The 144,179-nt window shown below is 42.3% G+C and overlaps 1 protein-coding gene across 1 annotated transcript; it reads left to right on the top strand.

Moving 5' to 3' along the window:
• The first annotated feature begins 25,796 nt into the window (after positions 1 to 25,796).
• FREM3 (FRAS1 related extracellular matrix 3) lies at positions 25,797 to 131,345 on the top strand. Its single transcript, XM_073642298.1, has 24 exons — positions 25,797 to 31,002; positions 31,802 to 31,891; positions 71,922 to 72,068; positions 85,477 to 85,707; positions 87,631 to 87,756; positions 92,284 to 92,535; positions 104,699 to 104,848; positions 107,163 to 107,372; positions 108,057 to 108,254; positions 109,345 to 109,509; positions 112,284 to 112,466; positions 113,374 to 113,504; positions 113,697 to 113,855; positions 115,335 to 115,638; positions 118,305 to 118,436; positions 118,580 to 118,911; positions 119,781 to 119,973; positions 120,601 to 120,705; positions 120,838 to 120,965; positions 123,558 to 123,692; positions 123,798 to 123,924; positions 127,529 to 127,716; positions 128,594 to 128,740; positions 129,259 to 131,345. The coding sequence occupies exons 1-24, from the start codon at positions 25,977 to 25,979 to the stop codon at positions 129,775 to 129,777; spliced, it is 9,378 nt and encodes a 3,125-aa protein (XP_073498399.1). The 5' UTR covers positions 25,797 to 25,976; the 3' UTR covers positions 129,778 to 131,345.
• The last annotated feature ends 12,834 nt before the right edge of the window (positions 131,346 to 144,179 follow it).

The following is a 144,179-nucleotide window of genomic DNA, read 5'->3' as shown; positions in this document are numbered from 1 at the left end:
ACAGGGGTATTGCACCTCAACCCAGAGGTGTGATATTCCACTCCCGGGTAAGGATGGAGTGTGGAACTGAGCTCGGTAGGCTGCATGCACTACACACATCCCATTTCCGAGGAGCAGACCGACGGTACTCCCACTTAGAAATGTGCAGGTACGACCGAGTCTGTTCCTGGCTGGAGTGGGAGGGGGGTGGTACATCCCAAGTAGTGTAGGGGCAGATAGGGGGAGCAGCCTGGGTAAAGTTAGGAGCTCATTGGGTGCTGGTCACCTGAGCTCACACATAGAGGGTGTATATAAGGTGGGCACCAACTAAGAACAGGGTCAGATGCAGAGAACAAGTCAGGAGCAGAGGAGAAGGAAAGACCCAGAGTGAGAGAGGAGAGAGAGAGACCCAGAGGCACAGAAGAACAGGACTCTAAGATCCCAAATTAAAACCCCGGGTGAAGAGTCGGCATCAGGGTACCGGAACCCAAGCTGGTGGGGGTAAAAACATTCCCCAGCCAGAGACCGGAGACCGTGGGCAGCGTTTGCCACGGTCACCCACCACATCCACCCCGAAGGCACACCACATGAAGGGTCAGGGAACCCAAGGCCAAGGGTGTCCCAACAGAAGGCCCGAGGGAGCTGGACCTAGGTGGATCACTGGTGGGGACGGCCAGAGAACGGGACAGAAGGAGAGCTCAGGGCCACGCTCCGGACTTGTTTGGGGGTTGGCTGGATCCAGGACCTGGTGGACGCAGCACGGCTCGGGTGGTCACTCGGAGCTGGAGTGACCAGTACAACATCTGCAGTAAGTAAACACCCTTAACTGCACAACCCGACTCTGTCTTCACTGCCGTCTGCACTGCACCACCACAACCCCCATCCTCTGCACCTGTCCCCCCTGAGGCTATACCCCACCCGTTGGGGGTTATACCATCTCAAGCTGCACCTGCACCATCAGCCTCAGCGGACCCTGCTGCAGCGGCGGCCACAGTGACCGCATCACAACGGGTGGCGTAGTCGACACAAAAGAACTCTTAATAACATCTGTAGGACTGCCACATAACACTGAGTTTGACGCCCTGGGCACGGGGCCGGGTCACAGCCGCTCGGAGACTACAACCCCCCATCTGATCCGGTGCCGGGTATTCCCCTCAAAAAGGAATATGTCCCAGGGGGCGCGTCACCACCACCGTACCGTTCTGCTCTCCTCCTGAGACCTCAACCCCCGGATGAACTGTTCTGTCAGCATTTTGTCCTCATCTTGTATGCTGGCTGGACTAACCTGTTTCAGAGCCCGCAGGGCTTCCTGTAAGCACCAGGCATAGTCCCGGATACTGTCCTCAGGTTTCGGGGTACAGTGATAGAACCTCATCCGAACATATGTCTCAGTGCGGTTTTCAAACACAGTTTGCAGTCTCTTAAATATAATGGATACTGATTCCTGGTCTGCGGCTGGCCAGGTCTCAACTTCCCGCTCGGCGGCACCATTCAATTGTCCCAGCACAACAGCGGCTCTCTGCTTACCAGTCATTGAATACATGTCCAATACACCGCATATCTTTCTCTTGAATCCAGACAGGGTGTTTGGTTTGCCATCATACTGGGGAAGGCATTTTGCTCCAGGGATATACGGCAGGGCCATGGGCATGACTGGAATCACGACCCCTGCTGGTGGGGCGGCTGCCCCAGCCTGAGCAGCGCCGGGCGCAAGTTGAGCATCAGGAGCGTTAACCGGTGCTCCGGCATTTTGCTGGTCGTCGGCCATGGTTGCGCCCCCTTAGTAAACCGTAGCCTACCTTCTCTTTCTTTTTCGGGTAGGCCTCAGCTCCGCAGACAACAGTCTCCTTCCAGGACCTGACGCTTCCTGGTTCGGTGTCGGGCGCGAGGCGGGGCTTGAGCTTCACGCGCTACCAACGGTCACGCCTCTCTGGTTCCCGCGGTTACGCCCCTCTTCTTCCCGCGCGGTGACGCGGTAATGGTGGCGATGTTCACCACAGTTAAAACACAATTCAAATATGGCACACAGTACCCAGTGGCAATGGGCACAAAATCCTGTTCGTGACGCCAGGAAGAGAGATGTGTCACCCAGGGGGATATAAGGGGCTTGGTACCCGGGCCTTTTACCTTGTTTAGGATGTCACGGCAGTCGGCTCCAGGGCCCGTACTATGGGGTCTCTCTTGAAAAAGGGGTTTTAGTGTACAGTTTGTCTCGTGACGCCACCTGTGATTCCCGGTAACGGTTACCGGCGCTGCTGCAGTCCTCCGGGGGTGATGGGGTGGCAGCTGGGATGTTTCTGCTCCCCACAGGTGGAGCGGGCCCCCGGGGCAGTGTAGGTGCAGATGGTGATGCTGGGGCTTGTGGTGCAGGAGAGATGGCGCAGCGGCAATAACTGACGGAAGCAGTGGAGTGCAGTCATCTGAGTTTACTCACAGTTCCGTTCAAGGTCATCAGGTACACTGTACAGGTGTCAGCCTCCCACATCGCACTGCGTCTACCAGATAAGGGGTCCAGCACTTTCTCAAGTATATCAGGAGCGCTTGACAGAACCCCGCTTTCCTTATGTTCCTTACTAGACCGACTTCCCGCGCTGGGTCTTCTCCCTCCTGCCCTGCGCATCCCCACACACAGTCCCGATCGGGTGCACTTAAGTCCCTCTGGGCAACCTGGAGTTCCCGGACCTACTTGATGCCCTTCACGGTGACTAGGGTGAGACTGTGGCAACTGCACCATGGAAGTGCAGAAGCCTCTGGCTTTCCAGCCGAGACCTGGAGTAACATGGCTGGTCCAGGGACCGGTTCCCTTCTTGCAGCCTGATCCCTCTGACACTTGGCAGACTCGGGCTTACGGGTGCCATCCTGCACTCGCGGTACCCCCTGGGATCCCTTATGTTACCGGAGCCTTTCTCCTCTGCTCCCCACCTGGGCCTCTATCACTAGGCCCCTTATGGAGCAGAGCTTCTAAAGAGACTCTGCTCCCCTCCTTTCTCTCACTGAATCCACTCTGACTAACCACCTCCTCTAAGATGGCTTTCCTTTATATACCTATAAAAGTGCTCCCCTAAACTACATCCTTCACCCCCACCCACTACTGGTTCCCCCTCTCCTTGGTTCCCCCCACTCCAGCCATGGACAGGGCTCAGCAGAAACACAGTGCATCTTGCCCTTCCAGCCGGCCTGGAGTAGTGTAGTGTTGAATGCGGGTGTTGGGGTTCCGGGCAGCACTCCCTCCTCACCTGAGAGAAGGAGACACCACACCTCTGGTTGAGGTGCAGTACCTCTGTGGCAACTGGATCCTCAGGGGCGCCACAATATCATCGCACCAAGTCACTTGAAAAGACAATACACAAAAGAACAGACAAATATTTTTATAAACAATATTATAGAATATGTTCCGATCAAACAAAATGGCACCTTTAAGTGTTTACAAAAAAAATGCCAGTGTTGTCAATCCATTACACATGGGCATCAATCTATAAAATCAAATAGTACAGGTGAGATCTTTCCTATTCAAAGCCATCTTACATGTACCAGCAGCTATGTTATTTATGTGATCACGTGTGAATGTGGGCTTCAATATGTCGGTCGGACAACACAAATGGTCAGATCACGCTTGAACGCACACAGACATAATACCAAATTCGGACTCCTAACCCACAGTCTATCAAGACATTTCTTAACAACTCATGATAAGAAATTTGTAGTGGAAATAATGCCAGTGGAGGAGATTCCTTCAGATAAACCTGATAGAATCCATCAATTGAATAGGAAAGAGGCCTGCTGGATGTATAGGCTATGCTGTCTATATCCAGACGGCCTCAATGATAAAATCGAAAACGTGTAAAAAAATTTTTTTTAATATATATATATTTTTAGATCATTTTTTATATATATATATATTTATTTATATATTTATATATATTATATATATATATATAGATATTTATTTATATATATATATATATATATATATATATATATATATATATATTTAGAATTGTTATTATTTTTTTCTATTTTTTTATTTATTTATTTATTTTGATCATACTATGCATTCGATGGCGATTCTAATGCTACATACTGAGAACCAATTGGACATTTAAATATTAGAGATACCTATATAAGCTTCCTAAAGAAAAGAAAGGAAAGGTAGGGAGGGGGAATAATGGAATAATAAAAAGAAAATAAATTTTATAGATAATGTATGATAACTTGAAAATAAAAATTTTTTTGAACCTGCACATATATATGTATCGAAAAACAGCTCACATGATTAAACTGAAACAATGCTTGGTATCTATATGGTTAATCTAATCCAATTAACATAACCAGGTGCAATTGTGAAGACTATATAACTCTCATATACTATAAGATATGTTCATACCTGAAGAAGGCTATGTTTTATATTATAGCAGAAACGCGTTGTTTTATTGTTTTAATATATACTATATCGAGAAAACAGAGTGAAATAAATCTTTTGAAGATAAAGAGTTAATTTTCCAGTCCTTGCAAGTTTGGGAGCGCTTGTCCTATCGGGTATTTCATTCCGGAAACTTGTCCAAGGCAACATTAAAATACTATGAAATTGAATGAAGGCACAGGAGAGACAGATCGACCATTTATTACCTGGGGATCTAGGACCTCAGACAATAAGTGGTCAAAGGATACATTTTTTAATATGTTTACATTTATTTACACTTAAAAATCATCTTCCATTATTTTATATGTCTGTGCCCCATCTTCTGCTCTTTAAAGCTTTATTTCTATAGAATTGCAATCTATAAAACAAAGGCAATTTTCTACTTGTCACCCTAAGGGCTCCTTCAGACGAGCGTATAACTGGTCCATATGCTCTCCATACGTGCCACAGGCCACAAATGGAGAGCAGATAGACCAATTATAGCCAGTGTGCCAGAGTACATGGACGATTTTCCATGTGGACCGATGATCTGCATCAGGAGCGGACACTGATAGAAGAGGCCCCCATGTAAGAACAATATAGGGGTCATTACAGGCTAATAACTCATCATGTCACTATTCCTTATTATATATTTGTATACTGTACATTATGTCTGTCAGGGTTAGGTGATTTGTATACATACTCACTTTATGTGTCATGTATTGTCCATCTACACGTTGCATTAATCTGCTGTAAGTACTTGCTTTTGACTAATCTTTATTGTTAGTTCTATATTATCATTGAACACGGTTTGCCTTTATTGCTATTGGTAGGTATATACAGCACCAAGCACTTTATTTAAAGCAAACCTGTCACCAGATGGGACCACCACCTTTCAGCCCTCATATACAGCATTCTATAATGCTGTGTATAAGCCCCCGATCCGACCTGCAAAAGAAAAAAAGAGCTTTTATTATACTCATCTGCGGAGCGGTCAGGTCCGATAGACGTCGCTAGTCTTGATCCGGCTCCTCCCTTCTTGCGATGCCATCCTCCTTCTTGCTTTGTGTGGATGACGCGTCTCGTACATCATTCACACAGTGTTCCCCGGCATCGCACTGCTGCGCAGGCATACTTCTCTGCCCTGACATACGTTCATCCCAGGATGCCGAGAAGCTTGTGCAATGGACATTGTTGTGTACCTCATTGGTAACACATAGTGCAGTGGTTACCACACCGATTTTCTAGTGCTCCCAGATAGAGGCTGGATATTTTGTAAGGGTCCCTCTGGATCCACCGTTTGTCAAAGCTCTACACTTCCACACAGCTGTTGATAAGTCATATGTGTACATTAGTGTTGTGCTCACAGCAGCCTCCAGGTGAGCAGGATTTATTGTGGGTTCTTGTGCCCATCATCCTCAAGGTAGTACTTCAAGAAGCCCTTTTTTTGCTTGTATCTTTCAGTAGGATTATGTTCATTGATGACAAAATGATATCTATCAAGAAAAGTGCCACCTGATGGAAGATTTATTATTTTGTGTGACTAATTTGCTGCCTCTGAGATTGAAGGCCTTGAATATGTTACAGAAACACTGAACTCAGATGCTTATCAGAGCATTTTAGAGCCAAAAGTACTCCCAAGTGAAAGAAAACTAGTCAAACAAAATGGGCTCTACATCAGGAAAATTACCCAAAGCACTAACCCTAACGTAGGAAGGTAAAAATGGATTGCTTTAAACTGTCCAGCATTGAGTCTTTGTTAGGGCTCACTTGGTGAGGTGGATCTACTAAGCCCCAGAACGGAGTGTACACATGGCCCAAGGGCAATAGCACAGCAGCAAGGACCAGAACAACTGTCTATACTGGACAGCAAGCAAGTGGAACAGAACACAGCAGAAGCCAGAGAGCCAGGAGTGTAGACAAACAGTGGGAAGCAGGTGAAGAGTTAAATGGCAGGTCTGAACCAGGATGTTGATAAAGTTATAGAAACCACAGGAGTACTGCAAATATGATTACAGGGTAATGTGAACGGTCTCTAGATTCCAGTTTATAATGCAGAGAAAAGATTATGTGTTAAATAGCACCACAAACCTCAGTCCAAAATTGGAGTAAAATTTTATCGCGAGGTGCACATGGAGGCGCAGTCTACTTCACACCTCGCCTGATTCATTAGATGTGCGGTGTGTCTTAATGAATTAGAAGCCTTGCATTCCACCACTTCCCCTCATAAAAATCGGCATTAAAATCATTCGTCTTGATTAATTGGGGGTATGTTTTCTCTTTATTTTTTTATTTTTTTCTTAAATGACAGGTCATTTTTTTTTGTAGATTTATTTGGACATGCTATAAGTATATGGGTTACTTGATGACTTTCCTTGATTGCTTGATGACCTGGCCTATTGGGATTTTATGGATTTTTCTGTAGCCCATTTCAGTTGGTACATTTTTGGAGAATATAAAGATTGCTTGATCTGAGTTAATTAAATGCATCACGAATACATTTTTTTCATATGCCCATATAAATGTACTGGTATGGTTATCTCCATTGCCATTCCCAGCAATGTGTAATTGTGTGGATAGCATACCTTTCATTGCCTTGTGATTGTTACCATTGACACCCATTGATCATAAACACATAACAGCTTCTGTCCTCACATTTACTGTGGCATGGACTTCAAATCTAAATGGTCAGTTACCATGACTGAAATATGTGTACAATTGACAGATTGATGTTCGGTAGTTATATCTGTACATCAGTAGTTTTCTTACTTTGATTTCCAGAGTCCTTGACCCATGTACCTGCATGTGGGCATGCCTATACCTCATGTATAACAGCAGACCTGTCACTATTATAGATGTGTGTATACTTGTGTCAAGCCACTGAGCACGTCAGTTTGCTAAGCTATCACTGCAAATATCAAACTGCTCCATAACCTGTCATAAAATACCGAGAACAGATCAAGAGCTTGTTTTGTCATGTACAACTACAACAGGCCTGTGCTACCTACTACTCTTCTGAACTTACTGGTCATCATCACATATAATGATTCTTTATCAAGTATACAGTACGCCAGATATTTATACGTAGCTCATAAAATTCAGAGGAAAGCAAGAGGAGCGGTACTCACCACTGGCAATTTCAGTAAAATGCAGTTTATTTGGGTCAGAGTTGCAGAGACATCGGTGAAATGAACAACAGCTGTTTCGCTTGAGTCCATGCTTCTTCCGGCTCACACATCATCACTAGTACTTCTCCGTCTTTTATTCAGGATATCCCACCCACATTAATTAAATGTATTGCTGCAATTGCTATTCACAAAAGGAAAAGAAATACATACAAAACATAAACACCAAATATTGATTTGATTTAGATTTCTCTTTTGTTCATTAATTTAGAATTTTGTTAATTGATAAAAACAAACTATTAATACTTCTATTTTTTAATGTATTCTTACTTTGCAGCATTCTTTCCACACCTGCCTAAAACTTTTGCACAGTACTGCATGTGCAGGACCAAACATCATCATATCAAAATATATATCTTTTACTAATGTACAATTTTGGTATACAATGTATATTTGGTTCTGCACGTTATATTATAAATCAGTAAAGACAAGCGGATCGCTTCGCGCAACCCCGGTCTACATTCAGGGTCAGTGCTCTCTGGTCATGTCCAAGGGCTGAGCAAATTTTCTTACCCTTTAGAATCCCAGGTTTGGCTTGTGATTAGCCAGGCTGGCAAGATGTCACCTGTGCATCGCACATCGCATACAGTACAGACCAAAAGTTTGGACACACCTTCTCATTTAAAGATTTTTCTGTAGTCTTATGACTATGAAAATTGTACATTCACACTGAAGGCATCAAAACTATGAATTAACACATGTGGAATTATATACTTAACAAAAAAGTGCGAAACAACTGAAAATATGTCTTATAGTCTAGGTTCTTCAAAGTAGCCACCTTTTGCTTTGATGACTGCTTTGCACACTCTTGGCATTCTCTTGATGAGCTTCAAGAGGTAGTCACCGGAAATGGTCTTCCAACAATCTTGAAGTAGTTCCCAGAGATGCTTAGCACTTGTTGGCCCTTTTGCCTTCACTCTGCGGTCCAGCTCACCCCAAACCATCTCGATTGGGTTCAGGTCTGGTGACTGTGGAGGCCAGGTCATCTGGCATAGCACCCCATCACTCACCCTCTTGGTCAAATAGCCCTTACACGGCCTGGAGATGTGTTTGGGGTCATTGTCCTGTTGAAAAATAAATGATGGTCCAACTAAACGCTAACCGAATGGAATAGCATGCCGCTGCAAGATGCTGTGGTAGCCATGCTGGTTCAGTATGCCTTCAATTTTGAATAAATCCCCAACAGTGTCACCAGCCAAGCACCCCCACACCATCACACCTCCTCCTCCATGCTTCATGGTGGGAACCAGGCATGTAGAGTCCATCCGTTCACCTTTTCTGCGGCGCACAAAGACATGGTGGTTGGAACCAAAGATCTCATATTTGGACTCATCAGACCAAAGCACAGATTTCCACTGGTCTAATGTCCATTCCTTGTGTTCTTTAGCCCAAACAAGTCTCTTCTGCTTGTTGCCTGTCCTTAGCAGTGGTTTCCTAGCAGCTATTTTACCATGAAGGCCTGCTGCACAAAGTCTCCTCTTAAGAGTTGTTGAAGAGATGTGTCTGCTGCTAGATCTCTGTGTGGCATTGACCTGGTCTCTAATCTGAGCTGCTGTTAACCTGCGATTTCTGAGGCTGGTGACTCGGATAAACTTATCCTCAGAAGCAGAGGTGACTCTTGGTCTTCCTTTCCTGGGGCAGACCTCATGTTAGCCAGTTTCTTTGTAGCGCTTGATGGTTTTTGCAACTGCACTTGGGGACACTTTCAAAGTTTTCCCAATTTTTCAGATTGACTGACTTTCATTTCTTAAAGTAATGATGGCCACTCGTTTTTCTTTACTTAGCTGCTTTTTTCTTGCCATAATACAAATTCTAACAGTCTATTCAGTAGGACTATCAGCTGTGTATCCACCAGATTTCTGCACAACACAACTGATGGTCCCAACCCCATTTATAAGGAAAGAAATCCCACTTATCAAACCTGACAGGACACACCTGTGAAGTGAAAACCATTTCCGGTGACTACCTCTTGAAGCTCATCAAGAGAATGCCAAGAGTGTGCAAAGCAGTCATCAAAGCAAAAGGTGGCTACTTTGAAGAACCTAGAATATAAGACATATTTTCAGTTGTTTCACACTTTTTTGTTAAGTATATAATTCCACATGTGTTAATTCATAGTTTTGATGCCTTCAGTGTGAATGTACAATTTTCATAGTCATGAAAATACAGAAAAATCTTTAAATGTGAAGGTGTGTCCAAACTTTTGGTCTGTACTGTAGATAACAACACACCAGGCCAGGGAATTAAAAGCCACGTCAGGGAACCCAGAATCTCAGGAAATTCACATAGCTCCTGTACACGGACAGAGAGCACTGACCTGGATCGTGCACCAGGGTTGCACAAAGCGATCCATTCATCTCTACAAATAAGGTATGGTGCGTTATCTGTTTTCATTTGCATGCTGTATTACTAATTAGATTTGGCGGGATTCTAGTGTGCTGACGGGATGTTCACTTCTCATGTAAATATCTGCGGTACACTAGTTTTCTGGGGTTAAAATGTTGAAGCTTTTCTGTATAGATGGAAGACTAATTGAAGAAACGCTTTTTTTTTTGCATCTTTTGTTGGACTGCTGTCACTTTTCTTCACATATGGATTTTTGGCTTGTAGATCCCTCACCTATCAGACTTTGCAGTTCTTTTAATTTCTATTTCAGCAAGTATTGGCCAGTTTTTGCATTACTACGTCGTATTTTTCTTTTTTCCTTACAGTTCATTACAAATTTATGCTTATTGTTTAATGGGATATTTTTACATTTATGTATATATACCAACCACCATAGACTAGTAAATCAATAATATGTATCTCTGTCAAGGCAGGCTATATATTAAAATAGGAGGCAGCATAATGTTATATACTAGAGAAAGATGGTAAGAAAAATGAAGTACATTTGGCATTCAGATGTGTATAAAATGGTAGTAACTTTATTCTTCGTAGCGGTAGTAACTTTATTCTTCGTAATAAAACCCATTACAACAAGAACATACAATTCCTCTGACGAGTTTCAAGCACTATAAGTGTTCTTAGTAGGCTATGCCGGATGTAATTCCTTTTTCTTGCCGTATACGATGCTGCTGTTTGGCCCATGCACCTGATTTCCAGGCGAGCTGGCATTAACACTCTCTCTTCAGAGCGAGATGGTAACTCACATTTTAAATTATGATCTAATGTTACTATGGAAAGATGTATAGAAGGTGTCACGGGTTTACCGCGACAGAGAGGAGCCAGAAGACCTCAGCGTCTGATTCCTCCCACTCCTGCACTCATTAGAAGCCTTTTGCCTTCATATTAAATGGTGCAGGTTTCTTTCATCAGTGCAGGGGTTAAACTGCTCAGTGGTGAGCTCCTGGAAGCTTACTTTCATTTAGCCTCTCAGCTGTCCAGTGTTAGCCACTCCTCGCTACTATATATACTGGGCTCTGGCTTGGAGTCTTTGTCAGAGCTAGCATTTGCTGCATGGCTAACGGAGGGAGAGGACTACTTATGAGAAGGAGAGTTGGAGGAATTATTTGTGATAGTTGTTTGGTTTGTATGCATAGAAATTCCTTATTCCTTCTCCACTTTGGTTTATCCCCCTACCTTCACACCCCATTGCTTTCCTCTGTTATATGTGAGTGAATATTTAGTGTGCCTGGAGTTTTCTGTTAACCCCTGTCTGTGTGGCCTTGTTTGTCGAGTTGGTGTACTACGGTGCACAGTAGCGCCCCTCTTCTTCAGGTAGGGGAAGTGAACAGACAGAGGGCTTACTCAGGAGATAGGGCGAGGGCAGAGGCCCTGGCATTCTCACCTTCAGAGATACCTTCAGGGAATAGGTAGAGCTAGGGCGCCCCCTAGTGTTAGGGACAGAGTAGGAGCCCCTGATCCCTGGTCACCCGACAGCTGTGTCGTGACAGAAAGTCTATTACTGTATGGTCAATACATAATTGTTGCATGGACTGGAAGTACAGTGTCCACTGATTTCTAATAATAATTTTAAACTTGATATGCACCAATACATGCGGAAGTCCCTGTGGATCCCTAATACACACCCTTAGGGCAGGGGTGGACAATGACAGCTGAGTCTACTAATTCTGCCAATATATGCTTTCGAGGCGACTTGCACACTTGCCACTCAATTTCTAGATACATGTGCCACTGAGATGCTAACCTCACAGTGGACATGTGCCACCCACTCACTGAGCCAGTGAAAAAATGCACCACCATCGTGCTAGACCAATGACACAAACTTATTGTCGCATAAAGTGCCCTCAACAAGTCTGCCCCCCTAATGGACTCCATGTCCCGCTGTGCATGATCCTTGCACATTGCGTCACCGTATGCATGAATCCTTATTCTTTCAACACATTAAATCTGAAATGAAGCACCTGACCCTCTGTGTACCTTTGACAGAAAGAATAAAGCTGTAAGTCCATCTTTTAAGTAGAATTATGCATTGAGAGCTTATGTATGAATTTGACATTCTGAGTCTGACTGTCATCTCATTCATCCTTTCATCCCTTTTTCTAGTAATTGCTCTATATTTCATCACTTCCCCACTTCCTGGTAATTTCTTTCTTTTTCCCACTGTCTCTGCTATTTTTCAGAAGTTCGCCTCTCATTTTTCTTTCACCAAACACATCAAATTTGTTAATATGAGCCTCACATGCGCGGAGACATCTAGGAAAAATCTAAAGAAGAAACTGATGAGTTTCAATGACAGCTATATGCTAAAAGTTTTTAGTGTCTAAAAGTGATAACAAACCTACATTTTTACTAATAAAAAGATTGTGGTTACATTATGAAAGGGCTTTGTATAGTTATCTAAAGGTTTGCACTTTTTGTACCTCGCTTGATGTGGAATTTGGATTACGTAAAAGGTTCTTATAAGGGGGGGAACAAAAGGAAAGGAAGAGGGAAAGAATGTGAACTCATATAAAAACTAACTTTGTCTAATTCTGAAAAAAAATGTATAACTGTGGTAAAATTTTAAATTGGCAATCAATTTGAGGTCTATAATTCTTAGACCGATATAGGGGAAATGACTGTCACGGGTTTACAGAGAGGAGCCAGAAGACTGCAGAGTCTGATTCCTCCCACACCTGCACGCACTAAAAGTCTTTCACCTTCATATTAAATGGTGCAGGTTTCTTTCAGCAGTGCAGGGGTTAATCTGTTCACTTGTGAGCTCCTGGAAGCTTACCTGCATTAAGGCTCTCAGCTGTCCAGTGTTAGCCACTCCCCACTCCTATATATTCTGGGCTTTGGCTTGGAGTCCTTGCCAGAGCTAGCTTATGCTGCATGGTGCTAGGAGTGTGGTGGAGAGTTTTTCTTTGAGAAGGCATTTGAATGATTTAAGCCGAGACTATTGTGTGGTTTAGGTTGTTTGTAATCCTCTTCTTCTCCTATTTTGTTTTTTTCCCATCCTCAGCTCCCCGATGTTAACCTCTACTGTTTGTGTGCATATATTTGTATGATTGTCCCTGCTTGTATTACCTTGTTAGTCTGGTTGGTGTATTGCTATACACTACTAGTCCCCTCTTCCCTGGGTGGGGGATGGGAACAGACTGAGGGCGGATTGAGGAGCTCAGACAAGGTATTTGGCCTTCACCTTCAGAAGTAATCAGGGGAACAGTGCCAACTAGGGAGCCCCTAGCATTAGGGACAGGGAAGGAGCCTCTGGCCCCGGGATACCCGACAACAGAGTCGTGACAGTGACTGTAGCCCACACAACATAATAGCACAGTGAATTTTTTTTTCGAGAACTACAAACTAGTATAGTAGTGCCAAATAGGGGCAATATTTTAAGTGTGGCATTTTCCCTACAAAACTCTATAATCCTTGAAAATTGGTACAGAGTTCCTGAAAATATTTTTGGCTGTAATAATTAAAGAAAGTTTTTATATGTGTTCACTTACTTTCTCTCTTCCTTTTCCTGGCATTTTAAGAATTGATCATTAGCGGTGAACACTTGAGGTGAACTCTGGATATTTACACTGACCATTTCTGGGAGATATAATGTGTTGATATATTTATTGTCATGATGCAAAAGGAGCATGGTCAGAAAAGCAACTTGTGCACTGAAATTGCAACAAAATTTTAGAGCAAATTTCTGGAGAAACTAAGCCAATAATAGGTGGTGTCATGTTAGACAAAAGAGTATAAAGTTGCACTAAATTTATCAAACCGCATGAACCACTGTACTAAATTTGGCATATTTTAAGTTGTCTAGTCTAAGTTTAGACTGTCTACAAAGGTTTAGTAAACCCGTACTAGTGTTTAAGCCATTTTTCATCTATGATGCGTGATGACGTTAAAGAGATTTTTAGTGTTTTTTGCCTTAGGGTAACATTTATGACTGTCTGGTACAACCTTACTGGGGTTGGAAAACAATTTCAGGAGAATTCTTTATTTTCTAAACCAAAATTTGCTTTATTTCTACAGTGGAAGCGCTCTTGGAGAAGACCAGCAAAATTGCACTGTAAAATAGTTTTATACAGGGAATGACTCTCAAAGAAGTTGCCATTATTTGAGAAGATCTGTTGTAAGAAGTAATGCAACATCTGTTATGAAAAAATGAATGATGCAGGAAGAGTCTTCCAAAAAAGAACCCCCCCTGATATCCACAGGATGTATCGTATAGTCATCGCATCGTATATTGCAGTTAAAAAAATGCCATATTTGATTATATTGTCCCCTATTACCTACTATATAGCGGTATATAGTATAAAATAATATAAATTAACAAAATTTGTAACCCTAGTAAATGAATAATGTGTCCCCAAAAGGCACTCAATATGAAACAACCAAAGAAAAAAGTATGACAGGACAGAAATAATCAAATCAATATAAAAAAATATCAAAAGTTTATTAAATATACAATTAAGAACAATGGGTACAGACAATACCATAAATACAGACAAAAATTAAAATTGATGGGTGAGCTGACGTGGGAAACCCCTACAAAAGTTATATATATACAGTACTTATAGACAAGTCAATCAGTGCATAATGAATCATATAGACAAATAAGAAAAACACATATATAGGTTATTATTCCACAATATACAGGAAATTGTATATGTACACCTAATGGTCAATTTTCATAGTGGATGTTCAGGAAGATATGCTATTGCTGACCCATAGTTAATGATATTTAAATTAAATTAAAGACATAAATGCAGAGACAAAGCCTAGCAAATACAAGTAAGTACTTCCCACAAATACTCAAAAAAATAAGGGTTAAATACTATCATGAATAATGAGCTCACCCACCAAACACCAGTTAGAACTGTTAATGATTTTGTTAATAAGGGTCAGGAGTTGTAGGAAAAATCAAATAACCTCAATAAGCTTTTATGGTGTCATCAGAAAGTGGATTAGACCATCAAAAATTACATCTTTTTCCAATTACAGAACACAAATACCTTCTTCTGTTAACATAGTCAGAAAGCATCAGGTATTCAAGGGATTGTCTAGGATTAAGAAATTGATGATCATGCTTGAATAGGTAATTAATATCAGATTGTTGGCGTCTAGGTTGTCAGATACACTGATATCCATACAGACTAAGAGACTTTAAAAATGTTAATTACTGTTGTGGATTCCGTAACGAAAAGCTGTTTCATTAAAGGGGTATTCCCATCTTCAAGATCCTATCCCAATATGTAGTAGGTGTAATATTAATAATATTACCAAATACCTCCAATTAGAAATGTAGTATAGTTCTTCTGATAAGCTATGTCACTTACCCATGTTCAGTACATTGCTATAGCTTAGGTATCCATGGTTATGAACACTCATATAGTGACAGTTACCGTATTTTTCGGACTATAAGACGCGTCAGACCATAAGACGCACCTAGGTTTTAGAGGAGGAAAATAGAAAAAAAAATGTAAGCAACAAATGTGGTCATGATGCCCTGTTAAGGGGGAGAGGGTCTGCTGCTGACACTGTTATAGGAGTAATGTCCCCCAATTCTGTCAATATCCCCCATCGTGGTATATATGGCCCCCTCCTTCCTGTTATACGTGGCCCTCATCCCCATCCTGATATGCATGGCACCCCAAACCACCATCCTGGTATGCATGGCACCCCAATCCCCCATCCTGGGGATGCATGGCCTCCTCATCCCTCTTCCTGGTATGTATGGCACCCTTCATCCTGTTATGTATGACCCCCCTCACACCCATCCTGGTATGTATTCCACCTTCATCCCTCTTCCTGGTATGTATGGTACCTTCATTCCTCTTCCTGGTATGTATGGCACTCTTCATCCCTGTATGTATGGCCCCCCTCCTCCTGGTATGTATGGCCCCCTTCATCCCTGTATGTATAGCCCCCCTCATCCTTCATCCCTGTATGTATGGCCCCCCTCAGGCCTCATCCCTGTATGCATGGCCCCCCTCATCCTTGTATGTATGGCCCACCTCATCCCAGTATGTATGGCCCCCCTCATCCTTCTATGCATGGCCCCCTTCATCCCTGTATGTATGGCCCCCTCATCCTGGTATGCTTGGCACCACCTGATCCCCATCACGCTGCACAGAAAAATAATAAACAATCATACTCACCTTCTCTCTCCTTCAGCGCTGTGTCCCGTTCTGTGCCGGAATAGTCACTGCTCGCCACGCCGGGACTGCGTGCGTGGGGAGCAGTGATCATTTATTGTCCCTAATAGGGCTCACACTTTAGCTGTAGCGTGGCTCCTGCTGCACTCGGCGATCAGCGTGCCATCTATTAAAGGCCATGAATATTCACCACACCCAGGGGAGTGGTGAATATTCATGGCCTTTAATAGCGGGCACACTGACAGTCGAGCGCAGCAGGAGCCACGCTGCGGCTACAATGTGCACGCTATTAGGGAGAATGAGTAGTCACTGCTCCCCATGCACACAGTCCCGGCGTGGGGAGCAGTGACTATTCCGGCACAGAGTGGGACACAGCGCTGGAGGAGAGAGGAGGTAAGTATGAAAGTTTTTTTTTTTTCTATGCAGCGTGACAGGGATCAGGGGGTGCCAAGCATACCCTGCTATACATACAGGGATGAAGGGTGTCATACATACCAGGATCTGCGCTGCGGTCACAGTGTGCTGGTTATTAAGGAAAATTAATATTCACTGCTCCCCACTCCCATGGGCGTGGGGAGCAGTGAATATTCATTTTCTTTAGTAGCCGGCACAGTGTAGGCTGCAGCAGGCGGCTGCTGCCTCCTGTGCACCGCTACTCCGCCACTGTCGCTTCCCCCACATCCCCCACCACCCACAGCCACAGTATTTTTCTATATCGGACTATAAGACGCACCCCACACTTTCTCCAAAATTTTGGAGGAAAAAAGTGCGTCTTATAGTCCGAAAAATACGGTAGTTGTTCGTTTTCATAATCATGGCTACCTAAGCTACTGCAATGCCCTGCACATTGGTTAAGCGACATAGCGAATGAAAAGAACTATCACATTTCGAATTTGAGGTATTGGCTAATATTATTATTATGACATCTACTACATATTGGGACAGGATCTTGGAGATGGGAATACCCCTCTAAGTTACCTGATATTGATGATCAGTTTCAGACAGAAATCCAAGGTTCACTTTCAAATTTTCAGCTGAAGATTATAAAAATAGAACAGAACAGACTCAAAATGGCCATACAGTATGTGTTAGATTAATATCAGCCAAACTCACCAACCATCTAATATATATTGAGATACCCTAACTTGAATGATAATCATAGAAAGATAAGACTATTGGATTTCAACATGCCCATTTCTACTGCTCTTAAAAACTACACTTTACACAAAATGTTTTTATTGTTCATTTGCTTACTAAATGCATAAATATTTTCTAAATATTCGCTATTAAAAGGCTATCCTTCCTTCCCCCTTAAAAAAAAAAACAGATAAGTTATCTCCAATCAATAGGATAAATGACCACCGAGACTCACAGCAATCCTAAGAATGGGGCTTTGCAGCACCATCTTTAATGGAGTGGAGTTGTGCAAGCTCGGCTCCCGCTCCATTCATTCTCAGAATTCGGCTATTTCTTGTAGTTCCAAAGACACATGCACACCTAAACTTCATTCAAGATGAGAATGAAGAGCCCCATTTTCTGGGTTCCAGAGCCTCTAAAATGAGGATCGTTGACTGTCCCAGCTATCAGTTTCACAGCCCTCAGACAGTTATCCCCATCGAATGAAAAGTGGAACATTTATTGTTTATTTTTTTTTCTAAAATTCCCTTTAAAAATTTATATTTTGCTACTGCAAAAAGTATTTTAGTGTTTTATCTAACTGAATGATCTGCAAAAATGCTAGTACAGCATCAGAGCTTCTGATTCAGACAGCTCTCTGTTCCTCACCCTTCTTCTAATGTTAGGGTTAGCAGCAGGGAGGGAGTTGCACACAGATCTGGACAATGTGAACAGGGGATAAACAAGTTCAGTCTCAGAATGGCAAAGAATGCAAGCTATAGAAATGGAGGCAACATTATGATGAGGAAATACGTTCAGTATAGAAGCGTGGTGATACAAGAACATATGAAGACAGCACCCTGGATACACACAGACCTCACATCCAGCCTATATTTCTGGGAAGGGCACTCTCACAACAGGAAAATATGAAATTATGATTAGGCAGCAAACTGTATAACAGAAGAAAGAATGAAGATGGAAGTCAGAAACTTAGTGTAAATTTTTAATTAAAAGGTAACCACGAACATATGTAAATATATTTTTCATGTCAAGGATGTCCATAGCCATTAAGGGAGATAACCCACTGCCAGAGGCAACTAGCAGCAGGAGCTTACTCCCCTCTCCCTACTAATAGTATATTTATACTAAGTCTGGCCAATCACCTATGTGTAGGGGTGGTCGAGAGGGATAGTTGATGGCCAAACAAATGTACAGTCAACAGCTTCATGGCCATACAGTCAACAGTCCTTGTATAAAGCATTATTAGCTTTGTAGAAGCTTTTCAAATAAATATCAATGAGAACAGCTTCTGAAGTTGGTGATATTTTCTTCAAAAACATGGCTAAGGCTATGTTCACATGTTGCGTTTTTGCTGTTTTTTTTCTGGCAGGTAAAACCTGCTCTCTTGGCAGTAAAGAAGCTGCTAACAAAAAGCAGGTTTTGCTGTGTTTATTGCTTCATTTTTCAGGATCCCAAAGTTCAGCTTTGCTTCCCCCACAGAAGCATGAACACAGGTCACCAATGCAAGACATATGTGAAACCATAAAACCATTTTGGAAAAAAAGGCAATTTGATCAAATTATTTAGTGGAAAAAGATTTTTATGTCTGAAAAACTAGTGACTATTCTGAGCGAAAAGGTTCATATGAGTTCATGAAAAAATACACAATTACAAATGTAACAGCAGACGGAGTTGAATCGGTTGGGAACAGTTTACCTAAGACATTGGCAGTGCATTGAGTTTGTAGGACACTGCTTACTTTCACGCTTTGGTAAGCCCTTGAGTCAATCAGGTATTGTTCAATTTCACATCTTGGTCAGCCAATATTTACTTTAGCACATCACTAATTTAATTAAATTGTACTAATCCTAACTTCCATCTCAGGTGAGAACACCAAGACATTATGGTTTAAATTTGGGAAAATCACAAAAATAAATGGGTTTCACATACTGCTGTACCAGCTTTTTTCACTAAAAACGCAGCAAAAGTTTTTGCACTTACTCATTGCTTTCTATGGATGAAAAAATGCTGCATAAACGCTGCAAAAATTCTGAAAGAAGTGACATGCTGTAGTTTTCAAAAACGCACCAGTCTTCCAATTCAGTCAGTAAAAACAACCAATGTGTGTAAATGAGATTTCTGAAATTTCATAGCTTTTGCTGGTACTGTAAAACGCAACTTAAAATTAGCATAAAAAACAGCAAAAATGCAACGTGTGAACATAGCCTAAGTCTACAAACAATAGTATAAATGAACAAATGCCAAATATTGAGTGAACTAAAGATTTACCTAAACACCATCAATCTAAGACATAAAGATTTATTCCCCAAGTCTAACAACTGTTACCAGGGTAATAACAGTTCCTTAACTTTCATGTACATCAAAGTACCCGCAGTGGGTCCCAGTACCTAAACCTCTTGTTAAATGGTAATTAGTAAGTTGTAACCTTTTGACATCTATCTTCTGTTTATTGTGTATAGTGCCCCAGCCTCGCTAGACTGGAAGATATAAATGCTATTCAAAATCTAAGGAGGACAAAGAAAGTAATAAAGTTACACAAATCAAAGCTCAAAAACAAAAGATGAGAAAGGGACATACGTTATACAGAGGAAAGTGACTATGAAAGCAAAATAAGCAATAACTTGGAATGACAAGTAAAGGACAATTATATTAGTGCCAATGGTGGGCAAAGCAAACGATGACGGGTGTAATTACCGTCATGAAATGTATGACATTGTTTCAATAATTTCCTTGTCCCTTTTATTAATTAATATCTTAATGTATAAAAAAGAAATTGTAAAATACGAAACTTAATGGCTATGCAGTCCATCATATGCCTTATTCCAGGCATTGTGGATGCCATATTAGAGAAGTATTCTCCCTTTAGAACATACATGTCAAACTCTGGCCCGTGGATTATATTTGGCCTGCGACACCAGAACCACCACCACTATGTGAGACCCATTATTCTGTATGGAGGACTATGTGGCGCCATTATTCTGTATGGAGGACTATGTGGGGCCATTATTCTGTATGGAGGACTATGTGGTGCCCATAATGCTGTATGGAGGACTATGTGGGGCCATTATACTGTATACTGGTTGGCCCACTACTTTGTCCAAGTTTTTCATTTTGGCCCTCTGTGTGTTTGAGTTTGACATTTCTGCTTTGGAAGAATTCATTCACAATAAATAACCATTTGCTAGCTAACAAGTGTGCCTAATATCACAGCGGGTATTTTTTGGGCTATATTTCCCCTTTGTGCACAAACTGCTCTGCTCTATGTGCGACACCCTAGGGTAAAAGGCATAATGGTTGTACCAAGATATTATCACCTATCCACAGTGTATGGGACCCCTATCAGTCATGAACTCATGCGTACCCCACTGCTTCATTCATTGTCTATGGGACTGAAGGACATAGACGTGCGCTGTTCTTGGCTATCTTTGTCAGTTGAATTAACATTGATTGAATTGGAAGCGTGCATGTGTGACCGTTGCTCCATCCAAATAAAGATGAGGGTCTCAGAATTCACTTACCATTGTGGAACAACCCTTTTAAGGTTCAAACAGATTGTGAACTTCAACTATTTAGGTGTTTTTATTAGAGAAATAATGCACAGCATACTGTAAATCATCATTAGATGTGACTGAGGAGTTCTGAGACCACATACAATACGTTTTCTACTGTTTGTGGCAAACCAATGTGACTTTGCAGGTATGTACATTATACCCTGTAATGCACCTCTGTTGCTGCAGAGCCTCTTTTTGAAGAGGAAGTGTAAGCTTCATGTTAATCGCTGATTGACAGCTAAGGTATGTCAGCCAGACCCATATATAAAGGCAACTACAGTGTACACCTCCATGAACATTGCACCCTGTCCACAGTGTCCATTCTAGAAAGTAGTTCATTGGCAGCCATAGTGTACCCCAAATGCCAAATGTACCCCATTGCCAAATGGAAGACACTTCACTACAATGTGAGACAGGCAAAGCCACAATGCCCACCCCTCCATTGCCATTCACTGCCTCCCCAGCAGCATTATATATTGCGATATTTTTAATTATTATTTATTCTCATCTGATAATTCATAGAAGTTAAATAAAAAGTAATATGTAGCAATGTCTAAATCTCTTATGTATATATTTTCTGAACCTAATCATTTCCTGATCAATCGCAGGCAAAATAAAGCAAAATAATATCAATAATAAAAAGCAAAACTGTAATACCTTATTGTGTCAATACTGTTACTTAAAGCTCTTTTATGATACAGCTCCATGACATTTCTGGCAATACGTACTAATCTATAAAGTAATATTAATCAATTGTAATCATTTAACAACTGCCAAGACTGGAAAGGAGCTCAACAGGGACCTCTAGGGTTCAAAATTATAACTGCAGGTGAAGCATTTATGACAATTTGGTGTTTGCTTGTCGTTATTGCGATTTTAAGACAAATAATAATAATTTATTATTACTAATGAAAATTTAAAATAAATCCCATCAACTCAAATAATATTAGTTATTACATACTCCATTTAAATTAGTATATTCCCAAATATAGTTTACTTAATTATGAAATTTTAAGAAGTAAGTTATTGCCTCCTTGTGTTATATTAAAACTTCTGTAGATTTGAGCAAGACTGGGTACAATTTATTGCATGTTGGGTGTAATTTTTCATTAAATATATTGGTGTAATATGAATAATAATAATAATAATAATATTCCAAACTATGGCTTCATCTGCTTGTTTATTATAGTTTTTCAAATATGAGGTCAAAAGGAGAAAGTAAAGGAAAAAGGAAAAATATCACTCTATTTCCCCCCTTCGAGGTGCAAGCTCATCATGACAGCCGAGAGCCTAATAAAGGCCCGCGGCGTCGCCATATTTGTACATCTATTAAGCCTTGACATAGGCAGTACTTGGATTGAGAATGCCATGCAAATACACTGTTATACATAAGTATTGCGATGTATTATACAAGAAAATGAATAATCGCATGTTAAAGTCTAGAAAGAAAAATAAAACAAAGTTTAGCAAACATATAAAAAAAAACATTAAATATTTACAGTAAAAGAAAATATTTTCTCACTTGTTAAGTAAAAACATCACAAACAATCCAAACTATGAAAATATCACCCCCTCCCCTTGTAAAAAGGAATAAAAAAAAACAATCAAAAAGTTGTATGTGTCCTAAAATGGTAGAAAAATAAACTATTGCTAGTCCCACTAAAATAAAAATTGTGGCTCCCCGGAACCCTAAACCTACAAAACAAAAAAAAGTTTAGCACTGCCTTAATCTTAATGACCCACAAAATTAAGCTAACATGTCCTTTTGTAGCTCACAATACTTTCAATAAAAACGTGAGTCAAAAAAATCAGTCTCCAAAATAGTGTAAAGTTTTGTACATTAAACAGTGCAGTTAACAATAGAACTTATAGGGCAAAAACAAGCTTTTAAGTAATGGAATGAAGGCGGGAATAAAAAAACAAAAAATGTCACTGCCAAAAAAAAGTGCTGCAGCCCAATTGGGGGTAAGGAAGCACAACAAAAGTGACAACAGGAAAGAAGGGGGCAATTGCTGCCCACCCTAGGGGCCATCAATCAGTTTGGCATTCAGTGCTTTAGGAAAGCTGGGTGACAAACTTTACACAGAATGTAATGGCATTGAGAGAATAAGATGTAAGAACAGCGAAACAGAAGAGGACGTCTCAGTGACTTATATTGACAAGTATTATTGGGGGGGTGAAATGTACAATTCATAGAAGGGAAATGGTTTAAAAAAGTGCAGTTTCTCCTACACCAGCGGCACTTCAGCAGCACATCCTCTTCTGGCTGCTCTGAGCACACACAGCCCAGACTGAATACAATAAAAGCTTTCAGCAAAAAGCTTTAAAAGTCCAAAGTATATATAATGGCTATGTAGCTGTGTGAAGATGCTGTTTGATCTGGAGAGCTATTATGCTTTCATAAGCAGGCTCCTGTCCTAATCTATCAGACAATCAAAGGAGCTTTTTCATATGTCGGCTTCTTCGGACATTAAGGTAGTTATTTCTTATTAATTAAATGTATATCATTTGCTGTGCCTGCTACTTGTAATAATGTCCAGCAGAACAGTTTATGTCTGATCATTCTTATTATAGTCAGAGACGCAAAACAATATTATTGTTTCACCTGATGGAATTCACTTATTCAAGCTTATGCACATTCAGCAATGATTTTCAGTTTGTCATACAGTGTAAAGATGAGTATAGATAATAATGAGCTTGACTTATAGGGAAACTATTTATATGTGAATGTAGCTCATTCAAGGACAAGTCCAGCAATACCTTTATATGGCCAATCTGTTCCACAATTACTGAGAAATCAGCGTTCTAATAGATATACAAATGATGTCGTAGATCTGAAGTCTCTGTCACTCCAGCTCTATTCCTCAACTAGCGCTGCCTCCATCTGCTTGACAGTTCCTTTACCTGAAGTCACACTGCATAGATGCTGTCAGACAAGCAGTAGGGGGCGATGCTGGGCAGAGAATAGAGCTGGAGTGACAGAGGCTTCAGATCTACAAATAGCTCTTCAGCCTTATTTGTATATACATTCAAATGCTGATTTCTCAGTAACAGAGGAATGGATTGTCCATGTAAAGGTATTGCTGGACTTGTCTTTGAAACAGCTACATACACAAATAAATAGTTTGGGGTGTGAAATCCTGCTGACAAATTCCTTTTAAAGAATATGTCCACCACTGAAATCAACTTTGTTTAAAAATAAAAAAAGCAACTTTGCAAATATTCTTCCCTATAAATATCCTTCCATTGATATTTCCAGTTCCTATGCAGATCGGTGTCTTCTTGGTATCAGACTAGAAACAACCCCTGTGTAATCTGATCCTGCACTTATTGTCTCTTCCATGTGTCTCCTTGCTAATCAAATGTATGTTAATAAGAAATAGGGGGCAGACATAAAGTTGTATAAGGAGCAGACTATTCAGGGATTGCCTGAAGTTTGTAATCATGGAGATACATGCATATGTATGGGAGCTGAAAACCCAAAATGCTGGGACATTTTTAATCAAGACTGTTTGCATAGTTGTTTCATTTATATCTAATGTTTACGGTTCTGTTCATGTCCATATTCCATTTTAAGAACAGACAAACAGGATAAGTGATTTGTTGCATTAGTTATGAAAACAGGACAGAAGTGCCTCATTGATTATTGGATCCGTTTGATGTTCGTTTTTTAGAGCACAAAGAAAGTACTACATGCAAAACTTTTTATTTAGTTCCAAATAACAGAGCCTAGATGAACCCTATAAAAATCAATGGGCTCCTCTGCGTCCATCTGCTTAACTTATGCAACACATCCCTTATCCAGTTTCTCTGTTCCTACAATGGAGCAGACAAGGAATGTCCGCACAGACATGTGAACGCTGCCTACATTATACTCAGATGTGCCTAAAATACATCTCAAACAATTATGTCTATATAAATACATTTATGTATGATACATATGATGGATATATTTATGGGTCACAGATATTAGTTCTATTTCTTTGTAAGGGCTCATTCAGACGTCAGTGATTTTTCATCAGTGCTTTTATGCCAAAACCAGGAGTGTAAAATACAGAGAAAAACTAATTGAAAGATTGACACCTGTTCTGTGTTTTGGAGAAACTATTGGTTTTGGCATACAAATACTGATGTGTGAATGAACCCTTATATAGATATTTTGAAAAACGTATATATGACAACATCATATACCTGTGGGATATATACATTTGACAGGTTTATCTGATACAGATATTAGTTACTTTTAGATGCCATAAAGATTTTAGATATTTCTGGGTAATGCAGGTATTAGATATATTTGCACTTAATTCACATATTTAAATCCTTTGTGACACACATATATATATATATATATATATATATATATATATATATATATACATACATACAGTATTAGATGGATCTGTATATTGTATCATGCAACTGTTAGGCAAATTTGAGTGTGGATTCTGATATTTGCTTCTTGTGTGATACTTATGTTAGCCACTTCCATGTAAATATATATATATATATATATATATATATATATATATATATATATATATATAATGATCATGTTAGATATATTTCAGTATCTCTTTAGTTGAGCAGCTGTAGGACATTGTGTTAGAGGTATTGCTGGTGTTCCTGTGCCCAGCTGTATATAGACACTACACACAGCTGTATATAGACACATGGCTATGGCTCTCACATTACAGCAGTCCCGGGAGCAGCATTACTTAGCCTGAACCAGAGGAGAAGGTCGCAGAGAAAGGGTTGCACCATGCACATTGTCTGTGGGCGAGAAGTGAGGAGGGGGCAGGGGGATCCATGTACATGGCAGCCAGCCCCTCCCTGCAGAACACTACCTGCACATCACTGTCCCACCTCGCACTTCTCCCCATCTCCCAGCAGAGCAGGGTGCCCTGAACTCACCTGCAGCTCCTCCACTCCTCTGCACTCACCTGCAGCTCCTCCACTCCTCTGCACTCACCTGCAGCTCCTCCACTCCTCTGCACTCACCTGCAGCTCCTCCACTCCTCTGCACTCACCTGCAGCTCCTCCACTCCTCTGCACTCACCTGCAGCTCCTCCACTCCTCTGCACTCACCTGCAGCTCCTCCACTCCTCTGCACTCCTGCCTGCCCGGGCATTTCGTGTTCTTCACAGTGAGATCTCATAGCCCTGCACAGGGCAGGAACATGGCTGGGTGGCTGCAGACCCATGCCCCTCAGAGAAGACCCCCACATCTCATCTACCTCTTCATGGTGATTTTCCTTTCCTGTGGACGAGCTCAGGCGGATTCCCGAGCACTGCATCCAGAACACATCGTTGGAAGCGGCAGAGGAGTCCGGGTCCCTTTCGGCAGATCAGCATTTGTGAATCCAGTAGAAGATCTGGTCCTACAAGTGCAGCCTGGAGACAAGTGTGTGGTGAACGTGCTGGACAACGACCCCTTGTCTCAAAGACCGGGATCACTGACCCCTAAGAAGTTCCCTTGTGACTTTGGCCAAGGAGAAGTGTGTTATACTCACCTGGGCTCCCGCAGTCCTCTGAGGGACAGGGTAAGGCTGCAGCTTAGATACGATTCCCCTACAGAGACCCTGATTGTGCCACTTGTCCTGGAGGTGGAGGTGATATTCCAGCAACTCCAAATCGTTACCCGGAATTTACCCCTGGTGGTGGAGAAGATACATGGACTCAGTGTTCCTATTGATAAGAAAGTTCTGGGTTTCACCTATGACCCTGCTAAGGAGTCTTGCAGAATCACTCCACTCTTTGGCACAGGTGGGCTACCAAGGTATGGTCACTTAGTCAACATAAGCACTAGCCACCAGAAGGGCATTGACTGTCATACTTTTACTAGTTCTGGGTACCATTACCTTCACACAGCCCCTCATAACTCCCCAAACAGAGACTACGTGCCTATGCGAGTGGATCTGACCAGTGCAAATGGGGCAACGAGGCAAGTGCACTTCCATTTGACTGTCAGAATTAAGGAAGGTGCTGAGAACACCCCTCCTCGTCCTAGCTTTGTATCCATGCTCATGATGGAAGTCAGCCAGTTTGTGTTGACTGCACTGACTTCGGAGATGCTGGCAGCAGAGGATTTAGAGTCTGATCCTGGGGATCTCATCTTTAACTTGACAAGCCACCTAGATGCAGAAACATCTGGCTACCTGGTAAGCACTGATGACCAGAACTTACCCATAACTTCCTTTTATCAAAGGGACTTAACTGAGCTTAGGATAGCTTACCAGCCCCCATCCAGTGAGTCCTGGCTGGAGAGGATCCTGCAGCTGGAGATGCAGGTGATAGACACAGAGGGAGCCTCCTCTGAAACTTTTGCCTTCATGATTGTAGTGAAACCTATGAACACATTGGCACCCCTTGCTACTCGCAATGCTGGACTTTGGCTTTTAGAGGGACAGTCAAGACCTCTGTCTGGTCCAGGGTCTGGAATGAACAATCTGGTGCTCAGTGATGAGGATAATCTAGAGGAGGTGAAAGTGAGTGTTGTAGGTGGACTCAAACATGGACATCTAGTCTTGGCACATGGGACCAGTTCAGCTAACAATGGTGGGAATGGCTTTAACTTTTCGCCAGCAGAGTTACATTCTGGACTGGTCATTTACCAGCATGATGGTAGTGATACTTACAGTGATAATTTAATTCTTAGGCTGGATGATGGAAAACACCAGGTGGAGCTACTTTACCCCATCACAGTGTCTCCTACAGATGATGAACCCCCAGTTCTCAATGCCAACACTGGACTTAGCCTGGCAGAGAGAAGTCTAGCTCTTATCTCACCCTTTATTCTCAGTGCTACTGATATTGATTCAGAAGACTCCACTATTCTCTTTGTATTGCAAGAACCCCTTAGTCATTTGGGAGAATTAGTGCTCAGACAAAGTGAACCCCCTGCTGAAGGTGAAGAATGGAAACACCTTCTTGAGGAAGAACTGTATGAAAAGGTGATAAGTGAATGGCACCAAAGAGACATTGTAGATGGAAAACTGTACTATAGGCATGTGGGGCCACATAATGCTGAGGCTGTGTTAGATCGAGTGCTGTTCATGGTGCTGGATGATAATGATCCACCTAACCAGTCTGGACTCCAGGCTTTCACTGTACGTATCGAACCTGTAGATGACATTCCTCCTGAATTATTTCAAGGGACAACTTTACATATGACTGTTAAGGAATATGAGGTGACCTCTTTCAAAAGAAAACTCCTTTGTTATACAGACATGGACACGGATGATAAAAACCTTAAGTATACCATACATAGCCATCCAAGGGACACTGACCCCAACCACCCTGTTCTGACTGGGCATATAGTATTTACAGACCTACCAGATGCTCAGGTGACTTCTTTTACTCAAGCCCAGATTAACCATCACAAGATTTCTTACAGGCCTCCAGATAAAGAACTGGGAATTGTTGCAAAAGTATTGCAATTTAACTTCACTGTAGAAGATGCTTCAGGTAACTCTATACAAGGCACATTTACTATATTTTTGCAACCTGTCGACAACAAACCACCTGAAATTATCAATACAGGTTTTTCTGCCCAGGAAAGGGGTTCTTTCAGGTTTACAAAAACTGAACTTGATGCAACAGATCAGGATACTGACACAAAGAACATAAAATTCAGCCTCTCTCAAGCCCCCATACATGGTCAGTTGCAATATCAAGGTGAGCCAATGTCACTGGGAGATTCATTCGGACTCCTAAACATAGAACTGGGTCATGTGTCTTATGTCCATAATGGGGATGAATCTAACAGTGATTCTGTTTCTTTGGTAGTTAGTGATGGTATTCATGAAGTCCCTGTTACAGTTAGGGTACTTGTTAAGCCAGTCGATGATGAGGCCCCAACGTTAATGCTCCCTGGTGGCCTTTTAGGATCTTCCTTAGAAGTTCTGGAAAGGGGGGAAACTGAGATCACTACCAATGTTATCCAAGGCACTGATCCTGACACTGATGACCTAATGCTTACTTTTATTGTGGAGGACCCTCCTAGTAGAGGGGAGATCTTGGTAAATGGTGTCCCTGCAGAAAGATTCACTCAGCAAGATCTTCTTAATGGAGATGTCATGTACGCACATACTTTTGAAGAGATAGGGCTTCAAATGCAGCAGGATTTTTTTAACTTAACAATATCAGATCTTTCTGATGAATGGGTGATTGGTGGAAACAAAGTGCAGGGTGTGAAAGTACATGTCACTATCCTGCCTGTGGATAGTGAGACCCCTATAGTGAAGCTGGGAGATCAATTCTCTGTATTGGAAGGTGGTAAACATGTGGTAATGCCTGAAAATCTTAATGCAGAAGATGTTGATACACCAAAAGATGAAATACTGTGCACAATTATTGTACAGCCTAACTCTGGATATCTAGAAAATATTTCCCCTGCCCCAGGCTCTGAACGGTCCAGATCTGGGATTCCCATTAGTGCATTCACTATAAGAGATATTCGTCTTGGTCATATATATTATGTTCAAAGTATTCATCAGGAAGTGGAGCCTATAGAAGATAGATTCACTTTCCGATGCTCAGATGGTATAAGTTCTTCACAGACCCTTTTTTTTCCTATTGTCATAATCCCAACCAACGATGAGAAACCAGAAATTTTCACACGGGAGTTCATTGTTATGGAGGGAATGAGTCTTGTGATTGACACTCCAATCCTCAATGCTGCAGATGCAGATCAACCTGCAGATGAGCTGCTCTTCATTATTACCATCCCCCCACAACATGGTAGAGTAATTCTGCAGCAAAGCACCTCTCTAGTCTCAAACTTTACTTTGGAAGACATAAAAGAGAGCTCTAACATTATTTATGAGCATGATGACTCAGAAACAAAGGAGGACAGTTTTACTATTCTTCTAACTGATGGAGAACACAGTGTAGAGAAAAAAATACTTGTGATGGTTATTCCTGTAGATGATGAGACCCCAAGAATGATAATCAATGATGGACTAGAAATCGAAATAGGAGAAACAATGCTCATTACAAACAAGGTGCTTAAAGCCACAGATCTAGATTCAGATGATAAGTCTCTAACGTATGTAGTTCAATTTGGCCCAAACCAAGGTCTGCTGCAGCAGCTTGACCTTGATGGAACACTCCTGGGGAACATCACAGTAGGAATGAACTTTACACAGGATGAAATCGACAAACAACTTATTCAGTACACTCACATAGGCCAAGAAGGTATACGTGACCTTATAAAATTTGATATCACTGACGGAATTAACCCATTCATTGACAGGTACTTTTACATTAGCATTGGTAGCATTGATATAGCTTTCCCAGATGTAATTAACAAAGGAGTCACGCTCAAAGAGGGGGGAAAAGTAACGCTTACTACAGACCTTCTAAGCACAAGTGACATCAACAGTCCAGATGAGAATTTAAGGTTTAGCATCACTAGAGCACCAAGTCGTGGACATTTAGAGAGTACAGATCAACCTGGGATTCCGATCACAACCTTCACACAACTTCAACTGGCAGGGAACAAAGTCTATTATATTCATACCTCCGAAGATGAGATGAAGATGGACAGTTTTGAGTTTGAAGTTACAGATGGCTACAATCCTGTGTTTCGTACATTCAGGATATCAATAACTGATGTGGACAATAAGAAACCAGTTCTTTTAATCCATGACCTGGTGGCAAATGAAGGAGAAAACAAACTGATTACTCCCTTTGAACTAACTGCAGATGACATGGACACACCTGACCACTTGTTGCGATTTACAATCACTCAGGTACCAGTGCATGGCATCATTCTGTTTAATAACAGCCGTCCAGTCGCTTCCTTCACCAAGCAAGATCTGAATGAAAATCTGATCAGTTATAGGCATGATGGGAGTGAATCTATGGAAGACAGTTTCTCTTTCACCGTAACTGACGGAACACACACTGAATTTTATATATTCCCTGATACTAGTTTTGAGACACGAAAACCTCAGATGTTAAAAGTTAGAATAAATTCACTGGATAATGGAATTCCTCAAATTATCGTCAATAAAGGAGCTGCTACATTAAAGATCCTTCCTTCTGGACATCTTGGATTTCTTATCACTAGTAAATCACTGAGAGCAGAAGACAGAGACAGTCCTAATAAGCTGCTGAAATACAGAATCACTGATGGTCCAAAGCATGGAGTTATTATTAACATGGCGCATGGCAATGGCACAGCAAGAACATTTACCCAGGGTGAGTACTAAAAATTATTGTTACAAACAAAATTAAGGACCTCATTCATCAAAGCTTTCGCGCCAGAATTCTGGTATAAAAGCTCAGAAAAGTCATAAAATTGAATTCGGGAGATGGGGCGGGTTGGGGGCGCGGAGGGAGGTGGGATACACAGCTAATTCATGACAACCAGTGGCGTTCTCTACACCAGAAATCTCACTTCAGTAGATGGATCAGGAGCGTCTGATACCAGCACACCCCCTCATCACGACTGGTGTGAGCAACACCGATCTTGATGAATCTGGCTCTATGTATTAACATTATTTGCTTTAATTAATTGTTCTAATGGAATCTTACAAATAGCCAAATTATTGGTACACTGCATCACTGTGTAAATTCGCCCTGATTCATCAAGGCTGGCATTTTGCATGCCACTCTTGATGAGCAGTGTGCTAAGATGTAAGATGTGCTAAATTCACTAAGTCAGATTGGAGTAGATTTCTGTTGTAATTAATGACGCTTTTATGGCGTAAGTTATCAGGAGTTTGTCGGCCGTGCTTGGCCACGCCTCCTCTGGTGAGGCTCCACCCACGTTTCAAAAAGTGGGACTGTTTTAAAATGCCAAAAAGTCACTAAAATTTCAAACAGTTTTACACCATCATTCTGGAAAAACTGATGGATCAGGGCCATTATGCATTGTCAGATCACATTGACTACTAATTTTAGAATATGGATAAGTTCAAGTCAGCGCAATGTAATTTAAATGCTACCATGTTTGTTTTGCATTTTTCATATATTCGTCCCTTTCGGATTTTATCAGCTGACATTGATGATGTAAAAGTCTGCTATGTCTTGAAGAATGGTGAGAATGCTACAAGTGACATCTTTCGTTTCTCAGTAGAAGATAATGGTAAGTTTTGGGATTGTTTTTTGCATACACTTGTGATTCTAGAAATTCATGAACTAGAGGTTTCCACCTAATTGGGGGTTCTCAGCTGTTTCAAAAATACAACTCCCAGCGTATTAATATTTTATTGCTGGGAGTTATTGTTCTACAACAGTTGGAGAGCCAATCAGGGTTTATAAAGCTAGGTATCATGTTTTTGTCTCCCTTTTCATTAGATTACACTATTTGTAAGAGGGAATACACAATTTGGCATTATGAACTTTATAAAACCAATAATAGCGTGAGTCGTTAAGCTAATTTAAACCTATTTTGAGACAAAACTAGACCATGATAACATACTACTATTGGGAAAGCACTGCAGACATACATCTGCATACAGGTGCCAACATCTTTTTAGGACATGATGGGATGGTCTAACCTTGCTCTTTAGAGGGGTCAGATTACCCATCGGCTCCCTCTGGGAGCACAGAGTTGAACTACTCATCATAATAAATAACATACACATAGAAGCTGTTTTTCTACTCTATGATCCTAAAGAAATAAATAAAATTGGACTAGACTTTGCAACATCATTATTGCAAAACAGTAAAACGGTGCATAAATATTAGGTGAAAAGCTGATTAAATTTAAAGGGATGGTCCGGCACCTAAAATGTATTTTCTAACTATCTATTTTTACTTCCTAACCACTTTTAATTTGCTTTACTACATAATACACAACACTTTTCCCTATCTAGCTAATCCCTAAATAGATTTTTTCCACTGCACTTCCTGTGACATTCCATTTGAGAGGAGTCTCAAATGTGTCATCAAAGGAGGCTGGGGCTGCACTTATTCCCCACTGCTTCCATCGCCCCTCCTGGAACTGCACATCACAGGGGGCAGCACTGCAGTTACTCACTACTTTCTTACATCGCCATCCCTTCTGAACACTTCTTGGATTCTAGGTGATGGACGCTGTGAGAGATGTGAGTGCAGCGCCAACACTCTGCTTCTATTTCTGTAGCTTCTAACTGTGAAAGTCATCAGCAAGGGGTGGAGATACAAGCAGTGAGAGATGTCAGCACTGCCACACAGCTTCTAGCACCGCCCTCTAATGAATCGTCAGCAGGGGGTGGTGATAGAAGCAGTGAGTGATACCACCTGATTACAGTTTGTTTGAAGGCACTGCTGGTGTCACTCACTGCTTCTATCTTTGCCTTCTGATTAGATTAGTTAGAAGCTACAGCGGCAGTAGAGATAGAAACAGAATGCTGGCACTGCACTCACATCTCCCACAGCGTCCACCACCCAGGATGCAGGACCTCTTCAGAGGGGATGGAGATGCAAGAAATTAGTGAGTAACTGCACCACTGCCCTCAGTGACATCCTGTTTCAGGAGGCACGATGGAGGCTGCGGGGGTGACTGCAATAAAGTAAATACAGTAAAAAGAAAAAACACATTTAGAGATTAGATAGATAGGGAAACGTGTAGGGCATTGAGTCATGAAGCAAATTGCAATAGTGTTTAGGGTGTAAGGATAGATACGATAATACATTTTAGGTGCTGGACCACCCTTGGACCACTCTCTTGACAGTCGAAGAATATTCAATGGCGAATGTGCTAAGCTTCCTCAGGAACAATGCCAAAGGCTGGTGCCTGGCCTTGCATCTCGTCTGCAGCAGGTTATAACAGCCGCATGTGCTCTACTAAGTATTAAAGACACTTGTCTTTAAGGGGTTGAAAAATTTCGAGGCTGCAGTAGTCAATAGAAGTGACATTTTCTGTTGAATTTGGAGACCCCACTGATATTAGTTGTGTTGACCTATGTAAATTATTCTTGTCTCATTGATTTATTGCAAACAAAAGTTGTACATTTTCCTAAAAAACCTAAGTTGCAATGAGGGTTGAATAATTTTGACTGCAACTGTATATATTTAAAGGGGGTGCCTAAGGAAGTTTTGTTCGAAAATCAGAAGTATGTGAAAAGAATCGTATTTGCAAAATCAATCAATTAAAAATAGTATATGGTTTTGTATGTACATTACATGTCATATGTACTAGTGTCTCATGCTGTTTGTCCTGTAGGTGGAGTGTAGGGTCACCTTCACTGGTGGACGCACATGCTCAGTAGCTTCCCTGATCTGTCCCTGCTCATGCTGTCTGATCTGAGTGTGAAGAGGCCGACACTATATGGCAATGAGGGGAGAACTGCAGTATGTGCAGTAACAAGAGGAGATAACAAAGATATATAGACTTATCTAGACATATAGACAAATATTAAGTAGATGGTAGACAGGACAGTAACTGTTTATTACTAGGGGAGTTAGACAGTCAGGAGTTATCAATTAGCCAACTGCACTGCACTTTTGGGAAATTCTGCTGCTTCCTTATCACATAGGACAACCTGCTGCCCTAACTTAGAAAGATAACAGACCAAAATCACAAAGGAGTGAATGAAGATACAGAAAGGGGTGAAAATTACACTGGAGAGTAGTGTTTTTTTGCAGTGATATATTTCAATTAATGAGGTTCATTCCTCCATAGATGTATTTTTTTCCATTTCTTGAATAACCCCTTTAAATCCTGACAAACACCTTTAAACATAAAATCTGAATATATGTAATCTATTTCTCCCATTCTAAAGTCAAATGGAAGTAACTCAGTACCTGTGATCTGCTAAATGTTCTCCTCATCCAACACTTAATTGGAGTAAGAATTTTCAGAAGAAAGCACCTCAACATGCCCTGAGGTGCTCCGTCCTGGAGACAGGTCTGCACAAGTGTGAGGTCACAGATTCACAGCACTCTCCACTGATTTCTGTGCGGAGATGTCAAGTTACCGGTGACAGATACTGTTGAAAGTTTAGAAAACTTTAACTATTCATGTGATTGTAGCTGTTAGGCATTTAATTCTCTTGTGAATACTGTAATCTTTAGTATTAGCTATTGTAGTCTCAGATAATAAACTAGTGGGACAAATAATCTGCAAGGATCTGGAAAAAGTGTGCGGAGACTTCACTCCCACAACCGTCTCTCTAAACTATAGGCCTGATTTAGCTGTAAAGTAGGGCTAATTCTAAGTCCTCATTCAGTGATTTTTCACGTGTGCATAAAATGGCACAATTTTCATCAATGCTGGGTCCGTGTGTCAGTTTTTACCATCAGTGATTCATCAGTAAATAAATAAATGACAAAGCTTCTCGTATACATTATAATGTACATGGACATGACACGGATTACACACTGATGTCATCTGTCTAGGATTTTCACAGACCAATAGACTTAAATGGGTAATTTTGATCCTTGACTCCGATCAAAAAGGACAAGTCCCTGCGACCGTTCAAGAGAAACAAAGAAATTCCAGCTCCCATACTAAATAATCCAGGGACGACAGGACAGACATCAGTACAAAAAATGCAACGCTTTTCAGATCATTAATGATCCTTCTTCATAGAAATGAGCATAGTGTTGCTATGAAAAAGGATCATAGGTGATTCAAAATTTTTGCATTTTTTATACTGGTGTCTTTCCTGTTGTCCAACTTTCACTGCATTGGATCGTGGGAGATGGAATTTCTTCATTTCTCTTGATTACCACACACAGACTGTGTGATCCATGCACCAGAGGGGTGAGTTAGTATGGATTTTCACTATACCCTGTGACCATTCAGTCCACAATAAACAAGGACATGTGAACAGCACCATAGACTAAAATAGGAATGTGAAAAATAGACTTCTAGGCAGGGATTTAGGCGCAATTCTTGTTATATTGGGATAGGATCTTGGAGATGGGAATACCCCTTTAACTACTTCTGACCCTGCTGTCTGCTGCTGGGCAGAACTTCCGTACACTGCACACTATGCACTACATTACTTATCTTACACTATACATTCCCTATAACACTGCTACACACTATGCATATTATACTAACAATATTCATCACACTATATACATTACACAGGCAAACACCACTATGCAATACAATTTACATGACACTATATATATTAAGATGCATGACATAATACACATGAAGCGACTGGTGCTATCAGAGGTAGGAATGTGACAGTTCAGTCCACCAATCTTACATATGTATTATTCAAGAATTCTGCGGAGTTTCAGAGAGAACAGACATTAAAAAGCTTGGCAGGGACTATGAATGATGACTAGTAAGAGGCAGGTCCCTGGGGTTCTCCTCACCCCTCTATCCATGACTGACAGGTCAGATGTATTAAGGGAGAGATTAGTCAGTCAATCGGAGTAGGATGGGGAGAAGCCTATTGGAACTGCAGCGGACTAGGCATCTGAGACTTTTATAGTAAAACTATCAGAGTTATAAGGTTCTTGCAAAGAGGTAACAACACATATAGACTGGAGTAAGGTGTATACTGGAGTCTGGATTTTCCATAGTTTATTATACAGTTCTGTAAACTACACATATCCAATCAGCAAAAAGTGAGAAAATCATTGGCTCCAATATATTCTTGTATTTAGGCAACGTGTGTATTGTCCATATGGGTGGGGAAAAAATGAAGAAATAAATTACAAAGCTTCTCTTATTTATTGTAATGTTAAAGGGAACTATTAACAAGGTTTTCTCTTTCTTTAACAGCGGTCCAGCAAAATGTTCATAAGTGCCCAGCTCCCCCGCATATATCTAAGAAAATACCTTTTATAATCCATATACAATGCCATATACAAATTGCATGGTCCGGTCCGATGAGGTCACCTCCTCTGTTACCGCTATCGCTGTCTCTCTTGCCTTGATTTATGTGGCAGACGTCTCCTGCGTCATCCACAGTCTGTTCAACTGTCACCCCTGCACAGTAGAGAACAGAAGCTGCACAGGTCCAACAGACTCTATGGATGACTAGATTACTTAGCGTCATCGCCAAAAGAGTTAATGAAACATACTCGCTCAACACTGCTAAGGTATCATATTAATCAGTGCAGCAGACACAACCTGACACTGCCTGTAGTTTACTTAGCAAAATTATGCTGACAAGTTCGCTTTAAATCTACCCAAATGATCTCACTTGTATCTATAACCAACATTGGTTTTTAAACCCCATCATTCAGAATATTCGACCATTGCTTTGAAAGTTCCTAAAATTGCTTCAGTGAAAAACTACATTGTGATACTTTAGGTAAAAGTTGTAACTTTGATTTTTCAGTGCAGATTTGTATGTTGGAGTTTTTTTCCCCTTGATGGATAAAATAACTATATAAAAATAAAAGATAACTACTAGGTCTGCTGATCTAGACAAGTGTTATAAGAATGTCATAATTTCTCCCAGCTTTCCGATGACACTGTTGGTTCATACATAGGTTTACGTTGTTCTGTGATAACCTATGTATGAAAATAATGCTAATTGGAAATTCTTCTATTACTACTCATAATTTCACATAATTCTTAATGGTCATATAATAATAAACAAGAGATAAAAAATACACGCATTTCAGAATATTTTATAGCTCCTTTATGATCCGCAAATTGACAATAATTGTCTGAGCTTAAAAAAATGTTTGCCCCTACAGGCGATTATCTTCATTTCCTAAGCAGCAAAGAATTTCATTCATCAGAGAGAAGGTAGAAGGGAGGGGGATCTGATGTGACATGTGAGCGGAGGAATGTACTACACATACCTGGATGAGGGCATGGGCGACCCAGGTTATAGGACAGCTAGGAAAAGATTGCTTTATAGAAGACACTCATCAATCTCTGGCTGTGCCAGGATGTTAGAAAGCTTTGTAGGGAGATTTAATGGTTACAGTTGGGAAAGTAGAGAACGGAAATAACCTAGGGGGGCTGGTACAGACATATGGAAAACTTTACTGATTACAGTAAAGCTAATTATGCTTAATAATTACATAACATGCCCTAATAATTTTATATTGAATGTTGCATTAGTCGGGTTTTTATACTATCTATGTTATCTGTGTATATGTTAAAGAAAACCTATCAAGAAAATGTGCAAGGCTCAATATATAAGGAAAATATATTTATTAAATCTTTAATAGATAGTAGTTAAAATAGTTAAAAATAATTGAATATACAAAGTCAAGAAATTAAAAATACTAAAGATCAGTGAGTGCTCAATCCCTTAATACAGGTACATGACAAATCAAACGAAAAATATTAAAGTATACAGTCTCAGCATTTAAAACGGATACTGACATGAAAGTAGGAGCCCAAAATTGTAAATGCTAAACATAATAAAAATATTCCAAAGAAACACAATAAATAAAAATGAAATAATGATGTCACTTACAGTACAGACCCAAAGTTTGGACACACCTTCTCATTAAAAGATTTTTCTGTATTTTCATGACATTGAAAATTGTACATTCACACTGAAGGCATCAAAACTATGAATTAACACATGTGGAATTATATAGTTAACAAAAAAGTGTGAAACAACTGAAAATATGTCTTATATTCTAGGTTCTTCAAAGTAGCCACCTATTGCTTTGATGACTGCTTTGCACACTCTTGGCATTCTCTTGATGAGCTTCAAGAGGTAGTCACCGGAAATGGTTTTCACTTCACAGGTGTGCCCTGTCAGGTTTAATAAGTGGGATTTCTTGCCTTATAAATGGGGTTGGGACCATCAGTTGTGTTGTGCAGAAGTCTGGTGGATACACAGCTGATAGTCCTACTGAATGGACTGTTAGAATTTGTATTATGGCAAGAAAAAAGCAGCTAAGTAAAGAAAAATGAGTGGCCATCATTACTTTAAGAAATGAAGGTCAGTCAGTCTGAAAAATTGGGCAAACTTTGAATGTGTCCCCAAGTGCAGTTGCAAAAACCATCAAGCGCTACAAAGAAACTGGCTCACATGAGGACCGCCCCAGGAAAGGAAGACCAAGAGTCACCTCTGCTTCTGAGGATAAGTTTATCCGAGTCACCAGCCTCAGAAATCGCAGGTTAACAGCAGCTCAGATTAGAGACCAGGTCAATGCCACACAGAGTTCTAGCAGCAGACACATCTCTTCAACAACTGTTAAGAGGAGACTTTGTGCAGCAGGCCTTCATGGTAAAATATATGCTAGGAAACCATTGCTAAGGACAGGCAACAAGCAGAAGAGACTTGTTTGGGCTAAAGAACACAAGGAATGGACATTAGACCATTGGAAATCTGTGCTTTGGTCTGATGAGTCCAAATTTGAGATCTTTAGTTCCAACCACCGTGTCTTTGTGCAACGCAGAAAAGGTGAACGGATGAACTCTACATGCCTGGCTCCCACCGTGAAGCATGGAGGAGGAGGTGTGATGGTGTGGGGGTGCTTTACTGGTGACACTGTTAGGGATTTATTCAAAATTGAAGGCATACTGAAGCAGCATGGCTACCACAGCATCTATTCCATCCGGTTTGCGTTTAGTTGGACCATCATTTATTTTTCAACAGGACAATGACCCCAAACACACCTCCAGGCTGTGTAAGGGCTATTTGACCAAGAAAGAGAGTGATGATGTGCTACGCCAGATGACCTGGCCTCCACAGTCACCAGACCTGAACCCAATCGAGATGGTTTGGGGTGAGCAGGACCGCAGAGTGAAGGCAAAAGGGCCAACAAGTGCTAAGCATCTCTGGGAACTCCTTCAAGATTGTTGGAAGACCATTTCCGGTGACTACCTCTTGAAGCTCATCAAGAGAATGCCAAGAGTGTGCAAAGCAGTCATCAAAGCAAGAGGTGCCTACTTTGAAGAATCTAGAATATAAGACATATTTTCAGTTGTTTCACACTTTTTTGTTAAGTATATAATTCCACATGTGTTAATTCATAGTTTTGATGCCTTCAGTGTGAATGTACAATTTTCATAGTCATGAAAATACAGAAAAATCTTTAAATGAGAAGGTGCGTCGAAACTTTTGGTCTGTACTGTATATATACTAGCTATTGAGCCCGTTCTACACCCAGGTGGCGAGTTTTTTTGTTGGCATATGGTCTCCCATGCTGGTATGTGGTGCCCCCATTCTGGTATTTGTGCTGCTCCCATCCTGGTATTTGTGCTCCCTAATCCTGTTCCCCCATCCTGTTATGTGCTGCCCTCATCCCTATCCTGGTATGCATGGCATGCCTAATCCCTACCCTGGTATGCATGGCACCCCTTCACCCCCAATCCTGGTACGCATGGCACCCCTCACCCTCAATCCTGGTATGCATGGCACCCCTCACCCTCAATCCTGGTACGCATGGCACCCCTCACCCTCAATCCTGGTACGAATGGCACACCTCACCCCCAATCCTGGTATGCATGCCACCTCTCACCGCTAATCCTGATATGCATGGCACCCCTCATCCCTATCCTGGTATGCATGGCACCCCTCACTCCCAATCCTGTATGCATGGCACCCCTCACCCACAATCCTGGTATGCATGGCACCCCTCATCCCCAAACCTGGTATGCGTGGCATCCCTCATCCCCAATCCTGGCATGCATGGCGCCCCTGATCCTGGTATGCATGGTACCCCTCATCCCTATCCTGGTATACATGGTACCCCTCATCCGAATCCTGGTATGCATGGCCCCCCCAGATCCCTATTCTGGTATGCATGGTACCCTTCATCCCCCAATCCTGGTATGCATGGTACCCCTCACCCCTCAATCCTGGTATGCATGACACCCCTCTACCTTCAATCCTGGTATGCATGGCACCCCTCTTCCCCCAATCCTGGTATGCATGGCACCCTTCATCCCCAATCCTCGTATGCATGGCACCCCCATCCCCTATCCTGGTATGCATGGCACTCCTCATCCCCCAATCCTGGTATGCATGGTACCCCTCATCCCCCAATCCTGGTATGCATGGTACCACTCATACCCCAATCCTGGTATGCATGGTACCCCTCACCCCCCAATCCTGGTATGTATGGTACCCCTCATCCCCCAATCCTGGTATGTGTGGCCTCCTCATCACCCAATCCTGGTTTGCATGGCCCCCTCATCCCCTCAATCCTGATGTGTGGCCCCCTCATCCCTCAATCCTGGTATGTATGGTACCCCTCATCCCCCAATCCTGGTATGTGTGGCCCCCTCATCCCCCAATCCTGGTATGTGTGGCACCCTCATCCCCCAATTCTGGTATGCATGGTACCCCTCATCCCCCAATCCTGGTATGTGTGGCCCCCTCACCCCACAATCCTGGTATGCATGGTACTCCTCTGCAAACATACAAAAAAAAATAAACACTTATACTCACCTTTCTTCCCTGTGCTCCAGTGCTGCTGTGTCCTGTTCTGCCGCAGGCCGGGGGAGCAGTGTGGCGCTAGAGCACCACCCTGTCCGGCGCCCTTTTACTGAAGACACACTGCAAATGTGTCTTCAGTAAAATGGCGCCGGATAGCGCTATGCGCATGTGCCGATTCCGATGCCTTCACTCCGCCCCGGGTCTCCAGCCAGAAGAGAGGCGCCACGGTAATGCTCCTCCCGGTCAGGTAAGTAAATCAAACTTCTGTGAAATCAAATTGTCCACTTAGGAAGCAACACTGATTGACAATCAACTTCACATGCTGTTGTGCAAATGGAATAGACAATAGACGGAAATTATTGCCAATTATCAAGACACACTCAATAAAGGAGTGGTTCTGCAGTTGGGGACCACAGACCACATCTCAGTACCAATGCTTTCTGGCTGATGTTTTGGTCACTTTTGAATGTTGGTTGTGCTTTCACACTCGTGGTAACATGAGACGGACTCTACAATGCACAGAAGTTGCTCAGGTAGTGCAGCTCATTCAGGATGGCACATCAATGCGAGCTGTGGCAAGAAGGTTTGCTGTGTCTGTCAGCGTAGTGTCCAGAGGCTGGAGGCGCTACCAGGAGACAGGCCAGTACACCAGGAGCAACCCAGCAGCAGGACCGCTACCTCCGCCTTTGACAATGCCAGACCTCATGTGGCTGGAGTGTGTCAGCAGTTCCTGCAAGATGAAGGCATTGAAGCTATGAACTGGCCCGCCCGTTCCTCAGACCTGAATCCGATTGAGCACATCTGGGACATCATGTCTCGCTCCATCTGTAGCACCCTGAGGATTCGGCTGCTACAGGGGTATTGCACCTCAACCCAGAGGTGTGATATTCCACTCCCGGGTAAGGATGGAGTGTGGGACTGAGCCCAGAAAGCTGCATGCACTACACACATCCCATTTCCGAGGAACAGACCAACGGTACTCCCACTTAGAAATGTGCAGGTACGACCGAGTCTGTTCCTGGCTGGAGTGGGAGGGGGGTGGTACATCCCAAGTAGTGTAGGGGCAGATAGGGGGAGCAGCCTGGGTAAAGATAGGAGCTCATTGGGTGCTGGTCACCTGAGCTCACACATAGAGGGAGTATTTAAGGTGGGCACCATCTAAGATCAGGGTCAGTCTTTGCAGAGGAGTCAGTTTGCCACAGTCGGTCAGTCTGTGAGGAGTCAGTCAGCCTTTTGCAGAGAAGCCAGAGGAAGAGGAGCAGAGCAGCCCCAGGCCCAGAGAGAGTGAGAGAGGAGAGTCAGAAGGACCCAGAGAAAACAAGCAGGAACTCTGAGAACCCATATACAAACCTAGGGTGAAGAGTTGGCAAAAGGGTACCGGATCCCAAACTGGTGGGGGCTCAAGCACACCTCAGCCAGAGACCGGAGGCCGTGGGCAGGATCTGCCACGGCCACCCACCACATCCACCCTGAAGGCAAACCACGTGTAGGGTCAGGGAACCCAAGGCCAAGGGTTTCCCAACAGAAGGCCCGAGGGAGCTGGACCTAGGTGGATCCCTGGTGGGGACGGCCAGAAGACAGGACAGGAAAGAGGGCTCAGGGTCACGCTCCGGACTTGCTTGGGGGTTGGCTGAATCCAGGACCTGGTGGACGCAGCACGGCTCGGGTGGTCACATGAAGCTGGAGTGACCGGAACATCAGCAGTAAGTAAATACCCTAAACTGCACAACCCGACTCTGTCTTTAATTACCATCTATGCTGCACCACCACAACCCCCATCCTCTGCACCTGACCCCCTGAGGCTATACCCCACCCGTTGGGGGTTATACTATCAAAAGCTGCACCAACACCATCAGCCTCAGCGGACCCTGCTGCAGCGGCGGCCGTAGTGACCGCAATACAACGGGTGGCGTAGTCGACATAAAGAACTTTATAACATCTGTAGGACTGCCACATACTCTGAGCTTGACACCCTGGGCACGGACCGGGTCACAGCCACTCGGAGACTACAACCCCCATCTGATCCGGCTCCGGGTATTCCCCTAAAGAATATGGCCCAGGGGGTGCGTCAACTTTGGCGTAGTCGGCAGGATACCGTGCCCGCAACATCCGGGTACTGCGTGCCTGAAGAAAAGAACAAGTTTACCTCAAAAAGAAGTCTCCCGCCGGTTCCGGAGGGTCCCCGCCATCGGACTCCATCACAGATCGATTCCTGCCGGTTGTCCGCCATTAACAGCTTTTTCCCGCCATCTGCAGAGTTTCCCGCCACTGGGAGACGATTCCCGCCATTTCCAAAGGTTTCCCGCCTTGGAAGAGCGGACGCCATTATGGGCGTGCCAGAGGGTGGTGAGAGGCCGCCTCCCATCGTGGGCCAGGACCGAAAATGGCGCCAAAAGTGGAAACCGCCCCCACCAACAGAGACTGTGATGCTAGAGGTGTCTGTCAGCGTGAAAGAACTGCCCCTGGAGCTGACAATCACCAAGTGGCCCCGGGACCGCCCTCGAAGTGGGAGGACTGAGAAGAAGAGAGCAAAGATGGGTGTCGCCTGGAGCAGTCTGGAGAGAGCGCACCCGGAGACAAGAAGCCTAGAGCTGAGTCCAGAAGAAGCTTACCCGGAGATGGGAGAAGAGCAGAGCAGCACCGGCCCGCTGGCCAGGAGCCTGCTGGAGACAACAGAAGGAGAGCAGAGCAGCACCGACCCGTTGGTCAGGAGCCTGCTAGAAGCGACGACCCCACTAGGCTTAGTGGAGGTCCTGGCACAGCTCCCCCGAGATCGGGAGTGTGCACAGACCGCGCTGGAGGGCCTCGCACGGAGGATGGCCGGGTGCAACGAGAGACGTTGGCGGAGTGGAGCCGAGAGATGGCCCAGCGGACCGAGACTCGTCAGCGGAGCACGCCACCCGAGACGAGGAGACAGACCGCCTCTGAGGATGGCGCAGGAGGACTGAAGGCCGGAGACGGCGCCGAGAAGGGAGCCGAACGAAAGGAGGCAGGTAAAGGGGACGTCTCTACCCCAAACCGGGAAACCGCGCACCTGCCCCAGCTCCCCGTCGCAGAGCCCGAAGTACCCCCTGCCGTGCCCGTAACCGCAACGTCACCGCCACAGACTAGGCCTCAACCGGAAGCCGCAGCCGCGACCCCTGTGACGTCACACGCCTCGACCCCGAGCGTGACCAAGCAGGAAGTACCACCAGCCTGGTCGCAAAGCCTAGTACCCCCGGGCGCCGCAATACCAACAGCGCTCCCTACCTCCGCGGAGCCACCGGCCTGGTCGCAGGGCCAAGTAGCCCAGGGCGCCGCCGTCCTTACGGTGCCCTTCACTTTCCAGGTGCCCCAGGCCTGGCCGCAAGGCCTGGGCAACCCGGGCGCCACCACCACCGCGCCCATAAAACCAAAAGTGCCGCATCTGGGAGAAGATTTGTTCGCCCAACATACGTGCCCAGATGGGCAGCCCTTCGTATGGCCCCAGGAATACATCCAGCTGGAGCTGCAAAAAGCAAGGGCCATGTGTGAACCCCTGATCCCGGCTCCAAAGCCCGTAAAGAGGATCTCGCCCCCGCTAGCAGAAGCGCAGTTTGAGTGGGACCCCACCGGAGAAGACCTCATGGGGTTCACTCAGGAGACTCGGGCAGCCGCAGCGGAGCGTGCAGAGTGCTGCTGCCAGCAGCTCGAGGTCTTTGAGAGGGAGCGGAGAGAGAGGCGGGTCCGGGAACAACAAGCCCAGATAAGGAGCGCGGAGCAGAAGAGCCGGGCCAGGAGGAGTCCCCGTGCAGCTCATGGTCCCCCTTCCACCGGGACTGTGATCAAGTTCAATATGCAGCACGGGTGGGGCTTCATCCGAGATCACCGCACCCCAGGCGACGTCTTCGTGACTAGGAGAGACGTTGAGTCCCACCTACCGGAGGGACACAGAGGTCGTGACCTGTATATAGGGGACGAGGTCACCTTCACCCGGCACAAGTGTGCCAAAGGACCCTACGCCCTCCATGTGCATCGCCTGACGGAGGAAGAGCTGCGGTGTGAGGAGGAAGAACAAGAGGACCCGGACGGGTCTGAAGCTAAAGGTAACCACAAAGAAAGAGCAGGAGGACGTCGTCGTTGAGTACGGCAGAGTAGAAGCTGTATATAGTTACCCGTAGGGGTACCAAAGAAACTGTTGCTGATAATATAGTCCCCGTTGGGACCAGCAAGTGTGAACTGTTTACCCGTTTATCCCTTAAATCCCACTGACCGAGGACTGAGAGCGGTCATTCCTCCCTAATACCTGGCCGAGGACTGAGAGCGGCCATATCCCTTGTAAATAGTTGCGCGTCCTAAAGCGCCCCTACTGGTTTAATAGGAAAGCCACGAGTTCTAAAGACTGTCGCACTTTACCCGGTCACACGTTGCACAGTGACCGGAGGAGGAGCCAGAGGCGACGAGAATGTTATTAATATGAAAAGTTTTATGATGATGCTGATATATATATGATATTTTATATGTTTTTATTATGTTGTTTATATGAAAAAAAAATGTATGTTTGTGGATGTTTTATATCTTACAGCCCGAGGACGTGCTGTGATTTACCAGGGGGGAATGTAGCACCCTGAGGATTCGGCTGCTACAGGGGTATTGCACCTCAACCCAGAGGTGTGATATTCCACTCCCGGGTAAGGATGGAGTGTGGGACTGAGCCCAGAAAGCTGCATGCACTACACACATCCCATTTCCGAGGAACAGACCAACGGTACTCCCACTTAGAAATGTGCAGGTACGACCGAGTCTGTTCCTGGCTGGAGTGGGAGGGGGGTGGTACATCCCAAGTAGTGTAGGGGCAGATAGGGGGAGCAGCCTGGGTAAAGATAGGAGCTCATTGGGTGCTGGTCACCTGAGCTCACACATAGAGGGAGTATTTAAGGTGGGCACCATCTAAGATCAGGGTCAGTCTTTGCAGAGGAGTCAGTTTGCCACAGTCGGTCAGTCTGTGAGGAGTCAGTCAGCCTTTTGCAGAGAAGCCAGAGGAAGAGGAGCAGAGCAGCCCCAGGCCCAGAGAGAGTGAGAGAGGAGAGTCAGAAGGACCCAGAGAAAACAAGCAGGAACTCTGAGAACCCATATACAAACCTAGGGTGAAGAGTTGGCAAAAGGGTACCGGATCCCAAACTGGTGGGGGCTCAAGCACACCTCAGCCAGAGACCGGAGGCCGTGGGCAGGATCTGCCACGGCCACCCACCACATCCACCCTGAAGGCAAACCACGTGTAGGGTCAGGGAACCCAAGGCCAAGGGTTTCCCAACAGAAGGCCCGAGGGAGCTGGACCTAGGTGGATCCCTGGTGGGGACGGCCAGAAGACAGGACAGGAAAGAGGGCTCAGGGTCACGCTCCGGACTTGCTTGGGGGTTGGCTGAATCCAGGACCTGGTGGACGCAGCACGGCTCGGGTGGTCACTTGAAGCTGGAGTGACCGGAACATCAGCAGTAAGTAAATACCCTAAACTGCACAACCCGACTCTGTCTTTAATTACCATCTATGCTGCACCACCACAACCCCCATCCTCTGCACCTGACCCCCTGAGGCTATACCCCACCCGTTGGGGGTTATACTATCAAAAGCTGCACCAACACCATCAGCCTCAGCGGACCCTGCTGCAGCGGCGGCCGTAGTGACCGCAATACAACGGGTGGCGTAGTCGACATAAAGAACTTTATAACATCTGTAGGACTGCCACATACTCTGAGCTTGACACCCTGGGCACGGACCGGGTCACAGCCACTCGGAGACTACAACCCCCATCTGATCCGGCTCCGGGTATTCCCCTAAAGAATATGGCCCAGGGGGTGCGTCACATCCACCAACGTCACATTGCACCACAGACTGTCCAGTCTGTCTAGTTGGTGGATGCTTTAGTCCAGGTCTGGGAGGAGTTCCCACAGGAGACCATCTGCAATCTCATCAGGAGCATGCCCAGGCGTTGTAGGGAGGTCATACAGTCACGTGGAGGCCACACACAATACTGAGCCTCATTTTGAGTTGTTTTAAGGACTTTACATCAAAGTTGTATCAGCTTGTAGTGTGTTTTTCCACTTTAATTTTGGGGGTGACTCCAAATCCAGGCCTCCATTGGTTAATAAATGTGATTTCCATTGATGATTTTCCTGTGATTTCGTTGTCAGCACAGAACAAAGTATTCAATGAGAATATTTAATTCATTCAGATCTAGGATGTGTTATTTGAGTGTTCCCTTTATTTTTTGAGCAGTGTATATATATATATATATATATATATATATATATATATATATATATATATATATTGTGACTGAGACATTTAGCTTAAGGAAGATAAAATTATTGATTGTGAATTTTTGATTCAGATGAACCAAGTGTTGACTTCATAACTGGCATATTACAATATTACTAAAGTTTATGAATGGCCAAGATGTGCGAATAATGTAGCCACGCACATATTAATCACATAGTGTCGCCGTAAGATAATGTTTGCCAGATCTATATGCCTTGGTATGGTATTATAAGTAATTCTCAGAATAACTTTGTTAGTCTGGTGAAACATATCTCTTAAATATAAAATGAATCATGTAATATAATACTTATAGGACTGTCCATGGAGCTCGTTAGTTCCCGTAACCAGACATCTCGGCATTCCAAACGCTTTCCTTTCCTCACGGATATGATATCGGTAAACAATCTCTAAACGCCTGGAGGCCTTACTTATTATGTGGAGTTTAGAGAACCTTTGCCCCTTGACATTTGCAGGAGCCCTGCCCTGGAGAGCTCTTCTCTCTTCATTTAAAATACTTACAAGGGAGATCTATTAATCTTTTAGGAAATGCGTTAGGTATCAAAATACTAACATTATTCTTACTATCCACAGCTATGGAATCAGTGCATGGATCAATCTTGAACTGAGTTGCTAGAAATGATATCTAAGACCCATCTTCCAGTTTTATAGAAATTGTACAGTGTTAGGCTGTGTGCCCACAATGCGCTTTTTAAGCGTTTCCGCAGCGGCAAAAAGCGCTGCAGAAACGCTTAAAAAACGCTTGGTAGAAGGCCTGCCATGTTCCCCAATGATAATCCGCATGTGCTGTGCACATGCTGCGGAAATTTCCGCTGCGGATTATCATTGCTGAAAAAAACGCAGCACTACCAATTATTTTGCGGAAGCGCTGCGTTTTCGCCGCCATTAACTTTCATTGAAACGCATGGATTACGCATCACTGTAACTGTACATGCGGAATCCATGCGTTTCAATGTGCGGATGGTACCCGGGTGTGGAGGACAGGAGACTCTCCTCTGGACCCGGGTACCATAGAACCTGTAAAAAAAAGAATAAAATAAAAAATAAATATTATATTTACCTTCTGACGGCCCCCGCTCTCCTTGTCTTCACTTGCCGGCACATCGCGGTGGACTGAAGGACCTGCACTGACGTCATTTAGTCATGTGACAGCAGGTCCTTCAGGGTAGTGTACCGCGAGCTGCCGGCAAGCCAGGACGGAGCGAATAAAGACTGCGGGGGCCATCGGAAGGTAAGTATAGATTTATTTTTTAACATTCTTTAAGGTGACACTATATAAATCCATGCCGTTTTCATGGATCTATATAGTGTGACCAAGTTGACAAGCACTTTCCTAGTGATGCTAAAATCGATTTTAGCCTTCAGTGTGAATGTACAATTTTCAAAGTCATGAAAATACAGAAAAATCTTTAAATGAGAAGGTGTGTCCAAACTTTCGGTCTGTACTGTATATACCCCGGTATGGTCATTGCCAACTCCACAATAACAAAAAGAACTACTAGCTGCCATCACCAATCATATAAACAGGCCAGTTGAACTATCGTTACAAGTAGCGCATGGCTTCAGGGGTGCGTTTTACAGAGCAAGAGGAACAGTGCTATTAAATTTTATGTATTTAATTCAGAAAGGTGGACAGTGTTTATAAAAAAAATATACAAAGATGATACAAAATGGGAACAAAACAATATGGCATATACGATTACATAGAATAAAAGGGAATAACAAAAGAAAATTACTAAACCTAAAGTTGCAGGTATGGCTCTTATCTTTATGAAGGGAAGCACTCAGATTGGGAAAATGGAACACCCTCACAGGGAAATATGTCTTCCAGAATGAACAAAGACAGACACCTAAATTCTGCTTTTTATTAGATCAAGGTTACACCCTCATACCTTTCTCTCTCTTACTTCACCAGTTATAATTAGTTTCTCTCTTCCCTAGCTATAATTAATCCCATATGTTCAATGTGAGGATGATATGTCCCCTCTCCGGAGATGTCTTATGGATTTTAAACTCTATGACAGATGGTGGGTAGATAGATAGATAGATATTAGATGGATAAATAGATATGCGCAAAAAAAAAACAGAACAATTTTTATTAGTGTGCTGATTTCATTTTTCAGCCATATGTTCCATATGTTTTTATCGTTTATGTGTCATTATTTTTTTTTAGCATGAAAATAAAATGGAGGCTTTCTAAGCTTCTTACAGCAATTAGTTAGTGAAAAGCGGATAGCACACGGATGCAACACGGATGATATCCATGTACTATCCTTTATTGCTTGTGTGGACCAAAAAAAATGTTGCGTCAATGAGTTATCACGTCTCTTATGTGAAAATACGGTTGTGGGGGGGGGGGGGCCTAGCTGTCTCTAACACAACATGGTTAAAAATTTCTCAATTACAAATGTAAAAAATTGGGGAAATGCAAAGGTAAAAAATGTTGTAGTGGTCAATTTTATCTAAATAATTGTTTTTTGGGAAACATTTTCTAATTATGAGTTCATTTTTATTTGTGTGATCAAGCTCAATGAAGTCATCTTCAGGTTATGGCCAAATCTGTATATACGGTTAGCTTTGAACCAAGCTTAAAGAAGTTGTCCACTACTTGGCAACTCCTCATTCTCCACGCTTGGCCCTGATAAAATAAAAAAGCTTATACTCATCTCACGTGCCGGCGTCGTTCCAGTGGTGTCGGCACTCGTGGTACCGGGACAACCATGCGGTGGTGTGACACGTTAGCCAGGCACCCAATCTGTGCCAGCATCACTGTCCCCGCCTTCGGACAAATTGAATATGAAGAGGAAGTCAGATCAGCTGGAGCCCGGACTTCCTCTTCATGTTCAAATCGACAGAAGGCAGGGACAGTGACGCCAGCGCTAATTGGGCGCCGGGCTCACGTGTCACAACAACATGGGGGCCCCGAGATCGCGAGTGCCAACACCGCTGGAACGGCACCAGCATGGGAAGAGGGTGTAGGCTTTTTTATTTTATCAGGGGCAAACATTTAGGCTATGTGCCCACGATGCAGAAATGCTGCATATTTTTTCCGCTTCTCCCTGGCAGGAAAAACGCATGCGGATTGTACATGCGTCTTTCCCGCCAGGTAGAAGTGTTTGTCAAGCGTTTTTGCATGCATTTCTGCATGCGGGTTATCAAGCACTTTTCCAAGTGACATCGGAAGGTAAGTATAATCTTTATTTTTTATTTAAAATTTTTTTTTTACAGTTTCTATGGTACCCAGGTCTGGATAAGAGTCTCCTCTTCTCCAGACCTGGGTACCATCCGCACCTTGAACCGTGTGATAGCCGCTTGTGCACATGTAGTGATGCGGATGTCACGCGGTCCAATGCAAGTCAATGGCGGCGATTACACTGCGTGTCCGCAAAATTAATGAACATGCTGCGGATTTTTTGAGCGCAGCATAAATGCTGCGAAAAAATCGCCAGCATGGGCATTGACATTGCGGCTTGTCATTGGGGACCATGGGGGACGGATTACCAAGCGTTTCCCAAGCGTTTACGCTGCGTAAATTCCGCAGCATAAACGCTTGGAAAATGCTTTGTGGGCACGCAGCCTTAGATCAAGAAGGGGTTGTACTAGCAGTGGGCAACCCCTTTAAAGTACTTTTTTTGCTGTAGAGACACGTATTACCTTTTAGAAGATTTCCCCAAAAAAACGTATAACCACTTCTAGGCCCTTAGGGAGGGTTCACACAGAGTGGTTTTGACACTTTTTTTCTGTGGTTTCATTGCAGTTTGGATTGAGCTGTAATACGGCCATACACTGTACATGAAGACACAACCACTGAATCCATGTGTGAGGTGATTAGCTATATAAAGGCATGAGAATAGGTAACTTTTCTCGTTTACTCTTTGCTTTTGTATCAGCAAGACTTAGCCTGTGGAGGAAAAAAAAAGAAAGGGCTAATCGGTGCTGTGTGTGTACTCCTGTGTACTCCTGTGTAATCTCATTGTCAATCAGGATTTGTTATCCTGTCGAGAGCAACAAAAAATGTGATTTTAGAACTGTCTGTGCCCATAATCTGCAAGGACGAAATGACAGGTAAATTGTAATGGGGGCGAGTAACTATATATGCTTTATTATGTTAGCAAGAAAATATATCTTGTTTGTAAGAATTCAGTAATTCATTATTAATGCATATGAATCGGTTGATATGAATTATTTAGTATGATCTGAAGTACAGTGATGCAGACAATAATGTTATTATTGGCCAAATGTGTGAAGAAAGAGAGACCTTTTCCAATATGTTTTGCTGATAAGTGTTTGAATAACTTGTATTGAAAAGCGGGATTGACTGCTGCACAGTTTATTTCCAATGTGACTGAAATAAGATGACGCGCCCCCTGGGCTAGTGTTGTTTGGGGGGGATTACCCGGAGCCGGATCAGATGGGGGGTTGTAGTCTCCGAGTGGCGGTGACACGGTCCGTGCCCAGGGTGTCAAGCTCAGTGTGTGGCAGTCCTACAGATGTTACTGGAAGTTCTTTATGTCGACTACGCCACCCGTTGATTTGCGGTCAATACGGCCGCCGCTGCAGCAGGGTCCGCTGAGGCTGGTGATGTGTGTGCAGCTCAGGTAGTATAACCCCCAACGGGAGGGGTATAGCCTCAGGGGGTCAGTTGCAGAGGATGGTGGCTGTGGAGGTGCAGTGAGGATGGTAATGAGACTCAGAGTCGGGCTGTGCAGTTCAGGGTTTTTACTTACTGCTGTTGTGCTGGTCACTCCGGCCTTGAGTGACCGCCCGAGCCGTGCTGCGTCCACCAGGTCCTGGACTCGGCCAACTCCCAGGTGATTCTGGAGCGTAGTCCTGAGCTCCCTTTCTGACTTGTCCTTTTCTCTGGCCTTCCCCACCAGGGATCCACCTATGTCCGGCTCCCTCGGGCCTCTTGTTGGTAAAACCCTTGTCTCTGGGTTCCCTGACCCTATGCACGGTTTGCCTTCCGGGTGGATTTAGTGGGTGGTCGTGGCAGATCCTGCCCACGACCTCCGGTCTCTGGCTAAGGATTAGTGCCCTCCACCAGCTTGGGATCCGGTACCCTTGTGCCAACCCTTCACCCTTCTGGTTGTATTTGGGCTCTTGGGGTTCCCTCTTCTCCCCCTCTGGGTCCTTCTTTCTCCTCTCTCTCTCTTGGCCTTGGAGCTGCTCTTCTCCTCTGCTCTCTTCCTCTGACTCTGCAAAAGACTGACTGACTGACCCTGATCTTAGATGGTTCCCACCTTATATACTCCCTCTATGTGTGAGCTCAGGTGACCAGCACCCAATGAGCTCCTAGCATTACCCAGACTGCTCCCCCTATCTGCTCCTACACTACTGGGATGTTCCACCCCCCTCCCACTCCAGCCAGGGACAGACACTGTCATACCTGCACGTTTCTCTAGTGGGAGTACCATCGATCTGTCCCCCGGAAATGGGATGTATGTAGTGCATGCAGCTATCTGAGCTCAGTCCCACACTCCATCCTTACCCGGGAGTGGAATACCACACCTCTGGGTTGAGGTGCAATACCCCTGTAGCAGCCGAATCCTCAGGGTGCTACATTCCCCCCTGGTAAATCACAGCACGTCCTCGGGCTGTAAAAGATAAAAACATCCAAAACATACAATTTTTTCATAAACATAAACATATAAAACAACATATATATTATCAGCAATAAAACTTTTTCATATTAAACTTTTCATAAATAACATTCTTGTTCCTCCGGCCACGGTGCAACTTGTGACCGGGTAAAGTGCGACAGTCTCTTGTAGAAAAACACAGCTTTCCCTATAAAACCAGTAGAGGGCGCCTTAGAAAGCGCAACTATATACAGGGAGAATATGGCCGCTCTCAGTCCTCGGCCAGGTATAAGGAAGGAATGACCGCTCTCAGTCCTCGGTCAGTGGGGTTAAGGGACACACGGGTTAACAGTTCACTCTTGTCCCAACGGGGACATATCTAAAACAGCACCAGTTCTGGTACCCCTACGGGCAACTATGTACAGTCTCTCTCTACCGTACTTCAACGACGGCGTCCTCCTGCTCCTTCTTGTTGGTTGGTTTCAGACCCGTCCGGGTCCTCTTGCTCCTCCTCACACCGCAGCTCCTCCTCCGTCAGGCGATGTACATGGAGGGCGTAGGGTCCTTTGGCACACTTGTGCCGGGTGAAGGTGACCTCGTCCCCTACATAAAGGTCACGACCTCTGTGTCCCTCCGGCAGATGGCTTTCTACGTCTCTGCGGGTTACAAAGACGTCGCCGGGGGTATGATGGTCTCTTATGAAGCCCCACCCATGCTGCAGGTTGAACTTAATCACAGTCCCGGTGGTACGGGGACCATGCGCTGCACGGGGATCTCTCCTGGTCCGGCTCTTCTGCTCCGCGCTCCTTATCTGCGCTTGCTGTTCCCGGACCCGCCTCTCTCTCCGCTCCCTCTCGAAGACCTCGAGCTGCTGCCGACAGCACTCTGCACGCTCCGCTGCAGCCGCCCGAGTCTCCTGGGTGAACCCCATGAGGTCTTCTCCGGTGGGGTCCCACTCGAACTGGGTCTCTTCCAGTGGGGGCGGGGTCCTCTTTACGGGCTTCGGAACCGGAATCAGGGGCTCGCGCATGGGCCTTGCTCTCTGGAGTTCCAGCTGAATATACTCCTGGGGCCATACAAAGGGCTGCCCATCCGGGCACGTATGTTGGGCGAACAGGTCTTCACCCAGATGCGGCACTCTAGATGTTATGGGCGCAGTGGTGGTAGCGGCGCCCGGGTTGACCAGGCCTTGCGACCAGGCCTGGGGCATCCTAAAGGCAAAGGGCACCGTAAGTACGGCGGCGCCCTGGGTTACTCGGCCCTGCGACCAGGCCGGGGGCTCCGCGGAGGTAGGGGGCGCTGTTGGTATTGCGGCGCCCGGGTTTACTAGGCCCTGCGACCAGGCCGATGGTGTTTCCTGCTTGGCCGCGCTCGAGGTCGAGGCGTGTGACGTCACAGGGGTCGCGGCTTCTGTTTGAGGCCTAGTCTGCGGCGGTGACGATGCAGCGACGGGCACGGCAGGGGGAACTTCGGGCTCTGCGACGGGGAGCTGGGGCAGGCACGCGGTTTCCCGGCTCGGGGTAGAGACGTCCCCTTTACCTGCCTCCGTCCGTTCAGCTCCCTTCTCGGCGCCGTCTCCGGCCTTGAGTCCTCCTGCACCATCCTCAGAGGCGGTCTGTCTCCTCGTCTCGGGTGGCGTGCTCCGCTGATGGGTTTCGGTCTGCTGGGCCATCTCTCGGCTCCACTCCGCCAACGTCTCTCGCTGCACCCGGGCCATCCTCCGTGCGAGGCCCTCCAGCGCGGTCTGTGCACACTCCCGGTCTCGGGGGAGCTGTGCCAGGACCTCCACTAGGCCTAGTGGGCTTGTTGCTTGCAGCAGGCTCCTGACCACTGGGTCGGTGCTGCCTGTCTCTCCTTCCATCTCCGGGTAGGCTTTCTCTGGACTCCTCTCCAGACTTCTTGTCTCCGGGTGCGCTCTCTCCAGACTGCTCCAGGCGGCACCCATCTTTGCTCTTTTGTTCTGTCTCCGCCCACATTGAGGGTGGTCCCGGGGCAACTTGGTGATTGTCAGTTCCAGGGGCAGTTCTCTCACGCTGATGGACACTTCCAGCATCACAGTCTCTGTTGGTGGGCGCGGTTTCCGCTTTTGGCGCCATTCTTCGACCTGGCCCACGATGGGAGGTGGCCTCTTGCCACCCTCTGGCACGCCCATAATGGCGTCCGCTCTTCCAAGACGGGAAATCTTTGGAAATGGCGGGAATCGTCTCCCAGTGGCGGGAAACTCCATGGATGGCGGGAAAAAGCTGCAAATGGCGGGCAACCGGCGGGAAACGACTTGTGATGGGGCCCGATGGCGGGGACCCTCCGGAACCGGCGGGAGACTTCTTTTTGAGGTAACGGTGTACTTTTCTTCAGGCACGCAGTACCCGGTTGTTGCGGGCACGTTATCCTGCCGACTACGCCAAAGTTGACGCGCCCCCTGGGCTAGTGTTGTTTGGGGGGGATTACCCGGAGCCGGATCAGATGGGGGGTTGTAGTCTCCGAGTGGCGGTGACCCGGTCCGTGCCCAGGGTGTCAAGCTCAGTGTGTGGCAGTCCTACAGATGTTACTGGAAGTTCTTTATGTCGACTACGCCACCCGTTGATTTGCGGTCAATACGGCCGCCGCTGCAGCAGGGTCCGCTGAGGCTGGTGATGTGTGTGCAGCTCAGGTAGTATAACCCCCAACGGGAGGGGTATAGCCTCAGGGGGTCAGTTGCAGAGGATGGTGGTTGTGGAGGTGCAGTGAGGATGGTAATGAGACTCAGAGTCGGGCTGTGCAGTTCAGGGTTTTTACTTACTGCTGTTGTGCTGGTCACTCCGGCCTTGAGTGACCGCCCGAGCCGTGCTGCGTCCACCAGGTCCTGGACTCGGCCAACTCCCAGGTGATTCTGGAGCGTAGTCCTGAGCTCCCTTTCTGACTTGTCCTTTTCTCTGGCCTTCCCCACCAGGGATCCACCTATGTCCGGCTCCCTCGGGCCTCTTGTTGGTAAAACCCTTGTCTCTGGGTTCCCTGACCCTATGCACGGTTTGCCTTCCGGGTGGATTTAGTGGGTGGTCGTGGCAGATCCTGCCCACGACCTCCGGTCTCTGGCTAAGGATTAGTGCCCTCCACCAGCTTGGGATCCGGTACCCTTGTGCCAACCCTTCACCCTTCTGGTTGTATTTGGGCTCTTGGGGTTCCCTCTTCTCCCCCTCTGGGTCCTTCTTTCTCCTCTCTCTCTCTTGGCCTTGGAGCTGCTCTTCTCCTCTGCTCTCTTCCTCTGACTCTGCAAAAGACTGACTGACTGACCCTGATCTTAGATGGTTCCCACCTTATATACTCCCTCTATGTGTGAGCTCAGGTGACCAGCACCCAATGAGCTCCTAGCATTACCCAGACTGCTCCCCCTATCTGCTCCTACACTACTGGGATGTTCCACCCCCCTCCCACTCCAGCCAGGGACAGACACTGTCGTACCTGCACGTTTCTCTAGTGGGAGTACCATCGATCTGTCCCCCGGAAATGGGATGTATGTAGTGCATGCAGCTATCTGAGCTCAGTCCCACACTCCATCCTTACCCGGGAGTGGAATACCACACCTCTGGGTTGAGGTGCAATACCCCTGTAGCAGCCGAATCCTCAGGGTGCTACAAAGAACCTACAATGGCATACATCTCCTCCCCCTCCCTACATAAGGACTTCTGCACAGAGTACAGGGCATGCGAAAAACAACCTCTCCCAAACAAGTCAGTGAACATCTCTAATCTATTGTTATCTATAGTTTATGTCACTGCTACAGAGCATCTCAGAGTGCTGTTAAAGGGACTCTGTTACTACAGAATAACTGTGCAAATCAAATACAGGTGCTTGGTGCATCATGGCAGGGGCAATCATTTATATACACCTTCCCACCCGCTTGTGTTCCCTTTATCTCCACACTTCTCTGCCTCTATCAAGCCAGAGCTGTCAATTAAAGAAGATGGGGGTGGAGACAGAGGAAACACAAGCAGGTGGGAAGGTGTAGTTAAATGTTTGGCCCCGCCATAATGTGCTGAGCACCTGTACTTGGCTTAAAAAGTCACTCTGTGCTGACGAGTCCCTTTAAAGCAGTGGTTCTCAACTCCAGTCCTCAAGACCCACCAACAGATCATGTTTTCAGGATTTCCTTAGTATTGCACAGGTGATATAATTCCATCACCTGTGCAATACTATGGAGATCCTGAAAACATGATCTGTTGATGGGTCCTGAGGGCTGGAGTTGAGAACCACTGCTTTAAAGGAAATCTGTCAGCAGTTTTTTGCTAGCTCATCTGAGAGCAGCATGATGTAGACAAAGAGAAGCTTAATCCAACTATGTATCACTTAGATTACTGCGTGCAGCCGTTGTCACACAATCAGAGTTTTTAGGTTTAGTAATGAAGCAGAGCTGAGAAAGCTAACCCCGCCCACACCAGGCTCTGTATATAGAATGTCCATAGACAGTGAGCTGCTTATCACAGGAGGGGGCATGTCAGACCAGGACTCACAGCTAGTCACAACAATGATAAGCTACTGGTGCTAAAGCAAACAAAACCACAGCTTGATAAGTGAGGCATTGCTGAAATCTGTGTTTTAACCCCTACCTCATGCTGTCTTCAGATTGCATAGCAAAAACCTGCTGACAGATTCCCTTTAACAGCTGCTCAGGTAAAATAGTCACCCTTACAGTTTTGAAATTAAAAAATTAATTTATAAAAATATTTTGTATTAAGAACTTGTATAAGTGAATACCTCCCTTTAAATAATCAATTCACTCAAAATCAATCCGATGTATTAGGACAACTGCAGGACTTGAGGGTCATGACACAGATTCAATGGAAAAAAAAAATCCATGTGTCATGTGGCTCCCTTTGGCCCGTACACTAAGAATAACTACTGCAGCTCTCAGAATAACAGACACCATGGTAGTTTTCACTTTACTTACTTTTTCAATAGAGACGCTTCACTGTAACGCTGGACAAAACATTTAATGGCGCTGATTTTTGATGATTTAAAGGGGTTTTATATTTTTAGGAAAGTGGACTCCAAATGCTCTAAAATACCTTAAATAACAGAGCAGGTACTCACCCTTCCCAGGTCTAACAGTGATTCCCCACTACTGTCTGAGTCTAGGCAGCTCATGCCATCTACTTCGGTACAGTCGCCGAACTCAGTGATGGCTTACAGCGGTGATGTGTGCTGTCGAAGTGACGTCACTACTGCAGCCAAATCTCCGAGACATGTGGGGAGAAAGTGGTGGGATCCAGGGAGGGTGAATATCTGCTCTGTTTTTTAGTATAGATATTTTAGAGAATTTGGGGTTCACTTTCCTGAAAGTGGGAAAACCCCCTCCAATGGTTTGTTTCTCTTCCTTTTTGCCCAAATCTTCCGATCGTCTAGAATAATACATGGATGCTGAATGAATGTTAGAAAGATAGCCTTTCCCCTTACAGCTCACAATGTAGCATAAAAGAAATCCTATTATTTCTGGGGCTTTTACATATAGTATATGATATTTGTATACACTGTCAATGGTTAAAGGGGTTCTCCCACAAACAAAAATTCATTTTAAGCAATGGCTGTGTCTGACTGTGTACAGAGCATGGTCTGATCATACCACAGCTCCTGGGCAGGGGTTGACGTAAAAGAGCATACAGACATTACAGCACGGGATTGCAGCTGATTCTTTTTTTGAAGTAAAACATTGTTTAAAAACAGGCAGGAAAATGTTTTACCTCCCAAAAAGAATCATCTGTGATCCCCTGCTGTAATGTCTGTATACTCTTTTTCTTCCTCCCTTGCCCAGGAGCTGTGGTATCATCAGACCATGTTCCTGCACGATCAGACACAGCCATTACACAGGAGAACATTTATGAGATTACCTCAGCACAGGAACATTTTATTTAAACACATCCAATTGTGGAAATTATTATTATTATAAGATCTATTGATTAAAATCAACTTTTGTTTGTGGGAAAACTCCTTTAACTAGAACCACAAATAGCGGTAATAAAAAAAACATCCAGCATGGTTTTCTTGATTGTGTTAAACCGACCTGCAGCGCTTGAAAACTTGAGACTTAAGGAACTTTTGTTTTCTGTGGGTTTGATGACATTCCTATATGCGAGATCCAGAGATCACGGCTTTGTGTCAGCAGGCAGACTGGCTGTCTGGGGGTAAATATTTCTTGGTTTTACATTTTTGTGATCATCACTTTTCTTTTGAAAATAAATCCTCTGTTAGGATGTCTAAATCTCTTCAATGTAACACCCAGAGTAAATCAGTCAGTGAATATATCAGATATCAAAAACCTAAGAGTAGCAATGGTTGACATTTTTTAATAATGAATGACATTTTAATGAGGCATTGCACTTGAAATATTCAGTGTTATATTGAACAAGAAAATACTTCAATAGCTAAAATAATTTAACAAGAATGGCAATATTGAGAAGAATGTCAAATATTCTAACCACACCATTTCTTATCATAGAAAATGTTTGCATGTATTTCATCTTACTTAAATTCAGGAGTGAATCGAAGAGTAAAAACAAACTCTTTTTTGGTTAAAATAATCATTTACCAAAGCTTTATTGTATGAACATCATTATAGGCTATTTTGTTCTGCACGGTGTCCACAATTATTACGCAATATGTATTTTTTATGATTCATTTTATTATTGAACAACTCCAGTGCTATCAGTCAATCCAAAAGGTTAAGAAACCTGAAACCTGAATATATAAGAAAGTAAAAGTGAGGTTTTGTCTTTCTTAGGAAACTATCTATGTGTGCATAGTTATTGGGCAACTATTAGTGTACAGAATTATCATGCAGCTAAATGAAAAATGTACATTTCCCATCTCAGTTGTTTAAAGTAAAGTGAGAATAGTAACCAAACAACTCAAAATCGACAAAAATACATTTCTGATATTTAAAAGAAATATATCAGTGACCAAAATAGCCTCTCTTCTTTTCACTAAGAGTGATAAGCCTTCCATCCATGGAGTCTGCCACTTTCCTAATTTGTTGTCAATCAACTTTTTGGGAAGCACCAACTACAGCTTCCCAAACACTGTTCAGAGAGGTATACTGTCTTCCTTCACTGTAAATCTCATATTTAAGAAAAGCCTACAAGTTCTCAATACGGTTTAGGTCAGGTGAGGAAGGGGCGATGTCCTTATTCTTTTATCTTTAAGGCCAGTACTAGCGAGCCAAGCAGTGGAGACTTCTAGGCATGTGGTGGACCATTGTCCTGCATAAAAATCATGGTTTTCTTGAAAGATGCAGCCTTTTTCCTGTACCACTGCTTGAAGGAAGTGTCTACTAAAAAGTTTAATAATACCAGCCCATAGCAGTACACCACCTCCACCTTGCTGACGTCTGCGGGGAAGTGGAGGTCTGTGCCCTTTACTGATATGACCAAAGGCCCATCCAACTGGTTTGTTGATAGTCACTCTCATCTCATGTCAATAAAACTTTTGAAAAATCTCGTCAGATATGTCTTGACGGTTTAACTTCTGTGTCTTGTTCAGTGGTGGTCGGGTTTCAGTCTCCCTTACATTGGCCATGTCTCTAAGCACTGAAAACGTTGTACTTCTTGGTACTTCAGGGAGGTTGCATTTCTGGAATATGACAGCACTGGAGGATAATGGCTTCATGGCAGTTTCACGTTTGATTATTCTCAAATCTTTGGCCGTTAATGTGTGTCTATTTTTCTCAACACATTTTTTGCGACCCTGTTGACTATTTGCAACAAAACTTTTGATGGTTCTGTTATCATGCCCCAATATCTTAGCAATTTCAAGAGTGTTGCATCCCTCTGTAAGACTTTTAATAACTTTTGAATTTTCAGAGTTGATAAATCTTTTTTTGGTCCTTTTTGTTTGCGGTAAATAATCAGCCTAATAATTCTGTACACCTTGATAAAGGGTATTGATATCATTAGGCCGCATCCTCCCTCATTACACAAATACACATCACCTTATCTGTTTCATCCAATAAGCTTTCAAGGTTATTCAGCTTGGAATAGGAAATCTGTATATGGGCTCGCTCACACTAGCGTATAAATATTGGTCCCATTCTCAGCCAGGAAAGTGGGACGAATTTTTTCTTACTTGTCATCCATGTGCAATCCGTTTTTGTACCCAGTAGCTATTAATCTTTTACCAGACCATTTACAGTTTCCTATGTTACAGAATTGTATTGTATCCATAAAAATCGGATGCCATACTGATGGTCCGTATGGCATGCAATTTTTTTCTCTGTGATTTTTTTCTCATGCCGAATACAGCTGAGAAAAAATACGCAGATCTGCAAGGCCTCACTGAATAACATTGGTCCGAGTGCAATCCAATTTTATTCTTTTATTGCACTCGTCCGATTTATATGCTAATGTGAGCGAACCCTAAAAATGAGGATTGGTCAAAATACTCACTTGCCTAATTATTCTCAAGTGGGGTACCACAGGGCTCCGTCCTGGGACCTGTATTGTTCAACATCTTTATCAATGATTTAGATGAAGGAATTGAGGGTAAACTGATTAAATTTGCTGATGACACAAATCTAGGAGGGATAGCTAATACTAGAGAAGAGAGAGAGAGGATTCAAAAAGACCTAAATAAACTGGAGCAGTGGGCAGCAACCAACAGAATGGTTTTTAACAGGGAAAAATGCAAAGTACTACATCTGGGCAATAAAAATGAAAAAAGCATATACAGAATGGGAGGAATAGAGCTAAGCAACAGTACATGTGAAAAAGACTTAGGTATACTAATAGATCATAGACTGAACATGAGTCAACAGTGTGATGCAGCAGCAAAAAAGGCAAATACAATTCTGGGATGTATTAACAGAAGCATACAGTCTAGATCACGTGAAGTCATTATCGGTCTTTACTCCTCTTTGGTCAGACCTCATCTGGAATACTGTGTACAGTTTTGGGCACCACATTTTGAAAAAGACATAGACAAACTGGAGCAAGTTCAGAGAAGAGTGACCAGAATGGTGACTGGTCTGCAAACCATGTCCTATGAGGAACGGTTGCAGGATTTGGGAATGTTTAGCTTGCAAAAAAGAAGACTGAGAGGAGACTTAATAGCTGTCTACAAATATGTCAAGGGCTGTCACATTGTAGAAGGATCATCTTTATTCTCATTTGCACAAGGAAAGTCTAGAAGCAATGGGATGAAACTAAATGGGAGGAGACACAGATTAGATATTAGAAAAAACTTTTTGACAGTTAGGGTGATTAATGAGTGGAACAGGCTGCCACGAGAGGTGGTGAGTTCCCCTTCAATGGACGTCTTCAAACAGAGGCTGGACAGACATCTGTCTGAGATGGTTTAGTGAATCCTGCTTTGAGCAGGGGGTTGGACCAGATGACCCAGGAGGTCCCTTCCAACTCTACCATTCTATGATTCTATGATTCTGCACACAATGTACAGAAGTAACAATAGAGCTTAAGGTGAAAAGCAAAATTTATACTTTTTCAGTTGCAAAAAAGTCAAAACAAAACTAATAAAACTCCAAATATATGCAATTAGAATGTATTTTCTAAGTAAGTGAACACACATGATGTTAACTACAAATCCTATACTCAATCAATTACTTCTTTCTTTCAGAACATGTCAGCATTTCTTGGGTCAAAATGACTAAATATGAATCTTTATGTTGTTAACTTTTTATTTATAGAGTGTACAACTTAATCAATTGAAGCATTCTGTAAATAATATTTTAGCTCTTCAATTATATATCAGCATAATTACATCACTGCTCAATCACGTCATACTATTTTGATAACACATCATATCATTACATAATCATGGTATTAAACTAATATGGTGCAATAGCTTTTTATTTGAGATGTTAAAACAAAGTATATAACTGTCATGGCAGTAACTTGCTCGCCTGCCCAGCTCCCCTCTACTCACCATGCAGTTTCACTAATCTGCCTCAGGCAGTACTGCTGCATCTGCTGGTTGCGTTCATTTAGCCTTAGGGGGGCAGTAATTTAACCTTGCTGGGTCTTGCATAGATTAGGTTCCCCAGCCTATCCCGTGGAAGCAGGGCCTTTATTAGGCAGCTCCCCTTTCCATTCCCCACCCGAACGTTGGTTCCTACCCTGTTAGTCCACATTTATGTGTGTATTTGTATTCTGCTACCTATTACTGCTAAATTACAGCTAGTTTTCCCGTCCTGCATGATCTCTCCATTCCTGACCTTAGCTATGCTTACTGACCCTGTGCTGCCTGCCCCAACTTCGGACCATCTGACCACATCTTGTCTTTGCCATCCTGTACAGCCTACCCATGCCTGTGACACTCTGGTCAGCTGCTACAGACCTGGGGACTGCCCTGGAGTGGTACCTGGTGACTACCTGTGGCCAAGCCTAACCTCACCACCAGAGGCTCTAGCGAAAACCAGGTAGTCGCTAAGTCATTCCCCACCAGGGTAAGCCTGACCTGTGGCGCAGTGGGTCCACACCCAACAGCGTTACAATAACATCACAGTAATCTCATAAAATAGTATGTGAATAGCTCAAGAGACATTATACAATGATGCCGTAACACAAACATATTATTACACTTAGATTATCACAGAATCATATTATATTGTCATTACACAGTCACATAATCACAGTCACATTAATTTGCTAGCGCACAACCATATTACTGCACAAATATGTCATGAATTAATTATGCCGTCACACAATCATGTCATTCTTCACTTACATTGTTACAGAATCACATTAACGCCGTTTGATCACTCAATCATGTCATGTCATCACACAATTGCTCCATCATGTAATCATGACATCACTCAGTGATGACATCATACAATCAATCACACCATCATGTAATCCTATTAAAATTGTTTCCAAAACCCCGCAAAGGCTCTGTTCACATGTACAGTTGTCATCTGTTTGTAGTGATTCCAGTAATACAAAATACTGGATTCCTTACAAAGAAAAACAGAAATGGATGCAGACTTTTGTTTCCGTTTTGCACCAGTTTTTGCTCCATTTGTTAAAGATCTGTTTTTACTAGCTGTATCTTTGAACACCTCTCGTGTTCTGGGCATGTGCAGTGCTAAAAGAACAGATCGGTTAGGGGATAACATAACAGTTGACCATTGGTTATGATCCATTTCTCATAAGACTCCAATGCTAAAAAACAGATCCAGTTGCAATCCAATTTTTTAACTAGACAAAAACGTGCAGACTACGTTTTATGATCCAGCTAAAAACAGTTGTAGTTGGATTGCAGTCAAACAGAAGACATTTTAGGTCATTTCTGTCCCCACTCAAATGAATGGATCTTGTACGAAATCATTATATTTCCTTTTTGGTCATCATAAAATGGATCCAAAAATGAAAAAACAATTAACATGTAAACAAAGGATAAGAGCATTCTGATTTAGCATAGGGGTCGTCCCTTGCTCAGGACTTCCAAGTATTTAGCTTGAGTGGAAAGCATCCATATATGAATGGCTAAGTGACATAAATAAGCATCATGCAATGCATTAAGGAGTATTCTCATCGTAATATTTCACATTTATAGCATGTTAACATGACTCTCATTGACTTTTATAGGAGTCCTGGGGATATGCCCTAAATAATCTGCTTTAGTCAGAAATCCTACAAAAGAGAACAGAGTGATCTGCGCGTGTGCAGCCACCACTCCATTGACCATAGATGGAACACCTCTATTCTCAAGATTGGTGTATGTCACATCCATCAGACATAGATGGAATATCCTATTAATATGCCAAAAATGTTTGAGATTCAAATACCCCTTTACTTGGCCAAATGGTCGCGTTGCAGGATTTTTGATCATGTGCTGCCAAGATTTCTACAACTGATTGTTGAGGGTACGAATAGCAGAGCACCCTATGCACAACTTTTTCAGGACACCCTTCTACCAAAAATAATTTATTGAAAGAGGACAACCTTGTAATGGAATAAGTAGATTAAACTGTACTACAACTATACTGAGAATAGAGAATTTTTGATTTTGAATGAATAGTAAGAGCTGTAGGTTAAGAGACAAATCTCTGATCATACTATTAGATCATTAGGTTGGTAATCAGAGTATTCCTATATACTCAGGGGCGGATAAACCATTGGTGCAATCTATGCAGTCCCACAGGGGCCCAAGAGGTAAGGGGGCCCGCTACCACCTCAAAACCAGCAAAAAGCTTAATTCCCGCTGTATAACTCACCATTGTTGCTTTTAATTTACATAGAAAATGTCACATATCAGACTAGTTATTTTGAAAAGGAATTACGTTCCCATCAATCCAGTTAATCCATTACACTTGGCTGCAAACTCATTAGTGTTTCAGACACCCCCCCCCCCCCCACACCCATCAAACCGAGGTAAAGTTTAAGGAGATTATTTCACTTCTGGCCACCCAGCTAAATCTCCACAGCCATAATTAGGCATGCATACAATTATTGGGAGTCTGGTGTTTCAAGGTGAAGTTATAAGCTTCTGCCAGCCATTGTGAAAAATAAAGAAAATTATAATTCCCATGTGAATTCTCCAACAGTTTTTCTCACAGTTTCTTTCATACGGTAGTACAATGATGGTGTCATGCCAGTGGTAGCCATTGATGCCCTACTACAGCTTCATTGCATAAGCAGTTTTGCCATTCAGGATTTTAGGACTGGCAGCCATAATAGATGTCTAGCAGCTTGCGCAAAGAAAAATATATTATCTCTGACTGATAATTGATTTATTTTATGTATTCATGTACCACCATTTTCTGAAATAATGCACAGAAATTGTCGTCACTCACATCCGTCCCAGTCCCCATTGGAGCTTACAATCAAAATTCCAAATTAACCTAAAAATATGTTTTTTGTCTATGGAAGGAAACCGGAGCAGAGTTGCTAACTTGATTTTTTTTTTCCTGGACAACTTATCTAAAAACCGCAGACAGACATTTTTTATGGTTACATGGAAAATCCATAATAAATCATTAAGATCTTAAATCATATATGTCTGCAGCCCATTATTACTGATATAAACACCGTAGTAGCTTCACCTGTGACCTGTAAAAAAGGTATACAGTAATTACAATCATAATATTCAAACTTCTCCAGGTTCAAAAAAATAAGGCATACATACATTTTTTTCTTACTTTTACAGACCGGAGATTGTGGTGGGGGGGGAGTGCTCTATATTTATTTCTGGGCACTTGGCAACCCTGAACTATAGTATCGATGCAAATTCAATGCATATGTTTCCCTTGGGTGGACCCAACACTGGAGGGCAGCAGTGCTAAACAACGATGTACAATGCTGCCGAGAGGAAATATATACAGTGGGTACGGAAAGTATTCAGACCCCTTTCAATTTTTCACTCTTTGTTTCACTGCAGCCATTTGGTAAATTCTAAAAAGTTCATTTTTTTTCTCATTAAAGTACACTCTGTACCCCATCTTGACTGAAAAAGAACAGAAATGTAGAAATTTTTGCAAATTTATTAAAAAAGAAAAACTGAAATATCACATGGTCATAAGTATTCAGACCCTTTGCTCAGTATTGAGTAGAAACACCCTTTTGAGCTAGCACAGCCATGAATCTTCTTGGGAATGATGCAACAAGTTTTTCATACCTGGATTTGGGGATCCTCTGCCATTCTTCCTTGCAGATCCTCTCCAGTTCCGTCAGGTTGGATGGTGAACGTTGGTGGACAGCCATTTTCAGGTCTCTCCAGAGATGCTCAATTGGGTTTAGGTCAGGGCTCTGGTTTGGCCAGTCAAGAATGGTCACAGAGTTCTGAAGCCACGCCTTTGTTATTTTAGCTGTGTGCTTAGGGTCATTGTCTCGTTGGAAGGTGAACCTTCGGCCAAGTCTGAGGTCCAGAGCTCTCTGAAAGATGTTTTCATCCAGGATATCTATGTACTTGGCCGCATTCATGTTTCCTTCAATTGCAACCAGCCCTGTCCCTGCAGCTGAAAAACACCCCCATAGCATGATGCTGCCACCACCATGTTTCACTGTTGAGATTATATTGGGCAAGTGATGAGCAATGCCAGGTTTTCTCCACACATACCGCTTAGAATTATCACCAAAAAATTCTATCTTCGTCTCATCAGACCAGAGAATCTTATTTCTCATAGTCTGGGAGTCCTTCATATGTTTTTGAGCAAACTCTATGCAGGCTTTCATATGTCTTGCACTGAAGCTTCCGTCGGGCCACTCTGCCATAAAAGCCCGACTGGTCGAGGGCTGCAGTGATAGTTGACTTTGTGGAAGCTTCTCCCATCTCCCTACTGCATCTCTGGAGCTCAGCCACAGTGATCTTGGGGTTCTTCTTTACCTCTCTCACCAAGGCTCTTATCCCACGATTGCTCAGTTTGGCTGGATGACCAGGTCTAGGAAGACTTCTGGTGGTCCCAAACTTCTTCCATTTAAGGATTATGGAGGCCACTGTGCTCTTAGGAACCTTGAGTACTGCAGAAATTCTTTTGTAACCGTGGCCAGATCTGTGCCTTGCCACAATTCTGTCTCTGAGCTCCTTGGGCAGTTCCTTTGAGCTCATGATTCTCATTTGGTCTGACATGCACTGTGAGCTGTGAGGTCTTATATAGACAGGTGTGTGCCTTTCCAAATCAAGTCCTATCAGTTTAATTAAACACAGCTGGACTCCAATGAAGGAGTAGAACCATCTCAAGGAGGATCACAAGGAAATGGACAGCATGTGACTTAAATACGAGTGTCTGAGCAAAGGCTCTGAATACTTATGACCATGTGATATTTCAGTTTTTCTTTTTTAATAAATTTGCAAAAATTTCTACAGTTCTGTTTTTTTCAGTCAAAATGGGGCGCAGAGTGTACATTAATGAGAAAAAAATGAACTTTTTAGAATTTACAAAATGGCTATAATGAAACAAAGAGTGAAAAATTTAAAGGGATCTGAATAGTTTCCATACCCACTGTATGTATTGTAGGCTTTCTGCTGGGCAGGTACTGGATACAGTGTATGTGTCCCCGAGGTGCCTAGCCTCGGTGATGTGAAATCCAGAGAGAAGGCTCCAGCACAATGGGAGCTGAGAGGGTTGTTAATGGACTCAGAATTTTAGGTCTGGGTTTTAGGAGCGACTGGTAGAGCTGGGTGGCACTCGTCATTTCCATCTTCCAATGCAATCCAGGAAGTGCAGCTGGGATAAAAGGGCAGCTGAGATGCTCCACAAGTATCTGGGAGTAGAGGTGGAAACATCTCTGGGATTTGGATCTGTGTGTGCAAGGTGGAAAGACCTATTGTGTGCTCCTCAGACTCTACTAGAGTCTGAGTTTCTGACTTTAACCTTGAGCGGCTGAACACCTCTGCATTTCATATTGCTGTATGGACTCTTTGTTTTCGTTTACTTTCACCTTTATGCCGGAGAAAGCCAGTTTGCTTCATTTTTCCTGGAAGTTTGACGAACTGCAATAAAACTTCCTGTTTTCCCACAAAAGTGACTTTGTACCTGTGTTAACGCTACCAGCTGCCAGAAAGTGAGTGAATCCCTGCAGGATATATACACAATATATGTATTTTTTTTACCAATAACTCAATAGAGGGTAACTCGTTGACTAGTTTTTTATTTTTTTTTCAGTATTATTATTATTTATTATTATAGCGCCATTTATTCCATGGCGCTTTACTTGTGAAAAAGGGGGTATACATAGCAATAACATTTACAATAATCTTGAACAAAATGAGTCAGTGACTGGTACAGGAGGAGAGGACCCTGCCCACGAGGGCTCACACTCTATAAGGGATGGGTGAGGATACAGTAGGTGAGGGTACAGCTGGTTGTGCAGCGGTGTGGTGGAGTGAGGGTTACTGCAGGTTGTAGGCTTGTCAGAAGAGGTAGGTCTTCAGGTTCCTTTTGAAGGTTTCCACAGTAGGCAAGAGTCTGATATGTTGGGGTAGAGAGTTCCAGAGTAGGGGGGGATGCATAGGAGAAATCTTGTATGCAATTGTGGGAAGAGGAGATAAGAGGGGAGTAGAGCAGGAGATCTTGTGAGGATCGAAGGTTGCGTGTAGGTATGTATATGGTGACACATCTTAAAGTGGTTGTTAAAATAATCATGTTTTTATACAGGTAGAATTATTGATTCAGGCATCGGTCAACTGTGTGTTCATCAGTGGAACAAGTTATCAGTGATCAGTGAGGGTTCCTATAATCTCCCGTCCTTTATATACTCTTTACACTGCTCTGAAATTAAATGGAGACGTTTACACAACTGAAAATCCCTGGTCATTGGGTTGAGTTGGGTTACAAAAGATGACACTAATATGACCACTTTACCCATACATTATTGCTTCCATGGTTTTACCCCTTTGCCAAAAGTAACTGCACATTCAGCATATAAAAATTCCAACCTAGTTCTGTCTGTATTCACAAAGTGAAGTGTAACATTTAACCCCATGCATAGTGTCAGGTATCCAAAGTGCAATTTGATGACTCTTTAACTTTGGTTACAAGGTTACAATGGCACCAGCATATAAGAGAAACATATTTTGTTTAAATATTTAATATTTCATTAATGTGTGCAGGTTTGTACATTGTGTTTGTTGGAAATAACAGCTGTAGTAGAATCATACATATGTTGCAACACTGATACAGCCTCCTTACATTGTCCTCTATAACTTCATGGCAATTAGACTTTACTGATCAAGGTAGAATGGCAGATTGATACCCCTTTGGCATCAAGCACCACAGGCAGATACCTTGCCAGTCCCTCCCTCAGCTATGCCCCTGTGGTAGGCATAGCACCATTTTAGTTCCAGTTTCCAAAAATATATGTATCTATTTTGCTTGAATCGTACAATGGTAATTTCTGTTTTATAGGTTATGTATAGCTACTACTACTTAGCTGCTACAAAAAAGACAAAAACACTCTACTCATATATACCCGGTGAATCTAATATGACATCATTTGTTAAAAATGTATATACAAATGGAAATATAAGACATAAATTACCAAAGTATTAGAAGTCTCACATTGTAGTTAAAAAAGCACTCCCATCAAAGTTTTTATTTTCTTAATATATTTAAATCTTCATATTTCTGTATATAGCACTGTGTGCTTACAATTGCACATTTTGCCTTTCTACCCAGTAAATTTCTTTGTTTTCCATTAGGTCTATGACATCACGTGATTAAAAACTGACTAGCTGAATCCTTCTAAGCTCTATGTAAAAACAGGAGGTCAATTTTCCCTGCATGAGTCATGAGTCACTGCAAAAGTCTCTGGCAAGGGGGAGAAGGGAGCAGCTGGGTGAGGAGTTGAAGAGCTGATTGATTTTTAAAGGGAAAAGAGACTTCCTGTTCCTATGTAGAGCAGAGAAAAGAGAAGAATTAGCTGGGTAGAAAGGCAAAATGAGCAATTGTAAGTACACAGTGCTGTACAATATGATGACTGCAATATATTAAGAGGATAAAAACTTTGATGGGAGGAGTGCTTCTTAAAAGGTGACCTGTCATGTGATTTATGCTCCATAAATCTCAGGCAGCATGAATCAGACACCCACAAAGTAGAAAAATCCAGCTCAACGAATTGTGATTACTTTATTCACATAAAGTGCTCAAAGAGGACATACAAAGTCAGCAGTGTGAGTTATATGACACACAGCATCGATGAGCTGGAATTTTCTACTTCGTGGTTTTTCCTACACCTTGACGTGGCATCTCCAAGCTCCGAACACCCCCAGGATGCCATCCACAGTGAGCTGGAGTTTATTTCTAGCATGAATCTGAGCCTTGTTGCACTATTGCAACCAGGTAAATCTCTCTCTGAAACACCAGAGCGGTTAAAAAATATATACTTTACAGTTTCGGCCAGGGACCATCGCCAGAGAAAGACTTGTCCAACTCTGTCCTTTGCTGGTTTCTCCCAGAACACCTCCAAGTGATTGACAGATCTCTCCCATAGTGAAAAGCCAGTCGCAGGCGACGGCGGACTAGTCTCTTCTCTGGCTATGGTTTCTGGACAGAGCTCCGGCGTTCCGGAGAAAACTATAAACGGCTGCAATATTGCAGCAATGCTCTGATTCATGCTGCCTGTGGTTTGGGTCGCATGAATCGTATGACAGATTCCATTTAATACCTATGACCTGTGTTACCCTACTTATCTGTCATCTTAAAGGGTTCCCTATTTTTATTACCATATAACGTCATTTTACAGATTTTTTTTTACTCACCTTGCATCCGAGAGATCACGTGTATTTAATCACTCATAAAGACCATTCAGCACCTCTAGTAACTGTAACATCTCGGTGGAGTATCCCTCATTAATCTTGTGTTGTATACCTGTCAACTACCCTAAGACATCCTCCAAACTAGCAAGACCATGCTTGCTGATTGTTTTATCTAGCATTGTGCTGAAATCTGGTATAACCACAAGAAGTGAAAAGCACATCGGGCTGTGACACGGCCTCTAATACTAAGAACACTTCCAAAGATCCTGTTTTCAGTGTCATTAATACAATATAATGCATCACTCAAGAGGTAAGCCATCATCAGTCAGCTCTCATGGGTGGCCTTTAGTGATGTAATGTGGAGGCATAATATAGACTCAGGGAGAGTGATGCAAGGAAAGAAGTCTTCTTTATGGTTTGGATGATTTATAAATAGTTCTCCCTTATTCAAGAAGGAATCCCAAATATGTATGTTGGCACTAGTAATATATGGTATATATTCGTAACTAACATTTTTCAGCTGGTAAACATTTCTGCATAGGATTACTTGGCACCAGGCCACTTTTACTTACAGGGGTTGTCCCATAAAACCTTGTACGTCAGACACCTCATGAAACTCAAGAAAGAGCTTGTTTAATTGTCAAAGTAGGTGTTTTTTAATTTACTCTCTGCTGAAATATTTGGGATTTATGCATCAAATGCAGAACTAGAACCTCACAAACATAGGATTTGTGAAATGAATACATACATTTAATATTTTTGTTGATGTTCTATTCACCATCACTTTCTTTTGTTATATTTCTTCACATTTTAGGTGGCAATAAGCTAAGTAGTCAGCCTTTCCGTCTTAACTGGGCCTGGATTTCACTGGAGAGAAATCAATATACTATAGATGAAGATGCCAAGTTCTTAGAAGTGACCCTAAGGCGTAGAGGATATCTTGGAGAAACTTCATTTGTCAGTAAGTATCTACATGAATTTGACTTTCTACATTTTTTTTACATATTTTAAATTTAAGTAGTTTTCTATTTTGGATCATTTTTCCTATTGGGTCTAAATATTGGGGATTTAGTATACTTTTGACTTAATAGGTTAGAGCTATATATAAAGTTTTTTGTAAGTAAAACATATTATAAAATGAGCATTTGAGCTATCAAACCCTCTGTTTGCTGTCAGGAAAGTGAAGTATTGGTGCTTAGTCCTGGTGCCTTACATGATATTTTGCATCCAGTATTGTACTAAATTGCCTTCTGGAAGTTATGGAAGAACTGATCCCATTGTTTTCAAAACCTGTCCAATACCCACCTGTCCAGTGCATCAGTTGTCAATAACTGATATCCTGGAGTGGTTCAGTTTGTCCTGGGGATTATGATATTTGATGCTACATTTTTTTAATTTTTGGATGTGTACATGTAGCCTTAGATATAAAAAAAAGAACTTTGGTACTCCAGTTATGATGCAAAGTGATTTTATTACAGAAAATGAACCCCTTATTGGCAAAACCAAAAATGTACATCAAGGTTTCGAACATTTTTTCGTCCTTTTCAAGATATTTTCTAAATAAATAAAACCGAAACAATATGTCAGAGATTGACAAGAAATAGAAAATATATTGTAATATGCCAGGGACACAGTGAAAATGTGGAATATAAAACAGTAATAATGAAAATGGCAATGGCAATCCTGTGTATACAGACATAAAGGAGGAATGGTAACAAAGCAGTGTTACCAGTAAGTAATATAAAAGGATGATAACAGGAGAAACTAAAGAAAATGTTCAGGACTTACTGAGTATGAGGTTTTAATTCAAAGTATTCTGTGAGCTATGGGTGCTGGATTGATCGGCTAAGCAAAAGAAAAAGAATTAACATATAAACGTGAGCCCTAGAGCCGGCTGTAATATGCATTGTGTATTACCAATCATCTTAGGATCTGTCTTAATTGGAAACATACCTGCTGGTTGAGAGGTGCCTTCCAGGTAGGTGTGACGGTGAACCGTGCCGTGTGGCTGTTAATAGGACATGTCCCTCTCATACTTCCAAAATGAAACTTTTACAAGCCTTTTTAGAACTTGTAAAGAGCAAGTAAAGTGTTCTATAATCTCCAGTGTCAAACCCCTAGTCCTTTACCTTTAATTCTTTTAGACAATACTCAGTAACTCAATACTGCTGGAAATGTGCTACACCTTTTATAAGATATTCTTATAATCATTCTAATGAGTGAAGGCATAGTTGTGGTTGTGGGATGAGACATATACCTAACACAAGTTTATTTCAGGAGACAGTTTATATATATATCCCTATATTATTTTCTACAATATGTTGGTACTTTTAATCTAACAACATTCTCACATTAGCAAAAACCCTACAAATATGCTGTGCCATTTGAACAATAGGGTATATCACAAATTAACCAGATATATAGGTTCAGAGCCGGAATTGGCATTCATACTGCCCTAGGCACTTTAAGTGGGCACATTCCTATTGGTAAGTCAGACTAAAAATGTCCATATTCTTTAGATAGTAGTTAAAGCTTCCATATACATTAGACTAACAATTGCACATCTGTATAAAGCCAGATGTCAATCGAAGTCCTGGCGTCGGCTTACAGCTCCTGCTTACAGTATAATGAGTGGTGCTGTGAACAGTGACTTTATTCACTCCCAGCAACGCACCTATGACTGAAAGTCAACGGTTCCTCAGGGAAAATAAGTTCATTTTCTCTCAGTACCACACATTCAGTGAGGTAGCTGGGCAACATTTGAATGCTATTTACCTGCAGATTAACCCTATCTCAGCAAGTAAATAGTGTTTTCCAATGGGACAGGTTCCCTTTATGGGTTACTACATCTACATCACTTGAATGCCATGACCACCATCAGTACATGAATACATCACAAGAACCACCATCAATATAGGAACACAGTACCAGAGCCACCATCAGTACATGAATACAACACTAGAACTAGCATCAGTACATGAATACAGCACCAGAACCAACATCAGTACATGAGTACATCACCAGAACCACCATCAATACAGGAACAAAGTACTAGAACCACCATCAGTATTTGAGTAGAGCATCAGAACCACTATCAGTACATGAATAGAGCATGAGAACCACCATAATTGCATGAATATGACACCGGAATTGTCATCAGTATATGAATACAGCACCAAGCTTAGTACATTGATAATTTGCAGTGTCATGTCAGCTTCAGTTATATATATTTATATTGCATAAACCTGCAACTCCCAGTATGACCTTAACAATTGTCAGCAAAGTGGTTCAGTAGTTAGCAATTAATGGCGATATATAAGTGAGTAAAGTAGATAAATAAACAATAGTAAGTAGATAATGGACGTTGTACTTAACAGCTATCATCATACAGGAACTACAGTACAGATTACACACAGGCAGACAGTACATCTAAAGAGCAACTAAACTTTTAAGAGATATTTTATATGCTAATGCCCTTTAATTTTGAGCAGATCAATGAGTCTGTATCCTGTGACCCCCTATAGATTGCTCAAAAGACCTCTTAGAAGTGTGCTGCTTATGAGATAGGCGCCTATGACTTTCTATTGCATCTGCACTCTGCTGTGTGTGTGCTCACTTGTCTCAAAAGCTTCGCCTTCACACTTGTAAGAGGTCTTTTGAGGGATTGGTCTGGTTCTCAGGATATTGTCCTTTATTGTGTCTGCTCAGAATTAAAGTACCTAAAACTTTTAGAAAAAAACTCCTAAAAGTCCAGTACCGCTTTAAGGTGCATTTACACTGGCAAATACCCGATTATTGGCCTGTCTAAATAGGCACCAGCTTTGCTGTTTGATCCGGCATAGGGCATAGGGCACTGGCGCCGCCCCCTTACCATGGAATCACAGGCACCGGACCTCCGATTCCAAGTGGCAAATACAGATCTGTTCGGGTTCACATCGTGTTTCCCTCCATGTTGCAGACTTTTTTTTGTTCTTGCAAGATTATTGTCTTAAATCAAGCTGGCTTCAATGTTCTTCAAAGTGGCATTTTCCTGCAATGCTGACATTTTTCATAACTCAGTAAATGTATTCACATTTGCATTTAGAGATTCCAATTGGCCGTTTTTAGAAACAGATTTAATGTCCAAAATGGATCTGTATTTTTTAGGCTTTAGAAAGGCCAATTATGGCTGAAACGTTTCCTGTTACAGATTTCAAACACGCACCGCAGGTCAGTTTACACTGTGTAAAAAAAAAGCACAGAGGGCATGAGATTTCTTTAAATCCCATGCACTTTGCTGGAACTGTATAAGCCATGTGTACAATGTACTATGTACAATGTACACGTTAAGTACGGTATTTGGTGAGTTTAACATCAGTATTTGTAAGCCAAAACAAGGAGTGGAACAATCAGAGGGAAAGTATAATAGAAACACGTCACCATTTCTGTATTTATCATCCACTACTGGTTTTGGCTTACAAATACTAAACGTGTGTGTGCACGTGGCCTAAGACTCTTTGTTTGCTGAGCAACGAAAATATACGGCATCAGAAACCCATCGTGGGAACATAACCTAAAGGGGTTTTCCACTTTCACATCCTTTTTCTTGCATTGGTAAGCAGAGGTTTCAAATAACAAAATGAGCTGGTACTCACCTTCCCCCTGATCCAGCACCACCTCTCTGCAATTACTCTTGTGATTGCTTAAAAGTTGCAGTAGAGACATCACAACTCCAAAGTGTTCATCACCACTACATCCAATCACTGAGCTCAGAGACACTTCCATCTGTATCTACTGAGCTGCTGAGATCAGTCATTTGTGGCAGTGGTGATGACTCAGGGCCGGCGTCAGCACCCGGCGCACCCGGGCAAATGCCGGGGCCCTGAGCAGACAGAGGGGCCCACTAGCGGTCGCGCACCCCGCCGGGCTATGGGCGGAGGAGAGCGGTGTCAGCGCCCGCCCTTCTCTCCCGCTTGCTCAGGGCCCCGGCAGGCGGATACTTACCTCTCCCCGTGCCTCCGCAGATCAGCTGTCTTCCTGCTCTGCGCTCCCTGTGACGCCTTTACACCGCGCCCTCCCCTGAGCCGTCACAGGGAGCGCTGAGCGGGAAGACACCGACAACGCTGGAGTTCGGACCCGAGCAGCGGGCAGCAGGCAGCAGGTGAGGAGAAGGGAGGTGAGTATTTGATTTTTTTTTTTTAATGTATGGAGGCATGGGGCAGTATAAAGAGAAGGGGGCACATCCTGCATGGGGCATTATAAAGAGGAGGGGGGGGTGACAGCCTGCATGGGGCATTATAAAGAGAGGGGGGGACATCCTGCATGGGGCATTATAAAGAGGCGGGGTGACAGCATGCATGGGGCATTATAAGGTGGGGAACATCCTGCATGGGGCATTATAAAGAGGGGGGGGACATCCTGCATGGGGCATTATAAAGAGGAGGGGTGACAGCCTGCATGGGGCATTATAAGGTGGGGAACAGCCTGCATGGGGCATTATAAAGAGGAGGGGGGGACATCCTGCATGGGGCATTATAAAGAGGAGGGGTGACAGCATGCATGGGGCATTATAAAGAGGAGGGGTGACAGCCTGCATGGGGCATTATAAGGTGGGGAACATCCTGCATGGGGCATTATAAAGAGGGGGGGGTGACAGCCTGCATGGGGCATTATAAAGAGGAGGGGTGACAGCCTGCATGGGGCATTATAAGGTGGGGAACAGCCTGCATGGGGCATTATAAAGGGGGGGCAGCCTGTATGGGGCATTATGTGGGGGTAACAGCCTGCATGGAGCATTAAAAGAGGGGGGGCCTGTATGGGGGGTAACAGCCTGCATGGAGCATTATATGGGGGCCAGTATCCTGTATGGAGCGTTATAAGGGGGCCAGTATTCCGTATGGGGCCTTATATAGGGGCCAGTCTTCTGTGTGGAGCGATTCACCGGTTTCTGAGCTATTGTGGAATTTACAATAGATATCACTCATGTAATGTAAGAAGTGAAATCTTTGCATTGTACTATATATATATATATATATATATATATATTTCTCCACTGTATCTCTGCATCATGAATCGTGGTATGTGTTAAAGGGGCCCACTGAGACTCTTTCGCCTGGGGCCCAGAAAAACCTGGAGCCGGCCCTGGGTGATGTGCTCTGTAGTTGTAACATTGCAACTGCAACTGCAACTGCAACATCACAGGTGTGGTGGTTGAGAGCTGGCACTTGAACAGTTAAAGTTGAGTATGTTAGGCATTGGTCTGGTGCTGGATTTGAAACGGGTCCAGGACCTTCTGTGGTCTCCCATTTTGGTCCAGCCAGGGCTGATGCTGCTCAGCATCATCATCAGCCCCAACGCCTAGCTGGTCCGCAAGGACAGTTTACCTCCCAGGTAGTTGTGCCTAACAATGTTAAGCCTGGGTTGCAGAGAGAGACAGTGCTTGCGAAGTCTAAGTCCAGAGTTTGCCGTACTGAGCATGTCAGTGACCTGGCGGATCATGATTGGTGGTTTTGCACCCACCTGACCCAGTGACCTGGCACCACCTGATTGGTCCACGGGTAACGTCACCAATGGCGCGTCGGTGGGCAGGGCTTAGTCTTTAAAAGGCCCGCCCACAAACATGGCGACGCGCTCAGATCATTTGAGCTGGTTGTTTGTGGTGTGCACGCTTAAACTCTTGGGCTCCTCTGAGAGCCATAGCTTTATGCAGGCAGGTAGCTTGAGCCATATAGAGCGGGTCTGCTCAGTCCGGTAGCACGCCGGCTGAGTGCACGAATACCCGGCGGGTATCACACCCACATACTAGCGCCGTCTCCTATAGCGTAGCACCTGTACCGAAGACAGGGCTACTGCTTCTTCTCCGGTCACACGTCTCCCTGCGGTTCTTGGAGATTGTGTGAACCGCTTTAGCGCCATTCCCCATAGCGTAGCACCTGTATCAAAGACAGGGCTACTGCTTCTCCAACGGTCGCACATCTCCCTGCGGTTCTTGGAGATTGTACGAACTGTCTTACCCTTCCGTGTGCATTAACACGAAGGGCTAAGATAGTTGATAGGTGCGTCGCCGGTCGCTCTTCCTCCGTGCAGTTAGCGGAGATAGAGCGTATCGCCTTACCCGGCCCGTTGTGCTGTTAACACGGACGGGTTATCAGTTTAGTTGTCGCTTTCCTTTCCACCTGGAAAGTGTTCGGTAGCAGTCCATTAGGCTGCTGTCACGGGTGTGTTGCCACGAAGATCGTCACGAGTACACAGCCTGACTTCTCGCAGCTGACTTGTTGGTGCTTTGTGTTTTTTCGGCAGTGAAGGAGTTAATTCTCTCTCTCTCTGGGCTAGCTGAGGTCCAGCCTCGCCCAGCTGCAATCAATGCTTCTTTAGTGAGACTCCTTCATATTCCTGCAGGTCTGTTTGGGAGGTGTCGGTGAAAGCTTTTCATTCAGACTTACAGAGCGGATCGTGGTGTTTGGAGTTGCTGAGATAAGTGTATTTGGAAGTGTTTTTTCCCTTTCCTCGCTTTATCATTTATCTCCTTTCCCGTTGGTGTTCCCTCTGTTGTAGTTGTGTAGAAGTTGTATGCAAGGTGGTTTTGGTTTTTCCCTTGTACTGTCTCGTTCGTCTAAATACTGTGTGTGGGCATATTATTTCTGGTTCCCAATTGTTGTGATCGGGGTCCTTCTCAGGACTAGATTACTGAGGTGCAGGGATCCTCAGGAGGTAGGGGTTACGCTGGCGGCCTGGACCTCTGTACCTTTAACAGTACCTCCAGGTTGAGGGATTAGTCAGGGCCCCAGCTTAGGGTCAGCTTAGGCCCCCTACCTCCAGTATTCTGTGACAGTGACATTTTCACCGACCAACTTAGTTTTTCTCCAGCTACCATGGATCCAGTAGCCGGTCTAGCTCGGCAGTTGCAGAGTTTGTCCATGGGGCTGGCGGACGTTAGGTCCAAGGTTTTGCATCCTCTGGAGCAAGCCGGACCAGAACCTAAAGTAGCTCTCCCTGACAGGTTCACTGGGGGGCGGGACAAGTTTTTTGTTTTCCGGGAGGCATGCAAATTGTACTTTCGGCTGCGGCCTCGGTTATCGGGCAGCGAAGAACAAAGGGTGGGAATTGTCATCTCGCTCCTACAAGGGGACCCACAATCTTGGGCGTTCTCTCTTCCCCCAAGCTCCCCGGTTCTCCAGTCAGTGGATAGGTTTTTTGCTGCTCTGGGACTCGTATATGATGACCCAGATCGGATCTCCCTTGCTGAGTCTAAGTTACGTAGGATTCAGCAGGGAGATCGTCCGGCGGAGGAATTCTGTTCGGAGTTCCGTAGGTGGGCCACGGACACCCAGTGGAATGACCCGGCTCTTAGGAGCCAGTTTTGTCATGGTTTATCCGACAAATTACAGGATGTGTTGGCACAGTATGACTCTCCCGCGTCACTGGAAGCCGCTATGGCCCTTGCCATTCGCGTTGACAGACGGCTTCGGGAGAGGTGCGGGATAACTCTACCCCCTGTAATGTCTCCACCTCCTTCAAGGTCCCCTCATATGGTGGTTCCCCTGGTCAGTCCGGAGGAGCCTATGCAATTAGGAGGGACATCATTTCGGGGAAGGGGACCGGTGGAGCGCCATAAGACAGGAAGGTGTTTCCTCTGCGGGAAAAAGGGACATTTTATTGGGGGGTGTCCATCCCGTCCCTTGCAGAGTAAAGAGTCGTCGAAAAAACTGTTGATCCCAGGTTGTGTGGTGGACGGCAATCTGGGAGTAGGTATTTCGTCCCTAGGTTCGTCTCAGTTTCTCGTACCGGCGGAGGTGGTGGTGGGTGCGAGAACTGAGAGGATATCTGTTCTTCTGGATAGTGGGGCCGGGGCTAATCTGGTTGATGCTCGGTTTGCCCGGGTTCAAGGTATGCGATTGAGTGAGTTGGCTAAACCCATCCCCATATTCTCGATCGATGCCAGGCCTCTCGGTCAGGGAAGTTTTTTGCAAGCTGTGCATGGCGTAAAACTTCAAGTGGGGGCAATACATAAAGAACTGTTGTCTTGCTACGTGTTGGAGGGTCTTCCCACTCCTATAGTGTTGGGCCTTCCTTGGTTAGCTAAGCATAACCCGGTTATTAATTGGCAAACCAGAGAGATAAGCCAATGGAGTAAATTCTGTAATAAAAACTGCATGAACACGGTCATCGGTGCGGTTACTCCTTGGGTCTTACCTCCATTTCTGGCGGACTTTGAGGATGTATTCTCGGAGAATGGGTGTCAGGAACTACCTCCTCATCGCGAGTATGACTGTTCTGTAAAACTGCTCCCTGAGGCCAAGTTACCTAAAGCTAGGTTGTATAACCTTTCTGGTCCTGAGAGGCAGGCCATGAAGGATTATATTTCTGAAAGTCTGGCTAAGGGGCATATTAGACCTTCATCTTCACCGGTGGCCGCGGGGTTCTTCTTTGTTAAGAAGAAAGATGGAGGCCTACGCCCTTGCCTGGATTTCCGTGAACTTAATCGGATTACGGTCCGAGATCCGTATCCGCTCCCACTTATTCCCGATCTCTTTAATCAGATCGTGGGCGCCAAATGGTTCTCTAAGTTGGATCTCAGGGGGGCGTACAATCTGATTAGGATGAAGGAGGGGGATGAGTGGAAGACGGCTTTTAACACTCCGGAGGGGCATTATGAGAACCTTGTCATGCCATTCGGTCTGACTAATGCCCCGGCGGTGTTTCAACACTTTGTTAATGATATTTTTCGCCACCTGGTGGGACAGTTTGTTGTCATATATCTGGAGTCCGCTAAACGTCTGAATCCCAGACAAGCTAGGTGGTCATTGTTTTTTACCAGGTTTAATTTCGTCGTTACATATCGTCCTGGGTCTAAAAATGTAAAGGCGGATGCCTTATCTCGTAGTTTCCCTGGGGCCGGGAATACGGACGACCCGATTCCTATTCTTCAGGAGGGGGTGGTGGTTTCGGCAGTATGCTCTGAGCTGGAGGAGGAGATATTGGAGGCTCAGGGGGACGCCCCTGTTGGACCTCCGGGGAGACTGTTCGTTCCAGATCAGTTGCGACAAAAGGTGATCGAGGCACACCATAACTCAGTTTTTGCAGGACACCCGGGGAGTAAAGCAACTGTGGATCTCCTCTCGCGTCGGTTTTGGTGGCCTAACTTACATAAAGAGGTGGTAACTTTTGTCGCGTCCTGTGGGGTTTGTGCGCGCTCTAAGACCTCACATACCCGTCCGTCTGGGGCCCTTTTACCTTTGAAGATCCCGGAGCGTCCTTGGACTCATCTGTCTATGGACTTTATTACGGACCTCCCTCCGTCTTCGGGTAAAACGGTCATACTCGTTGTAGTGGACAGGTTCAGCAAGATGGCACATTTTATCGCTCTTCCGGCTCTCCCTAATGCTAAAACTCTTGCGCAGGTGTTCATTGGGGAGATTGTGAGGCTTCACGGGGTACCCTCCGAGGTGGTGTCTGATCGGGGGTCTCAGTTTGTGTCCAAGTTCTGGAAGGCGTTTTGTGCACGGCGGGGGATGCATTTGTCATTCTCGTCGGCTTTTCATCCTCAGACCAATGGTCAGACGGAACGTATGAACCAGAGCTTGGAGACATATCTTCGGTGTTTTGTGTCAGAGAACCAGGAGGACTGGGCTTCTTTCCTACCTCTGGCAGAGTTTGCTCTCAATAATAGGCGGAGCGAGTCCACTGGTAAGTCCCCGTTTTTTGGGGCATATGGTTTTCACCCCCAGTTTTGTACTTTCAGTAGGGGGGGCTCTTCGGGGGTTCCGGAGGAGGAACGATTTTCCTCATCTCTCGCTTCAGTATGGAGAGGGGTGCTGAAGAATCTGAATACTATGGGGAACCGATACAAACGTATGGCTGATAGGAGGAGAGTGTCTGGTCCGGACCTAAGTGTGAACGATCAGGTATGGTTGTCTACCAGGAATATTAAACTTAAGGTTCCCTCCTGGAAACTGGGTCCCAGGTTCATCGGGCCGTACAGAATCAGTTCTATTATTAATCCGGTGGCATTCCGTCTTGACCTCCCCCCTACGTTTAAAATTCACAACGTGTTTCACAGATCATTGCTTAAGAGGTATGTGGCGCCGGTGGTACCGTCACTTTTACCTCCCCCTCCTGTGGTTGTCAATGGTAACTTGGAGTTCCAGGTATCGAGGGTCATTGATTCACGCTTTAATCGCCGGTCCCTTCAGTACTTGGTTCATTGGAAGGGGTATGGTCCTGAGGAGAGGATGTGGGTTCCTGCGTCGGATATTAACGCAGACCGATTAGTTCGGGCCTTCCACACGACTCACCCGAATAAACCTGGCCCTGAGGGTCCGGAGGCCCCTCGTAGAAGGGGGGGTACTGTCACGGGTGTGTTGCCACGAAGATCGTCACGAGTACACAGCCTGACTTCTCGCAGCTGACTTGTTGGTGCTTTGTGTTTTTTCGGCAGTGAAGGAGTTAATTCTCTCTCTCTCTGGGCTAGCTGAGGTCCAGCCTCGCCCAGCTGCAATCAATGCTTCTTTAGTGAGACTCCTTCATATTCCTGCAGGTCTGTTTGGGAGGTGTCGGTGAAAGCTTTTCATTCAGACTTACAGAGCGGATCGTGGTGTTTGGAGTTGCTGAGATAAGTGTATTTGGAAGTGTTTTTTCCCTTTCCTCGCTTTATCATTTATCTCCTTTCCCGTTGGTGTTCCCTCTGTTGTAGTTGTGTAGAAGTTGTATGCAAGGTGGTTTTGGTTTTTCCCTTGTACTGTCTCGTTCGTCTAAATACTGTGTGTGGGCATATTATTTCTGGTTCCCAATTGTTGTGATCGGGGTCCTTCTCAGGACTAGATTACTGAGGTGCAGGGATCCTCAGGAGGTAGGGGTTACGCTGGCGGCCTGGACCTCTGTACCTTTAACAGTACCTCCAGGTTGAGGGATTAGTCAGGGCCCCAGCTTAGGGTCAGCTTAGGCCCCCTACCTCCAGTATTCTGTGACAGTGACAGCTGCATTGCGGACCCCGGGGTCGGTTGCGTTCCATTAAAATAAAGTTGCCCGCAACCGCCCTCCTAACAGAGTACCAGCACAGTTTGTATTTTTTACCTCTGCTAGCTTATGCAAGAAAAATTGTTAAAACTGAAAAACCACTTAAAAAGCTCTTTTTAATACAGTCAAGGATAAGTATACTGATGGTCTCGGATATCACATGTTGGGTGGTTGGGTTATGGTGTATGGCACAGTTGGCTTAGAATGCTCCATATATGGTAGGTGCCAGCTGTGTTATACAGGAGATGCCCCACCAGTTTTACTTCTAAGGGTGTGTGCTTCACTGCATCTTTTTCCACTGTTTAAAAATGTCTGTATTTCAAGCAGAAGATGCTCACACAGGGGTGTATCGACCGTGGTCGCAGAGGTCACGACTGGGCCCATGCGGATGGGGGGCCCTTGCATGTGACGACAGCGCAAACTTCAACTGTATGTGCATTCTTGGATGCACATTCAGCTGAAGTGTACTGGGGCACAGAGACCCATTGGGTCAGTGCACAACAATACTCGCCAATCAGAGGCCAGCAGCTGACATCGGCGTGCATATGACAGCTGCAGAAGAAGATGCTGGGCAGCGGGGGAGCAGATGGGAGGTGAGCATAATTGTTTATTTTTTTCTATGTAACAGAATAGAAGTGAATACACATCCATCATAAAAAAATATATTTTATTAAGTAACATATATTAAAAACAAATAATTCAAAACTCAAAAAAGGTGCTGAAAATTGAGGAACACGGGATATGATACTGTATAATGTAAATAATAACATCAGTTTATAGTATTACAATACCAGGGCAATTCTTATAATTCTAAGAGTTTTTTGGATCTTGCAGCTAAAACAATGGTAATATATATGGGAGACAAGCATCTATAGTGTTGCAGTATGAGGACAGTGCATCTAGTCATGCTAACCTATAAATTCTGCAGTCAAACCTCAATTTGTGTTAGTTAAGATCTAATATTTACCTGCCACTGGATGTCAGATTGTAGTGATGGGGTGAAATAGCACCATGTCTCTCTGCCCCAACACGCTTTACACCCAGCTTCACCCCCTCTATCACGCCTACGGGATCCTGACAATCTATATGTCTGCTCATGAGTCTGATTCCATACGCACTGAAAATAAGTCAAAAGTAGTCCGCAGACTCCACCAGAGGGTAGCCATTGCATCTGCCAGTGCCTAGACCCCCCTAGAAGATCTTCCGGTCTTCCAGTTGACCAGTTTGATACTGCTTTGGACTATGTTTAACCTTCTCTCTCGTGGTGCCCTTTTTTTTTAACTGGACATAAATAGGATTGCATGCTTATTAATCCTGTACTTTTGTGATTCAGACATAAGACCTGGACAGAGTCATTAAGGCCACGTTCACACGTTCAGTATTTGGTGAGTTTTTTACCTCAGTATTTGCAAGCCAACACCAGGAGTGGGTAAAAAATAATAAATATAGAAGTGGTGACATGTTTCTATTATACTTTTCCTCTGATTGTTCCACTCTTGGTTTTGGCTTACAAATACTGAGGTAAAAAGTCACCAAATACTAAACGTGCTCATGTGGCCTAACAGGGAGAGAAACACAATATGGACCTGGCCTGAAGAAGCACTTCCTCCCCAGTAATCGGTTGTCAGTTGTTTTCTTAAGGTAACTGATGGAATATCACTAGGATACTAGTGATAGATAGTGAACTGTGGCTAACTATCTACGAGGACCTTCACCTATCCTTAGAATAAAGGGGTTACAGCACTAGTAAGCTTTCTCAGTTTCTCCTTGTTTCACTTTAATGGGGCTGTAAGGAAAATCCCTACACAATGGTGGCCAAGAATGTCATTATGTAGGATCCTTAGACCTTTTTGTTCTTTTGATTGGTTTTAAATACAAGATATCAGGTACTCCCTGATCACAATGTTCTGGAATGTCCTAGAGGTATACCATAACTTTTGATGTGACTAGCCCTTGATATAATAAAATATTATAAAATGATATAATAATGTATGTATTAGTACTACATACAGTCCTGTTGAGTTTGGTCGAGTGCGTCAGTGCATGATGTAACTAAAGAGGATGCACCACTAGAGTGAAGTGAAAAATTACAGAAAAATCAATGAAGCTTTTTACACTAAAACCAGCGAACATGATCTTCAGCTCTATAGAATTTTCAATGCATTTGTAACAATGGCCCACAGAGGTATTCCCACTGTTAAGATGTCAGGATAATGACCCAATCCTAACTTATTATGATAGCAACAGCTTGTTTGAATCCCCCTTTAAGCTTGTTTTACATGCCTAAAAAACTTTTGGTCAGGCCACACAGAAGGGTCTGCTTGTTTCTTTGATGGACATCTCTTAAACCCTTGTGTTTTTTTGGCCTCATTAAGGTATTAGTACAAAGGATGGAGGAGCAATTGCAGACAAAGACTTTAAAGGAAAAACACAGAAGCAAGTCCAGTTCAATCCAGGTCAAACAACAGCGACATGGAAAGTCAAGATAATAGCTGATGACGAATATGAAGAATCAGAGAATTTCCACATAATACTGTCTGAACCTGTCATGGCTGCACTAGAATTCCCCAATGAGGCGACTGTTGAGATTGTGGATCCTGGTGATGGTATGTTTATCAGTAATAAATATGAAAATCTAAAACTCATTCATTGGCACTAGACTTGAGAATACGGAAAGAAGAACTGAACTTTCAGGTGATTTTCAGAGTAGGCTGGAGTGTGTGTGCATCAAGGACAATACTATTTCTGGCCATTATCTTACTTGTGCTCCGCTTTTTTTTTTTTTTTTTTAAGCAGTTTTTACATTTGTGTTGGAAGCCTCAGCATTTTCCCTTTGTGTGCTTTGCCTTTTTCTCCCTGCAGACAGATTGTAGATAGATTTAAATAGTAATCGTTGTTTCAATTTTTTTTCCATAAATCAATAGTACTCATGAAAATAAGAAAATGTATAACATATATTGAGAAGTCTGCTTCGTTCTCCTCCTGGACTGATCATTTAAGATCAAAATTCTCAATTCATGGGTAAAATCTGTCTTCAGTGAATACAAATTTTCCCATTACTGATATAGGAGGTAACAGTTGGTGCTTATAAAGTTCTATTGAGACCTGTAACTATTGTTTTGGAGAACTTTCAGCAGAATGTCTGTGTCTTCCTCTTGTTCCTCCTCCTTATCCCCTCTCCATAGAATTTTAAAAGCACAAACTGTCATCTCCCATCTCCTAAATATGAATATCTGTCTTTACTGAATACAGATTTTACTCATGAATTGAGAGTGAAGGATCAATCCAGGAGGAGACATATAAGATACATGACAAACATTCTTATTTTCATGTGTACTATTCTATTCACTTATGAAATAAAAATTAAAATAACTGTTATACTTCAAGAAGTTTTTGAGAGTGAATGAAGAGTGTTAGAGACAAAAAATGACTGATAAATTGAAAAAAAAGCATATTTCTCTGAGAAGGCATTCATCATATTGTTAGAAGGTTGACAGGAACACTGATTATTAAATAGTATTTAAAGGGGTTTTCCCACCAACAAAAGTTTATTTTAAAATAAAAACATACCACATGGGCAGGGGAGGAAGAAGAGGAATGAACTTTTGTTCATGGGAAAATCCCTTTAAGTAAGATCATCAGCCTAATATCATAATTTTAAGCCTGTGCTATTAGGAATTAATTATTGAAGAAACTCCCATTAGATACTAATAACAAGGAAAAATAGAGTGCAGACTTCTTGTATTGAATAAATATTTTACACTTTAATGATTAACAAAAATTCATACATGATAACATTATTACAAAAAAGATACAACAGAGGTAGATATAGAGAGAATAAAAAGGTCACCCGAGGAACAACAAGGTAAGTATGGAGTTTTAATGGTACTATTGCACAGCCCCAGATATGGAATATTTCCAACCTAGGAATATATATAGAGGGAGCCACTAAGAAAATTAACTGCTAGTTAAAGCACTATACAGAATTGATCTAAACAGTACATAAGAAAAAATACTAATGTGTTGTGCAGAGAATCTCAGTATAGACCACTCCTATAGAACAATAGTGGCAAAATAGCATAATAACCAGAAGGTGCATAGTAGTCATCACTTACCCATGAGTATAAGTGCAAGTGCGGACAACCCCGACGCGCGTTTCGCGTTAGCTTTTTCTGAAAGGGGTATATCAAACATTTTTATTTTCATGTGTACAATTCTATTCACTTATGAAATAAAAATTAAAACAACTGTTATTCTTTAGGTAGTTTTTGAGAGTGAATGAAGAGTGTTAAAGACAAAAAATTACTGATAAATTGAAAAAGAAGCACATTTCTCTGAGAAGGCATGCATCATATTGTAAAGGTTCTTATCTTCACTTGTACTACTGACTTATGAAAAAGAATGTGTAGTTACCATATAAATTCATAAAGTGACCTTGTAGTCTCAGCACTATACTAGTCTAAGTACTAGACTATTAGAAGTTATGCATAATAGATACTGTATATTAAGTGTTCCCTGCTTCTCCCTAGAATCTATGGTATACATTACAAAGTCAGAGTATAAAATTGAAGAAGACATTGGGGAACTACTAATTCCCATTAGACGGTCGGGGGATATCAGTCAAGAACTTATGGTAGTCTGTTCAACAAACCAAGGTAAGTTAATTAAGAATTCTGAATATTAGAACGTTACATATATTCACTGTAGAAGGAAATCTGAAATTTGTGTAATCTTTGCCAATTAGCTTAAATATAAAAATAAGTGATCTCTACAGTAAGACAGTGGCTCAGTGGTAATTGCAGCGCTGGGGTCCTGGGTTCAAATCCCACCAAGGACAAATCTGCAAGGATCTTGTATGTTCTCCCCATGTTTGCATGGGTTTCCTCCCACACTAGAAAGTCATACTGATAGGGAATTTAGATTGTGATCCCCAATGGAAACCATGAGGATAACGTTTATAAAACACTGTGGAATATGATTGCACTACATAAGTAAGCATCTGTGTATGCTATATAAACATATATACTGTGAATACCAGTAGTAGTCAGTTTAGTTTATCTGTTTTCAGAAATCTAGAGTACTCAGCTGGTAATTGAAGCTTTGCCTAAACTATGAGGCATATTTCAATATTTGCAAGGGATTCATGTTTAGGTTGGTCCCATCCCCCTTCCCATTGAGTGGCTTGAACATGGACTTTAATTCCTCTTTAAATGCACTCCAGTTTAAGTAATCAAGGCTTGTAACATAGTAACATAGTTTTTAAGGTTGAAGGAAGACTAAGTCCATCTAGTTCAACCCATAGCCTAACATGTTGATCCAGAGGAAGGCAAAAAAAAAACATGTGGCAAACACTAAGCTCCACATTGGGGAAAAAAATTCCTTCCCAACTCCATACAACAATCAGACTAGTTCCCTGGATCAACGCCCTATCAAGGAATCTAGTATATATAACCTGCAATATTATACTTTTCAAGAAAGGCATCCAGGCCCTTCTTAAATTTTAATAGTGAATCACTCATTACAACATCATACGGCAGAGAGTTCCATAGTCTCACTGCTCTTACAGTAAAGAATCCGCGTCTGTGATTATGATTAAACCTTCTTTCCTCCCCTCATATATTTGAACATGGTAATAAGATCACCCCTAAGCCTTCGTTTTTCCACAGTAAATAACCCCAAGTGTAATAACCTGTCTTGGTATTGCAGACCCCCCAGTCCTCTAATAACCTTGGTCGCTCTTCTCTGCACCCGCTCTAGTTCAGCTATGTCTTTCTTATACACCGGAGACCAGAACTGTACACAGTATTCTAAGTGTGGTCGCACTAGTGACTTGTATAGAGGTAAAATTATGTTCTCCTCATGAGCATCTATGCCTCTTTTAATGCATCCCATTATTTTATTTACCTTTGCAGCAGCTGCCTGACACTGGACACCAAACGTGAGCTTGTCATTCACCAATACACCCAGGTCTTTTTCAGTGACAGTTTTGCCCAGTGTTTTACAATTAAGCATATAATTATACATTTTATTTCCTCTGCCCAAGTGCATTACCTTACATTTATCCCCATTAAAGCTCATTTGCCATTTATCAGCCCAAGCTTCTAGTTTACATAGATCCTCCTGTAATATAAAATTGTCCTCCTCTGTATTGATTACCCTGCAGAGTTTAGTGTCATCTGCAAATATTGAAATACTACTCTGTATGCCCCCTACAAGGTCATTAATAAATATGTTAAAAAGAGGCGGGCCCAATACTGACCCCTGTGGTACCCCACTGTTAACTGAAACCAAGTTTGAGTGTGTTCCATTAATAACCACCCTTTGTTTCCTATCACTGAGCCAGTTCTTAACCCACTTACATATATTTTCCCCTATCCCCATTGTTCTCATTTTATGTATCAACCTTTTGTGTGGAACCGTATCAAAAGCTTTTGAAAAGTCCATATACACAACATCCACTGCATTTCCTTGGTCCAGTCCAGAACTTGCCTCCTCATAAAAACTGATCAGATTAGTTTGACAGGAACAGTCCCTCGTAAACCCATGTTGATATTGGGTCATGAGGTTATTCTTCTTCAGATACTCTAGTATAATATCTCTTAGGAAACCCTCCAGGATTTTACCCACAGTAGAGGTTAAGCTTACTGGCCTATAATTTCCAAGTTCAGTTTTTGTCCCCTTTTTGAATATTGGCACCACATTTGCTATACGCCAGTCCTGTGGTACAGACTCTGTTATTATGGAATCTTTAAAGATTAAAAATAATGGTCTATCTATGACGTTACTTAATTCCTGCAGTACTCGCTGGTGTATCCCATCCAGGCCCGGGGATTTGTCAACTTTAGTGATTTTTAGACGCCACCATACTTCCTGCTGGGTTAAGCAAGTGACATTTCATGGAGAATTTTTGTCATCACTAATCATGTTTTCTGTCATGCGATTTTCTTGTGTAAATAAATACTGTTGAAAAAAAATCATTTAGCATATTGGCTTTTTCCTCATCCTCATCCACCGTTTCACCCAGACTATTTTTAAGGGGGCCAACACTATCATTTTTTAGTTTTTTACTATTTATGTAGTTAAAGAATATTTTGGGATTATTTTTACTTTCTCTGGCAATGAGTTTCTCTGTCTCAACCTTTGCTGCCTTGATTTGGCTTTTACAGAATTTATTTAATTTTCTGTATTTATTTAATGCCTCATCACTACCTACTTGCTTTAGTTCGCTAAATGCTTTATTTTTGTCACTTATTGCGCCCCTTACAGCTCTATTTAGCCATAGTGGTTTCCTCCTATTTCTAGCATGTTTATTCCCATAGGGTATATATTGTGCACAGGTCCCATTCAGGATGCTAATAAATGTCTCCCATTTGCTTTGTGTAGCTTTATGTCTCAGGATATCGTCCCAGTTTATTGCACTAAGATCATCTCTCAACCGTTGGAAATTTGCCTTCCTGAAGTTTAGTGTCCTTGTAACCCCTCTACTACACATCTTATTAAAGGATACATGAAAACGTATTATTTTGTGATCACTATTACCCAAGTGACCCCCTACTCGTATATTTGATATGCGGTCTGGCCTGTTGGTTAATATTAAGTCTAGCAGTGCCCCCTTTCTTGTTGGATCCTGAACCAGTTGTGAAAGGTAATTGTCTCTCATAGTTGTCAAAAATCTATTGCCTTTGCTTGAACTACAGGTTTCTGTTCCGCAATGTATTTCAGGGTAGTTGAAGTCCCCCATAATAATGACTTCTCCTTGAGTCGCTGCTTCATCTATTTGCTTTATAAGGATATTCTCCACTGCTTCCATTATTTTTGGAGACTTATAACAAACCCCTATCAGTAATTTATTATTTTTTCCCCCTCCCCTTATCTCCACCCACAGGGACTCTACATTTTCATTAGATTCACATATATTCTCACGCAAGATGGGTTTTAAGGACGATTTTACATATAAACAAACACCCCCCTCGCTTGTTTGTACGGTCATTTCTGAACAGACTATACCCCTGTAAATTAACTGCCCAGTCATGGCTCTCGTCCAGCCATGTCTCAGATATCCCCACCAAGTCATAATTATTTTCCAACAAAATTAATTCTAATTCCTACATTTTGTTGGTGAGGCTTCTGGCATTAGTGTACATGCATTTTATGTATCTCTCTGTATCTCTCTGTACCTCTATTCCTTCTTACTATATTGACTGTTCTAACCCCACCCCCAATTTCTTTATTTGTGCCCAGGTCACTATCTGCACTATCTTCCCCACATATAAAATGAATACCCTCCCCCCAATCCCTAGTTTAAACACTCCTCCAACCTTCTAGCCATTTTCTGCCCCAGCACAGCTGCACCCTCCCCATTGAGGTGCAGCCAGTCCCTAGCGTAGAATCTGTAGCCAACTGAGAAGTCAGCCCAGTTCTCCAGGAACCCAAACCCCTCCTTCCTACACCAGTTCCTGAGCCACTTATTTATCTTCCTAATCTCCCGTTGCCTCTCTGGCATGATACGTGGTACAGGTAGTATTTCAGAGAATAATACCTTGGAGTTCCTTTAAGCTTGCAGCCTAATTTCCTGAAATCATCTTTAAGGACCTTCCACCTACCTCTAACTTTGTCATTTGTGCCAATGTGCATCATGATCGCTGGGTCCTCACCAGCCCTCGCAGTAATCTGTCAACCTGATCAGCGATGTACCGGACTCGAGCACCAGGTAGGCAGCACACTGTTCGACGATCCCTGTCTTTGTGACAGATTGCTCTATCTGTTCCCCTAATAATTGAGTCCCCCACTACCAGCCCCTGCCTGGCCTGGCCTGCTCTCCTATTTCCCCCCTTACTGGAGCTGACACTCCTCCGGCTTTCAGAGAACATGCCTTGCTGCAGCAGTGCTACCCCTGTACCGACACCCCCCTCATCTGCCAACTTTGCAAATTTATTGGGGTGTGCCAGATCAGAACTAGCCTCCCTGGCACTCTTCCCTCTACCCCCTCTTCTAATGTCACCCAGCTAGCGGCCTCACTGTCCTGCAGCTCCCTACTACCACCTTCCTTTCAAACAATGATTATGATGAAGGCAGGGTGAAAAAGTAAAAGCCCCTCCTGTTCCTATGTAACCTTTTAGGTATAAACTGTAATTTTGGATTTTCAGAAGATGCTAAACTACTCCCCTTTTTAATTCCTATAGGCACAGCTACAGGAACTGTCCCATCTTCAGTTTTGTCTTATTCTGATTACATTACTCGTCCAGATGACCACACCAGCATTATTCGGTTTGACAAAGATGAAAACGAGAAAAACTGTCGCATCATCATCATAGATGACTCTCTGTATGAAGAAGACGAGCTCTTCAATGTCACTCTTAGCATGCCAATGGGTGGACGAGTGGGGAATGAATTCTCTCGTGCTAAAGTGGTTATCCTGGCAGATGCAGATGATGGTAAGAGAAAACTGTATGCCTGATATAAAACGAATATAAAATATAGAATAATCTACACTTCAAAAGAAAAATAAAAGTTGTGCAATAGTATACAATGGGATGTCTGCACTGTTGGATCCTGATATTTGTCACTGCAGTTTAAAAAAAATGCATCTGGATATTGTTTTTTTACATGCAAGAGAGACGTAGTAGACTGCACTTTTCTAGGTGTATACAGTTTTTTCACATTAATAATGAATGGTTAAAGGATCCAACTTTACATTGCACACATTATTCTCTTTTAGTAGTATATGTTTTTTGCAATATACATTTAAAAATCCCAGTGTGTTGGCAAGCTAGCCTTATATACACATTAGAGGAAATAGTAGGGTGGTAACACAACCAATGTGGCAGGGGTTCAGGACATATGTTACTGAATTACTACATCCGGAATAGCAGTTTAATTTAGCACAATATTTCCCACTGTATAAATATTGTGCTGAGTTATTTTCCTTGTCTGTTACATCTGTCCATGCATTTCAATTATATGTTCTCATCACAATTGATGATTTATTTACCAAGAAAGGTTACATCTTAGTTTTATCCTAGGTAAGAATTTCCTCCATTCAGTAAATATTTACATATAGGTAAGTGACTTTACCCAATTCTCCTTAAAGGGAATCTGTCACTAGGCTTTTGCTACTATATCTGAGAATAGCATGATGTAGGCAAAGAGACCCTGATTCCAGTGATGTATTACTTACTGGGCTTCTTGCTGCAGTTTTTATACAATCACTGTTTTATCTTTTACAGCTCTAGCAGTTCCTTGAATGCTGAGCTCTGTATAACCCCGCCCACACCACTGATTGGCAGCTTTCTGTGTACACTGTGCATAGGCAGAAAGTTGCCAATGGAGTGGGTTATGCAGAGCTCATGAATATGGAGAACTACATGGCAGCAAGTTTATTAGTCCTCTAGTGAAAATCTCCTGGTGATAACACAGGAATTTTATCAAATCTGTACCAAGCAGCCCAGTAAGTGACACATCTCTGGAATCAGAGTTTCTATCTCTGCATTGTGCTGCTCTCAGATTAGGTGGCCAAAACCTGGTGACAGATTCCCTTTAAGTATAAACAATTTTCTGTATCCTTGTTGACGATGATAACGAAAATAAATAGAAGTAAATTAGTAATAGTAAGGGCTCATGCAGGCGTTGGTGGATCTTGGTCCAAGCACGAACTACAATACACAGAATGTCCATGGGTCTCATGACCTGAACTCGACAGCAGCATAAATGCCTTTGAGGCTGTTGAGTTCGGGTCAGGAGACCCGCGGACATACCGTGCATTGCGTTTCATACTCGGAGCAAGATCCCTGGACGTCTGCATAAGCCCTAACAATGATGCTGAGGGTACTCAATTTAATAAAAACTTTTTTCCATTGACCTTTCCATGTAACTACAGCAATACATTACTTAAAATGTCGAATGTGTATTATCTTTACATAAAATAGTATAACTCACATTGCTTTACATAAAATAGTATAACTCACATACAGTGTATATCTCGGCTTCTGGATCATTAAACTGTTTTCTGCAAAAGAAAACCATGTGCTCTACAGCAGACAACCCGCATAGTGTTTTTGTAAAGTTATGTTAAATTGTTTGTCATGCTGAAACAAAAAATAATTTAATTGCATGTTACCCCTCTGTGAGCGGGACAAGCCTTCAAAACAACAATACTATTCAGTGTACAGTACGATACCTGCAGGGGCATGCCAGTAATGGAGTGGTTGGGAAATGCCAATCCTTCTGCTTCCACCCAAGACCAAAAGTTGTCCTGTTGCACTGTCAATATGATGGGATGAGCAGCAACCTGTACCAGTTAAATCCCCCAAATTTTAGTTTTCCCTTTTTTGAAGGTATGTCCATGGATGTCAAACACCTATCTATATTTCAGTGCTTCACACTAACGGAACGGGAATAGCCAATGAAATCTATGTGTTGCTTGTTTTAGCTTAAAATAGGGTACGTCCTCCTATAAATGTTTGTTTGCTTTCTAATTTCTCGTTTTGAGGATTGTTTTTTCAATTCTCAATAAAGTTACGTTCTCTAATTTCATTTCGATTCAACCTCAATTTAAACATGATTTCAAGTGGATTAGGTCAAAGTAAAATAAAATCCCCCAAATCCCACCCATATTGCATTTTAGTTCATATAGATGCCATGGGTGAATAGTTCTTTTCAAACTGCCAATTACATGGTAAAGGAAGCAGACTAGTGCCATTGTTCACCTATTTTACATTTTGGCTATCTAGCACCTAGTCTTTTTCGTATCCTTTAAGACAGCTCAAGAAGCACCTGGGCACGGGAACATGATCTCATGAATTTCCTGCTCATGCTGTATCCTACGCACACAATCTATGTACAAAGACTTGAAGGGTAGGGGAAAAAAGAAAAGGTTTACTTCCCTTGTAGACACACAACAAAGGTAAGCTTTCTTAGGCTGCTTTCAGGGGCTCCTTTGAGGATTAGTGTAAATGGCTCTTTTTCAGAAACAACAAGGTAAAATGAGAACATGGGTAGATGGCTGATATCACTGAGGCAGACGGATTAATAGGTGGAAGAGGGGTATCAGCCTAAGGACCATATAAATAGTATTGGGAACCATAGTACGTGTTTAACAAAAAAAAACATCAAGAATGACTGATATAGCATCTATGCATACCAGATAAGAAACATCTATCAAAATTAGATAAAAACCAATAAGATTCCAGCTCTCATTTTTCAATTGTCCCATTGAGAAAAAAAGGCAGCAATATCATTGACTAACTATTGTTCTTTTTTAACACAAGCTTTCATAAATATTGCCCAATTTGAACAAAAAATGTTACAGGTAAGGTATATCAGTGCCAAATAGCTCTAGTTTTTAAGGGAGTATTCCAAAAATTGAAGCATACCATTTAGGGAAGAGCGAACTTGCTCGTCACTGCTTGGTACTCGTCCAAGCATCACAGTGCTCGACAAGCTCAGTGCTCAGCGATTATTTCCAGGTTGCTCGGGCGGGAACTCAGTTCCCCGTTCTACATGTTTGGCGCTCTTTAGAGAGCCAATGAACATGCAGGGATTGCTTGCCACGCACGGTAATACCGTAGCCATGTTGGTTGTGGGCATTACAGTGATTGGCTGGCCACACAGCGTCATCAGGTCTATATCAGACCTGGCGCCGCTATGCTCGTCACAGTGCACCCCGGAATCAGGCAGAGTAGGGAGTGTTGCTGCTGAGTCAGGGAGAGATTTGCTTGTTTAGAGTTAGTATAGGTATTCCACAACATATATCTATATATGCATCAGAACTAACAGTCCTTCTGAGGACTAATCCAGGTGTATATTTTCAGTGGTGAAGGTGATAGCAGGAGTTAGGCAGGCAGGCAGGCAGTGTATGTGGCAGACTGCAGTGCATATAGTGCAAGAGGGTCCATAGCACGTTCCTGCTGCTGCTGTTCTTACAGATATTTGTAGACATAGCCCCGGGTATCAGGGGCCAGGGCAATTTTTTTTTTATCTTAATCCTGGTTATTTGCTTAAAAAGCAGTCCAGAGTACACAATTTTTCTGCTCCATTAGCTTGTTAGCACTGCAGAATGCAGCCAGATCTGTTCCATATTTCAGCGATAAAAATCCAGAAATTTGAACATAACCTGGAAAATATTGGCCTCCTTTTCCGTTCTCTTGCAATGTGTCGGTCAAGCTATTCACACTAGGTCTCTGTGTAGAATAATATTAGTAAATTACAGGCCTGCTATTTAAAACCGTGGTTCTCTGTCAGACATATCACATATAGCAGTGTTCCAAAATCAGCCATTTCTGCCTTCCATTTCGTTGTGGTGTGTCGGTCAAGCTATTCACATTAGGTCTCTGTGTAGAATAATATTAGTAAATTACAGGCCTGCTTGTGGTTCTCTGTCAGACGTATCACATATAACTGCGTTCCAAAATCAGCCATTTCTAGTGATTGTGGAAAATATTGTCCTCCATATAAAATGGGCAAGGTGCATGGTAAAGGACGGGGAAGTGGACGTGATGGTGATGGTGCATGCAGAGGCCGAGGCCATGGGCAAGCTGAAATTGTGGCACAACAAACACCCACATCTTGTCGCCCGACCTTCCTGTTCCAATTGCTAGGGGACCACAGCACACCACTATTGAACCCAGAGCAATGTCAAAAGGTTGTAGGTTGGATAGCAGATAATGCTTCCAGTCACTTTGCCACCACCAGTACCACCCTGTCTTCCACATGGTCAAGTCTCAGTAGCCGTGAGTCTGGACCACATATTCCTCACCCTGATCCTCCTTCTTCCCACCATGCCGAGTGCCTGGAGACAACTGATCCCACACTTGGACACTCAGAAGAGCTGTTGATTTTTCCATTTGTAGATTCGGGCCTCTCGCCCGGCCAGCTTCAAGCAAGTCAAGAGGAGAACGCGAGCAGCGATGCCCAAATATTTGAGCAGCCACGGACACATGAAGTCAACGGTGGGAAAGTGCAATTACTGTCGCAAGAGGTGGATGATGATGATGAGACACAGTTGCCAGAAAGTCAGGAGGAGGACCAGGGATCAGAAGTGGAAGACGAGGTGGTGGATGATATAGTAACTGACTCAACCTGGCAGGGTGACATGCAGAGTGAGGACAGCAGCACACAGGGGGAGGGAGGTGTAGCACCACAACAAGCAGGAAGAAGCAGTGTGGTGGCCACAAAGACAAGGTGGGAAAGCATTCCCCGTAACACCAACACAACGGAAGTTGCCAGTACCACTGTTAGGTCTTCCCGAGTCTGGTTGTTTTTTAACGACTCTGCAGATAACCCCAAAAAGGCCATTTGCACCACCTGCCAGGCCAGCATCAGCAGGGGTAACAAAACTAGCAACCTGACCACCACCAGCATGATCAGGCACATGGCAGAAAAGCACACTACTAAGTAGGCTGAACCCCAGGGTCCAGAAACAGTATCTGTGGGTGACACCACTGATTCTTCCACTGTTGTGCGTGCATGCCAATCCCCTGTCTGTGGCACATGCAAAGATGCCTCCCACTCTGCCCACTCTCAACTAGTACCATCAACAAGCACATCCACTTTCTTGTCCCAGAGCTGTATTCAGTTGTCCCTACCCCAGTCCTTGGAACGCAAGCGCAAATACGCAGCCAATGCCCCACAGACCCAGTCGGACCTTGGGATGGAACACGTCCTCCTGACGCCGAGGATTGCGAGCCCTAGGTCAATCAGGGTTGCCCCCACATTCTACAGCTCCTGCACCTCCTCCTCTTCAGCCTCCATCTTCAAAATTAGCACATCAGTCAGAAGCTGGAAGCACTGCAGCACTGCCTCAGCCAAGCGGCAACAGGCTGTGCTGAAGCTAATATGCTTAGGTGACAAACTGCACACAAATTAAGAGTTGTAGACAGCTCTGAAAGAGCAGGCAGATCTGTGGCTGACACTGCTGAACCTAAAGCCATGAATGGTTGTGTGTGGCAAGGGCCGGAACCTGGTGGCAGCTCTGAAGCGTGGTGAGCTCACACACATACCATGCCTGGCCCATGTGCTTAACCTTGTGGTTCAGCGGTTTCTCCAAACCTACCCAGATCTGTTGCATCCGCTTGTCAAAGTACACCGCGTGTGTGCCCATTTTAGAAAGTCAGCTACAGCTTCCCTCGCCCTTGCCGTGCTTCAGCAGCGTTTGCAGCTTCCATCTCACCAACTGGTGTGCCATGTCCCCATGCATTGGAACTCTACATTGCAGATGTTGGGAAGTATTTGTGAGCAGAAGAGGCCAGTTGTTGACTACCAGCATCAACAAGGCCATCTGTATTCAGTTCAGACTCCACACATAAGACCTCAGGAGTGGACATGGATGTCAGACATCTGTACCATACTCCAAAACTTTGAGGAGTCCACCAAGATGGTGAGCGGCGATGATGCCATAATTAGCATCACCATCCCGCTTCTCTGTCTTCTGAAACGCTCTCTGCTCACAATTATAGAGGATGCTTTGCAGGCGGAGCAAGGAACCATACAGGGAGATTCCACACAGCCCAGCCTCATCTCATCCCAACGTGGATTGGGTGACAATGAGGAAGAGGTGAAGGAGGAAGAACAGGAGTTAGTTTCCTGCGCTATAGACAGTACTACCTGCACAGCTGTCATACCGTCTGTTCAGCATGGATGGCCTGAGGACAGGGAGGAAGAGGATGAGGAGGAGAGCATGGTCAGTCATCCTCTTGGTGAGGACATGGAAGTCTTGCCTCTTTGCAGTCTGGCACACATGGCTGAGTTTATGTTACGCTGCCTTTCCCGTGACCCTCGCATTGTCCAAATTTTGGGTGACAGTCATTACTGGTTGGTGACACTTCAAAACCCACGCTACAAGGAGAACTTTCTGTCTCTTATTCCCTTGCCGGACAGGCCTAATAAAATGGGGCAGTACCATTTGCCCTTGTTGCGGAATTATTAAAAAAATTCCCATCTGAAAACGCTGGCGGGAGAGGTCACAGTTCATTGGACAACCAAGGAGTATAAGTGAGAGAGACGCAAATGCAATCCAGCAGAGGCAGAGGAACACTGTCAAAATTCTGGGACAGTTTTCTCAGACCCTCCCATCGTTCAGGCCCTGAGGCGCGGGGTACTCTCACAAGGAGGGAAAAGTTTTGGAAAACGCTGAGGGAGTACCTTGCCGACCATACCAACCTCCTCCGTGATTCCTCTGTGCCTTATAATTATTGGGTATCCAAGCTGGACACATAGCATTAACTGGCTCTCTTCGCCTTGGAGGTCCTGGCTTGCTGTGCCACTAGCGTTTTGTCAGAGCGGGTTTTTAGTGCTGCTGGTGGAATTATAACCGATAGGCGCATCCGCCTGTCAACTGAAAATGCTGACAGGCTGACTCTTAAAAAAATGAACAAGGGTTGGATTGGGCCAGACATCTCAACACCACCGAATGATAGCAGCGTAGCATAAACTCAAATACAGTGTCTTTTTTTGGGAGGTCTAACTCTATTCGCATGCACCTCTGTCTTCACACCCAGACATGGGTATAAGCTTCCTGATTTTATCTATTTGCTCTTGTCCTCCTCCTTCTCCTCATCCTCATCCTCCACCACCATATCACCACAATATCTACTATATCACCATATCTTTGTCTCTTGCAAGGGGCATTGAACTTCCTCCAAATTTTTGGCAGCCATTGCATTCACTGCATAGGTAAACAGTATGGGAGACCTACTTCCTAAAAATGGGAACATTGTTTTCAGGAGGCCCTCCGACCTCTATGTCTCTTGCAAGGGACATTGGCGTTCCTCCAAATTTTTGGCAGCTATTGCATTCACTATAAAGACAAACAGTATGGGAGACCCACTCCTTTCAAATTGGAACATGTTGTTACAGTGGCCCAGCTCTATGTGTCTTTAAATTGGTATTGGGGTTTTTCCCAAATTTTGGCAGCCCTTGCAGTCACTACATAGGCATTACCACTATAGGAGACCCACTCCTTTATAATGGGAATAGCAAAGCATAGCCAACTGCTGGCCCTTTAAGACTAGTAAGGGCTGCCTGATGGCCCTATAAAAATAGTGCTTGTGACACCAGATGGCCAGATAAAATAGTAAAATGTTAAAATGACATTTCCTGGTGAATGCATTTTTCACCATTGAAAGCAATGCAAAAGCGATACCTGTGAACATAGCCCAAGATGTGGAGGAGCATTTTTGTTTTTGGTTATTTATTTTGGCTTATATACAAGTCATTGTATTGTCCTGAAAAGGATGCTCCTTAGCATTTTTCCCAGGAAAATTCATTTTGGTTTAGTTTTTGTATGTTTTATTGTGAGTCCGTAAAAGTGGTGTAATACCTCTGACAACGTTGTTGACAGCAGTGACCTAGGAGTCAGAAATGCTTCCAGGGGTCTTCCTCATGCTGTTCCCATGTCATTTGAGCACTGTTCCCATCAATTTGGGCAATTTTTAGGCCCTCGGCAGACCGCCAGTGGGGTCGCTGGAAAAATGCTCCAGTTTCCCATAGACTTACATCGGGCTCGTTACTCGGACCGAGCACTCGAGCATTTCAATTTGCTCGACCCGAGCAACGACTACCCGAGCATTTTAGTGCTTGCTCATCAGTAATACCATTAAGCCCTAGTTGTAAAATATTATTTTCCTTTCACTTAAAGGAGTTCTCCTGGAATATAAAAAATAATAACTAAAGCAAATATCAACATACATAAATTCCTAAATAATTTCAATTCGCAAATCACAGTCATTTGGTCTAGGGAGGTAATCAGTCTAGTATTAAAATGGCCACTGCATTGTTACACTGACAGGAACCCGTCCTAGAACGTTAGCAGGACAGGAGACTGTGCCCCGTCTTAATATTCTAGGACAGGTGTCTGTCAGTATGACAATACGGCGTCCATTATAACTTACCTCTCTTGATAAAACGTATGTGATTTGCTGATTAACAATATTTAGGAATTTATTCATAATGAAATTTACTTTAGTTATTTAATTTTGTCTATTGCCAGAGAAATCATTTAAAAATAAAAAAGTATTTGCATCCATTTTCCATCTTCTTCACCATGGCCAGCATGTAAAAAGAACTTGATAAAACCATAAAGGTCCATCTATGAGGATAAAACCATAAGGACACCGCAATCCTTGGACTGGCTGTCGGCTCTCCTGACCTGAGCGTGACAGTATGTATTTCTATGCAGCTGTCACGCTCAGGTAAGGAGAGCTGACAGCCAGTCCGAGGATTGCGATGTGATCCTCACGTGAGCTGTACAGCTGTCTGACTGCGCCCTAAATGTCCATATCTGAGAATAAAACCATAAAGGTCCATCTCTGAGAATAAGGTCTATCTCTGAAGATAGTGAAATATGTCAGCCCTCGTAGGTAGTAACTTAAGAAGCATCAGCCTAATTATTTGTACAAACTAAACCTTGTACCGTGGAGTAAAATCCTCTTATCCTATGAAGGTATTTAGATAAGTACAAGATATAGTGCTCAGAGAAAGACCAGCACTAAGTGAGCATTAAGCTATTAGTTTTGTGTGTTGGCAGCATGAATGAAGGGGGAAAAAAGGTAGAATTCAATTTCCTTTCCTCTTTGCATGAGCTGATTGAATAGTTTAGCTATTCGATTGGAGAGTGCTGAAACATTTGACTGACCATCGTAGTCTATCCTATAGACAAAAATAGAGCAGTGGTTGCAGATTGGCACTACTACCCTATGCACACAGAGGATTTTAGGAACCCTGTTCTAGAGATCAGAACCGATGCCAGTGATCAGACCCTCATTGATCATACCTGTTGTTTCTGAGACAACCAATTTAATATTCACATCTTACTTTAAAAGGGAACTGTACTTTTAATAAACTTTGCAAAAAGCAATAGTACTTGCAAATATAAGTAACTTTATAATATTTATTATCAGAGAAATCTGCTTCTTTCTCCACATATGAGCCACTTCTTCACCTCTCCCTGCCTCCTTAATTTGTCATCCACTCTGAAACAAGAGCTCAACTCTGTCTTGCTCAAGACAAAATTGTTTGCCAATGCAATGAAGTATCATGTTACATAGCCTATAATACTCTATGGAGTATGAGGGAGAGTAGTGAGGAGCAGAGTAGAAAAACAGGCAGAGGGAGACACAGAAAGATTGTGCTGAGCTGTCTAACAAGTCCTTTACCTCACCCCAGAGCTTGATTCCACCATACTGATGCATTTCTCTGTGGGATAACTAAGGCATAAAGAGTAGGAATCCTTCTCTGTGTGCTGTGCTGTGTATGGGAGACATCATAACAGCTAGTCTATTCCCACTAGCTCAGAGTCAATTGTAAATTAAGAGATAAAGTCTGTAAAGGGAGAAACTGGTGAAAATGCAGAATACAAGTCATATCATGTCATTCCTCATATACACAGAGAACAGCTTACTTATTCTGAATGATTATTTGAAAGTATAGATGCTTTTTAATACTGAGCACATGAAGTTATAGGCCATAAAGGGAACCTAACAGCTGATACATGGTACCCAATTCAGGGGCAGCATGTATCAAATGCTGGCTGCATTTCAGCCATATATGTTTAACTATGAAACGCTGCAGGGTTTAATAGCAGGTGGCATATACACACGCATGCAGGGAGAAACCTGTCACTCCAGGCCAGCGAGTGGGGAGAAGCCACCATGGATTTGTCTATCCATCAGTCACTCACGCAGCTTGGTCTACTGTCACCACAGCGTTTCAGAGTTACACATACATGGATGACATCATGCAGCCAGGGTCTAATACATGCTGCCTATGGATTGGGTAGCAAATATCAGCTGTCAGGTTTAATTCAGCTGTCCCTTTAATTCGGGGACCACACTTTTAAAAGATTTTGATGACAACCTGTTTCCTTCTTATTTCTGTCTGGTGAACTTTTATCATGGAAACCTTATATCAGTATGGTTTCCTATTTTCTAATTCATCCTTTAAACTGTTTAGGCTTTATTGTGATATGTCTCAGACATAAACTTACCTTTCTTAGCTACTACACTATTGCATTGAGTTTAGCATATTATAGTGCTGTATTTGTGAGTGAATTATGTCTTATCACTTTTCATTACAATGTATATACAGTACAGACCAAAAGTTTGGACACACCTTCTCATTTAAAGATTTTTCTGTATTTTTATGACTTTGAAAATTGTACATTCACACTGAAGGCATCAAAACTATGAATTAACACATGTTAAAGAAAAGCGAGTGGCCATCATTACTTTAAGAAATGAAGGTCAGTCAGTCCGAAAAATTGGGCAAACTTTGAATGTGTCCCCAAGTGCAGTTGCAAAAACCATCAAGCGCTACAAAGAAACTGGCTCAAATGAGGACCGCCCCAGGAAAAGAAGACCAAGAGTCACCTCTGCTTCTGAGGATAAGTTTATCCGAGTCACCAGCCTCAGAAATCGCAGGTTAACAGCAGCTCAGATTAGAGACCAGGTCAATGCCACACAGAGTTCTAGCAGCAGACACATCTCTACAACAACTGTTAAGAGGAGACTTTGTGCTGCAGGCCTTCATGGTAAAATAGCTGCTAGGAAACCACTGCTAAGGACAGGCAACAAGCAGAAGAGACTTGTTTGGGCTAAAGAACACAAGGAATGGACATTAGACCAGTGGAAATCTGTGCTTTGGTCTGATGAGTCCAAATTTGAGATCTTTGGTTCCAACCACCGTGTCTTTGTGCGACGCAGAAAAGGTGAAAGGATGGACTCTACATGCCTGGTTCCCACCATGAAGCATAGAGGAGGAGGTGTGATGGTGTGGGGGTGCTTTGCTGGTGACACTGTTGGGGATTTATTCAAAATTGAAGGCATACTGAACCAGCATGGCTACCACAGCATCTTGCAGCGGCATGCTATTCCATCCAGTTTGCGTTTAGTTGGACCATCATTTATTTTTCAATAGGACAATGACCCCAAACACACCTCCAGGCTGTGTAAGGGCTATTTGACCAAGAAGGAGAGTGATGGGGTACTACGCCAGATGACCTGGCCTCCACAGTCACCAGACCTGAACCCAATCGAGATGGTTTGTGGTGAGCTGGACCGCAGAGTGAAGGCAAAAGGGCCAACAAGTGCTAAGCATCTCTGGGAACTCCTTCAAGATTGTTGGAAGACCATTTCCGGTGACTACATCTTGAAGTTCATCAAGAGAATGCCAAGATTGTGCAAAGCAGTCATCAAAGCAAAAGGTGGCTACTTTGAAGAACCTAGAATATAAGACATATTTTCAGTTGTTTCACACTTTTTTGTTAAGTATATAATTCCACATGTGTTAATTCATAGTTTTGATGCCTTCAGTGTGAATGTACAATTTTCAAAGTCATGAAAATACAGAAAAATCTTTAAATGAGAAGGTGTGTCCAAACTTTTGGTCTGTACTGTACATATAAGGGATGATATTAAGTAACACTACATTCTGTAGACTGAAAGCCCGCAAAGGCAGGCCATCTCTCTTCTGTACCAGTCTGTCATTGTTAGATTGTTCACCGTCATTTATATTTGTATCCTGTATGTAATCCCTTCTCATGTACAGAACAATGGAATCAATGGTGTTCCTAAAATAAATAATAATAATTCAATATTTTGCCTTTAGAGCCGGCTTTCTACTTTGCTGACACTGATTATCTTGTTGATGAAAGTGCTGGATATGTGGAAATTCGGGTGTGGAGAACAGGAACAGATCTCTCCAAAGCTGCAACAATTACTGTTCGCTCCAGGAAAGCAGAGCCACTGTCTGCAGATGGTAAGAATGAAAATATAGGCCCACATTTATCAAAATCATAATTTGAGCCAATCTTTAGTGTGCTGACTTCAACTCAGCCACTATATTTTAAAATGTTTTACTTTAATAAAAAATTTACGACAGCACTTTTTAAGAATGATACCGTAGTGCGCTCCCCAATGTTAGGTAAGAGCCCGAGACCAGTGTATCAAATGCTGCAAGTGAATGCAAAATTTGGCAAATGGTGACCTTTTTACCTCCCTAGTGACAACGCCAAATTTTTCAAATCTGACGTGTTACTTTATGTGGTAATAACTCCGGAATGTTTGCACATATCCCAGTGATTTTGAGACTGTTTTTTCGTGACACATTATGTTTTATGTTAAGGAGTATTCCCATCTCCAAGATCCTATCCCAATATGTAGTAGGTGTAATAATAATATTAGCAAATACCTACAATTAGAAATGTAGTATAGTATTTTTGATTCATTCGCTATGTCTTTTTCCTCATGTGCAGGCACTGCAGGACCTTAGGTATCCATGGTTACGTCCACTGATAAAGTGACAGTTAGTTAGCTAGCTGCTAGTGGTCGTAACCGTGGATACCTAAGGTCCTGCAATGCCTGCACATGAGGAAAGAGACAGCGAATCAAAAATACTATACTAAATTTCTAATTGGAGGTATTTGCTAATATTATTATTATTATTACTACACCTACTACATTTTGGGATAGAATCTTGGAGATGGGAATACCCCTTTAATGGTAAATTTAAGTCGATATGTTTTGCATTTATTTATAAAAAAAATCTGAAATTTGACAAAAATTTCAAAAATGTAGTAATTTTCAAACTTTGAATGTTTATCCCTTTAATCCAGATAGTCATACCATACAGAATAGTTAATAAATAACATTTCCCATATGTCGGCTTTACATCAGCACCATCTGTAAATGTTCTTTTATTTTGTTAGGATGTTAGGTTTAAAAAGGTATCAGTAATTTTTTATTTTTTTCAAAGAAATGTACAACTTATTTTTTAGGGACCTATTCAGTTTTGAAGTGACTATGGGGTACTTATATATTGGAAAACCCTCAAAAGTGATGCCAATTTAAAAAAAGCACCCCTCAACATATTCAAAACTGCTGTCAGGTAGCTTATTAACCCTTCAAATGTTTTTCAGGAATTAATGCAAAATGGCATGACAGGAATGGAAAAGTTTAGTTTTACCACGTAAATGTTGCTAACTTCTGAACAGGCCAGTATAGCCGGCAGACTCTAAGGCCGTTATTTGGCCGTGAATTGCAATGGCAAACATCAGGACCACAAAATAATGATCTTAGGGTGCCGATGAAGTTAAAGAGGGAGCCCCCCCACACTCTGTTAACCCTTTAGATGCCGTGGTCCTTATTGACAGTAGCATCTAAGGGGTTAAACTACCATGGTCAGTGCCAACACCGATCGTGACTGTTGCAGCAGGATGTCAGCTATAGTGTACAGCTGACAGCTGCTGTATTTTCACCCATCGGGGGATGTATTTCTCATGTATGTCTGGTCAGAAAAAAGACATATTAATACACTTCCCAATGTTAGAAAATAGCTGGAGACCAATGTGCCAAATTTAACACGGCAATGTAACATTTTGTGCAAATTGTAGCTTTTTATATATGATAAAAATGGTTGCTACATAAATGTATTTTTTCACACATTTTAACAAGACAACTATGGCCCATGGAACTTTTTCTGTGACTTTTGTGTAGATGTGCAATCATATATATGTCATACTTTCTCTTCATTATTACATTTTGGAGCAGATACTAAAAATTGTGTAATAAATGGCGTAAAATATTTATAAATTTGGTTTAGGCAATTATGGCAATGAAATGTTGCAATTTGTGCAAAAATAATGTGACAAACAAAATGATAAATGCTCTAATTGACTTATCTAAAAATTGAAAAAAGCATCGGTTTTCCTCTTGGTGGGAACATTCTTGTGCATAAGGAAATTGCATATCCAGCAACTTGCTCATCTATAATGTATTATTGTTATTATTATTATTATTTATAAATCTATTATTAGCAGCACTCATGAGCAGGAGCATCTGATTGTAAGGCATGATAGCATACAATGTCTGTCAGCAGGATGCAAACCTGTGTTGAAGGTTTCCAGTGTTCTGTAGGTGATGATCTGCAATGTAAAGTCTGAGAATGTGTTTTCTTTACATATTTCCAGAATCAGTTCTACATATGATAATATATAATATGTTGTGAATATAACAAGATGGAGTAAGGAGATGTGTTAGCTTTTTTACTCAGTCATTATTCTTTTACCATACAGCTGGAACTGATTATGTCGGCATTAGTAGAAATCTTGACTTTGCCCCTGGTGTGAACGTGCAAAGTTTTCGAGTGACCATCCTTGATGACTTGGGCCAACCTGTTTTAGAAGGTCTTGAAAAGTTTGAACTAGTTCTTCGTATGCCTGTAAATGCTGCACTCGGAGAGCCAAGCAAAACTACCGTCACAATTAATGACACCATCTCAGACTGTAAGTTGATTATCATTAAATAGCCTGTTCTGTATAATGCTGAAAAGAGTGACGGTTCCATATGATACATATTAAAACACTACTCCAGCGTTTTCTTTTTTATTTCACCAATGGAGTGGTATCGATAAGTTTTCTGCCCCTAGTAAAATACTTACCAGCAGCCATCTTCAGCTCTTCCCAGTGCCGCTTTGGCCCCGATACACCATCTGACCAGTCTTCTGGTATGACTGACCAGAAGTCAGAGGTAACAGTCAAAAGTTCTCAATGTAAGTCTATGAGGGCCTCGTTCTGGCTCTCATAGACTTACATTGAAAAGTGACCTCTGACTCGCTGAGCATACACTGGAGTGAGGTCAAAAACTGCAGAAGACAACCGGAGTGACACTGAGAACAGTAGAAGACAGTGGCTGATAAATATATTACTAGGGACAGGTAACTTACATTAGTGACACCACTCCAGCAGTGAAATAGAAAAAAAGCACTGGAAAGGTGCTTTAATGGTGTAAAATTACTATAATTACTGTATTGTATATCATATCTGAATTTCCAAAATTGATATCTTACTTTTAATGCTCTTTCCTCTATAAAATTGATTTCACCAGATTGTGAGCAGGCACCATATATATTTGCTCTTTAGCAATTTCACTGCCATTCTATCAAATTCCTAACAATGTATTGCTTGCAGTGCCCAAGGTGCAGTTCAAGGAGCCAGTATATTTTGTGAACGAGAAGGATAAGCAAGTATCAGCTATAATATACCGAAGTGGTGATGTCAGCCAAAAATCTTCAGTTCGATGCTACACCCGACAGGGCTCTGCACAGGTTACACTGGACTATGAGGAAAGGCCAAATACTGAGGACTCTTTGGTAGTATTTGTGTCAGGTACTTTGCACAGCATTTCTATCAGAGTATTTTTTTATATATAAGATGTGTTTTCACTTGAGCTTTTTGCACCTTACAGTATAAGGCTGGAGCTATGCGGGGACATGTGTCGCATGACAGTCATTCTCAGACAATTTGCGCAACTAAAACATCTGTCTGCAAATTGCTGTCAAGCGACTATTTTAGAGCTCTGATTTTACTGTGACAAAATGACCAAATCGCAGATAAGTTGCATACAAGTCGCAATGGCATGTGACTTACACTGAAATCTATGGCAAGTGAGTTGCATGTGACTTCTGACCAGCAACCGAAAATCCAACATACTTGGAAACATTTGCGGTTCTGTGTCGCAGGAGATCGCAGATCACAATGTGACAACATAGGAAATCATCAGATGCAAAGTCGCAATGCAAAACTACAATTTCATAGTCCCATGACACATATAGCCGTGTAGTTCTAGCCTTAGTATGTTAAAGCCATTTTATTCTTTAAAGGGAAGCTATCATCAGAAAATGACCGATAGTTTAAATGAGGTTTTTGTGTTAAATGTATTTTTGTTTTTTTAATTTTGGAAGTGTTTTTATTTCTTATCACAGTCTGCATTAAGAATAGAAAATACCACTATTTTCACACTGTCCACTATAGCTTCCTATTGTTTCAGGAAACAACACATGCACATAGCTGACCTTATCTTTTGTAATAAAGTGTCTATTGAGCCTTTGCATAAGTCACTGTGAAGGGAGGGGGAGCAGGATCATCTGTGATATCATCTATTGTGATTTCTGGATCCTGGGCTATCAGTTATGTAAAGAGGTGTTACCTGTAATTGAAATACTGCCTCTGATAATATGGAGCCTTGCTGTAAACTTTTCCTGAAAAGGACAGGAAGTAAAAGTCCAAAAAAGTCTCAGAGACCAGTGAGAAAATTGAAGACTATTTTTTTTAATAAACATCATAATATAAAAAATAAAAACATTGGCATTTTTTTAAAATATGCATATAACACACAAAAAAGCGATTTAAACAATGTCATTTTCTAATGTTATCTTCCCCTTAAGTAATGTGGAATCTTGTTGGCATATTTCCTCAGGTGAGATAGAGAAGCCTTGTATTGTAATGCTAATGGATGATACAATCTATGAAGAGGAAGAAGAATTCAGACTAGTTCTTGGGACGCCAAAAAGTGACTCACAGTTTGGAGCTGCAGTTGGAGATCAAAAAGAAACACTGATGAAGATAAAAGATGTAGAAGACAGTGAGTTACTCTTTTCCTATGCACTGATGGATAATGTCTGCTTGTGGTTATCTTATCACAGCATAGAATGATAGAATGATAATTATATATGTACATATAGAAATCAGGTCACTCCCTTACTAAATCATGTCAGAGGAAAGAAGGATCAGTCATGTAAATTTCAATGCCCAGTACTTTTGTTCTTCCTGGAAATAGGCTCCTGCCACAAATACAGTAAACACATGCACGCCCTGCTGACAAGAGTATGCATGTGTATGGGGGATTGGATAGCTGTAGGAAAAATGAGCTTTTGGCCAACAGTTTGGTTAGGTCTCTTCACAGTTTTCGAAACCTGAAGTGGTTAAAAGAATTTACAAAAGACATAACATATGCACAGCAAATCATTTTGTTCATCATTTTTAATGTTTATTAAAAAGAGTTATTCTCAATTAAATTGCTTTAAAGGAAACCTGTCAGTAGGAATATCCATGTTAAACTAAAGGTATGGGCAGTATAGTGCTATCATACTAATTTAATACATACCTTTAGTGTAAAGATCTGCAGCACGGTTTTCGTTAAATCAGAATGAGAAATTTTGGTTTCCTCCATGCTTCCTGCTTCGGGGCGGGACATGTGGGCTGGACTGTAGGTAGGGTCTTCGGCTCAGCCCTCTGTAATAAGAGGCGATCAAAACATAATATCTACCCCAAAGTGATATCACTAAAAACATCAATCTAGGGAACACAACACAAGTCCTCACACAGCTCCATATACCGAAAATGTAACTGTTACAGCTCTCGGAAAATGATGACACGAGCGTAAAATTTTTTTTTACAAATTTCTGAATTTTTTTTTACTACTTATATAAAACAAAAACTATACATGTTGGGCATCTACGTAATCATACTGACCTGGAGGATCATATTGCCAAGTAATTTTTACCATAAAATGAATGCGAACACTCACAAGGATTAAGGAAGGTTTTTTCCGAAACGCGTCTGTCTCTAAGCATTTCTCCAGTGTTTTGGCATTTTTTGTCTGTTGGAATTCTCCTTTTAATCAAATTTCTATTAAAGCTACGATTTTAGAAGTCAATTACACTAGATTTTTTTCTTTTCTTCTGGGATTCTTACTGCAGCACTGCTGGATCCGTGTGTTTTTGACTTCTGATGGTGGGTGAGCTGACTTTCTTTTTTTTTAAATAAAATGAATGTTGTAAATAAAAAAGTAATTGCGGAATTACGCTTTTTACCCCAAAGTGATATCAATAAAAACATCTACTTAAGGAACAAACCCAAGTCCCCACACAGCTCCATTTACTGAAAATTGAATCTGTTATGGCTCTCGGAAAATGGTGACACAAGCGAAAATATTTTTTTTTACAAATTTCTGAATTTTCTTTCACCACTTATATAAAACAAAAACTATACATGTTGGGTATCTCTGTAATCGTATTGACCTGGAGAATCATATTGCCAAGTCATTTTTACCATAAAATGAATGCTATAAATAAAAAACTGAAAAGCAATTACGGAATTACGCTTTTTTCGCTATTTTGACTTTTTTCCCTGCTTTCTAGTTAAATACATGATAAAATGAATGATGTCATTCAAAAGTTCAACTCACCCCCCCCCCCAAAAAAGCCCTCATAGTGCTCTGCTGACAGAAAAATAAAAAAGTTATGGCTCTTGGAATAAGGGGAGGAGAAAACGAAAGCGCAAAAACGGAAAATCGCCCAGTTGGAAAGGGGTTAAAATGCCCAATTATCTCTATGTGTAAATATAGTGATAGCAGTTTAGACTCCAAAACAAACCATTAATAGCAAATGTGTTATAGCAGACCTTGTGATAAGCGTTATAGTTCTACTAATACTAATGTTCACCAGAGCTGTCACTCAAGGAGGAGACCTCCCCTGCAAGAAACCAGGACGTAAGGAAACTAGGGAGAATGCATTGTTCTGAGCAGCTCAAGAGACAACTTCAGAATACCCCTTTATGTTTTTTTCCAGGAAAAAATCCTTTCAAAAATACGCTGTGTGCACATACTGTACCCTAAGGATGCTGTCACGCATACTGCTTTTGTTGCTTTTTTTGCTACTATATTATAGCAGAGCTGCTGTACATTAAAAGATAGTGAAGGGGATATGTAGGACATGTTCACACTTTCAAAATTTGCAGAGTAAATTCCATATTGCAAATCCACAGGAATTTACAGAATAACAGCAGTGGATAAGGTTTTTAAAAGCCCATAAAACCCCATAAAACCTGCATGAAAATTAATGTATACTGGGGATTTTCAAATTTACAGCATGCTCATTGTTGTGCAATTTTCATGTGCATCTCACCCTGCCTAGCGCTTTGTAATGGAGTGGGGTGAAATCTGCAACAAAATCTGCAAGTAAATTACAATGTGGATGTTGGTGTTTCTCCCATTAGGCTGAAAAAGTATTAATTGTTAAAATTGAAAATTAGAAATACCATGATCTAATTTTTTACTATATGTTGTAATATAAATATTTCTAATAACTTCTTTAGGATAAAAAAGTGTCAAACCTTGTATATAGGAGAAAGGATGTACAGTATGTAGCCTATAGTGTTCTTTTTTTACTGAATCTACTTTATTTCAATGAAGAAAATTTACATTAAAAAAAACTTCACCATTTCATGGAATTGGACACAAATGTTGATGTCTAACATACAATGCTTTTCCCAAGTGTAAGACTTTTAATTGCTCCTTGTTTGTTACATTGTTTGCTGCATATTAATTCCTTCTCTGATGTCTGTGTAATTTTACAGAACCGATTATTAGATTTTCAGAAGTGAAATATAGTGTTAAAGAGCCTCAGGAAGTAGGAGAAATTGCTGTTGTAAAGATCCCAATCTTGCGTGTTGGTGACAGTTCCAAAGTGTCTATTGTAAGAGTTCACACAAAGGATGGGTCCGCCACTTCTGGTGAAGACTACAACCCATTATCGGAAGGTATGGAATATATTTATATATATTCAATGCTATTACCCCCCAATCATTAAAAGTAATATGAGACTTTATTATTACTATGCTTTGTGTCCAAGAGGCTGACTGACCTGATTAGCTGCAAGTATATCTGTAAAGTGCTGCAGAGAGGTAGTCCTGACCGAGCTGCTGTCCGGTTTCGTTCTGGCCCTTTACAGACAAACGGGGACCCAGTCCCAGTGTGCCGTAGGGTGTGGGGTGCATCACACTCACTTGTAAGTCGCAGGTCTCCACTAACTTCAGGTTTCCGTCCTCAGGGGTCATCGCCCCAATTCAGGGGACAACGGACAGACAAATTAACCAGTTCAAATTCATCAGGTGGTGACAGGTGGGATAGGGCACAGCAATTCACAGTTTCCTCCTCCTTAGTACAACTCCTCTTCAGTCATGTCGCTAGTTCGTCCTGGACTACCGCAAAGTCCACTGACTCTGTCCGCCTCAGGAATTTGACACATTAACAAAACCCAACTATACGATGGTAAAACATAAGGGAGTACCCAGGAGTGTAAATGTAGCCATATATAAACTGATAGTAAGAATGAAATTAAACTGTTGTATTACCTAGAACTCACACCAAGTAAATGCAGGGGCTCCTGGGTATTTGTAACCTTATTCAAGTAGAAAGATGAATCTTGTTTGAATTATGTGGCCTGGAGATCAGGGACCAAACCAGCTGGTCTATGTTTAGGTATACAGGAAGGGGTATTCTAGGTGCGCCTAATAAGAGTTTTTCTATGCGATGCTCCAAAACATATCTTCATTGTTTTCAGTATTTCAAGTGGGACAACACTGCAATACATCTCATCGGTGGGGGTGCCAAGAGACCCCCACTGTTTTGGTATTAGATCCTCATTTATGCATTTTCTTTCCACAGACATTGAGTTTAAAGAAGGGGACACTGAACATTTTGTTGACTTAGAAATATTATATGATGGGCAAAGAGAAATGCGTGAAGCTTTCACAGTTCATTTAAAACCGGATGATAACATGGTGGCTGAAACCCAGGTAGGAATCTTGCAGTATTGCATATGTGGAAAAAAAAAGAATTTAGCTTAAAAATGTCCTAGCGGAAGGAGATGTTAACTAACCCCCTTCACGATTCTCATTTCAACATTCAGTATATATACATTGGAAATATGCATTATAAATCCATGTATCAGGCAAAGTTATTACCAGTCATGTTACATATCTTTTCAGATGAACAAAGCAATTGTGTACATTGAAGAAATGGATAGTGTTGCTGATGTGACTTTCCCAGCTGTACCCCAGGTTGTTTCTCTTTTGATGTATGATGATACCACTAAATTAAAAGAAAATCCAAGTCCTCCAACTGGTTACCCTGTAGTATGTGTAACGGTAAGTTTATTGAAATTGGTAAGATATTACTTTACTTTGCATAGAAAAGGATTTTCAATCTTACAAAAATTACAGTAAAGAAGTAATTCAGAGTCTCAAAACAAGTTATTTCTCATTTGCGTCTTACATAGCACTGCACAGCACCTTTGTTTTGATGCCACAAGGGCTTATTATACAGTCTTGCTCATTGTTATTGGCACCCCTTCATTTTTTTCAGACTGTAGAATATCGTCAGAAAAAGAAATGGAAATGTACCAAAGTTATATCCTCAGGATTTTTTAATTAGTGGTCCAAAGTAATACAACAATAAAACATTTTTTAATTTCCATGTTGCAATTTCAAAGGAGAAACAGAATAAACAGCATGTGCAGCAATAAAGGCACCCTTAATTAATACTTGGTTGCACGCCCTTTGGCATTGCTGACATCCTCCAAACGTTTCTTGTAGCCATCTATAAGCTTCTTGCACTTCTCAGCTGGAGTGGTGCTACTAATCTAAGTTCGGTGCCATTGGTCTTATACTCAAAAGCCGCCGGCTTTTTGCTCTTCACAGCACCGCTCCTGTCCCATGGCGCCATCTTGAGACTGCATCTTTTGACTGACAGGAAGTCAGAGGTAAAAGTCACAAGCTCTCAATGTAAGTCTACGAGATCTTCGTTCTGGCCTTAGTTCTGGCTCTTGTAGACTTACATTGAGTAGTGAGTTCCGGATAGCTCAACAAACATTCGAGCGATCCAACAGGACAAATCCTGCAGAAGATGACTGGAGCTGCACCAATAGAAGACGAATACGGTGACTTGTAAGTTTATTACCAGGGGTAGGGAACTTAGATTAGTGACACCACTCCATCGGTGAAATAAAAACAATGCTGAAGTGGTGCTTCAAGTAGTCACTGCCACTTCTTTATAACCATGTTTCCTTAAGATGCTGTGTGTAATATGGGTCCCAAAATATTAGTACCCAATAACATCTACGCTGCCTAGAACAACACACATATACAGATGCACGTCTATATATTTATTTTGAAAAATAGATAAACTACTATTTTAGTTTTAAAATATGAATGAAATATAAATATAATAGGACATTTCTGGAAAATTGCGGTGCAATGTTAATTAAAAAGTGTATATTTAATTAAAGGGATTGCCCAGGTTTACAATAATAGTGACCTATCCTTAGGACAGGTCATCATTGCCAGATCACCGATCACCTTTTAATCGGTCCCGTACCACTGGAAGTACACAATGTTCAGAGTTTGAACATCACAGCTCCATACATTATTCTTTTGTACTGTAGCTCAGCTCCCATTCACTTCAATTTTGTCAGACCTCAAGTTATCACAAGTCATCAGTAAGGCAGTCCTGTATAATCCCTATAATCTGCATAATAAATTGTGTAACTCTGCAGTTACTGCTTTCTTTAATGATACAAGCTGATATTTTAATTTATTAACATATTGGTAACATCTTTTGTTTCCTAGGCATGCAACCCCAAATTTTCAGAATATGAAAAAACAGGCTCCATCTGCGTTGCAGAGAATATTAATGACACGCTTACTCAGTATCGTTGGCTGGTCAGTGCTCCTAGTGGCAGTGATGGGGTAACCAGTCCTATGCGAGAAGTGGATTCGAATACCTTTTTTACTGACACCAAATCAATCACTTTAGACTCCATCTACTTTCATGCTGGTTCCAGGGTTCAGTGTGCCGCAAGGGCTGTCAATGCTAATGGAGATCCTGGTCTGGAACTGATAAGCCCCATAGTCACTGTCAGCAGAGATGAAGGTTAGTGAAAATCAATATAGTATTCTATAAATGATATAGCTACAGATCTGGGCTACAAGACAAGTGGGACATCAAGGAGGAAGGACAAATAAGTTTTTAACCTCTTCTGCCTTCTCTGTTCTTACTTATTGTGTTGACTCACTGGGTATAGCATAGAGTACTCCACTTGACTAATCCTTTCATTGTTTGTCAAACTACACCCAAAAATGCTTTGAAAGTGAAAAATTACATTTATGAGAGCTGTTTTCTGCTATGACAAGTTATAATAAAAAATTACAATGTACAAATAGTACACAAGTATAGAATTATACCGTATGTCTAAAAGGCAGGCTTATGGGAATAAAAATACTAGTACTGTTATCCAGAAAAAAAGCCATTTGGTAAATTCTAAAAAGTTCATTTTTTTTCTCATTAATGTATACTCTGCACCCCATCTTGACTGAAAAAAAAATAGAAAATGTAGAAATTTTTGCAAATTTATTAAAAAAGAAAAACTGAAATATCACATGGTCATAAGTATTCAGACCCATTGCTCAGTATTGAGTAGAAGCACCCTTTTGAGCTAGTACAGCCATGAGTTTTCTTGGGAATGATGCAACAGGTTTTAGTTTTTCACACCTGGATTTGGGGATCCTCTGACACTCTTCCTTGCAGATCCTCTCCAATTCTGTCAGGTTGGATGGTGAACGTTGGTTGACAGCCATTTTCAGGTCTCTCCAGAGATGCTCAATTGGGTTTAGGTCAGGGCTCTGGCTGGGCTAGTCAAGAATGGTCACAGAGTTGTTCTAAAGCCACTCCTTTGTTATTTTAGCTGTGTGATTAGGGTCATCATCTTGTTGGAAGGTGAACCTTCGGCCAAGTCTGAGGTCCAGGATATCTCTGTACTTGGCCGCATTCATGTTTCCTTCAATTGCAACTAGTCGTCCTATCCCTGCAGCTGAAAAACACCCCCATAGCATGATGCTGCCACCACCATGTTTCACTGTTGGGATTGTATTGGGCAGGTGCTGAGCAGTGCCTGGTTTTCTCCACACATACTGCTTAGAATAATCACCAAAAAGTTCTATCTTCGTCTCATCAAACCAGAGAATCTTAGTTCTCATAGTCTGGGAGTCCTTCATGTGTTTTTAAGCAAACTCTCTGCGGGCTTTCATATGTCTTGCACTGAGGACAGGCTTCCGTCGGGCCACTCAGCCATAAAAGCCCGACTGGTGGAGGGCTGCAGTGATAGTTGACTTTGTGGAAGCTTCTTCATCTCCATCAATCTTGAGGTTCTTCTTTACCTCTCTCACCAAGGCTCTTCTCCCACGATTGATCAGTTTGGCTGGACGGCCAGGTCTAGGAAGACTTCTGGTGGTTCCAAACTTCATCCATTTAAGGATTATGGAGGCCACTGTGCTTTTAGGAACCTTGAGTACTGCAGAAATTCTTTTGTAGCCTTGGCCAGATCTGTGCCTTGCCACAATTCTGTCTCTGAGCTCCTTGGGCAGTTCCTTTGAGCTCATGATTCTCACTTGGTCTGACATGCACTGTGAGCTGTGAGATCTTATATGGACAGGTGTGTGCCTTGCCAAATCAAGTCCTATCAGTTTAATTAAACACAGCTGGACTCCAATGAAGGAGTAGAACCATCTCAAGGAGGATCACAAGGAAATGGACAGCATGTGTCTTAAATATGAGTGTCTGAGCAAATGGTCTGAATAATTATGACCATGTGATATTTCAGTTTTTCTTTTTTAATAAATTTGCAAAAATTTCTACATTTCTGTTTTTTTTTTCAGTCAAGATGGGGTGCAGCGTGTACATTAATGAGAAAAAAAAGAATTTTTAAGAATTTACCAAATAGCTGCAATGAAACAAAGAATGAAAAATTTAAAGGGGTCTGAATACTTTCCGTACCCATTGTACATCAAATTTGACAACACTTGAAGCCATGCTTACATGAGCAGTGACCCCAAACAAGAAAGTTCTGCTCTGTTTTCCATAAAGCTTCTCTATTTTTGAAGACAAGGTGAGGTAGAGTATACTCTAAGGCAGTGTTTCCCAAACTCCAGTCCTCACGGACCCCATCAACTCATGTTTTCAGGATTTTCTTAGCATTGGCCAGGTGGTGAAAGTATCATCAGGGCATCAGTAATTCTCTTAGCTGTGCAGCACCATGGAAATCCTGAAAACATGACCTGTGGCGGGCCGTGAGGACTGGAGTTTGGGAAACACTGCTCTAAGGCAAACATCTGGGTGAAATTTTTCATGAGAGTAGTGCGGCAAAATGTTTAATAAAGTTGCTGCATCTTTAAATATAACACTTCTGTCAATAAATTTTCTGCCAGTCTTTATGCTAACCCTTCGGGAGTGAAAAATGTTTAAAACTTTGCAATTCATAAATCTGGCATCCTACTCACCAGGCTAAGCGCAAGCACTTTCCTACCTTCCTACTTTTTGTTCGAGTGGAATAAAGTTGCAAAAAGTCAAATATTTTTCTGTACAAAATACTTAAGACAAAATTTGAAACTTTTTTTTAAGTCTTATTACCGGCCTGATTTCCCTGTATGATCTAGAAGTAGCATGATGTGCATTCTACCATATCTACAGATTAAAATGAACCTCATATTTGTACATTTTTGCTAATTTCACTAGGATTAATAAAATTATATTTGTTCTTTAAGGCCTTTGTCAACCACGTGTTCCAGGAACAGTAGGTGCTGAACCTTTTTCTGCGAAAATTCGGTACACTGGCCCTGAAGATACGGATCATCCAAATCTGATAAAGCTGACTGTAACAATGCCACATATGGATGGTATGAGTTCCATGTTTTTACCTTGATTATTGATATCCCATCAGTTTAATTAGGAGTAACGATAAGTATAAATATTACTGTATAGTGATTGATTTGAAAGAGAATTGTGCAAACTCTAATTCATCCTAAATGTTAAATCATAGGTATGCTTCCGGTTGTGTCAACTAGACACATGTCCAACTTTGAACTGACGCTCAGTCCTGATGGCACTCGTGTTGGCAACCACAAGTGTTCTAACCTCCTGGACTACAATGAAGTTCCTACCAAATACGGGTTCATCACAGAGAACACAAAAAATGATGAACTGATAGGTGAAACATCCCCGTACCAGTACAGCGCTGCTCTGAGATCAGCTAAGTCCTTGCGTTTCTACCGTAACCTCAACCTGGAAGCCTGTATTTGGGAATTCAACAGCTACTATGACATGTCTGAGCTCCTGACTGACTGCAGCGGCACTATAGGAACTGATGGGCAGGTGAGTAGGTATATATATGTATGTATATATATATAAATGCAGTTCCCCTGTATCCAGCATGGTGGCTCAGTGGTTAGCACTGTCACCTTAAATCTGACCCAGGGTCACAGCTGCACAGAGTTGGTATGTTCTCTATGTGTTTATGTGGGTGTTTTCAGGTAGCGCTATTTCAGCACTACAAAAACTTGTTGGTATGGTAATTGCTTAACTATGAAATTGTCACTTGTGTGACTAGATAAGAAAATTATATAGTAAACCACACTGGGGACAGGAACTGATGTAAATGATGGTTGAATATGATGGTAAGTATCAGCATTTAGTCACATTGTGGGAGTCTTTGTATGGTGCTGTAGAACAGTGTCCTTTAATTTTTTTAAGTAAAGTGTCCACTAGTAACAAATGAGTACAAAATCGGAAGCGATCAATTCCAAATGTTAACAAAATTTGACTATCCTTCTGCACAGGTATTTTTTTTAGGACACGCTCCTCAACCAACACCATTCAAATCACAAATCCAAGTGCAAATGACACACACAAGACCTCCTTTGGAAAAATAGACCTTAGATCAAAACCCGTTTTTACATACAGACTACCCATATATTTACCAACCCTAGACCAGCCCTGTTTACGGACCCCAGAAAAGACCTTCTAATAGAACCAACCTCAAATAATAGTACACAAATCATATCCCTTAAAATGTACAGACCCCCCAGAACCCCATTGCAATATGTTAGACAGATAAGGTTATGGCACTATCCATTTTAATCCTCCATATACATACACCAAGCAGTACATTGTACATATTACTGCTGTCTATAACAATCCTTCCTATCATGGGAACATTTATGGTTATGTTGATATTTTTACAGGTATTGAACCTGGTCCAGTCATATGTTACCCTGCGGGTGCCTCTCTACATCTCTTATGTGTTCCACTCACCTGCAGCAGTGGGTGGCTGGCAACACTTTGACCTGCAGTCTGAGTTGAAGTTGACATTTGTATATGATACTGCCATTTTATGGAATGATGGAATAGGCAGCCCTCCAGAATCAGAACTGCAAGGTAAGAGTCAATCTTTATTTTATTAATTTTCAGCACCACAGTTAAGCAGTTTGCAATCTGATCCAAGTTTCAGAATTTTCTTTTGTAGAAGATTTTCTCCCAGTAATATAGGCTGGAAAGGTGCCAGGGTACTAAGGTCTTCATTGCTAATATATCAGCACAGCTTCTATCCTGCACTTATTTACACTGCGTGTGCTTTCCTCCTTTGCTTTAGCCTGTTTTCACTGCCCACCTCAGATACTTTCTTCCCTTTCCATGCTGTGAAAATCTTTGTACAAACACCTCCCTGATGCTATCTCTAACACTAAGAGAAGAGAGGGGGAGAGCAGAGAGCCATCAAAATCAGGAGCTCTGACTGATTTGTATCTTTTTTGCCGAGCACTCAGATAAAGGATTTACAGAAACTTTGCCGCAGCAAAATGGTAGAAAATTTTAATGAAAACTATTGAGAAAGTTGCTTAACTTTGCATTTAATAAGTAAATGAATAATAAAAAATTATCTGTACGAAGGTGAACATGCTGTAGATTTTAACATCTACAACTATCACTATACAAAGCATTTGTGGATCCATTAATGTACATACAGTGATCCACACTTGAAAAGTAATAATTACATGTTTTTTTCAGGATCCCTCTACCCAACTAGCATGCGCATTAACGAAGAAGGTCGTCTCGTGGTGAACTTTAAGACTGAAATTCGCTTCCGAGGACAGTTAGTCATGTCTCACCCAGGTAAGGTCTTCTTGTATAGGAATGCCTGATGAGAAGAACCAGGAACCATTTTGCTTCACTTGTTAATAACTATTTATGCTGATGTTCATACTGTTTTAATTGATTTTGTCACTGTTCCTTGCCCCGCTTCAGGTACTTCTCTGACATCTATGGTCATGTCTGCTGACCATCCTGAGCTCACCTTTACCTTGAATCTTCTTCGCAGTGAGCCCAGCTTCCGGCAGCCTGTGCAGCAGTGGAATTTTATCTCAGACTTTGCTGTAAGTAGCGGAGCAAAAAATAAGAAGTCCAGTGATCGAAAAAGGAACCTGTTATGTTGAAAATGGTATCTGATCTGCAGGCAGGATGTTATGGAGCAGGAGATGATCAGGTTGATAGACATTTTTGTGGGAAACGGTACAGTAAACTTTGCATTTTATTGTTTGAAATCTTTTGTGTTTGTATGCTTAGGAGTCCAGTGGGCAGTACTACTCAGTGACTGATAGTCCTCCTTGTATGACTGTACATACAGTGATAGCTGTCAATCACTGGGTAGGACCGCCCACTGGACTCATATACATTCAAACACTAGGGGTCTCAATGAATAAAATACAAGTTATACTGAATCTTTTCCAACAAATTTCTATATTATTCTGCTCATCTTCTCCTTCTTTACACCATACTGTGGGTGCATGCTAAAAAATGGTGCACTATTCCAGTTCTACATTATTATTAGTACATTACTAAAGATAAATTGTGATATTCAATAAAAAAAGTCTACAATTATTTAAAAATAATAATACTAAGATAAGTGTGTACAGTGTGAAAGACTTTATGATACTATTTGGGGCAGAGCAGGGGTAGAGTTGAATTTGGCAGATTGGGTTTAGTTTACAACACTTGTGGTACAAGTTCTGGTTGAGCGCTGTAAAGCTTTCAGGACTCCTCTAGTGGAACCAAAAAAATGTACATGAAAGTGGACACATATATCACCGAAGATTATAACGTGTATTATCTACTGCTATAACCACCTTCAGTCCACAGCTAATATAGTGGCACGTTACGCTGCTGCTAACCATCTGTAGGAGACGGCTCAACATTGATAGCTCTAGATCACTGTATGTACGGAGCAATGAATAGGACACTGTGGGTTCTATTTGACCATTATAGGGAGGCATTTACTGCATTTACCCTATGGTGGTAGCGTGGCAGTGTATATCATTGCTAGGGCTCGCTCACACCACCGTATAAATCAGACAAGTGCTATCTGAATTTTCATCGGAGAGCACTCAGACCAATGTTATTCAATGGGGTAGTGCTGATCAGCATTTATTTTCGCTGAGATAATCTGTCTGTGAAAAACAATTGCAGCATGCTGCGATTTTACTCCGAAATTGGATGGGTAAGAGAAAAAAATAATATGCCACAGTATAGCATCCAATATTTACGGATACATTCTGTAACATAGGAAACTGTAAATGATTAATAGCTGCTGAGTAAAAAAAAAACAAAATCATCCAGAATCAATATGTACAATATTTTATTAGTCAAAACCAAGATTTATAAAACATAATTAAACCATGGGAAAGCAAGGCAGAATCGCTCTGTAAATATATAATTATAGCAGCAGAAGTAGATTTATTTAATATGCAGAACTCCCATAGAACTTGGCATGTATGAGTAATCCTAAAATATATACAGATCAAAAGTAAAGAGCCAAGTGACTAAGGTGCATGTAAATTTGATGGACCACTGGTCCAATTAAAGCGGAAAAAAACACGTTTCGCGATTAGGCTTCAAAGTACTTACCCCCTGGAAGAAGCCTAATCGTGAAACGCGCGTCGGGGCCTGTACCACATCCTCAGGTTGTATCTTTTACTCTCTGTATTATGCAGTTAATCTTTGATCTATGGTCACTTTTACCTTGCTCGGTACCTTTCTGCACTATATCTAGCACTTTTTCCGTTTGATCTTGTGACCTAGTTTGAATTAATGTACTGTATAATACATACAGTTCAGATCTTGTTGATATCTAGCAGGATTGTTTTCGGCTTGAACATATTGTGCATTTTCTTATGCTCTATTAATAAGTATAGTTGAGGTACTCCACTGGGTAATTACTACACTTTGTCAAGCACTTTTTTGTCCTTTTCTTTGTAGCCCTGAAATTTGAATCATTGAAATATGTGCCTATTACTGAATCATTGGTTCCACACTATCTTTGCAGGATTTTTTTCCGGTTTAATTGGATCAGCGGTCCATCAAATTTACATGCACCTTAGACACTTGGTACTTTACTTTTGATCTGTATATATTTTAGGATTACTCATACATACCAACTTCTATGGGAGTTATGGATATTAAATTAACCTACATGTGCTGCTATAATTATATATTTACAGAGGTGGCTCCTCCACCTGGAGTAATTTGGTACTGCCAGCTGATGTGGTTGATTCTGCCTTGTTTTTCCCTTGTTTTAATTTTGTTTTATAAATCTTGGTTTTGACTAATAAAATATTGTATATATTAATTCTGGATGGCTTTTACTTCCAATTTCTTCTAGGTTTATGTAATTTATATGGAAGTGACATAATAATATGGGCCGTGTTTAGGTATATCTCAGTAAAAAAACAGATTGTACATGAATAACAAGTGAGAAAAAAATCATACCACTTTTCTGGATGAAAAGTATACCGAATTTCTATATAGATGTGTGACCCCCATGCCTTCGTTGGGTAGTTGTATGCTACCAATGCATCGCACTATATTTGGGCACCATACTGTATCATGCTTATAATTAGAAACTGTATGGTCATTCATATACCTTATTATTCATCTTTTATATTTTTAAATTGTGATCTCTGCATTTTTAGGTACGGGATTACTCGGGGACATACACTGTAAAGCTTATTCCTTGTAGTGCATCTCCCAACCAAGAATACACTGTACCTCCTGTATGCAGCCCTCGTGAGCCCATCACATTTGACATCGATATTAGGTTTCAGCAGGTAAGAGACAGCTCTGAGCCTTTATAGTGAATATAGACAGCTTAAATGTATGGTATGGTTTAGAAATGCCAACACACTCATACGTCACATACTGGTGTATTGCAGGTCAGTGATCCCGTATCAACAGAGTTCAGTCTGAATACACTAATGTTTTTACTGTCCAAGAAGGAACTGTGGCTATCAGATGGCTCAATGGGATTTGGTGAAGGAACAGATGTTGCATTTTCTGAAGGTGAGAAGTCAGTACCAGCCTATACAACACTTAAAGAGGGCCTGTCACCAGGTCGGAAGTGACCAGCTTTTTGCTCTTATTTTATTCCTGCTGCTCTTCTGAGTATTCCATTTTTCGTTTTAGTTTTTGTTTTTTTGTATTTTAAATCCGCCATACTGTCCCAGAGATATGGGCCTTTTTATTTGGTGATAATTTTTAGGCTCTTTACAAGGAGGCGTGGCTCACAGGATAATTTTGCTGAGAAGCCTGAAGACACGCCCCCCAGACAATCCTGTTAGCCACTTCCTTCATACAGATCATAAAAATTAGCACCAAGTAAAAAGGACCATATTTCTGGGAGAATAAAAAAAAAATAAAAAATGAATATTCAGAGTAGGAGGAGAAAGTATGTGACCTGGTGGCAAGTCTTTTTTAATAGTTTTTAAACGGATTGTCTGGTGAGTTAAAGAAGAGTAGCAAAAAAATATATGGTTTTGCAATATTTGTTATTGCCAGTTTCTCCTAAAAAGCAGTTCTGGGAAATGTTCCTAAAACGTCTTCTATGCCCACAGTTTGGGCAGCATGGGCATGGGTTTGGGCGACAAGTTCCCTTGAAGCATGCCATGTTGATGAATGTGACACAACTACTGAGCTACTAGAAGTCTCTTTCTGTTGGGCTAAGTGCACACAGCATCTTGTAGATGTGGCACCCTGCTGTTCACAGGTACCACAGAACCCAAAAGGGTGCATGGATGGACTTCTCCACAAGAGGCCCTCACTACATACAAACACCTCCACCCTTCCACCTCATACCACCAGAGGGAGCCCTGATAGGGATATATATATGGAGGGTGGAGTTAGGCAGTTAGAAAGTCAGAGAGTGTGCTGCCACTGAGAGCAGTGAAGACGCAGCACGTCTGCTGCTGTATTGAGGGCCCCGAGTGTAGCCGGAGGCAAGAGGAGGAAGGAGAGAGGAGTTGAGGGGTCAGAGGAGCATCATAGGCTCACCCCAAGACACAAACCGGACACCGGGTCCGCACCTACAGGGTCCTTTATACCCAGTAGGGATCACCGGCATACTAGGAGGAATACAAGTCCCATGTCGACCTGAAGCTAAACCCTTGACAGGACTAGGAACCATGAAGGCCCCGGCATCCAGGGATAGTGGTTGCCAGAGAAAGGTCCTACTACCAAGCGACAAGTGAAGGAACAGCACGACACAGAAGCTAGGCCCAGTTGCAGGCTGGCCAGGAGCTTAGAGAGAGGGAGACACAGACCAGGAGGCCTTATACCCGCTCATTGGGGAGAAGTCCTGAAGTGCACCCTTCCTACCGAGTACCCTGGACCGTATCTGACATCCGCACCAGTAAAGGTACTGAAGTGAATCCCCTGTCTCTGTCAGTTACTCCTGCTGCGCCATCTCTCCTGCACTACAAGCCCCAGCATCACCACCATCTGCATCTACACTGCCCCGGGGGCCCGCTCCGCCTGTGGGGAGCAGAAACATCCCAGCTGCCATCCAATCACCCCCGGAGGTCTGCAGCCGCGCCGGTAACCATTACCGGAAACCACAGGTGGCGTCACGAGACAAACTGTACACTAAAACCCCTTTTTAAAGAGAGACCCAGAGGACGGGCCCGGGAGCCGACTGCTGTGATCTCCTAAACAAGGTAAAAGGCCCAGGTACCGAGTCCCCCCATATTCCCCCTGGGTGACACATAGACATCCGCTCAGGTATACCTAGGCAAAGTCGCTTTAGGGCAGTCTTTTTCCTGAATTGGCCTTGCTGCCAGATTTGCTGACGTTTTTTTGCATTTTCTATACTTTATACTATAACTTGCGAGCGGTTTCCACTTGAAGAATGAACATGTTAATTCCTTTTAACTAACCACTAACCAGTTTCCGAACCTTTAAGTGGTTAAAATAAGCAACAAAAGACTGAACCGCAATGTCATTTTTACAATGGTGTGCGTTATGTTCACTTTTTACTTTGTTTTTTTTTTTTTGTAAATATGTTGCAAAGTATGTGACTCGAAAGTAATGACCCCTTTTTCCAAAATTTTCACAAATATTAGAAATGGTGGTTCTTGATAAATATGGTGTTTATCCTGCAAGCTATTCTTAGTGATTATAGGAGAAAATACATAAATATGAGAAAATCTTACATATCTCACATTCAGAAGTGCCTTTAAGAGATAAAAATAAACACATTCGCTGCCCCCAATATTCTTGAGAGAACAGCATACATATTAAGGGAGAGCCCGTTATTTTGGCCTTATCAGTCTATTCCTTGAGAGCTTTTTAAAGGGGTGTTGCCATCTGGGACATTTATAGCATACCAAAATAATTTGTCATAAATGTCCTATAAATGTAGGTCCCTCCTGCATCTATCTTAAGAACAGGTTCTCCAGTGAAGAGTCGCGGATTCACGGTCACCTCTCTGTTACAGAGATCATGCAGTGTGGCCTCATTCTTGAGATGGATAAGTGCCCCACCGGTGGGACCCCATCTATTGGATATTTACTGTTTATCCTATTGATATTACAAAAATGTTTCACATGGGACAACCCCTCTATAACTAATAACGTGCCATATTTAGTGATACATTCATTCAAAGTTTATATATAACAGAAATAATCAACTGTTGTCATTTAAGGGGAGTGTTCCAATATTAGAAGCAATTTTTTTTCCCCCCAAGCTTAAACAGTAACTAAATTTAATTTTTTTTATATAATTTTGTCCTTGTCCAACATGGAAAGTTATGAACTTTGCAAATCACTTTATTAGCATACTTGTCTTCATTCCTATAAAAAAATGCATGTAAATGGCTTCCAATCCCCTGCTTTTCTCCAGTCTATTTGCCTGCCTTCAGCCGCATTGATGAGAACATACTCATTTGGAGTACAGATGATGGCAGTGAAAGGATCAGAACGTGTCTCCTGGTGGTATGCTTATGAGAACAATGTCCTGCATGACAGATGTATGACAGACCCTCACTGCCCCATAAATAGTATTCTGTAATGGAAACATTGGAGGTTCTGTTTTGGTGACGGGGTGTTACTGCTGACGTCATGCCTAACTACGGGACGCCGGCTGTCAATCAGCATGATGCCAGCAGTCACGCCCCGCAAACAGAGCAACCCGGAAGAAGAAGAGCTGCTCTGTTGACGTGAAGCATCTTCCTGCCGTCAGGTCTTAGGCCCATAGTAAAAAAAAATAAAATAGTCCTAGAAAACCTATTTAACCATTTGCCTCTTATTACACGTAAAGCTGAGAAGTATGAGAAAATCCTTTATGTCTGTCTCACGAGCTCAGCCATGGCCACAAACCGAAGATGTAACTGAATGTTTCATGGTCCATCTGAAAATGCTGCGGACTATCTGTGAGGACAGTTATGTTTCTTGCTAAACATTCATTTCAGCGTTCCTTAATTATGTCCTTATTGTAGATCATCCCTAAGTGAGTGCTTCAGAACCACGCACAGTCATGGATAAGAACGGTGTAGACCTGGAAACAAAGCAGACCCATTGAATTATTTTATCTTAGTATTATTGGGTTGATTAATAATACATTTACGCATATCACCAGCTAATAAGAATTTTGGATTTTTCTTCTTTCAATGAAGGGTCTACAATATATGGACGTGTCATGGTGGATCCTGTACAAAATCTTGGAGATTCATTCTTCTGCAGCATTGAGAAAGTATTTTTGTGTACCGGAGCTGATGGTTACGTACCCAAATACAATCCAGATGACAAGGAGTATGGATGTCTTGCTGATTCTTCTACCTTACTTTATAGGTTTAAGATACTGGTATGTCGTAACATATCTAAATGAATTCACTCACCTATTGAGGTTATCACCGTGTATCAACATCCAATCAGTTTAATTACATATTATTATGTTAATAAAATCATTTTTATAGCAGTGAAAGGGCTCATTCAGACGTGTGTTTTTCACATAAGAGTTCTATCCCTATTTTTTATGGATAGCACCTGTACTTCGCATAGTCTATAGCAGTGTTCCCCTACTCCAGTCCTCAAGGCCCACCAACAGGTCATGTTTTCAGGATTTCTTACTATTACAGAGGTGATGGAATTATTGCCTGTGCAGGTGATTTAATTATCACCTGAGTAATACTAAGGAAATCCTGAAAATATGACCTGTTGGTAGGCCGAGTAGTCAACTCAAAATCGTGGAGACACGTCTAATATTGATCTGTGTGTCGGAACAAAATCGACAAAGCAAGTCTATGGGTCCATGAAAAAAATCGGACAGCACTCAGATGCCATCCGAGTGCTGTTTATTTTTCATGGACTGCTAGATAGGAGAAGGTGGAGATACTTCTTTTTGCTTGTTTCTCATCTGAGAAAACCTGATGAAACTCAGACCAAACTCAGATGACAATATGATGAAAATCTAATGAAACTGAAAAAATCCAGTAATGAAACTAGGAGCATATTTCTCATGTGAAAAAATTCTGAATAAGCCCTTACAGTTGTATAAAATAGATGGTGTCAGTTGTAGTGAAAGGAAGACCACGTACGTTAGAATTATGTTAACCTCCAAGTGTTTCACCTTGTAAAAAACCTCCCTCCTTTCTGCAAAAGCATTTACCATAGAACAAGGATGATAATTCAACAATTCAAAGGCTATTGTAAGACTCATTTCTACTTTACTTCCATAACAGGATAAAGCTCAGCCAGAAACCCAAGAGAAAATATTTGGAAATGTTCCATTTGATGCTAAATTAGCAGCTGACAGTCCAGAAGCATTGCCTCTTGTGAAACAGCCAGCATCGGATGGATTTAGTCTCTCGTCAGATGCCCTTTTCCAGGTGAATTATGTTTAGAATTGTGTTATTTTATTACACCATTGTATTATATAAATGGATACAACCTGGCTTCCTCTTGCATGGAAGGTATCAGGTGACTGCTGCAGCCAATCAATGACCACTGAAGAGACCGAAAAAAGAACCAGGAGACAGTTTCTTCCAACTGATTAGCTACAGCGGTCACCTGATGCCCCTGCCGCTGACCATAGCGGGGGACAACAGCAGAATGGATGACTGGCGAGTCTGGTAGGTGAGTATTATTTTTTAATTTCACACCTACATAGGCTTGGTAGCGGATTGCACCTTTAAAGTCAATCATTGTTCAATTTCAGTACATTTCATGTCGGTCCTTATTATCATTGCTTTTCTCATATATCTTAATTTTATACTTTTCAGAAACACAATCATATTTGTTTAAGCAGGATGATTGGTGCCTATGTGAGGCTAAAAAAAAGGGGAAAAAAAATGTTTTCTAACATTTAAAAAGTAAAAATTTGTCTTCTCCCATTCATTATACTTAGGTGGCTGCTGGCCGTGAATGGTTCATTCATACCATCTATACAGTCCGATCCAGAGAAAATGCCAACAGAGGGATTGGAAAGCGTAGTGTGGATTACCACCACACATTGAGTAGCACAGCCATTGGAAATGATCTTCTGAAGAGAAGCCGAAGGGCAAATAAAGATGATACAGCACTTACTCAAGATATTGGTGCGGATAAGAACAGAGGAACCAACATCCAGCACATTACTCTAAGACGCTCAAAAAGAGTGTCCGGCAAGGACACATTACCAGGCGGTGGAGTGTATGACAAACCAGCATTAGAAATTACTGGACAGGATACAAAAGGTACTTTGATGCCAGTCATCGGAGGGGTAGCTGCTTTATTGCTCCTGATTTGCACTACAGTTATCGTTGTTGTGCTTCTAAAACGTAGAGAACACTCACATTCACAGAAAGAGACTGCTTCCAATAGTGACTGCAATAGCCGTGAGACTGTAACCACTAGACATAGCAGCAGTGACAGCTCTGAGGTATAGAAGAATGGACATGAAGTTTACATACCGCTGATTTCTTTGTGCCTTCACATTTTGGTACTGTTAAGTCCTTTTAAAATATCTGCCTGTCCCAGCAAATTTCTCCCAAAAATTTGAAACAGGGACTACTCATTGGTAGCATAACAACGTTAAGTATGCCGGATAGCACTAGTGAATCTTTTCAGCTGCTATTATCCATTGATTTAATTGGAAGCAATTTGCAATGCATCTTGACTTTGACAAACCGATTTAATAATCTCTAGTATTATCAGTCACTTGTTGCAGCTCTTTGGACATCCCGTTCCACTCATTAACCAGAGGAAGGACTCTATCAAGGAGCTCTAACTTTGCAAGATTAATCACATTGGTGAATTGAGTGGTTGAACTGGTCATAATAGCCGATTGTTTAGGCTTTTAAAAATGTCTTGTTTTCAAGTGGAAACCCCTTCAAGAAACGTTCCTTTTTTCCAGGGTTTTTAGAGAAGATTTTCGTTGCTCGAATAGTTTCTTGAAGTAGTTTTGAAGAGTTTTTTTGCAGCCTTTTCATTGGACAATGGCTAGTTTGGACCTTAATCCATCCGTAGCCACCTTGGAAAAGTGACATGCATTTTCTTTTTTCTATCTGGCATTTTTCAAAACCTGAAGAGGGAAAAAACGCTCAAAACACTCAATATATGACCAGCAAACTTGTTTTACAATAGAATAGGAAAGGAAAGAGTATCTCGAGTAATTTTTTAGATGTTTTTTTTTTTAAATTGGTCCACTCCAAAAAATTCAGCAGTAAACTCCATGTACACATGCTGTTAAAGTGAATGTTGCTGATTGAATGATCGTTTAACAAACTATTGTAATGCTGGTACAGCCATACACATTTTAGTTCATATTGCTTTTCAGGGTCTAAATTTGTCCATACATATAAAACCCAAGAAACAAAATGAGCATATATCCTTTAGTAAGTAAATAGTAATAGTACATGTAAATAATAGAGTACTTAGTTAACACTATTATTATCAAAAATGTGGGAAAGCCATCCCACCATGACAATCAGGAGGGTCCTATCTTCAAGTCCGACTGCTCTGACACCTGCCCATCGGAAGCTTTATAGATAAAGTGCCTAGCTCAGAGAGGGGGAGCCATGCCCCTGTTTGTACAAAGTACAAGAAACTACAGAAAAACCTAAAAAATGAGCCGGAACATAAATAGACAAACTTCTGTTGAAAGAATGTTTCAGAAAGATTATTCGTTATTCGCCCGGTATCTTTACATATGTATGGCCAATAAAACCAAAGAAATTAACTGGAACATAAATTGGTATACGTACTATGTGTAGGAGCACATTCACCACTGTGTCCCATTCACAGACAAAACCCAAGAAAAAAATAGTTTTAACTAAGTACCTTATCTTATTTATATGTATTATTGCTCTTTACTTACAACAGGTATATGCTCATTTTGTTTTTTTCTTGGGTTTTGCCTGTGAAATGGCTACAGTGTGAACGTGCTCCTACACATTGCAATTTATGTTCCAGTTCATTTCTTTGGTTTTGTTGGCTATACATATGCAGAGATGCCGGGCGAATAAGGAATAATCTTTCTGAAGTATTCTTTCAACAGAAGTTTGTCTATGGACGAATGATCTTTCTTTGAACTAAACATCTTGTCCAAATTTCTGGACAAAAAAAATCAAACATGGCTGATTTAATTTCAAATGATGACATTCTGAGATCAGTCGGCCAAATCGATCACTCATTCTTACACAACAAATTTTCATTTTGGTTCAATATAATGTATTTGGGGGTCTTCAGGGGACCCAGTAGTAGAATGGTTTTACAAACAACCAGCTACAAAGTGCTTCATGCCATGGAAGCCCCTTGCTCTTTTTCTATTGATGACTATATAAAGTATGAAACATAACATAGCTTTACTTTTGACTGTCATTTTAACTTAAATATCCAACTTTTCATGTAGATGATATTTCTTAACCTCGTTGCGTTACTTACCCTACACTTGACTTGCGATTAAGTTTGTAATAAAGCCCAGAGCTGATGTACTGGAACCAGTGTTCTATCAATGCTGGAAATCGTTCTGCAAGGAATGCAGAAATCGGATGGTAACTCCTCGCTAGAATGCATGCCGAATTTCCGAATTTTTTTTGTTACTAATCTTAACATGTATAATCAATTTTTTTATGTAGATTTTACTGTCTAAATGTCATCTCTGAAATGGTATTTAAAAGTGAATTATAAATGGCTGCAAGTTGACACAGATATGTAGTATATATTGGGACTGAAGACACAATATCCTCTTTTGCCACTGGTGCTAAAACAAAATGCACTAATTAAATGTGTTTCTTAAATGTCTTATTAGTCAATAACACTATTTATGACTACAATCTGTCTTACATTTCAAGGGATTACTGTACTGTACAATGTGTTTTATACAGATTTGTTTCTATCATTGCATTTGCTTGTATTGTATTTACAGCTCCAATGAGAACACCGATTCAGGAATATTTATGGCAATTATAGGATTTGAAGATGACAATTTATTATAAAATTTTTGTGTTTAATGTTGGTCCATTTACAAGTATCCTATGAATCTATTTTATATATATATATATATATATATTATTCTTTCTTATATCACTTCTTTTGGGCTCCAACTCAAATAACACTGTCTCTTTCTAATGGTGCCTGCAGAAGAGAGTATGAAAAATTGTCCAGAAAACTCAGATAATTTTCATTCATGTGCCATTCTTGTGTCCTTTTTTATGTCCGTGTTTGATCCGTTTTCATTCAATTACATTAAAACATGTACATGATCACATACAGTTTCCCAGGTTAATAATAGAAATCTATACTTAAAAATTAGATGCCACTCGGATGGTATATGTGGAATCCGATTTTTTTCTCGTACCCATAGACTTGAATGTGTGAGTTTCATACGAGACTTGGATGAAAGTAGTGCCACAGACATTTGAACCGAGAAATCATTCATCTGATCAGCTCTATTGAGTTGCATGGGTCACTGTGCTATCCAATTAAAAATTAGATAGCACATGTCCGATTTATACGCTCGTCTGCATGAGCCCTAAGACAAAGAACAGGATTTTTTATTATGCTACCCTGCCTTCCCCTATAAACACTGAGTATATCCATCTATTTTAAATAGGAAGTGGTTGAAAGTATTAAGCTGGATAAGGCAATGTTCACAAGCGGAAATTTACTCCCTTTCCCCCGTAGTATTTGAAAAAACTTTCAATAAAAACATTTTGAACACAAGCGGAAATTTACTGAGAATCCATTATATAATTCTGAATGGGATGTTTCTGTAGGATGTGCATGGATTCTTCCATTCCCATTCAGATGAATAGGAAATTTCTGCAATAAATCCGCAGAATGTGACTATTCCTTAAGCAATATTTAAGAGTGTGTACAAAATGAACACAAATACTTTACATATCTAACCTGTTAGAAGTAATCCTGTTTTCTAAAGTCTGATAGTAATGTATAATTTGCTGATCTGTAGTGAAACCTCTTCAAAAGACCAACTCTTTGAGAAGATCAGCCCCACAGTCGAATTACTTTCCCAATTTTTTAGTTCCACCATACCAGCTATCTACTTGGAGAAGATCCCACTCTTAGAAGACCTCTTTTCAATGCAATTTTTGTTACTATTACTATATAGTGTGGTTGTGCAATACATAACACTGGAAAAACAAGAAATAACATTTACATTTTTTTTTCTTTTTTTTCCTGTTAAATACATGTAAAAAATACAGTGGTTTGTGCTAGTTTTAGACATTTGTACAAACATAAAAACTTTTAAAAACATCTACATATGTAAATAAATTACTATATGTATTTCAGAAAATTTGTAATTTCTGGCTTATAAACCTGGATAAAAAATATATATTTGAAATACAAATAAATATGTCTTAACTAAATCAATGTATACAAATACCTGTGGTATTGGAATTTTAAATGTAATAAGATATACAGACGTGGGATAAAGGTGTTTCTCGTTCCAGTCATTGGGGAAACAGAGACCGTGGTTATAGCTGCTGTCACTAGGAGGCAGACAATAAGTAGTTAAAGGGGTATTCCCATCTCCAAGGTCAATATTCCATGCTTTGAAATTGGAGGTGCATATACAATATGCTCACTGTAAGTTCCTCAGTAACCGGCCTCGTGGTGTAAGCAGCTGTGTCCTCGTCCATCACTCATTAGGCAATTGCATAATTGTCCTGACAATTGGAGGCAGTGGAATTGCTTCCCTTGACATGTTGGTGGCAGAGGTGGGATCTGCGTGATTCCCCCTACTGTTCCCAGTGACAAACTAGTGGCTATTGGTGGAATATCACTAGAGCATTAGTGATCTGGGGTGAGCAATTATTCATGTCACTAAAAACTTGCACAGTCCCTGCAAGGATTCTGTGCGGAGTATTGAGGATCAGACTCAGTGTTTACTGATACATGGGACAATATTGAATGTGTAGCAATTTCATCCCTCCCCCTCTTGTTTCTCTGTTCTCTTTTATTTGGAAAGTGACTGCTAAGATGGCAGCTGCTTATAAGAAGCATGAGAAAGCTATGCTAATCTGTTTGTGTGAGGAGCGAGGCCTCGATGGGTTAGACACCACCAAAGAGATGTTGATCTATGCCTTTGTGGAGGATGATGCCAGGCACCAGCACGATGTGGCACCAGAGCCCGTGACCAGCGGAGCACCAGGAAGCCCAGTTGTGGATCCAGTTCAAGAATTGTCCGACTACGAGGGGCCAGCAGCAGATATAACTCCCACAGTGGGATGGACTCTTGCTTGCCACTCATTCTGCAGCATCTGGGAGGATGTGACCCTCAAATGCGGATGAAGCTTGTGCTACAGGTATGCAGAGAAGAGCGTGAGCTTGCAGAGTGGCAGGCCCAGCCCGAGCGAGAGGCGTGACAAGCCGAGCGAGAGCACCCGCTGTAATTAATCAGACTCCAGAAAGAGCAATCTACCTCACTGAACAGTGGTACAGTGATTTCAATGTCGATAACTTGGATGTAAATGTTATGCATGATGATAATGTGTTTTGTTGTACAGGAGGACTCTGCCATGTCACGCTGTGGGGTGATGTTGCTGAGGATCCCCTAAAAAATGCAAGCATCAGAGCTAAGGGGTTATGGGGACAGGCACGGGGATCATAAAGAAGGTGGTCTCGTGCAGCTGACCTGTGTCACGATGGACTGTGACATGGCCGGTGATAGTTGCACCTGAGGTATTGGGAGGTGGGGAAAGTTTTATCCCTAGCCTTTCAGGATGGTGGGAAAGTGTGTCCCATAGCCTATCAGGGTGAGGGAAAAGTGTTACCCACAGCCTGTCAGGGTAATGGAAAAGCGATACCCGTAGCCTGTCAGGGTGAGCGAAAAGGGCTGTCCATAGAATGTCAGGGTGGTGGGAAAATGTGTTCCCGAGTCTGTCAGTGTGGTGGGAAAGTGTCTCACAGCCTATCAGGATGGTGGTAAAGTGGTACCCACGTCCTGTCAGGATGGTGGGAAAAGTAGTATCCCCAGTCTGTCAGGGTGAGGTGAAAGGGTTACTCACAGCCTGTCAGGCTGATGGGAAAGTACTGTTATCCCCTGGGGAGACAGCATATATAGCCACTGTCATAGTGCCCAGAACGCATGTAACGCGCTGCCTTCTGTATCCTCCTCATCCAGCGGGGTAACAGTACCAGTCACTGACACAGAGCAGGTCCCATAGGTTTCCTGTGAGGCTGGGGTCTTAACGTTACTGCTGGCTACCTCTAGCCAAGAGTTTTAGACTGCACTACCCATAGATGGCAGTCTTGAGGCGCTGAGTGACCTCATGGAGAAGCCCATCTCAGAGTCCAAGAAGGAGAGGGTATTGAGGGATCCAGGGATGTTGTTGTGTGAGATGGACTTGGTTGATGATCTGTAAATCAGTCTCCCATGCCACTTCTAAAAGGGGGAGGGGTCATAGAGAATAATTAAAATCTATAAACACATCTCCAGAGAGGGGACATATAAAGCTCCATTGAAGTAGGACCACATTGAACATATGGGATTAATTATAACTGGGGAAGTGAGAAAGAGCGGACACTTCAAGCTCCATTGAAGTAGGCACCTCCTGTCATGAACTGGTAATTACAGCAGAGATCTGCTCTGAGAAACAGCCACCAAGACTCGGATTCGTTTACGCAGAGGCGGAGAAGTACACTTAGACGGCAAGAGCTTCTTCTGTTAAAAGCACAGGTCCCCAGACTATTTGCAGCCAGTGGTCAGTGATGAATGTTGGGGTTTACATTGATCTGATATTTATGGGAGGAATATTTTCAGCGTCATAGCGAAGGGATGAACAAAACGCATTCACTCACATTACCGTAAGTCCATTCTAACCACGCCAAATTTATATCGGACCGATGGATGATGCTATCCATGCCATGTTTCAACTGGTAAGATCATGATAGGAAACATGATGACAATATCTACCTCCTGGGACCTCCAGGGGCAAATATATCCTGAAAGTTGGGGATCTCATAAACATCTAAAAGACCTAGCACATGCCATGACCAGCCCTCCATATGAGCTCACCAAGGGAAGGTATGTGGGTGTATCCTTGATCTATTTAAAAAGCATAATTTGGGTTTTTGTATTTTGTCAGTCCTGGAAGGTACAGCTTGCGATGGATTCTGTCTGTTTTGTTAAGGAGTACTTCCCTCCGCTAAGCTCTGAGCCATTTCCATGACATAGGTTTAGTACTTTTCTTTTGTCATCCCTTTAGTTTTATGTAATTGTATATGCCGTATTGCTTTGTTCCCATTTGTATCATGTTTGTATATCTTTTTTATAAACACTGCTTACCTTTCCGGATTAAATATATAAAATGTAATAGGTCTGTTCCTCTTGCTGGTATCCAATCGGCCTGTATAAACGATTGGTGGTTGCAGCTAGTAGTTCCTTTTGTTATTGTGGAGTTGGCAGTGACCATACCGGGGTATATATACATATTCCATGCGTTGGAATCAGAGGTGTATATACCATACGCTCACTGTGAGTTCCCCAATAACCAACATAGTAGTGGAAGAAGCTGCGGCCTCGTCCATCACTCGTCAGTCAATTGTGTAATTTTCCTGATGATTGAAGGCAGTGGAGTGAACTGCGCAATTTCCCCTGCTGTTCCCCATGACAAATAAAAAGAAAACAAAAATACATTTTCAGGCAGAATAGAAAACCACAGCAAAAATCAAATAAAATACAAATATGGTCAAAAGTATCAGGACACCTATACGTTAAACCTACAGGCGTTTTTATGACATCCCACTTAAATCCATAGGTATTGATATGGAGTCAGTCCCTCCTTTGCAGTTATAACGTCTGTTGAAGTTTTTCCCCCATTCATCCAGAAAAGCATTTGTGAGGTCAAAAAGTGATGTTGAACAAGAGCCTGGCTTGTAATCTCTGTTTTAGTTCATCCCAAAGGTATTCACTGGGGTTGAGGACAGGGCACTGTGTGATTCACTTAAGTTCTGCCATACCAAGCTGATTCAACCATGGCTTTATGGACCTTGCTTTGTACTTTGGGGATAGTTATATTGGAACAGAAAAGGGCCTTTTTGAAACTGTTCGCGCAAAGTTGGAAGCATATAATTGCTCAAAAGGTCTTGGTATGTTGAAGCATTAAATCTTCATTTGTCATGCTGAAAGGTGAAATTCCTCTTCAGCTGTTTAGCATAGACCTGAAGGTTGTGATGCATAATTGACTGATATTTGTAACTGTTCCTCCACCCTCTACCCTCCACCTTGACTAAAGCCCGTTACAGCTGCCAAAAAACAACCCCAAAGCATAATGCTACATGCATCATGTCTCACTGTGGATATGGGGTTCTTTTGTTGATGGTGCTTGCACCAAATATACCTTTTGGAATTATGAACAAAAAGTTCAACCTTGGTCTCCTCAGACCACAACATGTTTTCCCACTTGTTTACTTGTTACCCACAGGTCAGACATATGTAAAATGTGGGAAATTGTTGTCATATGCAGTGCACAACATGTACTTGCCCGAAATTCCTGTAGCTCCGTTAATGTTGATGTAGGCCTCCTGGCAAGCTTCCTAGACCAATTTTGTTGTTTTTTCCTCAATTTTTGAAGGTCGTCCAGTTCCAGGCTATGTCAATGTTGTGCCAAATTTAAGGCACTCCTTGATGAACGCCTTTCCAGCATTCCAAGATATATCTAATTCTTTTGTAACCTTCTGAATGCTAACAAATTATATTTCTTTGCTGTGTTGTAAGCTGTTTTCGGACCAAAGTGCTGTAAAATGCAACTAAGAAAATGTCAGTAAAAGCCTATTACAGCTAAACTTTACCTGGAGTTAATCAGAATCACTTTAAATGATGGCAGCTGTATGCTCTTATTGAACAAGGGTGTAAATGTAATTGCATAAGTGTATTGTGTTTACAATTAGCCAAAACACAATTAAGCTTTATTTTCCCCTTCAAAATGATTTTAGTTTGTACAAATTATAGGTGACATAAAAGGTTTTGAAATTATTCCTCTAGGTATGATTTTATTTTTAACATGCCAAAAACTCAACATTTTAACCAGGGTATGTAGACTTTTTATATCCACTTTTTGCTGTGTGCCCGATTATTAGGCGAGTAATTTGACCATATCATTTTTATGCATATTTTCCAACTTTAAGCTATATAAACTTGAATGCTTATTGGTTTGAAGCATATCAAGTGATGTATATTTATTTATTTATTTTACTCACTTATATAACATCATTAATTCCAAAGCGCTATATAGACATTATCGGCATTGTCCCCATTTGGGCTCACAATCTAAATTCCCTATCAGTAAGTTTTTTTTTTGCGGAGGAAATTCACGCAAACACGGGGAAAACATACATACTCCTTGCAGATGTTGTCCTTGGTTGGACTTAAACCCAGGACCCCAGCGCTGCAAGGCTGTAATGCTAATCACTGAGCCACCGTGTTGCCCATAAAAAATGTATGTATATTTATGCAATGATGCAGGTGTGCAGAACTATTAGGCAGCAAATGGAGCAAAAAAAATAGATTTAACTGACTCTGAAAAGTCGAAAATTGTTAAAAGTCTAATAGAGAAATGCAGCACTTTTGAAAGTGCAAAGATACAATTTTGTTGCTAATAGGCAAAAGAGTTGCAAAAAAACAATTGAGAATAAAAGATGCACATTAACTGCCAAGCATTTGAGAAGAATCAAACGTGAAGCGACCAGGAAGCCATTATCCTCCAGTGCTGTCATATTCCACACCTGCAACCTTCCTGAAGCGCCCAGAAGTACAAGGTGTCCAGTTATCAGAGACATGGCCAAGGTAAGGAAGACTGAAATCCAACCTCCACTGAATAAAACATATAAGATGAAATGTCAAGACTGGGCCAAGAAATATCTTAAGCCAGATTTTTCAAAGGTTTTATGTAACAGGCTTATACCTCCACTTCGACTCAGAAGCTAGCAAGGTGGAGGTGGAGCACTGTTGTGGGCTGGTATCATTAAACATGAGCTAGCTGGACTATTTTGGATTTAAGATAGCCTCAAAATCAACTCCTAAACCTATGGCCAATCTTTAGAAGACACTTTCTTCAAGCAGTGGTGCAGGAAAAAGTCTGCATCTTTCTGGAAAATAGGATTTTTGTACTTACAGTAAAATCTTTTTCTCGTAGCCTTCCTTAGGGACATAGTTGTACGCTGCTACCACCAGGAGGCTAACACTAAGAATTACAACTGAGAAAAAAAGTTGGCTGCTCCTCAGCAACCAAGCTATTCAATTAGTGAGAAAAGCAGTAGGTGAAGCAGAAACAGTTTCTTAATAAGAAACACATGCCCAATGAGGCAACATGAACAAAGGGTGGGTGCTGTGTCCCCAATAAAGACTACAAGAAAGAGATTTTATGGTAAGCATAAAAATCCTCTTTTCTCGAGCACTTCATTAGGGGACACAGGAACATTGAGGCGTCCAAAAACAGTCGCGAAGGTGGGAAAAATGTATGAATGTATAAATGTGAAAGGCAAATCCCCCAGAAGGAAACCCAAGTGGCTGCCGCTTGTAGCACCTTTCTGCCCAGTCTCGCATTCACTGAGGAGAAAGTATAAACCCTGCATCATTTTGAGAAAGTCTGAACGGAGAACCAAGTAGCAGCCTTACAAAATTGCAAGGTTGAAACCTGATGGTGAAATGGCCTGAGTGGAATGAGCCTTCACCCTTGGTGGGGACGAATTGTTCTTGGTTTTATAAGCTTCCAGGAAGGCAGTACGAATCCAGCGGGCAATGGTTGCCTTATTGGCAGAGAGCCCATGGAGAAATCCATCTGAAATGACGAGTAGGGAATCTGAACATCTGAAGGAAGAAGTCACCTTCTTCCTGGGCTGCACGGTGGCTCAGTGGTTAGCACTGCAGTACTGGGGTCCTGGGTTCAAATCCCACCAAGGACAACATTTGCAAGGAGTTTGTATGTTCTCCCCATGTTTGCGTGGGTTTCCTCCGGGTTCTCCGGTTTCCTCCCACACTCCAAAGACATACTGATAGGGTATCTAGATTGTGAGCCCCAATGGGGACAGTGCCCATAATGTCTGTAAATTGTCTGAATTGTAAAGCGCTGCGAAATATGTTGGCGCTATATAAATAGAAAGATTATTATTATTACCTTCAGATAGTGATGCACCGCACTGACCAGATCCAAACAGTGTAGGGAGGGCAGAGGAAAGCAAGAATGATCTCTTTGTTAAAGGGAATCTGTCAGCAGGTTTTTTCTATGTAATCTGAAGACAGTAGGAGGTAGTAGCTGAAACACAGGATTCAGGGATGTGTCAATTGTCAAAGTGCATGGTGATGTTTACTAACTGTGAAGGATTTATCACTAAGAGATTAACATTGCCGGACTCCACTAGTCCGGCAACGCCCCCTCCCCCTGTGATAAGCACCTCACTGTCTATGCACTCTGTACATGGAGAGCCTGGTGTGGGAGGGGGTTAGCTTACTCAGCTCTGCTTCATTCTAAATCTAAGAACTCTGTCAGAACTGCAGCATCCATTAAATAAAGTGTTACATCGTTGGATTCAGCTTCTCTTTGCCTACATTATGCTGCAGGTAGCAAAAACCTGCTGGCAGATTCCCTTAGAGGTGTAAGGAAGAAACTACCTTGCAAAGGAAGAAAGGCACCAGATGCAACATCACATTGTCCAGGTGAAGGATAAGAAAAGGAAAGCAGCAGGACAGAGCCGCCGGTTCTGATACTCACCTGACGGAAGTGATAGCAATCAGGAACGCCACCTTTCAGGAAGGCCAGACAGGAGAAATGCTGTGCATTAGTTCAAAAGGGGAACAATGTAGTGCGCGAAGCCCAAGTTAACGGAGGCCGGAAAGGAGAAACAGAGTGGGCCACACCCTGCAGAAAATCCCCGACTTGAGGTTTTGAAGCCAGGTCCTTCTGATACAGAATGGAAAGGGCCTTGACCTGGCCCTTGAGAAAGTTGAGGGCTATGCCAGACTTAAGACCTGACTGCAGGAAGGTAAGAAGTGGAGGTTGAGTAAAAAACATAGGCAAGACCTATGAGTGTTACACATCTGCTCTAGCCCTGCAGGACTTCATCACCTTCTCCTATGGCCGCTGCTCTCTGCTGTGCTTCACGCCGGGTTTTTGCAAGTGGTCAGTATGCTCCCATGTGATTATCAGCCTACGGCTATATAAGGCCCACCAAGACACAAATCTGTGTTTTGGTGTTAAGACTCTTAGTTTGACTGTGCACCACTACCTGCTCCATACCGGTTTCCCTGTGTCCTGTCTGCCTGTGGCCTCAAGTGTTTCAAGTCCTCATTCCATCATGCCTGTCTGCTGCTGCATCAATCTTTGTGCCCACCCGGATATGGGTTTAGAGGATCCACCTCACAAGGAGAGCCCTATAACAATGAGATTCTCACCAGAGGAAGAAGGCCTTACAAGTATGATGGTAGTTACGAGACTAAGATGGCTTCTGAACCTTGATCATGGTATTTACAAGCCCATCAGAAAAAACAAAAGATCTTAGAATTGAGGCTTCAACAGCCACACAGTTAAACTTGTGAAACCAAGAATTCAGGAGAAAGAGGGGACCTTGAGAGAATAGGTCTGCTCAATTCAGAAGTCTCTGCGAGGAGGTTGAGCACTTCCACAGCACCTCACCTCTTCTGCTGCCGCCGCTGGGTTCCTAAGGGAGGGAGGGAACGGAGGGCCCTGCGATCCTGCTCCACCACTGCAACGCCCGGCAGCTGGAGCACCGCCTTCTTGCACCCAGGGTCTGCAACATTCCTCCGCTTCCGCCGCCTTCCTGAAGGACCCTGCCTCCTGTGACCCCCGCTCCACCACCACCCTAGGTAAGATACCATACCTATTTGGACTATAAGACGGACCCCCATATTATAATAATACGGTATTTTATGTGGTATTGACTGCTTGTCTTTGACTTACTGTCTAATTGTCTTTGTCACACACTTCTCTCTTTTAAAAATATCCAACAAACATTACTACCTTTTTAACTATTATGAACTCCATTTCCTCCTACCAGGGGTAAAATGAACAATATATATATATAAACAAACAACAATAATAAAATCGCAGCAAACACTAAGCAGTTTAGCAACAATAAGAGCTTATATACTACAGTGAAACAGACCTGCACAGACCTGTACTCAAAGACCATCCATCTGCAGTAACTTACAAATGTATCAAGGGCACGGACAGGCAGGAACTTGAGAAATCGATAAACAATAGTAGATGCAATAGATAATCCACACTGATACAATAAATCATCTATGTGACTGAAAATATGGCAAGAGATCTGTATAAAACACTATCAGAACATATGTAACAATCATTATTTCATACAAAAAAAAAAAAAGTTAGAAAAAAAAACCCTCACAATAACACCTACCCATAAACAAATTCACCTAAGCACGATTTGCAGATCCTCATAATAATAATCTGCAGCTTCACAAACTTTTTTTTGGGTCAAATAGACCCGAACAGTAAAGCAAAGTTAAATCAGGGGTGGGGAACTTTTTTTTCCAAGAGCCATTTGGATATTTATACCATCCTTCGGGGACTGTACAAATTAATTTATTAATTTATTTTACTCACTTATATAGCGCCATTAATTCCACAACACTTTACAGACGTTATTGGAACTGCCCCCATCGGGGCTCACAATCTAAATTCCCTATCAATATGCCTTTGGAGTGTGGGAGGAAACCAAAGAACCCGGAGGAAACCCACGCAAACACAGGGAGAACATACAAACTCCTTGCAGATGTTGTCCTTGGTTCAGTAATGAACACTGTGTGTGCGTGCTCACAGAGAAAGAATTAGACTTACCGGTAATTATGTTTCCAGAAGCCCATCCTGACGGCACTATGGAGGATGTCCTTCCTATTCTTACAGGTACATGAGAAGCGAGAGCAGAGGATCCGAAGACTTACCTGACAGGCTCAGGAGGATCGGGGGGATTCTGGCCTCTCCTCCCTGTCAAGAGGTCCGCTGGCCGACACCCCCCCAAGGGGGGTTACTCAGCCATATCCAGTCGAGCGGAGCTATTTTCAAGTACCACACCAGGATGAATGCTAATTCTCATTTATTGAATCTCAATACACTTGTTACTTCGCAAAGCATTAGAAATCAATATGGGAGGGAACTACCTGTGCTGTCAGGATGGACTCCTGGAAACATAATTACCGGTAAGTCTAATTCCGGCTTTCCAAGACGTCCCTCCTGACGGCACTATGGAGAATACCAAAGCATGGCTATCCTAGGGCGGGACCACTGCCTGTAGAACCTTTCTACTAAAGGCTAATTGATGCCCTGCGAAAACATCTAACTTATAATGCTTACAGAAGGTATTTATACTAGACCATGTGGCTGCCCCACAGATCTGTTCAACCAACACCCCCGCTCTCTCTGCCCGGAGGTGGAGACAGCTCTAGTAGAATGGGCCTTCAACCCCATAGGGGGAGACATATTTCCTGAAGTATAGGCTGCCCTTATTGCGGATGTAATCCACCTGGCTATAGACTGCTTCAAGGCTTTCTTCCCTCTATTTTTACCTCCATATTGGACAAATAGGTTTGAATCCTGCGTCTAATCATTAGTGGCCTGGAGATACTTTATGACAGATTGTCTTATATCTAATGAATGAAGAGACTGCTCCTTTTGGTTTTTTGGGTTCTGGCAGAATGAGGGTAAAACCACTTCTTGATCTAAGTTTTGAGTGGAGACAACTTTTGGCATAAATGCTGGATTAAATTTAAGTACTATGAGATCATCCAGAATTCGTAAGTAAGGGTTCTGTATCGAAAGGGCCTGTATTTCTCCTATTCTCTTGGCC

Source organism: Phyllobates terribilis, unplaced genomic scaffold (assembly GCF_046119375.1).
Source record: "Phyllobates terribilis strain yellow unplaced genomic scaffold, ASM4611937v1 Scaffold_1__5_contigs__length_1240528914, whole genome shotgun sequence".
Taxonomy (NCBI): domain Eukaryota; kingdom Metazoa; phylum Chordata; class Amphibia; order Anura; family Dendrobatidae; genus Phyllobates; species Phyllobates terribilis.
The sequence above is the reverse complement of the archived record's forward strand: the minus strand, read 5'-3'. Positions and strand labels throughout refer to the sequence as shown.

Coding starts and splice junctions, on each gene's coding strand:
- FREM3 (XM_073642298.1), top strand. CDS start 25,977: ATGGCTGGGTGGCTGCAGACCCATGCCCCTCAGAGAAGACCCCCACAT. Junction 85,708..87,630: donor GATTGTGGATCCTGGTGATG/GTATGTTTATCA, acceptor GCTTCTCCCTAG/AATCTATGGTATACATTACA. Junction 107,373..108,056: donor TAATGACACCATCTCAGACT/GTAAGTTGATTA, acceptor TATTGCTTGCAG/TGCCCAAGGTGCAGTTCAAG.